The 107,286-nt window shown below is 45.5% G+C and overlaps 1 protein-coding gene and 1 non-coding gene across 5 annotated transcripts; both read left to right on the top strand.

Moving 5' to 3' along the window:
• The first annotated feature begins 5,915 nt into the window (after nt 1-5,915).
• On the top strand, nt 5,916-65,054 carry LOC148220304 (zinc finger RNA-binding protein-like). 4 transcript variants are annotated; one of them, XM_088155487.1, is made up of 20 exons: nt 5,922-6,114; nt 6,361-6,445; nt 16,738-17,020; nt 21,942-22,089; nt 22,869-23,087; nt 23,953-24,194; nt 34,211-34,402; nt 38,006-38,294; nt 39,218-39,411; nt 40,828-40,947; nt 41,907-42,052; nt 42,442-42,604; nt 45,320-45,525; nt 45,767-45,917; nt 47,352-47,493; nt 53,674-53,771; nt 54,574-54,669; nt 59,543-59,654; nt 59,765-59,862; nt 61,296-65,054. In XM_088155487.1, the coding sequence occupies exons 1-20, from the start codon at nt 6,078-6,080 to the stop codon at nt 61,473-61,475; spliced, it is 3,201 nt and encodes a 1,066-aa protein (XP_088011613.1). In that variant the 5' UTR covers nt 5,922-6,077; the 3' UTR covers nt 61,476-65,054. The 4 variants fall into 4 exon arrangements, 3 of the variants coding, with proteins under 3 accessions (XP_088011614.1, XP_088011613.1, XP_088011612.1); XM_088155486.1 differs by having other exon boundaries at nt 38,006-38,306; XM_088155488.1 differs by lacking the exons at nt 59,543-59,654; nt 59,765-59,862; nt 61,296-65,054 and adding an exon at nt 55,886-59,532 and having other exon boundaries at nt 5,917-6,114; nt 38,006-38,306.
• Nucleotides 13,248-13,384, top strand: LOC148220305 (small nucleolar RNA SNORA66). Its single transcript, XR_015799178.1, has one exon. It is a non-coding gene; the product is annotated as a small nucleolar RNA SNORA66 (small nucleolar RNA).
• Nucleotides 65,055-107,286: the final 42,232 nt, after the last annotated feature.

Genomic DNA, 107,286 nt, shown 5'->3' with positions numbered 1-107,286 from the left:
GTTTGGAGAAACTGTCCTTGAGTTCTTAACTGGAACAGGACTGTTTTGTCTTCATCACCCTAGCACATCAGAAAAGCACATCCAAGCAGAATAGGAAAACTTAAAACTTAAGGCATCATTTCATTTCCCCTCAAAGTCCAGAAGTTCAGGCTTGTGCAGACCCTTGTCTGTTTCAGGAGCCAAGCTGTCTGGGCCCGGTAACAAACCTGCTGCCCGAAGTCAGTAGAAACATTAAGGCCCATTTCAAAGACATTAACATACATCAAATTGTTTGTAAAGACATTGGCACACATCTTCCCTCTCATTGCCTACTTCTGTAGCATGTTTACACCAGAACCCTGCATCATATCTGCCCTGCTGATGCCATTTCCTGTGTCAGGATTTGAGGGGTGGTAGTTTTATTTCATCTAAACAAGTATGCAACACCTTTTTGTTATGAACAAGCTCCTGTTTGTTCTGTTAATGTTCTGTTAACTGTGGAAAACACCCTATTTTTATGTTAATTGTTGCTATTGTCGTGTTCTAATTCCCACTCCCTGGAATTGCCTTGCCATTGTGCCCTTTCCCTCCCCGTCGGTAATGCTTTCGCTGCTCCCAAAATGATGCCTGGCAAACGAGAAGACCGCAAGTGCTTATGGGACACAACTCAGTAATAAAAAAAAGCCTAAAAACAAGGAGCCAATATAACATCGAAAACTAAAAATGGTACTCCCACGCAGGGAAAACACCGTAGAAGATGAAATCACCAACCAGGACTCTCCTGCCTTGTCTCCATGACTTGAACAGCACCCGATCGACATGACACCCCTGGACTACGAGCTAGTCAGTGTTTTCTGGGGGACTCCTGTGAGGACAGAAGGCCCAGCTCTGCTGCACAGCAAAGCTGAATTCCTCCTCCTCTGGATTGTCCATCGGGAGCAGCGGCGGTGCACGTGACCCGTCGAGCTCCCACCCAGAACTGATTTCTCAATAAAGACATTAAAACAGGAGCTGCTCTCCTTGCCCTTATTCATTCCACTTTTGAGATAAGCCAAAATTACACCTGTTTTGAGGGGAGGTGGGGAAAGGGCCTCCTGCCATCATCTTTGTGAAAGAAGACTTTAAGCAGCCTTTACAAACTGCAATAGGCCAAGCATGTTGTTGGAACTTGAGTAGTTTCATGTTGTCTTCTCATGTTACATATTTGAACCTGTACTTTTTTTTTTGCTTATTATGAGATTTAGTAATATTAAGATATTCTAATTATGATATTGCATGTTATTTGGTGCTCTCTTCTTCTCGCCATATTTTAAAGATCTTTCATAAAGTAAAGGTCAAAGTTTTATTTTTCTGATTGCTAGGTTGCCAATTTGTCTCTGATAATTTTCAGATGCTTCAAACATTGGACAAATAGAGTAGCTGTACTATTTAATCCAAAATTAAAATTTTGCTTTCCAGTGTATGTTTTCATTTGGGAAATTCTTGGCTATCCTTCTGGAATCTTAGTAGGAACAGAGATGGAGAATTTTTTGTCCTATTAAAAAAATCTTTTGAACATTTCACTAAAGCTTTTCTGCCTTTCTCTCTCTGCCACAATTTGCACTTTATCACTCCATTTATTTTCCTTCCAATTATGGGTACAGAAATAGGTAAAGCTCAAAATAGCCTAAAGGATCTAATCTGAATTTATGATGATTTCGTTTTGAAGAAAATCTGATATGCATCTTAGAGATGCAGTCTTCTTTTACGGTTTTTTAAGTATAGACTATGAATCTGATCCTGTGAACTAGTAGTAATGTAGTTACATGCTAAATAGATGTTATGTAATGGTTCACAGTCACCAGGAAACATCAGGTTCTTATTAGGTGTCCTGGGGTACAATGCAAAAATGTGTATTCTATCACCATCTGTTAAAATGTGGGAGGGGTGGTGATCCTTATCTCTGTGGGAGATATCCTCTGCTGATGTGCCGTCTGATAAGATCAGGGGGGGATGATCATCGTTATCTATTCACAACCCATCCTTCCTCCAGAAGATATATTCCGTTAATGGGCCATTAAGTCCTATTGTGTGACTGATAAGATTACATCATCCCATTGGGAGATGCCCCAGCCAGGGGCAGGAGCCAAGCCTTTCCTACCTAGATAAAAAACTGGGGTTTGGGACCCGAGGGCAGACCTTTCTACTGGGTCCCAGAGGAAAGTCGGACCTTTTCCACATCATCGCTGGATCTTCGGAGGAAAACTGCACCTTCTACAGGAGCACTGCTTCAACGGAACCACATCCGTCATCCAGGAGGACTGCAGCCACCATTTATACAGACTGCTACCAACACCCTGACTGACAGGGTGTCAGGTTGTATTTCTGACTGTGTTGGTGGTTGTTTCTTTTATATTATTGCATGTATTTTATCTTTTCTCTTTTCTCCTATTAAATTGTATTACTGACTTGGAGTCTCACACTGGTTTTACTTTCAAACCAACACATTAGGAAACTGAGGGAAAGAATTGCATAATACCACTTTGGATTTTTTCCCAAGAAAATGAGAAACCTTAAATTTTTTTGTTACACTTGGTAAGTGTGACTTCTCATAAAGTATGTTGTAATCTTTTTAAAGTGATATGTGCACTGAATATTTGGTATGCAAAATTCAACTGGAAAAGTAATCTGAAACTTCTGCTGAAATCGCAGCTGAATCAGGCTGCCCAACAGGAGGTGTATGCAGAGATGTATGCAGGGCTGAAATCATAAGATGTAGGGTGGGATATTTGAATTAGAATGACTAGAAATTACTTGAATGAAAAAAGTTATGAAACTTAAGACAGAAATCTTTACTGTGAAAAAGAAATCTGCAAAAGAATGGGCAATTGCAGGCTTTAACACTTGCAAAAGTATAACTTCAGTGGTACAGTGTTAAAAAGTGTGTATATATTTTAGTGAAATGTGTAATGAATATGTATATTTATCAATATATTGGAAGGCTTATAACTGAGAAGTTGAAAGACTCTAGAACACAGAAAACGTCTATTTCCTTTTCATCCAAATGCTATGGTCCGGTGGTCCAGTTGTGAACAATTTTTCATAAAAACAAGTTGAGGACAGTAGAGATCTCATTTATGTGTCCGAAATTGACTGTGGTTCTTGTGGCAGAGTAAGTTCTTCTATAGAAGACTTGTGTAGACCCCTCTCCTGAAGTACTCTTGAATATTGTGAAAGGAATGAGGGACTCGTCTTTACAAACAAACTGGGTCTGCTGGTAGATAAAACTAGCACTGAGAGATAAAAGAAACAATGGGAAGGATTCCACTGATTGATAAATGGAATGAGATAATTGTCTTTACAAAAAAACTGTAGGTCTGCTGATAAATAAAATTGCATACTGAGAGATGAAAGAAACAATGGGAAGAACCATAAATTCCATAAGGAATTCCACTGATTGACACAAGGAAAAGACAAAAGGAGGGGTATACATTAGAAGGGAGTCTTAGGTATTAGGCATTTCAGAGAGTCTGTACCTCTCAAGTACCTCAGCCAATGGGAAAAGAGAAAGGAAAATGCGGCTGGGAAATTAGGATAAAAAGGAGGCTGTGTCCTCCAAAAATTTGACAGACCCCAGGGGAAATGCCCCATGGCCTCTCCCTTTATTCGAATAAAGTAACAGAACTCCTCTGTCTCCTTTTTGGACATAAACCTCTGGTGTTGGTGGATTAATTTTCCTGACAATAGCTTCAGGATTTGGGCTTTTGTTTTTCTAAGCATTTTCTTCACACAATTGCTGCTTTCTTCACAGAAAAGCACTTTGACTGAGAGTGAACCACAGAAGTTGGAAACTTATTCATTTTCCCATACAGAATCCTTTTTCTATTGTACTTGATTAGGATAAGAAAGAACAAGAGGTACAGTACTATTTAGTTCCTATGCAAAGCTAATATTAATGACCAGTGAATTGGCAAGGATGTTTGGCATTTTAAGTTGATATACTTTACACATGGCTGTGTGGTGGGTTTGACCTTGGCTGGATGCTAGGTGCTCACCAAAGCTTCTCTATCACTTCCCTCCTCAGCTGGACAGGGGAGAGAAAATATAACGAAAGACTCATGAGTCTCATTATATTTTTGGACAAGGAGAGATCACTCAGTAATCACCATCACGGGCTCAACAGACTCAATTTCAGGAAATTAATTTATTACCAATGACTATTACCAATTAACAACAGAGTAGGATAATGAGAAATAAGAACAAATTTTAAAACACTTTACCCTCCACCCGTCCCTTCTTCCCAGGCTAAACTTCACTCCTGATACCTTTCCCCCGCCCCCTCCCCCAGGAGGGTGGTGGGATGGGGAGTGGGGGTTGCAGTCAGTGACTATCACACATTGTCTCTGATGCTTCTTCCTCCTCATGTTCTTTCCCTGCTTCAGTGTGGGGTCTCACCCACAGGAGACAGTTCTTCACAAACTTCTCCACAGTGTGTCCTTCCCACAGGCTGCAATTCTTCATGAACTCCTCCAGCATGGACTCTCTATGAGGTCACAGGTCCTTTGGGTGCATCCACCTGTTACCAAACGAGTTATATTTCTTTAAAAAGGAGCCTAGGCAGCAGTGGGGGGAAACTGTTGAGAGATTTAATCCACGAAATAGGTAACAGATTACGGGCAAGCTCTGGGTGATGTCCATGTGATAGAAGAAGAAGTTAAAAGTTTAGGGCCACATGTTGCCCTCTACCTTTCCCTATTGGCTGAGGTACTAGGAAGGTGCAGCCTTCCAGAATCCCCTATCACATACCCCCCTTGAACCTGTCATTTTCACCCAAAGTTCAGAAACTCAGACTTGTGAGGACCCATTTGTCTGTTTCAGGAGTCAAACTGTCTGGGTTCTGTAACAAACCTGCTGCTTGAAGTTGGTAGAGACATTAAGACCCATTTCAAAGACGTTAACACCCATACCCTTGTTATAAATGAGAGACAAAAGTCTCGATATTCAGCAAAATTTAGATTGCTTTATTTGATATAGAAAGAGCAAGCAGCGCGCTGGGGAACGCGAGGGGTCACCACCCACTCCACGCTCCACCGAACCTCGGTTTGCAGCCTCTTCTTATACTGTGGTTCCTCGTTGTAATCAACAATTTTTTTGATTTTTGTTGTCATAAGCAGTGGTGGTTGAATAAACATCCTTACACAAAGCCTTTGGGTGATAAGCAGTCACAGATAGCCACCTAGTCCTTGTAGATAACCACCAGAGAAGTTCTGGAGGTCTGGTTTTTGGGATAGGCAGTATTGATCAGACAAAGGCAGGAAGGGCTTTTTGGGAAGTCTGATTTTGCAAGCTGGTAGCCGATACAACTTATTTGGAAAACATAACATAACATATTATAATGTAACATAATACAACATAATATAACAAGGTGATTTTAAACAGAATTATTTTATCATATAATTTCCATTATCTAGTGTCCATGCTTCACTTCAGAGCTTAGTATTCTGGTTTATACAAACCCCAATGCTTTTGTGATTAACACGAATCTTTTATCAATTATCACACCCTCACCCATCGAATTGTTTGTAAAGATATTAGCACACATCTTCCCTATCACTACTGTGGTGTGTTGTGGGGTTGCAGGCAAGAATGAGAAACTGACCCTGTCTTTCCAATATGAGTCCACGGGTACAGGTGCGGTGTGACTGTAGGTGTGACACGGGATGATGGAAGGAGGGAGAAAGGGGACAGGCAGGAGGAGTGGTACGTGCAGCGTTATTCTAAGAACAGCTCTTCCTCGCGCCCGGGCCTCAGCGAGGGGAACTACAACTCCCAAGAGCCTTTGCAACATACAGCGCAGGAGGATTCACGCCTCAAGTATGGTGGCGGCCTACGCGATATCGAGGGTGCTCTTCTGTGGGCGGGGGCGTAGCCATTGGCTGAACTACAACTTCTAGCAGCCCTTCACACATCTTGCGCCTGCGCATGGCCTTGGTCCGGCCGCACTGCCGTTGTCGCCGTAGGTGTGTGTGGAGGGGGGAAAGGGAGTGAGCGAACACGGCGGTGAGGAGAGGGGTGAGAGTTGAGAGTTCAACCGCCGTTGTCCCTGCTAGCTTGCACTCATGATTCCTATATGCCCAGTAGTTTCTTTCACCTATGGTAAGTAATGGCGCTCGATGTTTCTGTGTGTCCGTGAGCGTGGGGGGAGGGAGGCGGCGGCGAGGGGGAGGAGATGCGGCCCGCGCGCGGGGCGGAGGAACGGTGGTCCTGAGGCGCCGTGTCTGACCTGGCGCTCGCGCGCACTTCTGTCTCTTGTCTGTCTGTCCCTTTCTCTCCCCGCCTCCTCCTGCCGGGCCTCCTGTCATGGCCCCGACCGCTGCCGTCTCTTGGTTATCTTCGCCACAGTGCCCAGCCGCCTGGGAGAAGATGCCAAAATGGCCACCGGCAACTACTTTGGATTCACCCATAGCGGGGCTGCTGCCCAGTATAGGTAACCACCGCGACCCCTCCCCGCCCTGTCCCTCCCTCCCTCCCTCTGTCCTTGCCCGGAGTCACTTCCCTCTTCGCCTCCGGTTTCGTGTCCCTGACCGGGATCTCCCCGCCCCCTCGGGGTGAGTGCTCGGGACTGCTCCCATCCTCCGCTCCGTGTGGGGTTTGCTTCTGCAACTCGCTCCTCCACAATAGTTGTGCTTGGGACCCATCTACTTATCTGACTCTCCCGCAGGTGTGTTTTCTTGTGCTGGTAAGGACCTCCCTCTATCCCCAGTAGTGTGAGGGTGGGGGGGGTGGAACCGGACACCACGGAGGAGGCAGCATCAGATCCCAAGGCCCTTAAATTAAAATGGCCACTTAAGAGTCAACAACGCCAACAAGTTACTGTCTGCTGCCCCCTGGACACTTCTCCTTCAGTGAAGATAGGGCTTAGTCCCCAAGTCTTTGCTTCCCCCTATGTCAGTGTGGGAGGATGGAATCCTTTTTAACACGAGTTAAAATTACACCAACCCAACCTATGGGAGACTGGATAGATAAGGGAATAGTAGAAGCACCAGAAAATACAGGGGACTGTCCCATTCCACTGAAGCAATGTTATAATTAATGTATCAGAAAGTAGAGAAAGTACTTTTGGAGCCATGCACCTTTTAAAAAGATTTCCTACTTGGGTATCTAAGATCAGGAGCAGGTCTTATAGTGGAGCTCAGGGACCTGTAACCATATATTTTGTATAGGTATGTTGCTTTAAATTTTTGTATCTTTGTATTCTTTGTGCATCCAAATGGTGTGTCAGACTGTTAAAAAGTAATTGGTAGCAACTATTATCTCACTTTTTCTGAAATCAAGTTACTTAATTTGGCAAAACCCAGATACAGTCATGAACATCACATTTTTGGCTTGTGTTGGAGTAGCACCTTGAAGTTCATATTTGAATCTTTGTTATTAATTTCATAAATTCATAATAAAGACCTTCCTTGACTTCTAAGAAGAATAAAGCAAATATATGAAATATGAGGGATTATTGGCAAATGAATGCAGATGTGTGCTACTGTTATCTAGCTAATCAAAATTGCATACCTGACAGAGTTTTAGGAATATACAGTTTTATGTGGGTCTTGGAATGACTCCCAAGTGATTCTTTTCTGGAAATGGATATAAAATAAATTAATTTTTATTTACTCCAATGTATAATAGTTAAAGGAGAGGATTAAATTTAGCTAATATTTTTGTTCTTTTTTTTTATTAGGTGCTCACAGTATATTTGTTTTACTTGACAGTTGTGAAATTTGAAATTGGGTTGTCATGGGGTATGAAGGAGTTTTTAAATAATATAGAGGGATTTTTTTGTAAGTAAATAATATTTGAGCGAATAAACTGAGATCCATATATATCTGCAATTTTGAAGTGGAGATTCATTTTTTAAATTTGTTATTCCTTTTATTGTGGAGCTGAGGTGGTCTGTAGACTTAAGAACCTGAACAACTAATTTGAAATTTCCTTAAAACCATATAATTGGAATACAGTTCAAGTTCAAAACTATTTTCATAGTTAATCCTAAATGTATTCTTGAGAAAATTGAAAGACTGATTGAAAGAAGCTTTTTCCTTTGCTATCAAAAGTATAAGGTACTATTCCATTTACGTTTCAGTAAAAGACTCTATCCTATAAATGGTTTGTATATTTACCATGTCTGAAAGTGAAGAGACAAAGCAATCAGTGTTAAAGCAGTCCTTTCATAAGAATTAATTTAATATTTTGAACAGAAAACACAGGAGTCAATGTCTAAAAAGGAGTTTATCTTAATGTAATGACATCATGCTTTACTGAGAAGCATTAGATTATGCAAATACCAATACAGAAAATTTCTCTGAATATTGCAATACCTTTGTGCTAGTAGTGGTACTGGGCCTAGGGTTATAAACCTGCATGCAATGCAGAACTGTTACTTATTTAAGTAACTATTAATCCATCTATTTAAAAGCCTGAAATAATGTGAAATTTGGTGATACTAGTCCTCTAGTTTGTGTGTGTGCACTCCGTAAGCCACCTTAACTACTGTGTGTCTATTCAGTTTGACATGAACACCCTAATATTGGCTTGTTTTTCATGTGTAAAAATAGTAGCATTCTTGATTCACTGCTGGAGAAGAGGCATAATTATGCTTTTATTCTGAAGTTGGCTGACTGAAATGTGGGCATGCTGATAGAGAGATAGGGACATTGAGAAATGTTTGGACAGAGAAGTGTGCAAATGTGATGGTCTCAATTAATCTTGTGTTAAGATTTTGGTTCCTGTTAAGAAGATAAAGAACCTTTGAGCATCTGAGTTTCATCTTACTTATGTTCATGCCATGTACCTACTCTAATGAGACAGGTCACAGATGCGAGATTCTTGGGCAGTTAGGAGTGAATTGTTAACTTTGAATTGCTAAGCGTGGTGAGTCTTTGCAGGTAAAGGCAATTAATTGTAGCAGATTAGGTCCAGAGTCAATCACAGTGCCTCTGAGTTTAGATTAAGATGCAGTCTTCTAGGTAGCCATATGGAAGTGAACTCTTGCAATTATAGCTAGTTTTGTATTCAAGTGCAGTGTATGATGTGACTGGATATTTGAGACTGGTACAGAAGTGTTATGACCTGCCCTAGAAGGCAAGGGTAACCTAGGTTCTTGTTAATCCCTTGGGGTTTATTAGGGTGAAATGACACTGATTGATACTTGTAAATATATACATGTAGGGTTTATTTTAGAACAATTTGGTTGCAATGGAAACCAGGTATGTAGCCATTTGGGTTATTATTATCTATAGTAATATAACAATATGAAAGCATGAAAGTATCATTTAAGAAAATGTATAAGGGAAAAGAAAGAAAGGATAAGAGTAAGGGAACATATCGCTACCCATGGATCTGCAATGAGACTTGATGCAATTTCGATGTCCGTTGGTCATAGTAGTGATCATTGTCTTGATCCATTGGGGGTGGGGAAAAAACCCTCGAAACACAAAGTCCAATGGGTTAAAATATGCTCAGGCTGGGTGGGAATACCCAGGCACCTTCCCTGCATGGGAGCTTTCAGTCCTCTGGTGGAAGGCCTCAGAAATGAGTCTGGGGGCACTTTGGGGGTCTTTGATGGTTTATGACACTTTCTAAGACATGACATCTGCCTCTCACGTCAGCACAGTTAAGCCAGTTACGCCCCATCAGACCTGGAGTCTTGTGTCCAGTTCTGGGCTCCCCAGTGCGAAAGAGACATGGACATATTGGAGAGAGTCTAATGAAAGGCCACAAAGATGATGAAGGGGCTGGAGCCTCTCACTTATGAAGAAAGGCTGAGAGAAAGAGCTGGGACTGTTTAACCTAGAGATAAGAAGGCTCAAGGGGGATCTTGTTAATGTATATAAATACCTAAAGGAAGAGTGCAAAGAAGACAGAGCCAGACTCTTGTCAGTGGTGCCCAGTGACAGGACCAGAGGCAGTGGGCACAAACCAAAACACAGGAGGTTCCCTCCGGACATCATAAAATGTTTTTTAAACTGTGAGGGTGACAGCACTGATACAGGTTGCCCAGTAAACTTCTGGAGTCTCCTTCATTGAAGATGTTCAAATAACAGTCTGGACATGGTCTTGGGCAACTGGCTCTTGGTAGCCCTGCTTTAACAGGATTGGACCCTCCAGATGTCTCTTCCAACCTCAGCCATTCTTTGATTCTGTGATTCTGACAAGGAAAATATTAGTCGTTGCTAGTTTTCATGCAGACATAACATCTAAAGCTCAGTTCTTTTTGTCATGTGTTATCATTGTGAACATGGCTGTTATCCAGACTTGAATAACACCAATGTTTTGATAATGAGCTGTCAGTGGTGTGCAACCAAATAAAGAGAATTACTTGGATGAATTTTGCAAGATTATGAGCCAGTGTGGCCCTTCACTCCCAGGAAAATCAGACTGACATGGAATTGAAGATTAGTGTGGAGAAAAATACATGGTCACAGCTTGCTGCAATCAGCCTCATCTAGGAGGTTTAATATAGTGGTATTTCATAATATATGGTACTTTTTCTGATACTAATGCATCACAAATATCAGTATTTTCCATCACTAATGTCAGTAGAATTTAGTGTAGTAACTCAAAGATTTGAGTCAAAGTTGTTTTATAAAAGCCCAAACTTTTCTCATCCACTGTAGTACAATAATTCTATGTAAAGAATTAATTCTCTTGATCCTTGAGTTTTTTTAGGTAAGACGTGAAAGATGAGAGCAAGCTAGGTATACATTGGGGTCTAAAACTTCTGAATAGAAGTGAACTTATTTGGAAGAAGGAAGCAAAGAGCATGTCTTGCTGAAAATGTTGGGATAAATTAAACTCTCTAACACAATTTTTTTAGTATTAAGGAGTAGGCGTTACTTTATTCCAGGCCAGGGTGCATAAGGGGATAGCTACACCTAGGTGCACACAACTTTCAAAACCTTTTACTTATTTATACATTATTAGCAAACAAATTAATGTTCATTGGTTTTAAATTACATAATTCTCTTAATTAATTAGTATTCTATCTTCTATTGGTTATTGATTTCCCACTTCTCATGCTCATTAGTCCACATTTTTCAGTCTTTTTATTATCTTTTTCCCAGACAGAGTCTGCAGCACATGTTGGATCATCTTTGTTAGTCTCCTCTTTATCTTCTGGTTACTTCAACATGTCCTTGGAGGGCTATAAATTCTGTATTCCAGGTGTCCAGCTTTTAACTCCATCAGGCTTTGTTCATTGAAGCTTATCAGGGTTAGTTTAGGAAAATTTAGTTTCAGTGATCTAATAGTCAAACTCTAACAATAACAGTCTGTAAAAAAACCATAACAACTTAGCTACATGCGGGCTAAGGTGGCAAATTACACTGCTTATGATTATTTAAAGCAATTAATGCAAAAGTTAAATAAAATCATTAGTTAGGAAAGTTATATAATTTCCAACACATGGGGAAATAGGGATATGCAAATAGTAGTTTAGGGCAGATAGGGAGAGATGAAAAACATTAGGTAAGGTGCTAGAAATGACCCGTCATTGACTAAAACATACATCTACAGAACATGGAGAAGAACAATTGAGAGCAACATGTAGCCTGTACATTGGCTGTGACTGCGATAGTGAAAACACAGTGAAATAGAAATCCAAGATGGAAGATGAATATTGAAGAATGTGTGTTGTTCCTAGAAAATAGAAATTAAAGTGAGCTTGGTGAGGAAGCACTGTTACTATTATGATCAGCTAAAGAAATAGGTGTGGTATGAATAAAATACATTCATTTTGAATGAAAATCTCTGGCAGAAGAGGTATTATTAAAGCAACGCAGCAGCGTAAGATTTGCAGCTGACGAGTTCTTTGCCTCTAACTTCTTAAGTCAAAGAATGATGTTTATTTTGATAGTAAGTTAAAATACTGTAAGAATGACGTTACCTTGAATGTTCACAAACTGGGTTTACTTTAAGTAAATGTTGGTTTAGAACTCATTTGCTTTTGAAACAATCTTTCATAAACTAAGGAAAAAATTTCTGACAGTGAGGGTGCTCAGACATTGGAACAGGTTGTCTAGAGCAGTCTTGGATTCTCCATTCTTGGAGATGATTGGAACCTGCCTGGACACAAAGCCCTGGGAAAACTAATGTAACTTTGTTATTAGCTGTGCTTTGGGCACAGGGTTAGAACATGAGCTCATAATCTTTGTTTCAACCGAAATAATTCTGTCGTTTTTAAGTTCTGTCTAGTTAATAAAGCCAGTTGGACTCTACATATCTTTTCATATCAAGAGCACTAGAATTCTTTGAACTCAAAGATGCTATTAAGGATATTAGAACTTATCTGGGGGAAGAGAAGAATTGATCTACAAAGAAAACTCACTAAGGTACCAGGTCAATCAGTTAGCTTCTCTGTCTGCTTGTAATTTGGTTCAATTTTTCCCCATTATGTTAGGGGATTAAGCTAAACTGAATTACTTTCTTTGTTGCAGTAAAGAGCACACACGTGGTTTGTTACTATAGCTCAGCTGACATACTGTATTTCATTGTTGCTCTAATAACTTGATCAAGTGCTTAAGTTTTTTGAGTCTTATTTATTAGGACTAAGTTTAAATACTTGATGTGGTGCAATATAGAAAATTATTACTTAAGTTAGAGATTAGTAAAAGAATTGTAGAGGAGGAGCTGGTAGAGCTGATTAGTAGAATTAGAAGAGTGATTATCAAAGAGGAATAGTTGCAGTGGAATACTCTAGGGATTGGTCTTGAGTCTTATTATTTATGGTGTGTTGTGATATTTGATGAAAGGGAAATATTGTAAATACACAGGTAACTTTACAAGAAGCTGCTCTGAGGAAGCTAGATTCTTTGGAAAGAAAGTCTGGAGCAGAGTGAGTGGCACAGCTGAAACTTCATCTCAAATGATCCATAGAGTTCTTGTCATCTGTAGTAATGAAAGAATAGATAATACTAGGATACTAGGTGGAAGAGGGAGCTAGCAAAATAGTCTGGAGGGAGGTAAGTTCATCCTGGCAAATGTGATGAGGCACTAATCACCACACAAGGATTAAAATCTCTTGTAAGTTAAATTACAGTGACACAAAAATATTTTGATTATAAATGAATTACCTGAAAGTATCTAGTCATCTTTATGTTAAAAGGTTCTCAGTAAGACCATGGGGAGAAAAGAAACATAAATTTAGAAAATATATTGATATGAATCTCTGTAACCTAGCATAACATAACTTTTAAAAATGAAGTAGCAGTCAATTCTAGAATATTTTTCTTGTGGTCTTGAAAACTTGGTCACTAGCTCTGCATGGTGTTGCAGAAGCAAGGGGAAGAGATTTGCTAAAATAAACATGGTCATAGAATTATATTAGCCTTAGAAATAAAATTATTTGAGCTGCTAATTCTATACCATGATAAGGAAGTTTGGTACAAAATTAGCACAGAAGAAATTAAACTATCTGTTAGCAGAATCTTGTTAATAGACCTGCTCATAATGATCACAATCTCTTCACAATATTAAACACTGAAAACTGTCAGGCAGCTTTAATCATATATATACATTCTGAAAACAAAAGCATTTTTGTTGATAGACTGATACTGTTACCTCATAATGTGTTGTTAACACTGTATTGTATTTTGTAATTGTAACTTAAGCAGGGTTTCACGAAACTTGAGAGAGCTTAATGCTTCCTGGGCAGGTCCCTGTTCTTTCCCTCTCTCCCATTATTTGATTATTTTCCTCTGCTTCCATATGTATAACTTATGTGGGTTCTAGCACTCAGCACACTGTTTTGTGAGCTGTTTCTAACATTTCTACCACATCAGAAAATGAGCTCAGGAAAAAATAATTTAAAAAAAAAATCTTGTAGTTTTCTGCTAGATTAATGAGTTAAATCAGTGCAATAAATCGCTTGACAAGTAGCAGAACTAGCACTAGGGATGAAATAGGATGGCATAGTCAGGTTTGGTCTATGGGAGGAAGGAGGAATAAGAGCGGGGAGGAAGACTTCCTTGTTGGCAGTATTAGACTGTTGATGTGTTCGAGTGCAGTCTGAGATGAAGTCTCCTGCCTGTTTTCCCAATGTAATGTATTTTTAGTAGGTGCATGCGAGGCTTTGGACCTAATTTTTTTGGACAAAATTTTCTTGGTGGTAAACACAGAGGCTAATTCAGTTTTGCCCTTGGGTATTTGAGGAGGCTGACAGTAGTTAAAATCTTTGCAAAGCGAAGCAAAAGCGGGGCACCAAACATGAGGCACCAAATGTGAGGTTTTGGACCTTCGGGTGCTCTTAGGCACCCAACTGTCGGGTTATTTTCTTCAAAGAGCTAAGCAGCTAATAGTTACTATAAAGTTGTTTATTGCAGAAGCACATTAGTTTCAAAGGCAAAAACAAAGCAAAGCAAAGCAATGGCAAAATGCAATGGCATAAAGCCATGGCATAGATCACCAGCTCTCCCTCATGCATGTTCTTTTATAGAAACTTTCTAACTAGCTAAGACACAAACTCAGACCACTGCTGCTTAACCTATTAGAATTCTAATTTCTTAGCATGCCAGGCTACATATAAACTACGTACATGGCCTATCTTGTTTTAACTGAAAAATGTAAGCAATATCCTTAACTCTATTATGTCTGAACCTAGGTTCTTGGAGCCTCCTCGGAAACACTAGCATGTTTTTCAACCTTCAGTAGAACATGTACTACTTCTCTGGCATCTAAGACCTTTTACTTACTAAAAGCACTTAAAACTTATTCCATTTACTTACTTACTTGCTTGCTTGTTCACTTATGCTAAAACCTAAACTTTGACTTCTGCCTTATGTGTGAGTGGCTTAACATACTTCAGTCCATCCAAAGGCTTTAATTCAATCCCTGCACTCTAATCTCTCTCTGAAAGATTCAGAGAGACCCTTGGCTTACTGACTCCAACAGGTACATATGATATGAATTACCTCAGAACGTATGAATATTTTACACTTCTGTACTCTTAGTTATGTAGATAATACAGCCTAATTTTATAGATTGTCATTCACTTTTACCATCATAAAATAGTCTTCCTGAATCTTCTGACAGAGTCTGATTTCTCACTTTAAACTGACAAAATAGATAAATTGTCTGTATACATCAAGCAGTGGTGGGAGCTACACCAGTGAGTCAGGTCTCTTCCTTCCACTGTTATGCTAAGAAGTTGAAAATTAAATGAAACATAATTGTGAGTACAACTCACAACTGAATTAAATTTGGATGAAATGCAAGTGGTTTTTAAAGCAAACAGGGGCCTAAGATGGGAAGAAGGTGGAGTCCAGGTGTGTAAGTACAATAATAAAACCATTTTCTCTGTGTGTTTCTGCTGTAAGGATTTTAAAAAATATATATTGAAGTTAATGGGTTTTGCTGTAATTAAAATTAAAAAAAACAGTTTTTCTTAAAAGTTATTAAACAAAAGGGAGTTATGGAACCATCTATTGCAAAAATAATAGTAACTATAGTTAAAAGGTGCTTTGTTCCTGATAGCTATGTCAGAGAGAATATTGCAGTCTTTAGGAAAGAAATACTATAACTCATTCCTTTTGGTTTTGAGCATAATGATGCTGAAATTCCACTTTGACACTGAGTATGTTTGCTTCCAACAAGATTTCATTTTTATATTTTTTTCCAAAAATTAGAGGATACTACCTCCTTGATAGGCATGGAATTGTTTTTGAATAATCTTTTAATAGTGCTATGGAGATGTGAAACTTTAGAGACTCTAAAATAGTGAAAATCACTACAGGAGGGGTAGTAAAAATGTCATAATAATCACTCAACCCCCTATTTCATATAATTGTTCCAGATAGTGATATTTTGCCCAGTTCACTTTATTTGTTTAAAAATAGCTATTATAGGATTTTAATAATAATGTAAAGTTATAAATCATTATAGGACAACAATATTAGTTTTAGTTCAAATAATTAAAACTTAGAAGCCATAATTTTTATTTCCACTATTAATATTTATTTATTCTTATTAAATAGCTATATAGTAATGTTTTACCTGCACCTTAAAGAGAAGCAAATTAGTCTCATCATGTGCCTGGAAGATTGCCAGACCTCTGGTAGCAGTTGTCTTGCTTGATTTGACTGCCCGTTCTTTTGATGCTTCATGTTGTGAGGCAGTGGACTTCTGTTTGAATGAGTGGGGCCAGCTTTTATAATTTTCATTTTTTGTGAGAAAACTCCCACATCAGAAATATTTAGTGTCTCTTCCTTGCATTTAAGAGTTCTGAGCTATTTTTCACATAAGTATTTGAAAATCTCATTACTTTACATGATTTACTGAAAAACATAATGCAAGTGCATATCAGTAATGAGCTCTCACAGAAAAGCAGTATTTTTGTTAATTTGACAGGTGTATCAGTTTTATTGAAGACCCACTAAAACACTTAAAAACTTATTGGTCATGAAAATATAACTCTGTAAGACTTCTGTATTATTTTGAATGAAAGGCTTGGGTTCTTTTCAAGCAGTGGAACGCAGCTACCACTACTCCTTGCGAAGAAGAAAGTAATTGCCTGCATGATATATTTGCATTCACAGAAACTTCAAAATGATACAGCCTTTTTAATGGGGTGGATAAGAGGTAATAAAAATAATTACAGTGTATGATAGCTGTTCCAGGTCTGTTTGTAGAACAGACAAGTATGAATCAAATTTGGGAGTTTGAAATGTTTAGGTGTTAGATGAGTATGTTGGATTAATCTAATTATTTACTTACTGTCTTTTTCCAATGTAGCCAGCAGCCAGCTTCGGGCGTAGCTTATTCCCATCCAACTACAGTTGCCAGCTACACTGTTCACCAGGCACCAGTTGCTGCACACACTGTCACTGCAGCCTATGCTCCAGCAGCAGCTACAGTTGCAGTAGCCAGACCTGCTCCAGTAGCTGTTGCAGCTGCTGCAACAGCTGCTGCTTATGGAGGCTATCCTACAGCGCACACAGCTACAGATTATGGTTATACACAGAGGCAACAAGAAGCTCCACCACCACCACCTCCTGTCACTACACAGAATTACCAGGTGTGGTTTTTTTTTTTTTTAATGTGTAATTTTAAAATGATATGTTAAAAGGAGGAGGCCTGTTTGGATAAGAGAATGTGGTGATATTTATATTTTTTCTTCCATGGCTCACAGCTAAAACTGTGATAGAATGTGAAGTGACTGCTGTCCCATATGGTATGTATAGAAGTTTATCAGCAGTAATACTGCTAAGATTTAGACATTCACACAATAAACAATGTATTGACATTTATCTCCAAATGATTTTGTGAACTACTACTTGTCTTGGCTAGCCTAACTGTCCAAGTGGCATGCAGTTAAATGGGTCATGGAACTGATTCAGATGAAAAAACTGTTCCAATAAAAATTTTCAGTGGGAGATAGAAGTAGTTCCCTTGTCAGGTTCCTGGTTGCCACAGGAGCTCTAGCACCAAATGTAAGAGATTAGAAGATTACTCTAGGAGAGGAACTGTCTTTTGAGTAGATTTTGGGTACCCTTTGTGAGACTACTGCCTACCCTTGTGTGGCACAGGCTTTTACAAAAGGAAACTGTTGTCTGTTTTCATCTTGCTCTGACCTTTACTGACATTTCTTTGCATTGAATCTAGCAGTTGTCAGCATTTTGGGTGGGTCAGTTCAGGATAAGGACTCCACAGAAGGTTAACCAGCTAAAAAAGGAACAGCATCTTTCCATGGGATTGACAGGCTCCTGCAAAATTTCTTTGGTTCTGCACAGTTGTGGTGCCAATGCAAGAGATGGATGTGGGATCATGTAGGGTGAGGAGAGATGTGATGGTACCTCAGAGAACTTCCCATTCTTACACTGGCTTAAATGTCTTATGAAACAACATCCTGTCAGTGACTGGTATTCCTCTTCAGAAATAAAGAAACTTAGCAGTAAAAATCAGTGCTGCATCAGTTTTGCAGTTGGAAGATTTCAGTATGTAGTGGTTATCTTGGGACTTACTTAAGATAAGTGTTTACTCCAAAGAGTGAGAAGTTGCAGTCTTTTTTGTCTGTCTAGATTGACACAATGCAAGGATATATAGACATCAGTAACCCTCGCCCATTGGTTTCAATCAGACAGTTTAGATGCAGGAAGATTAGTGGTTTTACATGGCCAGGTAGTTTCCTATTAGAAATGTGAGCTTTATTTGTATTTTTATCAGCTTTTTTGCTACATTATCTAGAGTCTAATTTTAATTTTTATCTGTTTAAAGCTACTATACTGTTGCTGTATGTTATGAATTCCTTTGTAGGGCTTTGTACTTTGTTACATATGGTAATGAACTGAAATGTAGGAGTCCTTCCAGTAGCATGTTTACGCATAATTACAAGGTTGTTAAACTAGTCGGGTATTAGATGCATTCAGATAGAGTCCCCTAAATTAAAGAAAAATGCCGCAAGAAAGACATTGAGGCACTGGAGCACATCCAAAGAAGGGCAGTGAAGATGGTGAAAGGTCTGGAACATAAGTCTTCTGAGGAGTGGCTGAGGGAGCTAGGGTTGTGTAGCCCAGAGAAGAAGAGGCTGAGGGGAGATCTTACTGCTCTGAAAAGTGGTTGTAGTGAGGCGAGGCTCAGTCTCATTTTACAAGTAATAAGTGACAACACAAAAGGAAATGGACTCAAGTTGCACCAGGGGAGATTTGGTTTGGATATTAGGAAAACTTTCTTTATGGGAAGGGTTCTAAAGCATTGGAACAGGCTGCCCAGGGAAGTGGTGGAGTCATCATTCCTGGAAATGTTCAAAAAATGTGTGGATATGGCTTAGTAGTGAACATGATGGTAGTGCTAGGTTGACTGTTGGACCTGGTGATCTTAGAGGTCTTTTCTAACCGTAATGATTCTATGATTTCATTCACCAGCACCCCCAAGTCCCTGGCAGGGCTGCTCTCAATTTCTTCATTCCCCACCCTGTATTGATACAAGAGATTGCCCAGACCCAGGTGCAGCACCTTGCACTTAGTCTTGTTGAACCTCATGAGTTTCCCATGGGCCACATCTTGGGCTTGACCAGGTCACTCTGGATGGCATCCCATCCTTCAGGAGTGTCAACTGTACTGCTCAGCTTGGTGTCATCTGCAAACTTGCTGAGGGTGCACTCAATCCTTTCATCTACGTCATTGATGAAGACATCGAATAGCACTTGATCCCAATATGAACCCCTGAGGGAAACCACTTGTCACCGATGTCCATTGGGACACTGAGCCGTTGACAGCTACCCTCTGGATGCAACCATCCAAGCAATTCCTTATCCACTGAACAACAGAGAGAAGGATGTTGTGGGGGACCATGTCAAAGGCTTTACAGAAGTCTAAATAAAGGACATCTGTAGCCCTTCCCTTGTCCACCGATGGAGTCACTCCATCGTAGATGGCCACTAGGTTGGTCAGATTTGCCCTTGGTGAAGCTGTGCTGATTGTCCTGAATCACCTCCCTGTCCTCCATGTGCCTTAGCAGAGCTTCTAGGAGGATCTGTTCCAGAATCTTCACAGGCACAGATGTGATGCTGACAGGGCGGTAGTTCCCAGGGTCTTCCTTTCTACCCTTTTTAAAGATGGGTGCAATGTTTCCCTTTTTCTAGTCACCCTGGACTTCACATGACTGCCATGACTTTTCAAATATGATGGAGAATGACTTGGCAACTACATCAGCTGATTCCCTCAGGACTCTGATTCATCTCATCAGGTCCTATAGACTTATGTATGTTCAGGTTCCTCAGGTGGTCATGAACCTGATCTTCTCTTACAGTGGGAGGGACTTTGCTCTTCCAGTCTGTCTTGCAGTCTATTCACTTATCCACTTGGGAAGTATTCATATTCCTCAGGACTGCAAACTCCACCAGTGCATGATCACTGCAGCCCAGGCTGCCTCCAATCTTGATGACCCTCATTAGCTCACTTACATTGGTGACCATCAGGTCCAGTATTGCATCCCCTCTGGTAGTGCTGTCTATTATCTGGCTCAAGAAGTTATCCTCCATGCATTTCAGGAGTCTCCTGGATTGCCTACAGCTCCCTGTGCTACTTTCCCAGCAGATGTTGGAGTGGTTGAAACCCCCCAGCAGGACAAGAACCTGTAAGTGCGATATCTCCTGTAGCTGGAGCAAGAAGGCTTCATCAATAGGCTTCTTCTGATTGAGTGGCCTGTAGTAAACACCAACCACAGGGTTCCCTTTCTCAGCTCACTCCCTATTTCTCAGTCATAAGCTTTCAACCTTCTCATGGCTGTTCTTCAGAGACAGCTCTTCATAATCTATCCATTTCTTGACAAAGGGGGCAACCCCTCCACCTCTCTTTTTTTTCTCTGTCCCTTCTGAACAGCCTGTAGCCATCGATAACCACACCAGTCATGGGATTTGTCCCACCAAGTTTCAGTAATGGCAACAAGGTTGTAGCTTTGTAGCAGCATGGAGACTTCCAATTCCTCCTGTTTGTTGCCCATGCTGTGTGCATTGGTGTAAAGGCATCTCAGGTGGGCTGTCAGTGTCACCTTTTTTAGAGGGACACTCCTCCTTTGAGGTGTTTCCCTGGTGACTTCTATTACCTCAGGAGCCCCTGGCTCATCTCTGTAAATCTTCACGTATGCTTCAATGTGGCTAGCACATCTCAGTCATGGCTGAAGGCCCTTGCTACCACTCCATCCCTTTTGATGTGTTGTCCCACAGCTTGTCAAGGACAAGCCTGACATTATCCCTCTCCCCCGTCATGTCTGGTTTAAAGCTCTATATCAATGAATAATGCTAGCTCCTGAACAAAGACCCTCTTCCTCTTTTGTGAAGGGAGAATCCCATTTGATTCTAGCATGCCTGGTGTCATGTAGGCCATCCCATTATACAAACATGTGAAATTGTGGCAGTGACACCAGCCATGGAGCCATGTATTAGACTGGGCTCATCTGTTTCTTCAATGTCTCTGCCCACAGCTGGGAGGATAGAGGAGAAAATAACCTGTGCTCCAGATTCCCTTACAAGCTATCCCAGGGCCCTGAAGTCTCTTTTGATTATCCTTGGACTATGTATTGTGATTTCATCACCACTCACATAGAAGACCAATAATGGATAGTAGTCTGATGGCTGTACCACGCTAGACAATTTTCCCAGTTATGTCTTTAACCTGGGTCCCAGAGAGGCAGCACACTTAAGAGGAGCGTCCATCCAGCATATTGTACCCTCTGTTCACCTTGGAAGGCAACTGCCTACAGCTGCAATCTGTCTTTTCCTCGTGGAGGTGGTTGTTACACAGAGGTTAAGCCTTTCTGACTTTGGCAACACCTCTGGTGTAGATGGACCTCCATCCTCATCATCCTTTTACTGGCCTTCTACATCTTCATACCTATTGTACAGAGGCACCTGGGAAGGTGAGGTGGGCAAGGAGGGGATTCATCTCCTGCCCCAGCGAGGACTTGACTCCATTCACCCCTTTTCTTTGAGCTACTGCCTTCTACTTGCCTGAAGAGAAAAATATAGGACCTCTGATATTGTTTTTTTCTGGTGGCTCTTCCTGTCTTAGGGAGGGCTAAGCCATGGTTCCATGTTTTTAAACTTGTGAATATATTGTGGTTTGTGGAGATTTGTGGTGTCTTTTTCTTTCATATTTTACAGGAATGCAGTCTGATATAGTCATTATGAAAAACTAGTGTGCATTGAGTTGCTTTTTGGTAACAAAAATAATTTGGAAGGGGAAAGGTAGTTTAATAGCATGAGATTAATTCCTACATTATGTCTGAAAAAGACCATTCAGAATTGTCTTCAGGCCTGAAGTATCTGTAAACATAAACCTAATTTCTTTAATGCATATATTGGTATATAATGTATCTGTAAATATTTTTTAAATCTACTTGTAGAATAGAAAAAAATCTTTGACTCTGCTAATGATTTTTATTATTCCAGATATATACTCAAGGAAAAATTTGATGGGATTTCTTTTTTTAATTTTTAGGATTCCTATTCTTATGTTAGATCTACTGCCCCAGCTGTAGCTTATGACAGCAAACAATACTATCAACAAGCAACAGCAGCAACTGCTGCGGCTGTGGCTGCTGCTGCCCAGCCTCAACCTTCAGTGGCTGAGTCATACTATCAGACAGGTAGGTGGCATGATTCAAAGTCCTGTCATTATATACAGTCTGTATACTATTTTAATAGCTTAAAAATATATCTTTGAATATTTAATATTATCAGATTTATTTATTGTTTTGACATGTAATCCCTGTCAATGTGTAGAAAAAACTTGATGCACCCAGAACTTGAACATTATTGTGACATTGCCATAAGTAACTATCTTTGAGGTTTGGATTGTTATTAATACACTCAAAATGTACTTCTAGGCAAACATTTTTGCTGAAGTGGGTTGAAAAAGTCAGTGGTAGGTTCGGTTGCTAACTTGGTTATAAAGACTTTTAAAAAAAATTCTTTAGTTAATATATATAGTTCTTTAATTATTGGTATCATAAATGCTGCAAAGCATAAATCCTATTTGCTTTTTTTTATTATAATTAGAAATAATAGCAAAGTTTAGATGTACTTTGGTTTAATATGTACTCTAGTAAAACCATTGAAGGAGAAGGTTGTTTAAAAACATGGCAGCACAGTTAAAAATACGTAAATAAATCTGAGGCTTGCTAGTGTGAGCTTTGATATGATTAAACCATTGTGGGATATATGGTAGCTGAAGCATAACCATTACTGTACAAAAAACAACTAAAACCCAATCAAAAAAAGACAAAAACCAACCAAACTAAAACAAAACTCACTTGTTAATGTGTTTATCCCCTAGCATATCATTAAGTATCGCTTAAGATGGTTTGCATTTCATTCAACTAAAGCATATCAATGTTTGTATACTTCTATTTTCTATCCTAATTAGCTCCAAAAGCAGGATATAGCCAAGGGGCAACTCAGTATACCCAAGCCCAGCAAACACGACAAGTGACAGCTATAAAACCTGCAACCCCAAGTCCAGCAACAACTTCATTTTCTATATATCCAGTATCCTCTACTGTGCAGCCGGTAGCAGCTGCAGCTACTGTTGTCCCATCCTATACTCAAAGTGCAACATACAGTACAACAGCGGTTACTTACTCTGGTAAGAATTTTGCATATTATATTACTGAGATCTTTGCATTTGTTACAGGAGAGGATTTAAATACTCAGCATTTTAGGAGTTTATGTTCGATTACATCATATTCTACTGAGAAATATCAACCAGTTAAATCATAATAATGGCAAAATATTTTTATGTATCTTTAAAAGAGGTTTGATGCTTCTATGTGCCTATTCTGTTACATGTGAGAATATACAAAGTGTTGGCATTGCTACATGCAGAAGTGTTTTGTGACTTACTGTAAAGTTTGGAGAGAAAAAATGAGGGATTGAAAAAATAAAAACCACAAATATAACCCAGGGAAATTTGGAGCATGCTGCCATCAAGCAGCAATTAGAGACAAGGAAGAGCAGTCAAATATAAATCTTTTAAGTTTGGATTTTCTCAAGCCAAGATGGGAGGACAATGGGTGCTACAAAGAAAGACTTTGCTTCAAACACTAAAAATCAAAAAAGTAGTTAAAGGTGAGATGTTAATTTTATGGCCAGATGGTAATCAACTGGTATATTATAGCTACCTTGAACTATTTGTTTTGGTTTATTTTCAGTTTAAAAAGGAATTCTAAGACTTCATTGAAACAGAGCTTGATTAGAGGATTAAAATAGTTGAACGAGTAGATGTATAAAGTTTATGGGAAAACTGGCTCTAAAGGTATGAAAGCCCAGTTTCCTTGATATGCTATGTATTTGTGTACTGTGAAACATCAAGAAAAATTCAGACTGCCTGACAAGATCTCAATACATCATTTATATCCTACTCTATTATGCAATATGCTTGGTATTAGTGTATTATGTAATTGATACATGATATACAGTGATGTAACTTTTATTTTATTTTGATCTTTGAGGTACCTCTTATTCTGGCTATGAAGCTGCAGTATATTCAGCTGCATCATCCTATTACCAGCAGCAGCAGCAGCAGAAACAGGCAGCGGCAGCAGCTGCTGCTGCTGCAACAGCTGCTTGGACAGGGACCACCTTTACTAAAAAGGCACCATTCCAAAATAAGCAATTGAAACCAAAGCAACCTCCCAAACCACCCCAGATCCACTACTGTGATGTTTGCAAGATCAGCTGTGCTGGACCACAGGTACCTGTGTTATGTAATATCCTGCTATATGCTTTAGTCATAATTTTTTCAGCTAAAAAAATGTCCCCTTTAAGAATATTTGTTAATTTTTAAAGACCTGATTCTATACTTATACTAAAGGAATAATTAAATGAAAATGTATGCTATGATGGAATGAGTCCATAGGAGAAGACAAAAAGATGCATTCCCTTAGCTTGTACAGAGAAGCTTCAGCTGTGCTTTGGACTCCAGAAGTATTCTAAACTTTGAATTTTATTTTCTTTTTAACATAGCAAACTTCTTAGAAAATACTTTTTTCAAAACTTTGTGAATGGTTGTCAGGGTTTGACACTGGCTAGAAGCCAGGCACCCATGAAAATCATTCACTCATTCTCCTTTGCTACAGTTGAGCAGAGGAGGGGGAAAGAAAAACTAAAAGGTCTATGAGGTGAGGTAAGAATTAGGAGAAAACACTCTAAGGGCAAAACAGGCTCAAAAGATATAAAGAAAAGTTTATTAACAGAATTAAAGAGGATAATGAGAACTAAAATAAACCTTTAGAACACCTTCCCCTCACCCCAGCCCTTCTTTCTTTCCCACCGACAGTGGAGGGAGACAAGACATAGGGTCTTTAGTCAGTTTGTCACTTCTAAAAATCTTTCTTCAGTTCGCTTAGGGAGAGGAGTCTCTTCTGCTATGCCATAGGGTCTTTCCTGTTATAAATTCATGAGAAATTATGATCTCTCCAATGATTATTTATTAATAGAAAAAGCATCAAACAAACAGCGCTGGGTGCGTGGGGGAGTCATTGCCCCACCACGATGCACACCACATAGAATTAGTTCAGCTTTTTTATACAGTCTGAGTTTTTGTTTTCCTGATAACCCCCGCCTTCTTTAGTTTCCTTGATTTCACGTCAGTGGTCGTCTGTCTTGGTTTGAAAGACAGGTATGGTCTAAGGAAAGGCAGGAGACCCTTTTCTGCAATGCAGAGTGCAACCCCCCTCCCTTTTAACTATTTTAGGTCCAAATCAGACGCCTTCAAGCAGGAGATATGGGGATAAGAATAACAGTTCTTTACTGGTATCTAACAAGGCAGAAAACAACAACAGCTATAAAAATTGGCAACAGAACAGAACAGTCTAGCTCCGCTCCAGTCCCTTTTGGCCGCAGGCTGTCTCCCTGTGCTAAGTTACCGGTGCTGTGGGGGCAGGGCAGGTCCCGCGCAGTTGAAGAGGGCTGGGTGATGGCGGCCGCGGCCCAGGGGTGAGAGAGATGGGGAAAGTGACTCCCCCTCATGGTGTTGGTCGTGGTGCTCAGCAGAGTGTCCGGAGATAGTAGGGTGAGATGGGAGAGCAGCAGAGCGATGTCCAAAGGCAGGGAGCGTGGATCTCAGTGCTGGGATGGCAGGGGGAGATGCCAGAGCGGAGCCCAGGCGGTCTTCCCACTCCAACGAGCCAAGCGAGAGAGAGAGCCCCACTCCAGACCCCCGTCCCACCTTTCCTTTTCCGGTTTCCCCCCCCCCGCCCTCTCCCTCCACCCACCCGCCTACGAGAGAACATTACCTGTCGTTTCAAGGTGTAGCCACAATTACTTAGCATAACAATGGGAGGAATTCCACAGAAAGAAAAGGGGAACAATCCAACCCCCAACATTATCCACCCCTGAATTTCTCCCAAACTAATATGCTATATCAAATTAAACTGTTAAGTTATATATACATACATGCAGTTAGAGACATAGGCACAGTACTATAGGTATTTCACCCTAAAACAAGGTCTCCTTGGGGTATGCATCGGGTCTCTCCATTCTTTTGCATCACCCACCAGGTGCAACCTGGTCCTTGAGCAAATACAACTCCACAGATGGGATTGTCTTTGCTGGAGGCAGGATTCACCCAAACAGTTTTTCCTAGCATACCTCTCATGTGTACCACTGGAACCTTATCTCCATCTGATATTCCCAAGGGCTCCGATTGGGCAGGGCCTGCTCGGTTAGTGGAACCTCAGGTGTTCACTAACCAGGTGGCCTTTGGTAGATTAATCTCCCAATTCTTGAAAGTTCCCCCACCCAGTGCCTTCAAGGTGGTTTTAAGCAGGCCATTGCGCCGTTCAACTTTCCCTGCAGCTGGTGCGTGGTAGGGGATATGGTACACCCACTCAATGCCGTGTTCTCTAGCCCAGGTGTTTATAAAGCTGTTCTTGAAATGAGTCCCATTGTCTGACTCAATTCTCTCAGGGGTACCATGCCTCCAAAGAACTTGTTTTTCAAGGTGCAGGAAGGTGTTCTGAGCAGTGGCATGAGGCACAGGGTAGGTCTCTAACCACCCAGTGGTGGCTTCCACCATGGTCAGTACATAGCGCTTGCCCTGGCGAGTTTGAGGCAGTGTGATGTAGTCAATCTGCCAGGCCTCTCCATACTTATATTTGGACCATCGCCCCCCATACCAGAGGGGCTTCACCCGCTTGGCCTGCTTGATGGCAGCGCACGTCTCACAGTCATGGATAACTTGAGAAATACTGTCCATGGTTAGATCCACCCCTCGGTCTCGTGCCCACTTATATGTGGCATCTCTGCCCTGATGACCTGAGGCATCATGGGCCCATCGAGCCAGGAACAACTCTCCCTTCTGCTGCCAGTCTCAATCTATCTTCGACACCTCTATCTGTGCCGCCTGATCTACCTGCTCATTGTGTCGGTGCTCCTCATTAGCCCGACTCTTGGGGACATGGGCATCTACGTGACGGACTTTCACAGACAGCTTCTCTGTCCGGGTGGCAATGTCTTTCCATTCATTGGCAGCCCAGATTGGTTTTCCCCTATGTTGCCAGTTAGCCTTTTTCCACCTTTCCAGCCATCCCCACAGAGCATTGGCTACCATCCATGAATCAGTGTAAAGGTAGAGTTTTGGCCACTTCTCTCTTTCAGCAATGTCCAGGGCCAGCTGAACAGCTTTGAGTTCAGCAAGTTGACTCGACCCACCTTCTCCTTCGGTAGCTTGTGCAACCTGTCGTGTGGGGCTCCATACGGCAGCTTTCCACTTCCGGTTCATCCCCACGATGCGGCAGGAACCATCAGTGAAAAGAGCATAGCATGTTTCATCTGCTGGCAGTTGGTTATACGGTGGGGCTTCTTCGGCCCGGGTCACTTGTTCCTGTTCCTCTTTGTCGGCAAGACCAAAGTCTTCCCCTTCCGGCCAGTTGGTAATTATCTCCAAAATCCCAGGGCGATTCGGGTTTCCAATACAGGCGCGTTGTGTGATGAGGGCAATCCATTTACTCCATGTGGCATCAGTGGCATGGTGGGTTGAGGGAACCTTTCCTTTAAACATCCACCCCAGCACTGGCAGTCGGGGTGCCAGGAGGAGTTGTGTTTCCATGCCAACCACCTCTGAGGCAGCTTGGACCCCTTAATAGGCGGCCAAGATCTCCCTCTCCGTTGGAGTGTAGTTGGCCTCGGACCCTCTGTAGCTTTGACTCCAGAACCCCAGTGGTCGGCCTCGCGTCTCACCAGGCACCTTCTGCCACAGGCTCCAGGACAGACGATGGTTCCCGGCTGCAGAGTAGAGCACGTTCTTCACATCTGGTCCCGTCCTGACTGGGCCAAGGGCTACCGCATGAGCAATCTCCTGCTTGATCTGGGCAAAGGCTTGCTGCTGCTCAGGGCCCCAGTGGAAATCGTTCTTGCGGGTGACCAGGTAAAGAGGGCTCACAATCTGGCTGTACTCAGGAATGTGCATTCTCCAAAAGCCTATGGCACCTAGGAAGGCTTGTGTTTCCTTCTTGCTGGTTGGTGGAGACATTGCAGTGATCTTATTGATGACCTCACTGGGGATCTGGCGCCGTCCATCTTGCCACTTTACTTCCAGGAACTGGATCTCTTGGGCAGGCCCTTTGACTTTGCTCTTTTTAATGGTGAAGCCAGCTCCCAGCAGAATCTCAATGATCTTTTCTCCTTTCTGAAATACCTCCATTTCCATGTCCCCCCACACAATGATGTCATCAATGTACTGCAGATGTTCTGGAGCTCCACCCTTCTCCAGTGTAACCTGGATCAATCCATGACAGATGGTGGGGCTGTGTTTCCACCCCTGGGGCAGTCGGTTCCACGTGTATTGCACACCCCTCCAGGTGAAAGCGAACTGAGGCCTGCACTCGGCTGCCAGAGGAATGGAGAAAAATGCATTGGCGATGTCAATGGTGGCGTACCACTTTGCTGCCTTGGACTCCAGCTCCTACTGCAGTTCCAGCATGTCTGGCACAGCAGCACTCAGCGGTGAAGTCACCTCATTCAATGCACGATAGTCCACAGTCAATCTCCATTCTCCTTCAGATTTACGCACAGGCCAGATGGGGCTGTTGAAGGGTGAGTGGGTTTTGCTGACAACTCCTTGTCTCTCCAGCTCACGGATCATCTTGTGGATGGGGATCATAGCATCTCGATTCGTCTGGTACTGCCGGTGGTGCACTGTTGAGGTAGCAATTGGCACCTGTTGCTCTTTCACCCTGAGGAGTCCCACTGCAGATGGGTTTTCTGATAGCCCAGGCAGGGTGTTCAACTGCTTAATGCCCTCTGCCGCCACAGCAGCCATTCCAAAATCCCACCTGAGTCCCTTTGGGTCTTTGTAATAGCCGTTCCTGAGGAAGTCTATGCCTAGGATACATGGTGCCTCTGCGCCAGTCACAATTGGATGTTTCTGCCACTCTTTCCCAGTCAGGCTCACCTCAGCCTCCAGCAAAGTCAATTCCTGAGATCCCCCCGTAACCCCAGCAATCGAAAGATGTTCCTTCCCGACATGTCCCGATGGTATTAATGTACATTGTGAACCAGTGTCAACCAATGCTCTGTGTTCCTGTGGCTCTGATGTGCCAGGCCATCGGATCCACACCGTCCAAAAGATCCGGTTTTCCCGTGCCTCTCCCTGGCTAGAGGCTGGGCCCCTCTAGCCTTGGTTATTATTTCTCTCCTGGGCATACGTACTGGAGGTTCCTTCAAGGGGATGTGACAGATCATCCTCCCTTCTGTAATACCCTGCACCTCCATGGGAGGCTGAGGCTACCCTCACTTTAGTGGAGTTCCCTCTGTTGGTGTTCCCCTCCCTGAGTTGGCGCACCCGTGCTGCCAGGACAGAAGTGGGTTTCCCATCCCACCTTCTCATGTCTTCCCCGTGGTCACATAGAAAAAAACACAGGTCAGCACGTGGGGTATACCCTCTCTCCCTAGCTGGGGGGCATTGGGCTCTACTTTTGGGGTCCATGACTCGCACTGGTGCTGCACTGATCTTCCTCACCTCTTCCCTTATCTCCTTCATCTCCTCCTTAAACTCCTCTCTGAGGTCCTTAGCCACAGCAGAGACATGAGCCTGCACCTGGCCAGCCATCATACTCTGAAAATTCCTGATCCTGTTGGCAACAGAACCCACTGTCACTTGGTTGGTATCAGCATCAATCATTGCAATAAAGGGGGTATATTGAGATGGGCCCAGGTTTGCAAGATTCCACAACATCTGTCCTGTGCACCTGACCTTGTCAGGGACATTGTCATGCTGTCCATCCCTCCCAAAGAGCACCTCCAGTACTGCCACTTCTCTCAGCTTTTGGATCCCTTCCTCAAGGGTATTCCAACGTGTTCTCTGGTGGTACTCCTGCATTCTTTCCCTGTGGACAAATCTCTCTCTCACACTCATTAAAAGTCGCTCCCAGAGGAAAAGGAGACCTGTCTCCCTTACAAATACCTGGTCCACACCTGAGTCCTGGGTCAAGGCTCCCAAATTCCTTGCCTCAGTACCATCCAGTTGCACACCTGTACCCATAAGGTCCCAGACCGGCAGTAACCAGGTTGTAAAAGGCTCACGGCCCCGTCGTACAATGTCTTTTCGCAGGTTACGGAGACTGTCGTATGGCAGGGACTCGGTGATGATCTCAACTTCTGGCTCCCCTGCTGGTTGTGAGGGGCCCCCTTCCTGACCCTTATTATCTAGGTGCCTTGTTTTCATCTTAGACTTCCTAGTTTCCACAGGGGCAACTGCTGCTGGCTGTGAGTGCCCTTGCAGTTCAGCTGGAACCTGGACAGATGTAACATCTGAGGGTCCCACTGCTGCACCATCAGAGTCTTCCTCTTTAAGGCAGGGCGAGGGTTTCTCACCAGCTGGGGAGAGGTACTCCTTCAGCATCTGGCCCATCTCACGTATCTCCTTTGCTAGCACCCCCACCCATTCTGGGTGGTTCTTTTCCGAGGTGGGCTGTGGGGCAGGGTCAAACTCTGGGGTAATATCCCTAGTCTCTGGGACAGGATCAGGCTCTGGGGTAACCTTTCTAGTCTCTGGGACAGGATCAGGCCCTGGGGTAACATCACTATTTCCTGGGGTAGGTATGAGGGTTGTTATCCAAGTCAATCTTCCCTTATCTCTGAATGTTAGATAGAACAGGTTTAACAGGGATGTAAGCAACACTAGCCACATTATAATGTCATTAGCATTTAAAGCGGATTTGAACCCCTTGAAGACTGGTGGGGTGAACTTCAAAAACCCTGTGATGGGTTGAGAAAAAATTTCACCTGCTGCCACTTCCTCACAGTAAGTACCATTACTGAAGTAGCCCCAGAAACACACACTTAGAGTGTGATAGCTCTGAATCCATGTGGCCATCTTCCAGAGAAAATTAAAAATCCATGAATTCCTCAACTGATCAACCCACACAATAAACCGCATAATAGCCACAGTAACCTTGGTTATGAAACTCATGTTTAAAAAAGGGCTTGCAAATGGGAGAGATATAGCAGTGACCACATGGAGACCAATCCAGGGTAAGCTGGACAGCATGGTGTCACCTACCACAAGCTTGGGTAATTCAAGAACTGTTATCCCCTTTTCTACCCCTCTCTCAATGCCCTCAGGCAATGCCCCACGTTGGGCGCCAAAATCTGTCTTGTTTTGAAAGACAGGTATGGTCTAAGGAAAGGCAAGAGCCCCCTTTCTGCGATGCAGAGTGCAACCCCCCTCCCTTTTAACTATTTTAGGTCCAATTCAGACGCCTTCAGGCAGGAGATATGGGGATAAGAATAACAGTTCTTTACTGGTATCTAACAAGGCAGAAAACAACAACAGCTATAAAAATTGGCAACAGAACAATATAGCTCCACTCCAGTCCCTTTTGGCCGCAGGCCGTCTCCCTGCGCTCAGTTACCGGTGCTGTTGGGGCAGGGCAGGTCCCACGCAGTTGAAGAGGGCTGGGTGATGGCGGCCGCGGCCCAGGGGTGAGAGGGGATGAGAAAGTGACTCCCCCTCATGGTGTTGGTCGTGGTGCTCAGCAGATAGTAGGGTGAGATGGGAGAGCAGCAGAGCGATGTCCAAAGGCAGGGAGCGTGGATCTCAGTGCTGGGATGGCAGGGGGAGATGCCAGAGCAGAGCCCAGACGGTCTTCCCGCTCCAACGAGCCGAGCGAGAGCCCCACTCCAGACCCCCGTCCCACCTTTCCTTTTCCGGTTCCCCCCGCCCCCCCTCCCTCCACCCACCCACCTACGAGAGAACATTATCTGTCGAGAACATTATCTGTCGTTTCAAGGTGTAGTCACAATTACTTAGCATAACAATGGGAGGAATTCCACAGAAAGAAAAGGGGAACAATCCAACCCCCAACATCATCTTCTACGCAGGCGTTGGTTGTTGCTAGGGGTCGTTTGCCCTCCTTTGGTGGTCTTTTGGATGAAGGCTTCGCATTTTCCTCAGTGTCTTTCCTGACCTTTTCTTTCTGCATATGTAGATATTAGCTATTTATATAACTATGGTTATTTGCTTAATACAATTTCCACAACTTCCTTATTTTTTTGCTACATGCAAGCAAAATATGACCGCAAGTTCCTTATTTTTGTCCAAACAGACGTAACCGCAAAAGCTCTTTAAGCCCAACATAGCTACCATTTCTCTTAAGTAAGCAGTTACAATTTCTCTTAAACAAGCATAAATATAATCTTTTTATTCCATGTTTTATTTGACTTAAAATTGATTCTTATAATCATCCCAGTACAGCATTTGCATGGTTTTACTTCTGATATCGCCTTATAACCCGAATCACACATACATTTTTCACATTCCCACAGGAGATAGTTTTGTGAATTTCTCCAACATGGTTCTAATTTTCACAAGTAGTAGTCCTGCCCAACCTGCTGCAATGTGAGTCCTTCCCACAGGCAGTCTTCCCACAACTGTTTGTGTGGGTCATTTGGTTCATGGGGTACAGTCTTTTAAGGATGAGCTGTTCTAGTTTGGAAGCAAGGGTCCTCTTCCTCTATTCCTGGAAGCAATGATCTTCTCTCTCTGTTCCAGTTTCTCACTAAATTACAGCTTTTCAGCATCTACACGCTCCAGCGTATCTTTTATCATGGGCTGCAGGCAGACTTCTACATCCCCCCATGCACTTCATGAATTACAGGGAAAAAAAGTTTGTTGTATTATAGTCCTCACCATGGCTTGCAGAAGAATCTCAGCTCCAACACCTGGAGCACCTCCTCCTCCCACTCCCTCCTTTTTCACCGACCTTAGTGTCGCCATGTTGTTTTCTTCATGTGTCTTCACATTTTCCTTTTCTCTGACTTGGGAGAAAATTGGTGTCCGTAGGTTCATTTATTATCATGTTCTATCAATTGAAAAGTTTTTATAGAGTTCCACAGCACTGAAAGGTTGATCCCATCCGGGCTCCGCATCGGGGAATTGCTTGCCATGCCTCTCGCTGTTGGTCACATGGTCCCCGCTGGCACCACATGAGCCATGCCAGCCTCTGGCTCCAGTCAGCACCTCTCATGTGGGGTGCCAAAAAGGAAAAACTGCTGCTGCCGCTTCTCCCCTTCTGTTCGCAGTATGGCTGGCTAAAAGTGGCTAAGCAAATAAAGTTCACTGTGAGCCATGCCGAGATGGCAGCGGCCACATGGCGCTGCCCCACCTGCGCAGATGCCAGCCATGTGGTCGCTCCCTGCACTGGGATGGTGGCGGCCGTGCGGCTGCCCCTGGCCACATGAGCACTCCCGGTGCTGGCCCCGGCTGCATGGTCTTGGCCACGTGGCTGCTCGTGGTGCCGGGATAGTCTCCCGGCAGCATGGCGTCAGCTACCATGCTGGGAAGGGCCCCAGCAGTCCCCTCACCACCCCTCTAAGGAGAGGAAGAAAGAGAGCTTGCATGTGTTTTTTTGTTCTTAAATATGTCATCACGGAGGCGTTACTAACTTCTCTAATTGGGCCAGCCAATATGTCCATCGTCTGAGTCTTCAGGGATTGCCTCTGCTGGACATAGAAGTTTTGAGGAGCTTCTCTCTCAGAGGCAACCTCTGTGGCTACCTCCGCCCCCACTAAAATCCATGTTGTGTTAAACTAACACAATGGTAATCTTGAAAAGGTATTCATTTTATTCCAGCATCCCAGTTTCGTTTCAAAGGGGATACAAGTGCATAAAAAGTAGATATCAATTCATGAAGTGTTTGTGTGTTTGGCAAAACAGTTCTTACTCTTTAGGTAAAGTTGTCATTATTTTCCACTCTGTCTGCTCCATAGATTGCCAGTGTTAGTATAGGAACAAATAGCAACTTCTGTATTTTATTTTCAGTGCAGCTTTATGCGCTACCTTTTTTTGAATTTACTGTTTTAGTTATCTGGATACATTTAATAACTGGTCTTGCAATTCGAGGAAAATTCAAAATCAAGAATAATTCAATGCAATGTAGGAAAATGCAACTGAGACAGTTTTCTGATCTTATCAGGCTTTCAATGGTAATATATGTTGACCAGTACTTGACTGAGGAAGTGAGAAGGTAGAGGAATGAAGGCCACATTGTATTACCTAAAAGTGGAATCCTGGTGGTGAAGAAAATATCTTGGTTTCGGAAGTGACCTGCTTACGCCTTAAAACATGTCATAGGGAAGTAATGTTCAGTGTAGGAAGTATTTTTCATACAAAGCATGTGTTTTATGCTATGCTCTATATTACATCTATACACATGAATGATGAACGAACAGTACAAAACCAACTGTGTGTATTTTTTATTTAAACAGACTTATAAAGAACACTTAGAAGGCCAGAAACACAAAAAGAAAGAAGCAGCATTAAAAGCTTCCCAGAACACCAATAACAACAGTACTTCTGCTCGTGGAACTCAGAATCAGTTGCGCTGTGAGCTTTGTGATGTGTCTTGTACAGGAGCAGATGCTTACGCTGCCCATATCCGTGGAGCCAAACATCAGAAAGTAAGAACTTTCTTTTGTCTATATTATACAAGCCGGTCATATATTTCTTCCCATAGTTTTTCTCATCTTAAGAGAAAATATGCAGAAACAATAGAATTAGAATTTTGTTTAAAGACATTTAGCTCTGCTTTTTCTTTCAAAATTATCTTTAAGCTCACTATTAGAAGGGTCTTGTTGGGAGAAAGGGGGAAAACATATTGCCACAGTATCAAGGAGATGAGGATATATTGGGAAAGGTATGTAAATTGTAGGAAGAAGGTATAGAGTAAGATGGGGAAGTGTCAATGAGGACATGCGGTAGTATGCTTGTGCCCCCTAACACTTTTCAAGACTTCTCTTGACATTCTTACTTGGCACTGTGAAGCTTTCTGCTTTGAAACACTGTAAACTGAGTCAGTGCCAAGGGATGGGATTAATATGTATCACTTTTTGATATTTCTTGCAAAAAAAAAGGCATATGGAAACAAGGAACAATGTCCTGTACTAGATTTTATGAGTATGTTTAAAGAGTTTTGGTAAGTATGCTTTCCCTATTGTCTGTGTGCAGTTAGGTGAGCATTTTAGAATAAAGACTGCGAGCTGCACTGTGAACCTGTGACCTGTGTTCTAAATTTGGTCATATGACAATAAATGGAATGGCACACTGTAGAATGTGTGTTTAGATATTACAGATTTTCCTCAAAGCTATAGAATTATTAACGTAAGTAACAAAGTATTAATATTCAGCTTTTATAGCCCTTTGTATCTCAGAACACTGTACCAAGTAGCATCAGTAATATCATTCCTATTCAAGTAAATAAATCTCATAGCAAATTTAAAATAATTTTCTAAGTATTATTTTTGTTAGTAGAAGAACAACATTTATGATTTACATAGATTTGCCTAGTGTTTGTTCTTTCATTAATGACGTTCAGTCATTAAATTTTTGGGTTGTGCCCAGTAACTCCATAGGTATATGGAGTATGATAATATATTATCTTTGTATAGTTGGATGTCCTTTTCTCTTCCTCATAGATAGTTGTTAACTAATGCTAAGTTAGGTTGTCATCAGTGTAAAAAATGAAATCTCAAAGGACTCTTTCTTTGGTACACTGAAGAATTTTGTGCATTCTAGTGGGAAAAAAGTAATCTGGAAGAGTTGCTTGAACTTAAATTTGTAATATTATGTGACATTAATATGTCTGTATTCTGATGAGGAACATGCTTAAAATAAGAATAAAAAGCTAAGAACTGTAGGTATACACTTGTGTACATATCATAGAATTATTTAGGGTGTAAAAGCCCTCTAAGATCATCAACTCCAACCGTTAAACTAACACTGCCAAGTCTGCCATTAAACCATGTCCCTAAGCACCACATCTAGATATCTTTCATGACTTTTAAATCCCTCCAGGGATGGTGACTCAGCCACTTCCCTGGGCTTCCACTTCTCTTCCAATGCTTGACAACCCCTTCAGTAAAGAAATTTTGCCTAATATCCAATCTAAACCTCCCACAGCACAACTTGAGGCCATTTCCTCTTGTCCTATCTCTTCCTACATGGGAGAAGAGACCAACACCCACCTGGCTGCAACCTCCTTTCAGGTAGTTGTAGAGAGCGATAAGGTCTCCCCTGAGCCTCCTTCAGGCTAAACAACCCCAGCTCCCTCAGCTGCTCCTCATAGGACGTGTGCTTTAGACCTTTTACAAGCTTTGTTGCCCTTATTTGGATGCACTCTACCACCTCAACATCTTGTCTTGTTTTGAGGAGCCCAAAACTGAACACAGGATTCAAGGTGTGGCCTTACCAGTTGTCTCGGTTTGAAAGACAGGTATCTTCTAAGGAAAGTCGAGAACGCCTTTCCTGAGATTCAGAGTGCAACCCCCTCCCTTTTAATTATTTTAGTTTCAAATCAGAGGCCTTCAGGCAGGAGATATGGGGATAGGAATAACAGTTCTTTACTGATATCTAACAAGGCAAAATAGCAGAAACAACAACAGCTATAAAAATTGACAACAAAACAGAACAGTATAGCTCAGTTCCAGTCCCTTTTGGCCAAGGCCCTTTCTCCCTGTGCTCAGTTACCAGTGCTGGGGGCAGGGCAGGTCCCGCGCAGTTGAAGAGGGCTGGAGTGATGGCGGCAGCGGCCCAGGGGTGAGAGGGGATGGAGGAGAGACTCCCCCCTCATGGTGTCAGTCGTGGTGCTCAGCAAAGTGTCCAGAGATAGGATGAGGTGGGAAAGCAGCAGAGCGATGTCCAATGGCAGGGAGTGTGGATCTCTGCGCTGGGATGGCAGGGGAGATGCCAGATCAGAGCACGGGCAGTCCTCCCACTCCACGATCCAAGCCCAAGCGAGAGAACCCTCTCCCCCCTTTCCGGTCTCTCCCCCCCCTCCACCCACCCCCCTTCGAGAGAACATTTATCCTTTCTAAGGTGTAGCCACAACTCCTTAGCATAACAATGGGAGAAATTCCACAGAAAGAAAAGGGAACAATTCAACCCCCAACACCGGTGCCAAGTACAATGGGACAGTCACTTCCCTACCCCTGCTGGTTGCATTATTTCTCTTACAGGCCAGGATGTCATTGGCCTGCTTGACCATCTGGGCACATGCTGGCTCATGTTCAGCTGGCTGTTGGCCAACACTCCTTGGTCCTTTTCCACCAAGCATCTTTCCACCTGCTCTTCCCCAAGCCTGTTGTTGTGATCCAAGTGCAGGACCTGGTACTTCACCTTGTTGAACCTGATTGTGTACATGTATTTGCATTAAAGACATATCTAGCAGATTTGTATTTTATTTACTGTTACTTTCAAACCCAGTCTCTAGTTTTCATTTTGCATATTTTGTTCTTATGGACTACATGCATTACTTTTTCAGGTGATGGTCAACTATCACCAAAAAGAAGTATTATTCTATCTCAAGTGTGTTGTAAAAAGGCCTCTGCTTATTACTTCTAAGAATAAGCACATACCTCTTAACTTTCAAGGAGATAAAGAGCTCTGAAATATGCCTTTTGCATCCTCCTTAACTCGTTCTGCAGATGTGCTTTAACAAAAAGAAAAGAAAGCCTTTGTCTAAGGAATAGCTTCAGTTTTGCTAGGTAATCTGGAAAGTCAATATAAATATTCTTAAAATGTAGTGATGAAAAGAGTGTTGAATCTGAATTAAATAACTTATTTACAAATATTATTTGGAACTAAAATAGTTCAACATACTACAATTTTTGGAGGGGGAATAAAAAGCAACCAGGCAACAAAACAGTCACTTTGGAAACATTTTACTCAAATTGTTTCTTGAGTTTTACGGGCTTGTGAGTTTATTGACTTTCTGTTCTCATCTACACAGCTTTTGGAGTAAATGTCTGAATTTCTAGGGGAAATAAGCAACCTGAGATAACCATTAACTATTTCCTCATTACAGATGATAAGAACTATTGCATGTCCCTTTTTTTCCTCCTGAGATCACTTTTAGTAAAGAGGCGATAACTTTAAAATAAAATAAAAATATCAATATCACTGGTGATATTGGTGTTTCTTTTAAAGCTTCAATAACCTATAACAAGTTCAAATTTTTATAGTTACCCCAGGGAGATAATATTATTAATTTCTTGTTATTTTTATAGGTAGTAAAGTTGCACACAAAACTTGGCAAACCTATTCCTTCAACTGAACCAAATGTGGTTACCCAAGCTGCGACTTCAACATCCACATCTGCTTCTAAACCAACTGCCTCTGCTTCAAATATAGCAACTAGCAGCAGTACTATGAACTCCTCTGTTGCATCCTCTGCAGTGAAAATTCTTACTCCCACGGCAAATGCACAACTTAACACTGCATCCAACAACAAAACATCTTCAACCGCTGCTAATATATCTGTAAAGAAAATATCTCCACCAAAAATAAACTTTGTTGGCAAGTACAGAAGTCAGTCTTTATTTTGAAACCTAACCTATTCTATATTTTTAAAATATTTACATGTAACAAGTACAAATATATTTAGTTAACTTCTGCATTAGGAATTCTGTTGTGTTTAAGGGAATTATTACTGATGGGGAAAATAAGAATATGTATAAAAATTTTGCTTCACAGTTTATACTGTTTTCTGCTCTTTTGTCTTCACCTGACCTCTCCTGGAGGCTTCTCCCACCTTCAGCAAAAGCCTCCCAACTTTGGTTTCTTATGTAGTAGCTGCTGGCGTATTGCAGATTATAGTCCAGTTGCTTCTAATTTCAGTTCACAGCCTGGCCTGTTAAGACAGCCTGCAGTAGGTTGGCAGTTGGTAACTGGGAAACTGAAACATTGTTTTAACACTGGAAATTTAACAGTGGAAATGTTTGAAATAATCATGACAGACATTTAGAGACAGAAAGCAGTTATTCAACAGTAAGCTAACTTGCTCTCAAAGGAAAGACCTATGCAGTTGTAACACTAAAGGTATGCTGCCTTTGTTAGTACCTCAAAACTTTTTAATGTTTGTACTTTCTTGGATTCATTTGCAAAAAGAAAACAAATCTGATGAAAAAAAAATATTTGCTGAGTTGTTCACAATTAGTCTTCTCTCTTGAAAAAACATGAAAATGAATGATGACAATTACAACTATATAAAACAAAAGATTTCTTGCTAAAATAAAAAACTAGGTCTTTAAATAAGTTTTTGTTTAGCTTTTTTTTAATAAAAAACTTTAATAGTATTTAAAAATGTTTGGTTTAACTAATTTTCAGACTAATAATGCTTTGACCAGAACACTGATACTTGGAAATAAAGTCTTCTGTTTGCACATCATGTATAATTCTCATTTTATGAAAGTTAGAGATTTAACGTTTTTGATTTGTAGGTGGTAATAAACTTCAGACAACAGGAAGTAAACTGGAAGACATGAAATCATCTGAAAGTGTTAAAGCAACAACTGCTGCTACAATACAAACACAGGAAGTAAAACCAGACACAGCAGCTGAACCGGTGGCACCTACGACTCTTGCTGCCTTGCAAAGTGATGTCCAGCCAGTGGGCCATGACTATGTGGAGGAGGTATTGATATGAAAACATGGATTATTTTAAAACTATTATATGGAGAGAAGTTCTAGTCCCTTCATCATCTTTGTGGCCTTTCATTGGACTTTCTCTTGTATGTCCATGTCTCTCTTGCACTGGGGAGCCCAGAACTGGACACAAGACTCCAGGTGTGACCTCACCAGTGCTGAGTTAGAGAGGAAGGATCAGCTGTCTCAACCTGCTAGCAATACTTTGTTGAATGCAGCCTGGGATGCCATTTGCTGCCTTTGCAGCAAGGGCACATTGTTGACTCAAGTTCAACTTGGTGTTCACCAGGACCCTCAGGGCCTTTTCTGTCAAGCTGCTTTCCAGTTGGGTGGCTCTCAGCACATATTGGTACATAAGGCTGTTCCTCCCCAGATGCAGGACTTTGTACTTCTCCCTGTTGAACTTCACAAGGTTCCTGTCAGCTCGTTTCTCCAGCCTGTTGAGATCTCTCTGGATGGCAGCTCAACCCTCTGGCATATCAGCCACTGCGTTCAGTTTTGTGTTGTCAGCAAACTTGAGGGTGCACTCTGCCCAATCACCAGATCGATAATGAATATGTTAGACAGAATTGGGCCCAAAATTGAGCCCTGGGATACACTGCTAGCTACTGGCCTTCAACTAAATTTCATTCTACTGATCACCACACTCTGGGCCTTGCCATTCAGACAGCTTTTGATCCACCTCACTATATGCTTATCCAGCCCTTATATCAACAGTTAGTCTATGAGGTTATTATGGTGAGACTGTGTCAACGGCCTTACTGAAGTTCAGGTAGACAACATCAACTGCTCTCCCCTCATCTACCAGGCCAGTCACTTCATTGCAGAAATTTATCAAGTTGATCAAGCATGACTTTCCCTTGGTGAAGCCATGCTGACTACTGATTATGATTTTCTTGTCCTTAATGTGCCTGAAACTGGTGTCCAGAATTAGGTGCTCCATCACCTTCCCAGGGATTGAGGTGAGGCTGACTGGCCTGTAATTCCCTGGGTCCTTCTTGATGATAAGAGTGACAAGGCACTAAACCTGCAAAGGCTTGTGCAAATGTTTACATTTTTGTATTGTGCATGTTTCTTTTGACCTCAGTGGGGCATTCTTCATGTTGGTGGCATGAGATATGTGGATGAAATCTGATGTAAATTTTTTATTGTTTGTAATTATTCAACTCATTATGTTCAGGCTCAAGTTTAAAGCTGTGGAAGAACTTTGTTCATTACCAAACACAATGGTGTGTTTGTCAGAATTTAAAGTTCTATTTTGCCTTTTTTCAGTTCCTGTGTGACGTTTTAAGCATGTTTTGAGATGGGTAGACATTATCCAGTGTCACTGAATTAGATTAATTTTTAAATCAGATTTTGTTAAAAAAAAAAAAAGTAAATGTGTTTTATAACTTTTATTTTCCAGGTAAGAAATGATGAAGGAAAGGTGATACGCTTTCACTGTAAACTTTGTGAATGCAGTTTTAATGATCCTAATGCCAAAGAGATGCACTTAAAAGGGAGACGGCACAGACTTCAGTATAAGGTCGGTAAAAACGCTAATACTTTAATCTGAAAATCTACCACATGTTAGCTGACTGATTACATGTTCCTATATTTAAAGACTAGTCAGAAGTAGGTGCTTTGAGTAAACAGCATATTAAAAAAACTAGAGAAATACATTTCTTAGGACTATAGTCTTTAAAAGGTTGTAATGCAGACTGAAACTGCATTTTGGGTGTTTCTTTAAACATTCGGAATATTGCTTTCAGGCATTTTTTTTAACATTAAAATATTGTACAATGTATGCAAGCAATAGTAGGTGCTTTGTTGTTTACCATAAATTTAAAATGCTCGATGTTTTAGGCAGGATAAACCACATAAACCCCTTATGGAGACATTTGAGAAACAAGTATTTGCCAACATTTTAGTCATGAATGGAGAGACACCTATAGTGACACATGGTGTGCATTTTTATTATTATAAGATTATATAAGAAGAATTTACTGTGGTCACAGGAGATACAATGGGCCTGCATAATCATGAAAGGGTTGAAAGAAGAGGGTAAAATTGCCAGAAAAATGTATTTAGTGACTTATGATTATGCTCCAGTATGAGGGACCCTTCAGGAACAGGGCATCAGGAAGCACACTGTAGTTAAGAAGAAATGTTTTTTTTCAGGCTATATTGTAATCATCCTGCTACAGAATGAACAGCAAATTACTTAGTCTTTCATGTAACATTTTAATCTTAGATAGTTTTGTTCTCACATAGCTGAAAAAGGAATTCATGCTATATGTAGTACATTGCTGTTTCTTTCCTTTAAAATACCAGACACAGATTTTTCTTCTTCAGCTGTTCATTCAGTGCAGTTCTAAAACTGCATTTTACTCCCTTTGATTTTATTGTAGACCAGTAGTGTGTGCTAAACATGTCAGAAGAACTCCATAACCTTGAGATGATAAGAGGTAAATTAATATTTCATTTGTTATTTTTCTGAACTAGAAAAAAGTAAACCCAGATTTACAAGTAGAAGTAAAGCCCAGTATTCGAGCAAGAAAAATTCAGGAAGAGAAGATGAGGAAACAGATGCAGAAAGAAGAATACTGGAGAAGGCGAGAAGAGGAAGAACGCTGGAGGATGGAAATGAGGTAATGCATTCTGTTTTATCAACAAATGAGACAAAGTTGCAGTCAGATTATCTAAAACTAACTCTTCTTCTGTAATTACTTGTTTTAAATAATTGTTTTGGGAACTCTATACTGTCTTGTTTTAAATTTAATTGACATTATCCCTCAGGTTTTTTTGCGTTTTGTTTTGGGTTTTTTGTTCAATCTCTGAGGAATGTAGACTCACTAGAATTATTTGCTATGAATTCAGACCTGCTTTCAGAATAACCATTCATTTTAGGTACCCTCTGGAGTTTGTTGGTATTTGTTCTTGATTACTAGAAATAAGTTAGTGAGAACATCCAATAATTTATTTAGAATGGTTGGAAATATTAACTGCTATATAAAGAGGACATTTTGATGCACTTCAGGCGATATGAAGAGGACATGTACTGGAGGAGAATGGAGGAAGAGCAGCATCACTGGGATGACCGTCGCAGAATACCAGATGGAGGATATCCTCATGGTCCTCCGGGACCTCTAGGCCTGCTGGGAGTTAGACCAGGAATGCCTCCCCAGCCTCAAGGACCAGCCGTGAGTTTCTTAGCTTTAGGGAAAAAAAAAAAAGAAATACTTACCAAGAGGTACAGTTAAGAACTATAAATTATTCAGTGCTACTTCAGTTGTCTCCAGTGTTTCCTAATAAAGGATATGGAAAAGTGAAGAAAAAATTATATACTAATGAAACTCTGTAGATGGACCTGTCTTTCAAAATAAGCCCACTTATATGACAAAAGGATGCCTTGAAGACAAATATTGTTTCTTCTGAAATACAAGTCACTCTGGATTTGTGTACTACTACTTATTTAATTGCATTATACTTTTATTTATCTAATTGTGGACAAATGTATGGATAAAAAGTGGTTGGATCATCAGTCCCAGAGAATAATGATTTAGTGGTGGGCCATACTCTACCTGGAGGTCAGTAAACAAGTGCAGTGCTGCATGTGTTTGTTCTGGGATTTGTCTCATTAGCACCTTATCAATGATCTGAAAGGTGATGGAGTCAGTGCACGCTCATCAGGTTTGCAGCTGACATAAAACTGAATTGATTCTGAGTAGGGAGAACAGTTGATACCTTTGAGAGGAGGGCTGCCATCCAGCATGACTTAGGCAGACTGGGGGAATGGACCCACAGGAACTTTATAGAATTCTGCAAATACAAATGCCTAATGCTTCACTTGGGAGGGCATAACCACTTGCACTGCAGGGCTGGGTAGCAGCCCTGCTGAAAGGCATCTGGGGTCTTAGCAGATAGTAAGCTGAATGTGAACCAACCATGTGCCCTGGCAGCAAGCAAGGCTAATAGCATTTTTGGTGACATTAACAGGAGCATAATCAGTAGATAAAAGGAAGTGATCCACTTTCATGAAACCCAAACTGCAATACTGCATTCAGCTTTGGACTTTCCAGTACAAGACAGATACTGATAAACTATAGCAGTTTCAGTGTGTGGCTACTGGGATCAGGGTTCTGGAGTGTGCCCTGTGAGAAGAGACTTGAGGGATCTGGGCCTGTTCAGCCTGGAGAAGAGAGAGCTTCAGTGGGATGTAATAACCTTCTAATACCTGTGCATTATAAAGACAATAGAGCCGGGCTCTTTACAGTGAGAGGGTGAGATATACCAGCTTAAGCTGAGACAAAAAAGGTGCTAACTGAATACAGGATTTTTTTTTCTTTTTTTCTCCACACAGATGTTGTGAAGCTCCATCTTTGGCGGTTTTCAAGAACCGACTGGGTGAAGCTCTGAGCAACATGATATAGTCTTATAGCTGACCATGGTTTCCACAGGAGGCTGGAATAGAGGACCTCCTGAGGTCCCTTTCTATTTGAATTCTTCTGTGATTCTATGAAAGCAATCATGGATACTTTATTTTGCGTCAGTATGCAAGTATTTCCCAGTTAACAGAAAGACAATAGATATTTATGTTGGGGAGGTACTTTTGAACCTGGGATTTCCCAATTTGTTTATTTTTTATACATCTCATGGTTTTTTTAGATATGATTGTGATCAGTGTAAGTTATTAAGGATACTTCAGTTCACGTTTCCTTACATCTCAATAATTTGAGGTTTGAATATTCTGTTGTTTAGCCACGTTTGGTTTTTGGTCACACATCACCTGTGAACTTGAAAGTATATCATAGAATTATAGAATAGTTTGGGTTGGAACGGACCCTAAAGATCATCTAGTTCCAATCCCCTACCATGGGCAGGGACACCTTCCACTTGACCAGGTTGCTCAGAGCCACATCCAACCTGGCCTTGAACACTTCCCGGGATGGGGCATTCACAACTTCTCTGGGCAACCTGTTCCAGGGCCTCACCACCCTCACAGTAAAGAATTTATTCCTAATATCTAATATAAACCTATCCTCTTTCAGTTTAAAGCCCTTGTCCTTTCACTACATGCCTTTGTAAAAAGTTCCTCTCCAGCTCTCTTGTAGGCCCCTATGGAGGGAGCAGAGCCCCTCACAAGGCCTCCCTGGAGAGCTATTCCCTAGATAAGAATTGCTTAGTCATGATGACTAGGCTAAGAGACCCTTCTCCCGCCTTGGGACCCCACTTTATCTCCTTGTAAAACTATTGGTCATATTTCCTCAGCCCCAAATGATTGGTCCCTCTGTCAAGCCATATCTTCCCTATAAAAACCCCTGCTTCTACCCAGTTCAGTGGAATGTAGCTGTCACTGGACTCTTCGCAGAAGCCAACAATAAAGAACTTTATGGAACTGCCACACAGCGCTTCCCATCTCTTCGCCCTACATTGGCCGAGGTACCTTGCAAGCTGAGCTGAAATCACTAAAAGAGCTGATCGCCTGAAGCCCAGGCCTTGCTTGCATTGGTATCTTGTGGCTGAGACTGCCTAGGACTTTGGGACAGGTTGTTCCTTGTGGGACTTTGCTATCTGGAACATCTGTGGCAGCCGGGGTCCAACTGACCCCCGGCACCAGCCGCTACAGGCCCCCTTTCGATACTGGAAGGTGCTCTAAGATCTCCCTAGAGCCTTCTCTTCTCCAGGCTGAACAGCCCCAATTCTCTCAGCCTGTCTTCCTAGGAGAGGTGCTCCAGCTCTGTGATCATCTTTGTGGTCTCTTCTGGACTTGCTCCAGTAGGTCCACATTCTTCTTATGTTGGGATTGCCAGAGCTGGATGCAGTACTCCAGGTGGGGTCTCATGAGAGCAGTGCAGTCACCTGCCTTGACCTGTTGTGTACCCAAATTTCAGAAATGTGCTTTTTCATCTCTTTAGCCTCTACGCCGCCCTGACTCCTCTGATGACCGCTATGTGATGACCAAACATGCAGCTATATATCCAACAGAGGAGGAACTTCAAGCAGTCCAAAAAATTGTTTCTATTACGGAGCGTGCTTTGAAACTTGTTTCTGACAATATGACTGATCATGAAAAAAGCAAGAGCAAAGAGGGAGATGACAAAAAAGACAGCAGTAAAGACAGGTATTCTTTTCCTTATTATTTTTTAAGAATTTTATTACTTGTTTCTGAAGCCATTTTATGTTTTTCCTTGTACTGTTATCAGTGCTTTCAGGAATTCTGTTACCTTCAGATTTTGATATGGCATATGTCACTATGGCCTCAAGAGTATATGGAATACTATTTTATTTAATTTTTCTATCTTCATGTTTAGTTTTATGATTTTTATAGTATTTTAAATGCAGCTTTTAACTATAATTCACAGAGCTTTGAAAGGAGTTTTACGTGTGGGCATTTTGGCTAAAGGTTTGTTACTCCATGGAGACCGAAATGTCAATCTTGTTTTGTTATGTGCTGAGAAGCCTTCAAAGATGTTACTTGGTTTTATTGCTGAAAGTCTTCCCAAACAACTTGCAGTAAGTAATATTTAGTTTTTTTTATTTGAATTTTGGTAAAAATACTGTAAAAGTCTGTCCTCAAGTCAAATGTCTGTAGGGCTGACTGTGCTGCATTTCATAGTTCAGGTACAGTTTCTTTTCATTTTCTGAGTGTTTGTGTCTGAATTCAGGGACTATGCTGCGTGTTTTGCTTTCTGTATATTACATCCATACAAGTGTCTAGGCGCTTATGCTAGCAGTGTAGTATCAATCATCATTTAATAGATTTCCTTCAACTGGAAAATAGAAATGAGCAGAAGAAAGACTATTATCCAGTTGCCAGCAGCGATAGAGGTAATTTGTGTGGTGTTACAGGAAGCTTGCACTGCCTGAAGGTCAAAGTTCTCCATTAATGTTAGTTTCTTTGTACTTGTCTTGTTTCCAGTTTGTATGTGTCAGTGCTTTGTAGTCCCAGAAGTAGTTAAATAAGTCTTGTGTGTATTTTTTTAATTTGGCACTAAAAAAAAGTGTATATAGTCTTAAACCATTCAGCAAAATTCATATAAACCATTTGCTGTATTTCTACAAGAAATGAAAGCACAGAATAACATTTTTAGCTTCAGTGCTCCCTACTGAACAAAGCTTGTCCACTATTGTTATAGGATGCTTTTCAGAGCATTAGTACTTCAATATGGTAAAATGCTCAACAGAATCAGTGGCATGGTAGAAGCATTAGCAGGATCAGATTAATTAGAAAATAATCTTGGATTTTCTCTTGTTTGAAATAACAGAAGAAAACTTAAAAACGGCACATCTTGGTCTGGCTTTGTGGAGAATTCACTTGTTCCTCTAGTTTGTGGAAGAAGGTGATGGAGGTGCCTACAGCTTTATTTTGGGGGTATTTAGAGTTATTAAATCTAGTCACAAGAAGCAATTCTGAGTAACCACCTTGTTACTGTTTTTCCCCCTGGTATTAATCTTGTCCTTTACTCTCATCAGAGGATGTTGTGATAGCCAAGTATAGAATGTGACTTGCAGTACTCATCTTGTAACTGCAAGCTTGAAAAAACACCACTGCATCTTTGTGTTTTTTAAAGGCTCCTATGTTCCAATGAGAAAAATATTCAACTGGCATTTGAAGTGGCACTGAGGCTTTTATTTATCTCAAATGCTGTCAAGATTCTTGTTATGTAATTTACTTATTATATGAATTTCACTTGGTTGTTTTTTTCTCATTTACACGCTTAGCAACTGCTGTGTGTTTTCATTAATGGTTTGGAAACAGTATGCAAGTCCATATATATATGTATTAATTGTGTATACTGTTGTTTCTTTGTATACAGAGGTATTTGCTTCATATAATTATATTGCATTTCTGCCTTTCTCTTAAAAAAGGCTATGTTGAAATCCATTTTCTTCCCCTTACTTTTCTTGGCTACATGCTAATAGAAACTTCTGTTTCTTGATATTTAGGTAATAAGTCCCGAGAAATATGATATCAAGTGTGCAGTCCCGGAAGCAGCAATAATTTTAAATTCATGTGTGGAACCCAAAATGCAAGTTACTATCACACTGACATCTCCAGTCATTCGGGAGGAGAACATGAGGGATGGAGGTTGGGAAGTTGTTAAAGATGTTACTTCTATCTCTTCTGCTTAAGATGGCATTGAGGTCCTAGAGGGCAACGTGCTGGCATGTACTTGATAAAAACCTTGTTTTTCAACAAGCAGTCTCGGTAGAGAACAATTTGCTATAAAAAATGCTTATACAATGCATTTAATTTTTAAAAATTCTAACTTAAAGTCCAACCTCAGCTTTCTGGAAAAGGTACAAACTTGATTTTTTTTCCCTCCCCTTATAAAATTATAGGGAAAACTAAGTATTTTATGACAAGTGGCTATAAACTGGCTTCCTAATGCAGTGCTGCCCTAAAAGAAAGATCACATTTTCAAGTTTTAGCTGGATCAGTATTGCCATCATTTACATATTCCAAATAGCAGCACCACTTAAAATGTACTTTTATAATATTTTTGATGGTAACAGTGCTTATAATTTTAAAAGAAAATGTAATTTTTTTCCAGCGGTCTGAGGTTGCCTTTCGTCCTGGAGGTATTTTTGAATATATTTAGGCTCCTGATATTGCAACCAGGCTTTTATCCAACTGGCAAACTCAGACTAGGAAAATAAGAAATGGCTTTGTCATTTCAGCTGTAGCAGAAAGTGGAGTTTGTAAATAAAATTGCATTTCTGAAATTCACAGTTTCTCTGGTGCCAGCAATGTTGCTTTATGGTCTGTTTTGTAATGCTTTCCAAGCTTTAAAAGCTTTTAAGTCAACAAGCATGATTAATGTTTACAGTACATTGGTTCCTTTTGTTTATGGGTCAGATAAAATTAACTTTTGTTTCCTTTTAATCCTGTATTTTCATAATTGAAAGAGATCATGGCAAACAGAGTTCTGGTGTTTGACAGTGAACCTACATATAGCAAATCTGAGGCTGTCTTAACAGTCCTCCTATTCAGGTTGAAAAAAATTGTATGTATGTATACTTGTGCTTGTGTATATATGTATTTATATAAGCCACAGAAACTTTTTCTATTTCATCTCATCATTACATGTCCTCTAAATTGCGTGAGATTTTTATATTGCATTAGTAAATGTTCTGTAGCTATGACTAATGCATTGTAAGCAAGCTGTGTTAACAAAGTCATCCTACATAATCAGAAAGAAAAATGTCAAGATACATTCTCTAGTTTGGATGGCTTCTGAAGAGTCTTAAAGAGTGCTATGTACATGATTTTTGAGCTTTACATATTATTCCTAGTTATAAAGTCTAGTTATAAAGTCTTTGTACATATACTGTCATACCCAACCAGTTTACTTGTTTTTTGAAAATCTTAAGTGTAACATGATTTTTAATTTGTCTGTGCTGAATTAGGCTTTATGTATTATTTAAACTCATAAAGAATGCTTTAAAATATTTGATTATTAAATTACATTAGGCATTAAATGAAATTAACCTTAAACACCATGTTTGTTTATTAACATACTGTGAAAAAGTGTAATACCGATCCTGCCACAATACTGAATTTCCATTCTCTGACCTAAAATTCTATGATGCAGACTAAAAAGAAAACACATTTCAAATTATCATGATCAATGCCTTAATTTATGCCACCTAAAGGAAACAAATCTGTACTTTTATCTGACCCACACTTGAGTTAAAATGAGTTTATTCACTGCTGGAGTACTGCCTCTACGTAAGCAAAATCAAGTTAGATTTCTTTTCAAGACACTGAGCAGAATAAAAAGTTCACTTTTGAAGCTAGAGCAAATAGAAGACTGAATTGAAAATTATTGCAGCAAAGAAAGCCTTATTATGAAGGCTTCTGCTTATTTGCTTCAGAATAATAGTGTGTTTTTTTCTTACTGCAGCTCCTCATGCTCTGTCTTATAATGTTTTAAAGTTTTCTTTTTTTTTATTTTTAGCCTGCAGTTTGAGTAAAGATGAGACTGAGACTCGCATGAGGAATAGAAATGTTTGATGTGTAATAATCCCATTACACGATAAAAGGCTAAAAAAAACCAAACCAAAACCAGTGTGAAATAAAATTGTTAACCACATAGCTACTGTTCCTTACTGTTCCTTGTCCATTTGACAGTTTACCAAATCTTATATATTCAAAGGGCTCTAACCCAGCTGTGGAGTCTTTCCTTCAGCAAACAAAGTGTACATATTTATAAAAGCATATATATATATATGTATATATATATATATATGTGCACACGTGTCTTTTTTTTTCTATCCTTAGCTAACAGCCCCAGTCCTAAGCTTTCTAGCAAAGTGTCTTGATTCCTGTCAGGGGTTGCTACCAAGACATCGGAAGGATTTTTGACCAAGGTTTTCTAAAGCTCAGTGTCACACCTGCCATACTTTACAAAGGAGGGGTTTGGACACATAGACCTAGGACCTACTGTTACTTTGGGTTTTTTTCTTTTTGTCTTTGTCTCTATCCTAGAATTAAGCAGTGTTCACACTAGTTTTCAAATAGTTGACTGGGTAAAATGTATTTTGTATAATAAAACTTAGTAAAATTGATATGCCTGTTAACATTTAATGACCAAGTAGTGTGGACAGAGCATGTCTAACTAAAGATTAACCCCTTATATTTAGGGTAGTAATAAATTAAGTGATATAGGGTAAGAATTGCTGTTTGTGTTTTGTAAATCAACTTTTTTTTTCTTAGCTCAACAGGGTGGTAGGTTAGGCATCTGAATTTAGTTGAAGACTATTTAAGGGGTTAATCCTGAAATGTAAAACATGCAAAAATTCCCAGATTAAGTATTACAAGAATTTCCTTGATACATTTTTTTCCAGTCAATGTATTCTCAGTGCAATTAGGTGTCTTACAACTTCTTAGTCTTTTTAAGTTTCAAGGATATTCATATGATACCTAGTAGTAGCACATTTTAGATTGACATTTCCAGCACTATGATTCTCTTCTGTGCACTTAAAGTGTAATTCTTTTCAGTAAAATTATTTTCCAAATTGAAGTTTTTTGGAGCTAGAAGTAATTGGAGTTTCAAATTATGTAGCGAGTTATTGTGATAAAAGTTTGTACAATATAATCTATTTGCATAGTAGCTTTAAAAGACTGTAAAAAACGGACTGATTGGGCTACTGGACGGAAGAGACACATTTTTAATTTCCCAGCCTTATTTTGTCTCTTATTTTCCTGCTGTGCATTTTCTCTAAATGTACTCCTTGTCTTTTTATATGCAAGTTTTACTTGTTTCATCCATTATCTTACCTGGTACCCTTCTTGTATAGGTGTCAGTTTGATTTTTGTTTTGTTTTAAATGAAATGCCACTTTAAATGTCTTCATTTGCTGTGTAAATACCTTGTTGGTTCAGTTATTCTTCTTTCCACTTTAACATATAGTCCATAAGTTTAAACATCTGTTTGAGAAGATACCTATGTTCTTAGCTTTGTTCTTATTTTGAAATCTTTCCTCTTTTAGCCCCATGCAGAGCAATGGGACTATCCTATAAAAAATGCCCAAATCTGAATGGAGTACTTCAGATTTAAGTTTTGCAAAGTTATAGAACCATGTTCATTCATGGATTTTTATTTCTCTCTAAAGTATCCTACTATTTATTTTGCATTTGTGTATAAATAGGTGGTTTCTGGGCTGTCTCTTTGCAATATCCCTACTTGCTGGCATGTTTCATGAGACTACATATATAAACTTCTATTCTCGGTGTTACCTAAATTTATATCTTGCTGTAGTAAATTATATTCCATTCAGCCAGCTCCTGTGAAATGAGTGCCATTGAGTGAAGGCTTTTTCTTTCATCTTGTCTGGAGTATCACCAGTTATGCTACCAGTATACTTTGTCACTAGTCACAGTAGCCATTTTCATAATTAGTAAAACAAAATACTTTAAAAAGTGATCATTACATTATTACCCTACAATTTTAAAAGTAACTTGAAGGTACCATTTCATATTGTTCAGTGGTTCCAGTTTCATTGATTTAAACCATTTCCAAAAGAGCCTTGTGGTCTTTTCCATTTTGGTAACAAAGCGATCTGCTTTGTAATTAATCCTTTTCTGAACATTTAAATATAAAAGTTCTACCATATTTTAGAATAATAAAATCATAAAATCATTTAGGTTGGAAAAGCCCTTCAAGATCATCAACTCCAACTGTTAAACTAACGCTGCCAAGTCCACTGCATCTACAGTGCCACATCTACACTTCTTTTAAATCCCTTCAGGGATGGTGAGTCAGCCACTTCCCTGGGTAGCCTCTTCCAATGCTTGGCAACCCTTTCTATGAAGAAATATTTCCTAATATCCAATCTAAACCTTCCCTGACACAACTTGAGGCCATTTCCTCCTGTCCTATTGTTTGTTACTTGGGAAAAGAGACCAACAACCACCTTGCTACAACCTCCTTTCAGGTAGTTGTAGAGAGTGATAAGGTCCCTCCTGAGCCTCCTTTTCTCCAGGATAAACACCTCCAGCTCCCTCAGCCACTCCTCATAAGACTTGTGCTCTAGACCTTTCACTATCTCTGTTGTCCTTCTCTGGACACACACCAGCACCTCAGTGTCTGTCTTGAGGGGCCCAAAAGTGAACACAGGATTTGAGGTGTGGCCTCACCAGCACCCAGTAGAGAGGGATAGTCACTTCCCTAGTCCTGTTGGCCACACTATTTATTGCTGATACAATCCAGGATGTCATTGGCCTTCTTGCCACCTGGGCACATGCTGGCTCATGTTCAGCCACTGTCAACCATTGCCCCCAGGTCCTTTTCCGCCAAGCAACTTTCCAGCCAATTCTCCCCCCAGCCTGTAGTGCTGCGTGGAGTTGTTGTGACCCAAGTGCAGGACCTGGCACTTGGCCTTGTTGAACCTCATGCTGTTGGCCTTGGCCCATCAATCCAGCCTGTCCAGATTGCTCTGCAGAGCCTTCCTACCCTCGAGCAGATCAACATTCCCACCCAACTTGGTGTCATCTGCAAACTTACTGAGGGTGCACTCAATCCCCTCATCCATATCATTGATAAAGATATTAAACAGGACTGGCCCCAGTACTGAGCTTTGGGGAACCCCACTAGTGACTGACCACCAGCTGGATGTAACTCCATTCCCCACCACTCTCTGGGCCTGGCTGTCCAGACAGGTTTTTACTCAAGAAAGAGTGCACCTGTCTGAGCCATAGGCAACCAGTTTCTCCAGGAGAATGCTGTGGGAAATGGTGTCCAAGGCTTTACTAGGTCTAGGTAGACAAGATCCTCAGCCTTTCCTTCATCCACTAAGTGGGTCACCCTGTCATAGAGGGAGATAAGGTAATTTAAGCAGGACCTGCCTTTCTTAAACCCATGCTGGCTTGGCCTGATCCCCTGGTTATCCTGTATGTGCCACATGATGACACAAGATGATTTGCTCCATGACATTCTCTGGTACCAAGGTCAGGCTGACAGGCCTGTAGTTCCCCAGATTTTCCTTCTGGCCCTTCTTTCAGATAGTCTGCTTTGGTTTTTTTTCTTTTTTGGCTTTTCTTTTTCTTGCTGACTCATAAGTAAAGCAGTCCCTATTCAGATCCTTCCTTGCATTCTGAATGATATTGGAGTACATATATCATGGACTGAGGAATTTATATGAGTAAGAGAGGATATTTAAAAGTAATGGAACTCTTAAAAATGAAGAGCATTTCATATTCCTTTAGTCAGTTTTTTAAAATGCAAAATAATTTCCATTTCAAGTTTGAGGTATGATAAAAATAACATTACAAAATATCTAGTGCTTTTAAGTGGTTTTATTTTTAATATACTTAGCTTTTCTTAAAAAGAGTAGTCCCAAATAGCATGTGACCATTAAAATTTTCATGAAACTAAGTGTGAATATTTATACTTTGTTAAAGTGGATTTTTAGTGTTCCTTCTGTCTTGTGATCTCTGTGCTGATGCACTGTGTCCAACCATTCTTCCTTTGCTATTTAATTTTAGGGGATATATGTTTTTCCAGTGTTAGCTTAAAGAAAGAAAGAAGCACTATGTATTGCATAATCTGCAATGGATTTGAAAATACCCTGATATTTAAAGTTTAATATGATTCTGCAATCTTCATACTGGGTTAATGTCCTAATACTAATTGAATTACTTTTATTGAACAATTACATTTGTTGTTCAAAGGTTCAAACTTTAAATGGCATGTGTGACATTGAAGCTACTTTAAATGGTCAAACACCCATTCCTCACTCCATTTTGCCAATTCAATCCATTTTAGATGTAACCTCGGGTATGGTGAAAGACCCACCGGACGTCTTGGACAGGCAAAAATGCCTTGACGCTCTGGCTGCTCTACGCCACGCTAAGTGGTTCCAGGTTCGGAACATAATTTTATTTTCTTCTTGTAGCCTTATGAGAAATTAGTTCAGTTGCAATATAAATGTTTAACTGTGTGAAAACATTCAGTGTTGTTCATGCTAATAATGCTTAATATTTTTCTGATCTCTGAATTTAAGTGTAGAAGGTTGAGGAGGGAGGAACTGCTTTATGCAGTTATTGCTCATTTGATCTTTTTTTTTCTTTTTCTGGTCATCAAGAAGGCGATGTTGAAAGCTTGACTCACTCAGGGTGATCATATGTTGTATATTTGTTATGTATTCCATAAGGCTGCAGAGTAACTTTGCTTTAAATAATGGAATATGTATTTAAAGCTTTGTATTTAGATTTAAGACTTTTTTTCCTATTTCTTTAAGTGTAGGGAATGAAAGGCAAGAAGCAACTGTTTGGTTTAGTGACTTTGCATTCTGGCAAAGGCACAATAAAGAAACCAAACAGATTCCCTTCACCTTTCAGTCTCTATACCTATTTCTTAGACTTTTATTTTTATTTCTAATATAGAAAAATACTGTGTCCATTGTTGCAGGTGAACATAGGTCAAAGTGTATAGGGGATCAAGAAATGTTATTCTTGTATAACCTCTGCATTTTGACTTCTATCACCTTAAATTACTAACCCTGTATAAAATACTGCTGTAAATGGCAGCTCTTAGAATAAAGTTGTAGAATTATTTGTTTCAGTCTCGTATCTGAGCTTCCATTGAACAACAGTATTTTAGTCTTTCAACAAGTCCTATTTGCTGTATATGCTGGGATTAATTTGATTTTGTATTGCTCTCAAGGCTAGAGCTAATGGTCTGCAGTCCTGTGTGGTTATCATACGTATTCTTCGTGACCTCTGTCAGCGGGTTCCAACTTGGTCTGATTTTCCAAGCTGGGTGAGTAATGTTCTTTTGAATGAGTCTTTTAAATGCACATTGGGGTTATTTTTTAATCCACTGCAAATAAAGCATGGGAATGTGTTACTACAGTTTTAGAATTTAGGTTTTTTGATGAGTAATGTAGGATTTTGCTTGGGTGGGTGGTTGGTTGGTTGGTTTTTTGGTTTTCCCCAACAAATGATCCAGATTACCTCTAAAAATTTAATTTTCTGTGGTTTTGCCATGTGGAGCTGAAAATTTTTTTTCAAAAGGAATTTTCTTGTTGCTTGGAATTCTTTGAGGGTAGCATTCTTATTCTATATTTTAGCATTTTTTCCTTTACTCTGTATCAAAGAAACGATGTTTCTTACACCCTACTCTGAATTGCTTGGACTTTACTGAAACTGGTAGAAAATAATGTCAGCTGTGCCCAGATAGCTCTGTGATGACAGAAAGGCTACTTGAAAGAATAAATCACAGCAATTCCTGCAATTATTAATATGTTGTTTCTGCAAGAAGAAATACCATAGTACTAGCCTGTGGATGTGTCACCATTGGCATTTTAATCAGTGTCACTTAGACACAGCTCTCTAGGTTGTAACTGGTTACCTATCTCAATTCTTGCAGCTGAGTGGTTTTGGAGCATTCTTTTACATTGATTATCTTAAATTATGCTCTCCAGGAGTGCAACTTGTGTTCCAAATATTGATAAATGTTCAATCTGTGGACTGCACAAAGTTAGTCTGAACCAAAATCTCTGAAGCATATATATGTGGAGGTAAATTCAACTTTGACTGTTTTGTTTCATAGACCAAATCCTGTTGCACTGTGGTGCTTCCTAATGTAGACTTTTCAGTTTTGGCAGGAAGAGTGCTAACATTGTCAAGACAGTTATAATAGTTGGCATTATTTCAATGAGAAATGTTTTACAATTGTAATAAGCTTGCTGACCCGAAAAAATGTGGAGCAATTATTTCTGTTTTTTAAAATATTTGAAGTAAAAAAAAAAAATCCAATTTCTGTGCTATGCTTCATGAAAGATATACTGTACAAATGCAGTTTAACAGAAGCTCAGAAGTATGTAAGTACCCTCAATATTGCTTACTAAGTAGACAAAGAATAAACCCAGGCATACTTTTAGAAAAGCATCCTTTAAAATATTGCAACACACAGCAGGCACATAGATGAAGAACAAGGAATGTTGTTTCTTATTTCTCATAATATCTGTTCTAAGGTGCAGCCAGAAAGGAAGCGATGTGTCACAGAATCATGGAATGGGTAAAGTTGGAAGGGACCACAGTGGGTCATCTGGTTCAGCCTCCCTGCTCAAGCAGGGTCATCTCAGAGCATATGGCACAGGACTGCATCCAGATGGATCTGGAATATCTCCAGTGAGGGAGACTACACAACCTCTCTGGGTAACATGTTCCAGTGCATGGTCACTCATAGAATAAAGAACTTCTTCCTTATATTCAGGTGGAACTTCCTGTGCATCAGTTTCTGCACATTGCTTCTTGTTCTATTAGTTGACATCACCGAGAGGAGCCTGGCTCTATCCTCTGACACACACCCTTTAGGTACTTAGAGACATTGATGAAGTCCCCTCTCAGTTGCCTCTTCTCAAGGCTGAACAGGCCCAGTTCCCTCAGCTTTTCCTCCTAAGAGAGATACTCCAGACCCTTGATCATCTTTGTAGCCCTCTGCTGGACCTGTTCCAGGAGCTCCATGTCTCTCTTATACTGAGGAACCCAGAACTGGACACAGCACTCCAGCACACCAGGGCTGAGTAGAGGGGCAGGATCACCTCCCTCGACCTTCTGGCAACACTTCCCAATGCGCCCCAGGATCCCATTTGCCTTCTTGGCCACAAGGGCACTGCTGGCTCATGGACAGCTTGTTGTCCACCAGGACCCTCAGGTCATTCTCTGCAGAGCTGCTTTCCAGCAGGTCACCCCCAGCCTGTACTGGTGCCTGGGGTTCTTCCTCCACAGGTGCAGGACCCTGCACTTGCCTTTGTTGAATTTCAGGTGGTTCCTCTCTGTTCATCTCTCCAACCTGTCAAGGTCATTCTGAAGGGCAGCACAGCACTGGAGTATCGGCCACTCCTCCCAGCTTTGTGTCATCAGCAAACTTGCTGAGGAGGCATCTGCCCCTTTGTCCAAATCATCGATGAACAAGTTAAACAATACTGAACACAGTATAGAACCTTGAGGAACACCACTAGGGACAGGCCTCCAACTAGACCCTGTGCCACTGATCACAACCCTCTGGGATCTGCCATTCAGCCAGTTCTCAATCCACCTCACTGTCCACTCATCCTGTCCACACTTCCTGAGTTTGCCTATGAGGATTTAATGAGAGATTTCAGGTCTAGGTGTGTCTCAGTTCTCTCTAAAAGTGTTTTCTGTCTTGCTTTTTTCTCCAAAAAATGGGAAATAAACTCTCCAACCAATTTACTAGATTAGAAAGCCAACATTACTTTATTATCAGTGCTGGATACATGGGGGATTCTTCTCAAAGCATGCATAAGCAGCAACCTAACAGACCAGGTTATATTCCTGAAACTAATACATATTCATCACATTTCCTGAATACATGCATATATAGCTAATTATTTCCATAGACTTGTTTGGATATGGTTCTAAATCTTCTGATGAATCTTTTCTCTTTCAGACTATCTCAAATATGTCGTCAGGTCATAATGTACTTCTCATCGTTCTTTGCTCTGACACACAATCCTTGTTCTCAAAACTAAGATATCAGCTAATACATATTAATCACTGATAGAAGTAAACACAGAAGCATTAGCTGGCACAAGACTTATTAGTCACAGACATAGGGAATTAACACAAGGCCACATTAATCTCTGGTATTAGCATAAGCGCTGTATGGTACAAAACTAAATATTAACTGTGGACACACACATTCACAGAGCTAGGGAATTACAGTTTGGAAATTCTTTTCAGGCCTGGATTTCTCCTAACTCTCAGGTCCATTCCCAGGCTGACAAGCTGACTACAGCTTCAGTTAGGGAGGAAGTCTCCCAGGGTGATAACATGGTGAAAAACAGAATGGAATTCATAATAAAGATTAACACCTGGTGTCTTTCCCGTGGGATACATCCTGAGGTGCTGTCCCAAGGATGTTTTTCCCAATTGTCCAATGAGCTACTGTCCTGTCCTGGCTGCACATAACACACTTTAAATATGGGCTGTCTGTACAATAAAGTTGGCCTTTTTTCCCCAAAGAGCTCCGTGTGTGTTGTTGTCCTTTCTCTCTCTTTGCAGCGCAGTAACCACAATTAACCACAAATATAGGGATAATATACTATTGTGCTAAAGTTAAAAGAATTTTCCAACATCTGCCCCCACTGCTGCATTGACTTCTAATTAAAGAAATTTTACTTGTTCAGTAAAACTTTGTACCCAATGCATTGCCAGTACCATGAATTAGATGGACTATTAACAGAAGATAACCCCCTCCAGTGATAAGGATCACTGCCCCACCTGGTTTCAACAGATGGTGATAGAATACATACTTTTGGTCACATTCTGCTTTGCAAGTCAAGACAAAAACTAAATTAGAAGAATTGTGTCAAGTTCCTACAAGTTAAAAGGAACCAATATTCAAGGTTGATTTATTTTTATTTATTTTCCAAACTTTAAATCTGGCCGTTTGTGCACATAAACACTGGGGCATCATAATTCACATTTTCCTATGATTAAGTTGAAGACTTTCATGTATTGTATGAGGATCCAAAAGAACTAGACTTGAATAAATGCAATAATGTGATCTGCTTTTTTTCTTTCCTGCTGTATTTTGCTTCATACTTGAAAACAACTAAATTGTTGCTAAAACTCAAAAGCTTGACCCTGAGTGATATGGTTTAAGTACTAAAATACCATGCTCAAGAATTGAAATTTGTCCGTTAAATTGAGCTAAAATAGAAAGGAATACAAACCCTTAGAGAGTGATTGTAATCAGCACTGCCTGTAGTTACCTGCATGCATTAGAATGGACATTTATTCTTTGAAAATAGAAATTGAAGGCAACATTAGAGCAACTGTAAACTTGGGAGCGGAACCAAAAAAAAACCCTCCCAAAAATCCCACCAAAAAACAAGGGATACATATTGTTTGAAAATAAAACTTGCCAAGGAGGTGATATTGAAACATCCATTTAATGCTTACTTTTGCAATTTTTTTTTTTCTGGAAAAAATAGGGTCTAATAAAGGCAAACAATGGAAATATTCACAGGAAAAAAATGTGTAAATTTTAGAAAACCTGTTTATCATCAAGTTTTTTTTACACTTGTTTAACATCTTAATGTTAGCCTATACCCAGGAAACAAAAATTGCAGTGAACTTCAATTTTGCAAAACTGAAGAAGTAGTAACCACTTAAATGTTAAAAGGTCATTAAATTTTGGATACTTTAAGTTTCTGTATTCTTGTAGAAAAAAAAAATAATTTATCTGTAGCATCCTGTCAATTTCATTACATGAATCAAATTCATCATTTCATACTGTGTGCTGTTTATTCACTTGGCTGACAGAGTCCAGTGACCCACCATGTTTCATGCTCTCAATAAATGACTGGACAAGTTCTCCAAGTAGACTACTATTGTATAAATTTCTAAGAAAAACTTTGGACAACTTCTTATGAGAAGCAGCATATCAGTACTCAATAGTCAATGTTAATCTTACAGTAACTTTCTTTTTATTAATTGTTAACAAACATCTGATTTTTTTTCATTTTAACTGAAAGTGTTCTGTGATGTGTAATATCCTTCAGAATTTCAGTATCAAAAGTTCTGTACTGAACAACAGTAGTAGCTTTTTTTTGTTTAAATCAGTCTTCTAAATTGTCTGGATTTTCTTATTGTTCTTCTAGGCTATGGAGTTGCTTGTAGAAAAAGCAATTAGCAGTGCTACTGGACCACAGAGTCCTGGGGATGCACTAAGAAGAGTTTTTGAATGTATATCTTCAGGAATCATCCTTAAAGGCAAGTTGCAGTTGATCACTGTCTGTATACTTATGTTTAAGTAATGTAAAATCTGTAATCTTGATTGAAATAAGGTAGAGATGTGCTACTAATTAGCCTAACTGGTTTAGGTGGTCCTGGCCTTCTGGACCCTTGTGAGAAAGATCCTTTTGATACACTTGCTGTAATGACAGATCAGCAACGAGAGGATATTACTTCAAGTGCACAGGTAAGGAAAAGTATGTGTTAAGTAACAATTTGATGGATAGTTTTTTGGGTGGGTGGTTGGTTGATTTGGGGTTTTTTTTGTGTTTTTATTAATGGAGCTATATGATTAGAATGTAGTCCTGTCTTTCAAATGATCAGTCTTAAGCTAGGCAAAAAAATGTCACAACAGAGAATGAATAATAGTGTTCATTTTTGTACTAAAATTGACATTTTCCTGAAAAGTTTGAAGTACTCCCATCTACATATATATAATCTCCATAAAGATGCTTACTCTACAGTAGTATGTTATTATATTTAAAATTGCATTGGCATTTAATATTTTATAAATTGTCCCAATTTAGGGCAAATTTTGGGAGGAAACCTCCAGAAGGGTCTCCTCTAGAAAGCAAATTTCAGCAGCCCCTCCTCCAACTGGTTTGGGAGGAAAAAATCTCCTCGGAGAGAAGTGGAAAAGCTATTTAACAAGCAAAGTACTCATAAGCATGAAAAAATGAATAATATTAAACAATGGAACTTTTCGCTGTTCTGAAGAGATGGCAAATTCAGAAAGAGTCCTTCTGTGAGTGTGGCTCAGTCTCAGTCTTTCCGGGGCTCGGGCCCAGCGTGCCAGGCCCAGCGTGTAGCTTGGGGGACCTCTGGGCAATTCTCCTCATGTCCTGGACCGAAGAGAAGTTGAATAGTCTCAAAAGAAGGTGGCACAGTCCAGGGAAAACCTTTCTTGCTTTAGCTAATGACAAAAACCAGCAAAAAAAAGCAAAGAAAAACTTGTCTCTCTCTCTGCAAAAGCCAAGAACTCCGAGAGCACTGAGCTCATATGCTGTCTCTTGCTGTCTGAGCTAGGCAGCACAGTCCATGAGAGAGAGGAATTCTGGGGGAGTAAAGTGAAGCTTTTGCAGACTGCATGCTGCTTCTCCCCCCCCCCCCCCTTCGCCCTCCCTGTCTCTCTGGGCCTAGCTTAAAACTACAGGACCCATTTCTGAGCAAAAAGACAGACGATGGGGATACCAGCATCATGAAGTCACCCAAGAAAATCTGTGTAAGCTTAAATTTTAATATTTGTTGTATCTACTTACAGTATTGGCTATTCATGCTTGCAGCTTAAGAGTTTACTGCCTCTACCTCTTCATTCGATCCTTTTGCTGAAGATTACTAATGCATATTGGGACACATGACAAGCCTTGGCTGCTTCAATGCAAGTCCAGCAGCTAAAACACATCTATATTATTTTTAAGTTAATATGTTGTATTTTGTATTGAAGCATCAGCAAATGGGACATACACATTTTATTGTGTTGACTTTGTTGGGGGAAGGAAGAGAGGATAATAAGAGCTAAGGATAATATCATATACCACTAATGTTCTTAATTGTTTGATAAAGTATTTTAAATTGACATTTGTTTCTAACAGAAATATCTTCTTTCTATCCTTTTTCTAGTTTGCGCTGAGACTCCTTGCATTCCGTCAAATACACAAAGTTTTAGGAATGGATCCATTACCACAGATGAATCAACGTTTCAACATCCATAATAATCGTAAAAGAAGAAGGGACAGTGATGGAGTTGATGGATTTGAAGCAGAGGGAAAAAAAGACAAAAAAGATTATGATAACTTTTAAAAACGTTTGTCATTAGTGCTAAGATTGAAGGTGATAAAAAGTCCATTTGTTGCCTTGCTTTTAAATGGACATAATAATGTATATTTAAAATATCCAAAAACAACTCAGTAATTAGATTTGGAAGAGAAAAATATAGCTCTTCTGTGAGATTCTGAATATTTTAATGATATACTGTATCAGACAGATTATGGATGGAAAGACTGCAAATAGAAACTGTCATTGGAAAAAATAGTGGTTTTTCCTCATTACATTTTCTTTAAATGTGTTGCTAACTTTAGTCTCCGTCTCTCTCTCGTGCATTGTTTTGTCTTGACTGTATTTAATGCAGCGTTTGTGCTTCTGTTCCTATATCTATTTTGATAATTTTTTTTATTTAGAAGGTTTTTTTTGTTTGCCTTTGACACTAGTTGTACGAGCTACATTGTGTTAGCATAAACTGTTGCCCTCTCAATTAATATTTTACAGAACTTCATTTTGTAAAGTGAAACTGCAGGATTATGTTTTTGCTTTTGTTTTCCTAAATGTGAAGGGGTTGCAACACGTAATTATCCTGCCATTTGAGTACTCAGAATTAAATGTTTTTGCCAATCTTGTGGCATTTGTCTCTTTAGTGTGATATAAAGTGTGATATAGTGTGATATTAAGACAGTTTTTTGGTAATCCAATCAACTTTGCTGTTAGTTGTGTATTAGCAGAATAAAAGCTAATATATACAGTATGGTCTTGCAACAGTTTTAAAGCAGCTGCATAATTGATCAAAGTTTTGCATGACGTTTTGGGTTTTTTTAGTATAAGGGCTTTTAAAACTATCATTTTAGGTTAAATGCGTAGGTCTTTCTATGATTGACTTTGTGACATAGCAAGGTCAAAATACAGCTTTCTGAATTTCCTTTTTCAACATACAAGCAGAAGCAGGTATTTCTCATTTAGACAAAGTTAGTAATTCTTTTCAGTCCACTTTGTTGATATTAATGCCTCTCTGCCCTTAAAATAAGCATTTGTCATATCAGTGCCTGTAAAGGTATTCCTTATAGCTATTTCTATATAAACTCTCAGTGATTTTTTTTCCATTATTCAAATTTTAAAAAGTGAAGTATAACTGAAAAAGTAAACATTATTAAAGGAAAAAAGTAACACTGAATATTGTTTGATGTATGCTTATGTCTCTTTCAAAAAGCTAAGTATAGCAGTGGTGTAGTAATGTTACACCATACTGTTGATGTATGCTATGGTACACAGGTGTGATTTGTCACAGCACTACTGTGGAATACGCAACTAAAAGCTAAAATGTATTAAATTACTAAAATTCATTATACACTTGAAATGGAAGTTTCCCTCATTCTGTTCTGTGTGTATTATGCTTTGTTGCAAACCCATAAAACTTGCAGATAAACTAACATTCTGGTAACTATCGATGGTTGTAGGAGTGTATCACACATTACAAAGACCATTTGTTATTTCTGGTACAATTAAAAAAATTTTTGTTCCATTTTGAGGTCGAATTTATCTTTTACCTTTTTAATAAATACCTCTTGGAGTAGGGGTGTTTTTGTTTGCAATGCTTACTACTAACAGCACGGACCTGTTAAATAGAAATATACAGTATTTTAGAAAAATAGAATCTTAAGGAAATATATTACTAGTATTCTTCAAGCATTAGAGTGCAGTTTTAAAAGAAGTAGTTATTAGTGGTTAGCAAATAAAAGGAAGGTTTTCTCATTGTAGGAAAGATTTCTTACCAATTTCAGCATCAGAAATACATTAATTAATGCATGCTTTAAAATTACTTTATAAAAGGATTATGCTAGTTTCTTTTGTCTAGCCTTGATATGTGGCTCCAAGCATGTGCTTGGTCTTAGTTGGTAGGTATTGGTTGTTTGCGTTTTTTTGGTTGGTTGATTGGTTGGTGTTTTTAAAGGGATATCTTGCTGCCATGGTGTCTAATAAGTCATTACTGTTTATTTTGAAAGCTACAGGTGATATTCATGTGGCTAGTTCGACTCCATACCAAAGTTTATTTCTCCATAAAACAAACATGCTTATTCGAGCATGTGATTGACTCTAAAATTTAGGATTAAAAAGGTCAGACGTATTCTGGATTTCCTGTGTTTTTGTTCTACTGGCTTTTAACTCTTAACCAGTTTCTGGGTCTTTTGAACTATTGTATACTTAAACTGATTCCACATTAAATATGAAGCTGTGACTATGATTTTTGCGCTGTGTGGTGAAGAGTGAATTTGCAGTTTATTTCTGTTTTACCTGCCCATTTTAATGGGCTATTTTAACTATGTAACTTCTGACTCTTTTTAAGCTAATAATGGAAAAATAAGGTTTTAAAAAGTACAGCGTGAGCTTTGTTTTTAAATATTACATTGTGTGCTTAGAAGATAAAACTAAGACCAAGTAATCAATTTGCAAACAAATAACCATTTTAATATCCTATGTTTTGATAATGCTAGTGGTCCGCTAATAAAGTGTTTGCCTTTCTTATTCAGCAATGCTGTGTGTTAAATCTCAAAGTGCCAGATGCTATAGTCATAATACACAAAAAAGAAATGTACACAGCAAGACTTTTCCTCTCAGTGCTCACTTTAGAGGAACAATTTAGTAAAAAGAGAGCTGTTCTGTTTTGAAGTATTTTCAAGCTTTGACTTGTCTGCCTAGTTTTTAAGTATGTCCTGTCTTTGAGTATTGTGGTTTCACATGGGTTCCTGTAGAGGCATTGGTAGAAATGCAAGTCCGTTGGATACATTCCATCAACATCTTGCCCTATTATAGAATTCTATATGAATTGTTAACCTTATTGAGCTATCGAATGTGATGGATTCATTTGCTGCTTCTATTTTTAGACCTATTTCACTACTCAGAAGTGATTTAAAATTTACTTAAAATTGTACCTAGCAACTTTCTGAGAGTTGAAATCAACTTAAATATTTCTACAACAATTTTCATGTATATTTAACATTCTTGTTGCTTGGTGAATATCTGATGATGATGGGTCTGTGAAGAATTCAAGCAATGCCGAATTAATTTCTTTATTAAACAAGACTTGTTTGCACTACCCAAACAGATTTTATCAGCATACCATTAGTAATAGAGAGGGGGGAAAAAAGAAATTGAGAGGCATCATTTACAATCTGTTGTTTTTTTCCTACTTGCATCATAGGTTTACAAAGTACAGTGATAGATTCAACTAGAACATGTTTTCCTTCTGGGTGTTTTTTTTTTTCCTCTGAAAGCTGTAAGCCAAAGAGCTTTCCTAGGCAAAAAAAAGCTAGAAAATTATATTTCTTCTGAGACATACTTTTATAAATCTTCTCAATAGTTCTCATTTCCTGTACTGTGATATTTCTCAGCCTTTTAAAAATGAAACAGACACCTAGTCTTTTGAGGAAAAAAATTTAAAGAGTGTCATCAACAGTGTTATCACAATGGTTTTGATTTACGTCCAAATAAAAATCAGGTTTAATTATGTTAATATCTGTTGATTTGTGTTCTCAAATTTTGTTCCATTTTCTCATTTAGATTTATGAAAATGTGCAAATCATAGACTCATTAAAGTTGAAAATTCCTCTTTGATCATTGAGTCCACATGTGTTTATATTCCTAGTACTTAGAAACTTTGAAGTTATTGAACTGCTTTCTGTTGGTTGTAGGAAATTGAAAGATAGAAACTTCCACAGATACTGAGGGGTTTGATTTGCAGCCTTGGAAGAAGCTTGGATTGATGTAAAAAATAAAAGTACACAGAAATTAAGCAGAGAAATTATAAATTTATGTTTCTATAGTTGTAAGTAAGAACATGCCTTAAGTAAGTAAGAAACTATGTTGGATAAGATGGTGAAGGGTTTTATAGTGTAGTAATGTAATTGTATAGAATAAGCTAAGAGTTTAGATATTATAATAGAAGTATATGTGTGTACGTGTAGTAGTAGCCCATTGGATAAAAGTATATGCAGCATGGCAGAATTAAGCAAAGGTAATAGGTTAGAAAAACAAATAAACTTTGTGGCAACTTTCCATTGGATTAGAATGTTATATATTGCCTTGTAACAAAGAAACTTGTGACTACTTTGAGCTATGGCTGACTTCTTGCTCCTCTAAAATCTCACCGCCTTTGAGGCTGATGTTTATCTGAGCAATAAATAATTTTTAGCCCGACAGTGGTCCCATCCCTTCATTAAGGCGTAGATAATAGGTTTAGAGTTTACATTTTAAGAACTGCTGCCCTAACAATATGTGGCATGTGTAAAGTTCCTAACAGGGTAACATTCATTGGTTTTCATGGATACCTGGTTGGCAGTTATTGATGGGGATTTTTAACCTGTACGGTGCACACTTTCCCACTTAATCTAGCCTTAGCATATCTGCATTAGCAAAGTTCCTAATTAAGGGTTGTAGTCCTTAATACATATGTTTTCCTAAACTATTTTGCAAGGCCAGGGCCATCAATATTTATTCTGAGGCCAATGATTTGTTCATTGCAGGATAGTTTAAGTCCTATCAGCTTTTAGAGGTTCAGCCTAGCTTAAATATTTATACATATATTCTACATTAATCCTATTTGAGGTTAATATCCTAAATTCCAAAAATCCCATAGAATAGTATAAAGAAACATCTATCAACTTTTAGTTTCCTATATTTAAAATTCCAAGATTTCAGAATTGAATAGTTGACCACTAGAAAATAAAACACTTTCTACAGTAAAAAGTTGCTTTATCATTAAAAGGGAGACATAAAGCCTTTTGTTTCTACATGAAAATTGCAAACCTTGCTCCTTGTGTATTTTTTTTTTCTTTTCTGCATGCAGCATTGTGTTTCTCTTAATTCTATGTATATGATTAGGAAGAGTTCTGTTCAGAATATGTAAGACACCCTTATTACAGACTTAACTTCTGGCATACATTTAGGTTTGTCATTAATTTGCTGATTATATGTCGCAGTAGAGTTGGACAAGACACCTTTTCTTCATGCAGCAATAGCCAATCTTTATAGAACAGAGAGCCTTCATCAAAGTCAAGATAAACGTGACAAGCCACTCTTCCATACAGAACTCCCATCAAGGCCAGGATGGCTGCAGCAGGCTGCTGCTTCTACACCTAACAGCTATCGGTGCCACATTCCCCGAGGACAAGACTGGGGTTGGTATTTCTGTTTAACAAAGGCAATATGTACAGACTTATCACTACCTGAACAACATCCATTCTGTTGGACTACTAGAAAAATAATTTAAATGCAATGTAACTTATTAGGGAAATGCTGGAAATAAGACACATCTTTTCCTGTCACACTAGAGGTATTTGAAATAACTCCACTTACACTAGGTATTTACTCTGGATTTATGGGAAGCAACTGAGAGAAAGAATTGGGTCCAGTAACTGGAAACACAATCCAATTCTTATTCAAGTTTCCAGAATTCATCTTTTAAAAACAAGCTTACATGACACCTAGTATTTTCTATCATATTTCTGTTTGTACAGGATTGTGATAATTGATAAAAGATTCGTGTTAATCACAAAAGCATTGGGGTTTGTATAAACCAGAATACTAAGCTCTGAAGTGAAGCATGGACACTAAATAAAGGAAATTCTATGATAAAATCATTCTGTTTAAAATCACCTTGTTATGTTATATTATGTTATATTATGTTATGTTTTCCAAATAAGTTGTATTGGCTACCAGCTTGCAAAATCAGACTTCCCAATAACCCTTCCTGCCTTTGTCTGATCAATGCTGCCTATTTCAAGGAACAAATCTTCCAGAACTTCTCTGGTGGTTATCTACAAGGACCAGATGGCTATCTGTGATGGATTATGGCCCGAAGGCTTTGTGAATTTGTGTAAGGATGTTTATTCAACCACCACTGCTTACCTGGCAAAATTATGACAACAAAAAAAACCCCAAAAATTATTGATTACAATGAGAAACCATAGTATAAGAAGAGGATACAAACCAAGGTTCGGTGGAGCGTGGAGTGGGCGGTGACCCCTCGCGTTCCCCAGCGCGCTGCTTGCTCTTCCTACATCAAATAAAGCAATCTAAATTTTTCTGAATATCGAGACTTTTGTCTCTCATTTATAACAATTTGGTGCCAAAACCCAGGACGTCCTTGGAGCCCTGAGAGGCACTGCGATTTCGGGGAGGCACCCCACTACTGTGGCCTGGGTTCGTCAGTGATTCTCAGGACCCATTGACGTCCCGCACCATATAGACTGAGCAAGGAAAATCTCCCTGGAAGACCGCAGCAAAATCACATGTAATTCTCGTGCATGAAGACCCAGACAGGAGCATCGGACTGTGAGTATCTGTCTGGTTTGGTGGGGATGACTGTGTGCTTGCCTGAATGAGATGTGGTTTCTGCCGCGAAGCGAGAGTGGAGTCCTTCTATCCGCGTTTCCGGCATCCCGCGAGGGACCTGGCCGGTGACCGGACGAAGCAAGAGAACACAAAAGGAGAGACTGCTTTTCTTGTCCTAGGCCAGGTAGAGGCTAGGTCCTTCTCATCCTAGTCCAGGTAGAGGCTAGGTCCTTCCCATCCTAGTCCAGGCAGAGGCAGGACCCGGGGGGAGGAAAAGAAAAGCAGATGGCAACACACCAGTCACGGAGGGAGAAGGGAAAAGCTGCTTTTCCCATCCCAGCCCAGGTAGAGGCGGGTTCCAGTCCATCCTGACCCAAGGAGAGGCAGGGGTTCGGGCGGAACACATCGGGGAGTACAAACACCTCAAGACAGTCCCTTGAGGTAAAAATGGGACAAAGAGAGAGTGTGATTCTGAGTCCCAGAGACCCACGAAGAGGTTCAAGTTCATTTGGTCCACAAGGAGACCGGGAAACTAAAGACAAGACAAGTAGGTTGCCAGAAATACCACCAGGCAGCCCTTTGGGAGTAATATTAAGATGTTGGGACACAGGGGTGGTATACAGAGGAAAAAGTAAAGAAAAATTGATTCAATATTGCATGGTAGAATAGACCAAAGAAATGATCCGTAAAGATAACCTATACTGGCCCATGTTCGGATCATTTGAGGGTTGGATTTGTCAGGCATTAAACACATATGTGGCTTATAAAAAAACATTTAACAAAAAGGAATGTGATTATGCTGCCCTGTGGGCAAAACAGTCCAAGCCATCCTTGATATATACTTTAAAAGAAAAAGAAGATAAGGATAAAAAAAAAAGGTTACCTGGGAACCCCTCGATAATCTCCCACCTCCGTATAATACAGAAAATACAGGAGACCCCCCCCCACGCACCCACTTCTCCTCCTGGTACTCCCATAGCTCTAAGAACTCGCTCCAGTCAAAGGAATACCAGGAGAGATAGTATCACCAGAGAGGAGGGAAACCACGAAAACCCCCACCAAAACACAGAAATGAAGCAGGAAATAATTCACCAAGGCGAACCTGCTTTTACCGTAACAAAAAAGGTCATATAAAAAAAATTGCAAAGAACGGATACAGGATGAAAAAATGTTCCAAGAAGACGAATAGGGGTGTCAGGGTCTGTATATATTGGGGACCATACCATCTAAAGAGCCCTTAATATAATTAAGGATTGGTCCCCAGGGAGAGGAGGTGGAATTTTTAGTAGATACAGAAATCGAAAAATCCACAATTAAACACCTACCAAAAGGGTGTAAACCTAGTAGAGAAACAGCACTCGTGGTTGGAGCAAAAGGTGAAACATTTCAGGTCCCTATTATTAAAAATGTGCAAATTGAGACCCAAACCAAAATTGAATTAAAAGATCTGTTGTTACTGCCAGAGGCAGAAAATAATTTATTGGGGAGAGATTTAATAATAGCAATGGATTTGAAAATTGAAGTATCCCAAGGGCAGCTTAAAATTTTTGCTTTAACCCAAAAAAACGAAAAGGAAATATGTCCTGAGGTGTAGTATACCCCTGAAGAAATAGGGAAGTTAAAAATGAAACCTATCAAAGTGAAAATCACTGATCCCGATTTGCCTATCTGAGTTCATCAATATCCAATATCACTGGAAGGGAGAGTGGGCCTTAAGCCTCTCATAGAAAACCTTTAGCAACAAGGGGCTTTGGAACCATGTATGTCCCCACATAATACTCCTATTCTGCCTGTCAAAAAGACAGACGGGAATTACAGATCAGTACGGGATTTGAGGGCTATAAATCAGTGAACTGTTACCAAATTTCCTGTAGTAGCAAACCCTTACACTCTATTAAATGAGTTGTCCCCTGACTACACTTGGTATAGTGTAATAGATCTAAAAGATGTCTTCTGGGCATGCCTGAGGCTTTTTCTCGGCCCTCAAATGGGGTTCTTCACCCTTCCTCCAGTCTAGCTCAGCTGTTAGGGTGAAGCCTCCTGGGCCCTTGCCTCATGGACGTAAATAAGATAACAAAAGAGGCTCTTTTCCCTGATGAAGTTACAGGGTTTATTTCTCGTGGGTAGCGAGGAAAAGAGGGAGAAAGAGGTCAGGGGGCACAGATTTTTTCTAGGGTCTGAAAAGGGGGGCAGGGAGAAATTGGATCCCAGCCAGCCCTGTATGGCCAGGAGGGGAGAGGGACCAAGCTACAGGGCATAGCAGGGGTCACAGAATGTACCATTTACAATGCATCTCGGAAATGCAACATCTCCCCATTTTTTGTTTAACAAAGTTGAAAGAAGGATATTAGTTTCATTTAAATTATGATTTTGCCCACCACTTGCAGTTGGTGGGAGGGTTAGATTGTTCTAAGTTTTTCATTTCTATGTGGTTGACTACTGAGGTAGAGGGAATGAGACCATTAATAGCCTTGAAAACTAAGTGACGTAGGATCCCGAACGCCATTATTGCAAGGAAAAGAATAACAAAAATTAACATAATTGTTTTGACTATAGATGTCCACCACCCTGTGAGTCCCCAGCCTTTGAACAGTCCATTGAACCAATCTTCAGATTAGGGTAGCATGGATGTTAGGAGCTTTCCAGGTCAGGTCCATAAAGCAAAGTCCTTCAAATTCCTGGCACTCATGTCCATGCAGCAGTAGGAGAAAATCTATAGCAGCACAATTTTGGAGTGTGTGCGCCAGGGTCATCCAGATGTTCTGATGTGGTTGAAGGATGATTCATGCAGCTGCTAAACTGTTCAGTGTTAACAGGAAGACAACTTGAATGGGGTTCATCACAGGACCTAGACAAGAGAAGCTTTTCTCTAAAAGGAAAGACAAACATTATAAAACCTGTTAAAAGTCTCTATCTGCTGGAATGTCATACTCTATGAGGATTTCTTTTCCTTTTTTCCGGCGGCGTCTTCTTTTTGAAGCCACAGCCACCTGCTGCTTGTTCCCCTCAGTTGGAGCAGGATGTTTGGGGACATACGGTTTCACCCACTTTTGGGGAATCCACCGAGGGCCTGAGGGAGTGGATACGCACGCATAGCCACGTTCCCAGGTAACGAGCTCATAGGGACCTTTGGTTTCCCAGGTTTCTGGGTCCCTAATCAAAACTGGAGGATCTTGGGATAACTTGAACTGTTTCCCACTGTTAAAGTGATGTACCACAGGTGGACTCATGTTCTCAAATGAACAATTCAGGAAATTGATAGTAAAAATGGCTTTGCAGAGCTTCTGCTGTGGAGACATCCATGCAGTTGAACTGCTCTGTTTAGCCAAATCCTGCTTGAGCATCTGATTGGCTCGCTCAACTACACCTTGGCCTGTGGGGGAGTGGGAGGTGCCAGTTTTATGTTCCACTCCCCACTGCTGGATGAATTCCAGGAACTCCTTGGACTTATACGCTGGGCCCTTATCAGTTTTGATTTCCCTAGGGATCCCCAACACTGAAAAGGCTTGCACTAGGTGTTGTTTGGCATGCACAGCCCTTTCTCCTGCGTGGGCAGAGGCATAGACTGCGCCTGAATATGTGTCAATGCTAACATGCACATCTTTGAGGCGACCGAAACTAGGAATGTGTGTGATGTCTGTCAGCCATACCTCACAACTGCCAAGACCTCGGGGGTTAACCCCCATGCCCATTGAGGGCATGGTGTTCAGCTGACAGTTGGGACAGGTGGCCACAATGGCTCGAGCCTGATTCCGTGTTAGCTGGAACTGATGCATTAGACCTGGTGCATTTTGGTGATACTGCTGGTGGCTCAGCTTTGCCTGTTGGAAGATGTCAGGAAGGCGTGCTTGTTCTGCTGGGGTTGCTTGTTCTGCTGGGGTTGCAAGGGAGTCTGCCTGACAGTTCCCTTCTGCAATTTCACCTGGCAAATCTGTGTGTGACCTCACATGCATCACATAGAACAGGTGTTCTCTGTGAGAAATCAAATAAATTAGTTTTGAGAGCAACCTGAAAAGCTGCTCATTCTCGATGTCTCTGAGCACTGCCTGCTCCGCCCTGGACACTACCCCAGCTACATAGGCTAAGTCTGTTACCAAGTTGATTGGCTCTGAGAACTTCTCAAAGGCTCTCACGACTGCTGCCAGTTCAGCTACCTGGGGTGATCCTTCCACAAACTCAACATCAGCTTCCCAATGCTGAGTCTGAGGATTTCTCCAAGTCATCACAGACTTGTGGGATGCCCCGGATACATCCATGAACACTGTGAGAGCTTTGAGTGGTCTCCAACTCCTCTTCTCACGAGGAATGAGGTGGAATTCCTCATTAAACAGCTTGTGAGACGGGGCATGGACTGATATTTGTCCTCTATAGCTGTCCAGGGATAATTGGAGACTGGCATTGCTCTGGAGCAAGTGCTCAAACATCTCTTTAGTCAATCTTTCAGGAGAGTTCCTTCCCTCCTCAGACAGTTTAACAGGGAGGTGAATACATGTGAAGTCACAACCAGCTAGTTCATACAGTCTCATCCTTGCTTTCTGAATCAGCTGAGCTATCATTTCTTGTAGCTTAGTGATAGTTTTGGATCTTTGGTGGGAGAGGAAGACCCACTCTATGATTAAGAGTGACTCTCTCTGCTCCTTGATCCATTGGAATATCAACCCGTGTAAGTGTGGCAGTTTTCCTAGGACAATGAATTTGAAAGGCAGCTCGGGCTGGTAACAGTGAGCTTGCCTCTCTCCTAAAGTCTTTTGTACCTTTCCGATTGCCGTCTTTGCCTCTGGGCTCAGTTCCCTGGGAGAAAGCAGCTCTCTCTCCCCCTTCAATAAATTGAAGAGAGGTTCTAGGTCCTCATTAGTGAGGCCTAGCCAGGGCCTGACCCAATTCAATGACCCACACAGGGAATGAAGATCTGCTAAGGTTTTTGGATTACAATTAATTTCCAATTTCTGTGGAACAATGGTCCGTGCAGTAATTTCCAAGCCCAGGTACTTCCAAGGTGGCATCCTTTGGACTTTGTCCTCCTGCAATTCAAATCCAGCAGAGGTTAAAACTTTAACTACTAGGTCAAGTGTGTATTGGAGTAGAGAGTTATTGGGGCCACACACAAGCACATCATCCATGTAATGCAGGATGATGGCCTCCCCTCTCTGGGCACGCACCTGGGAGAGCAATGAGGCCACCTGCCACTGGCAAATGGAGGGACTACATTTTAATCCCTGGGGCAAAACCTTCCAGTTGTAGCGCCTCATTGGGGCTTCTCGGTCAATGGTAGGAACCGAGAAGGCGAACCGTGGGGCATCCTCTGGGTTTAGGGGAATGTGGAAGAAACAGTCCTTGATGTCTAGAACAGCCAATTGCCAATCTCTGGGAAGCATTGTTGGAGAAGGCATTCCAGGTTGGAGAGACCCCATGTCCTCAATTACTTTGTTTATTCCCCGGAGGTCATGGAGCAGGCTCCACTTGTCCTTCCCTGGCTTCTTTATCACAAAAACCGGAAAATTCCACGCACTTGTGGTCTCCTCTATGTGGCCTTTAGCCACTTGCTCCTCCACAAGCTCCTCAAGTGCCTTGAGCTTCTCCTTACTCATCGGCCACTGTGCTACCCACTTTGGGGTGTCATCTAGCCATTTCAATTTTTGGGTAGGGCGCTCTACTGTGGCCGCCTCTAAAAATCCCGAGGAGTCTTAGGAATAATCAATTTTACCCCCCACTGGGACATGGTGTCTCTCCCCCATAGAGGGCATTTATAGTCTGTAACAAATGGACGGATGCTAGCCAATTTTCCATCCGGCCCTCAATTTGCACGATGCTTTTTGATATTTTTGCCAATTTTACTCCTCCTACACCTTGGATTCTGCCTGCCACAGGCTGAAGTTCCCAATGTGACGGCCACATCCCTTCACATCAGCACCTGTGTCCAGTACCCCCTCCACATGGACGTGATCTGATCCACGGGTTAGGTTGCATGCCAGAGAAGGTTTGTCCTCACCCACCACTTCTGCCCAGTAGACTTCAGATGATTTTCCATCTACCGGGACCTACGCTGGAATGGGAATGGCCTGGGGGAGGATTTGTCCCTCAACCAGGTAATATGGTGGTAGAGGACATCGTGCCAGGAGAATGAGGCAGGTTATGCTTCCCTTGATGGTCATGGGAGCTACCTCAATCTCTAGGGGTGTGTGTGCTGTGTCCCCGACAACAAAGTACTCACTGTCCAGTTTCATGAGGTTTAACGTCACGTCCTGTGTACTGTTAGGTAAGTCCAGTGTAATGACCGTCCAATCAGGTGACCTGAAATGAAAACCTTTGGTAGTCACTAGCCTAAAACTGCCTAGTGGCTTCCAAACCTTGTTAATTGAACATTTAATATTTTCATTGCCATGCATCCCCACACCCTTTATTCCATCCTCCCCCTTTTTATTTATTAAGAGAGAGTCTTTTGTGAGTGTGGAGCCCGCCGTATTTATAGCCAGGCGCGCTATGGTGTTAATGGCAGGTACGTGCTGTAAAGCTAGTTTTTTTGTTTGTTAGTCTTCTTCTGTTTCTGGTTGTGTGGACAGTCTCTGGCGAAGTGTCCTGGCTGCTTGCACTGGAAGCAGATAATGTGCTTCAGCTGCTCTGGTGACATTGGTTGCTTCTTGGCTTCTGGTGTTACAGCTGCCGTGGTCTTTGGGTGTGCCAGTCCTGGATTTCTTTCGTGTCCACTGAGCAGTTCTGCTTTCCTGGCGCAGGCTTCTATCATCTGTGCTAAGCTAGGTGCTGGCTCTAGGGGAAGGCCAAGAATAACCCTACGGCAGGTTTCATTAGCATTCTTCTGAGCCATCTCTTTAATTAATTCAGCTTGTACCACTGGATCAGACACCTGTCTTTCCACTTGCACGCGAAGGCGGTCCACAAACTGTAAGAAATTCTCAGAAGCAAACTGTTTAATGTTAACATAACTGCCTTTAGTATCTACTGCTGGTAATTGATTAAAAGCCTTTTCTGCAACATTGCATATTTTATCCAGGACAGACTTGGATAGTACTCTGGTTTGGCTTTCGGGGCAATGCCAAACCTTTTCCCCACATAGGTGTTCATATGTTATGTCATTATTATCAGCATCTTTTGCATCATCTGAGCTTTTTAAAAGCTCTAGTAAAAGCACTTTCAAAGATCTTTTCCACAGGCTTTCCCATAGATCATATTCTGAAGGAGTTAACAGACATCGGAAAAGCTCTTTGATATCATATGGAACCAGTTCGTTTGAACTAAAGGTGGCTCTCATCATGCCTTTAAAGATTTCACTATTTCTGCCAAATTCTCTCTGTACTTTACAAATTTCCTTTTTATCTTGATAGGACAAAGGTTGATAACTTCTTCTACCATTTCTTTTACCAAGATAAGCTATAGGAGCAACTGATGGTATATACTCTTTTCCCTGGTGTTGACTTTCAGGGCTGGGCACCCCCCCCCGGTAGGCTGCCCACCCCCCCCACCACGGGGACACCATCCGTTCCGCAGGGGCTGTGAGCTGATCCCCCCCCACCCCCACCGGCCCTGAAACTAGCAGGGGCTCCATTGCCCTCCCCCACCCCGCAGCAGCTTGGAGGGAAGGAATGTGAAACCGGAGCGGGGGAGGGGTGGTGGGATCCAGGGTTGCAACACCTGTGGGCGGGGTCGCCGGGTGCCGAGCAGGGTAGGGTCTTGGAGGGGGAAGGGGGCAGTGGAGCCGAGGGCAGGGATGGGTTATGGGAGGGGACAGGCTTAGGGTCAGGGACTGGAGGGTGAAGGGGGTTGCGGGATGAAGGAGGAGACACGTGGCTGCCACCATATGGGACCCCCCCCCCACGCGGTCTACCGCATGGCCAGAGCTATCTTGGACCCCGACCCCTCCACACGGAGCCACGTGGCCGTTGCCTAGAGGGCATGGGTACAAGGAAGGAGGGCTGACAATTTTCGAAAAATTATCAGAACCGGGATACTGGGGAGGACACAGGGATTTAGAACAGTTACAGTCATGCTGCGTGCCCTGAGTTTACTGGGGAGACCCGTAGGTCCCTTCCCGGTCCGGGTTATAGGGTTTTGGGGAAAGGGAAGGTGAGTCTGAACTGTTTTGCTGCTGCTGCCTGCTTTGTGTTTGAATTAAAAGTTTCCGAATTTGTAAGAATATTGGGAGGAATACAGAAGCTGTTTTATCTCCATTTTCCACTTTTAAAGTTAATAAATCCCCTATTTCTCTTTTGTTTTGTTTTGTTTTGTTATTTTTAAAGTTACTAAAAACCTTCACCTGATTTTTTGTGTTGGGTTTGGGGTTTTTTTTCAGTTTTGGGTGGGTTTTTTGGTGGGCTTTTTTGGGGGCTTTTTTGTCTCTTTGGGGATTATTGGTTGGTGGGTTTTGCGTGTTTGTTTGGTCTGCTTTTTTTGTTTGTTTGTTTGTTTGTTTTTTTTATTACGGTTTTGTAGAGTTTTTTAAGCAAATTGATTGGAAAACTGAATAGTCCTCCACTATAGTCTCCTGGATTCACCTGAGACTCTTCCTAGGCATCTCCCTGATCCTTTTTGCAATGAGTCTCACATCATTCTCCTGAAGAAACTGTCTGCTTATGGTTTGCATGGGTGGGCTGTTTGCTGGGTGACAAACTGGGTGATGGCCAGGCCCACAGAGTGGTGGGAAATAGAGTTCATCCAGCTGGTCCCCAAGGCTCAGTCTTGGGCCCAGTCCTGTTTAATATCTTGCTCAGTGTTCTGGACGAGGGGATAGAGTACACGCCCAGGAAGTTCACAGATGATGCAAAGTTGGCTGGTAGCGTTTTTTTCTTCTGGAGGACAGCAGGCTCTGCTTCTTCTTCCTCCTGTTCTGAGGTCGCTGCTCCCTCTTCATCCCTCATTAAGTGTGCTGATTTTGTCACTTGGAAGAGAAAACAAACAATTTTAGCAACAATACCAGTGGCAGGGTACAAGAAAGGAAGAGTTCACACGAATCCCACCCCCCCCAACAACAGAAAATACCTGATGGCTCCTCTGCCCAGCTTACTGACTACACCGGAACCCATTGTCCCCCAAAGATACTCCCTTCTCCCTGCCCCCAGCCATGATGTGAGATGGAATAGAATAACTAAGATTAAGACTCTCCCTATGGAACTCCATCATACTTCGATTCTGGGAAAAAAAATTTCTTGAAGTTCTATCATTTCAGATCATTTGAATTTGAATTTGCATACTAAAAAGTCTAGCCAGAAACTCATGACAATATTAATAGCCCATTCTAGAATGTCCGAGATGATAGACACTTCTTTCAAGAGAATGTGATACCTCACGTGACTTCTCCAGAATTTAAATGAACAGCGGGAGTAGTCTACAAGATTCTTGCTGCCATCTGGATTTCCTGGTATTTGGCTGGTCTATGTAAGCCAACCAGCTATTCAGCAGAGGGAATATTAGTGTGATACTTGATGGTATGTGAGATGGAACACAGTAATTTATGGCTTTTTGCATAGTGATGAAGCTGTAAAGAAAGCTCCGTAATGCTCAGACAAGGAGGCTGCTGGACTTCAAGCAGCAAAGGCCCAAAACGAACCAGTGAAAAGGTGTCATTGAAAAAAAAAAAAGCCAGGTGGGGAGCAAAGTGATACTTAAGGGCAGTTTACTGAATGAGGAAATCTAGTGAAAAAAAAAGTCCAAGAGTGAAGGAATAACAGAGAAAATGAAACTAAGGAAGGAAATCAATCTCAGCTAATCATTTCAGAAGCTAACAAGTTGTCATTGCAATGATGCATAAAGTGAGAAATAATAAATATTTCTGCTCCAAAATCTGAAATATGAACTTTATTGCATTCTGTCTTTCACGGAATCATACAACAGTCTGTGATTAAAGATCATCTAGTCCAACTTCCTTGCCAGGTAGATCTTACAGTAGATCAAATTGCTCAAGACTAGCCAAACTGATAAGGAGCACTCTCAATGATGGGGCATCCACAACTTCTCTGGAACACCCGTTTGAGTGTCTCACCAGCTTCATTGTAGAAAGGTTTTTCCTTTTAGCCAATCTAAACCTAGTCTCAGTTTGAAAGCATGGCCCCTTGTCCTGTCTTTGCAAACTTTCCTAAAAAGTCTTTCTCCATTTGTCTTATACCCTCTTTACATATTCAAAGGCCACAATACTGTCTCTCCAGAAACCTCTCTTCTCCAGGCTAAAAGATCCTACTTTTCACAAGAACCAGGTCATAAACTGAGATGGAAGACATCTCAGGAGATCAGATCATCCAACAGCTCAGCGTAAGAATAGCTCTGAAGTCAGATCAACTAACTTAGGGCTGTGTCTGTTTGAATTTTGAAAATTAGCAGGACTTGAAATGCTTCAAGGAAGAGAACTCTGGGTGGCTCCAGAAACAGCCTGAGAAACTCGAGCAAACTCGAAACCTCAGAAACTACCACTGCTTTCTCTCCCTCAGCCCAAGCAGTCCCAAAGAAGAAGTGTTCCCAGCAGGCTGGGATGGCACACATATACACTACATATACGTGACAGGCATCGCCAGCAGCCACATCCTGCTCCTTTCTGTGGCTGGCAAGAGTGAGACTGGATGTTTACATGTGGGCAACCTGGGTCCCTCCAGCAGCTCACACACTCAGCCTGCCCAGTGACCCCACTGAATTCCAGTATTCGCAGTGTGCCAAGGCCACAGCACTACTCCGCTTGCTGGCACAGACCATCACACGCCTCCTAAATCAGTCAGGACTCCCCTGGTCCCACAGCCAGCACCCCACTTGCCCTCCGCCAGGCCACTGCCATTGTTCACCAACTTCTCCACTTTGATCTTTGCTGGTGCTCTCAACACTGGCACACCCAGATGTTCTGCAGCTGTTGTCTCCTGGTGGAAAGGACTTGTAAAGCCATGTTTCCTAACAGGACTTCCACAACCTTTCAAAGCAACCTTTACTGGGGTATGAACAATCTCATTCAAATGTCAACATTTCTTTTCCCGTATGTGAAATCAGAATTTCCTTCTTCCGGGCATGCCCAAAACAAGGCACAAACTACATTGTGCCTTCTGTTTCACATGCTGACTCGTTTGTAAACAATGCTAGGAGAATACCTGTTTTGATCCAAGCTAATCTCTGGCCCTTATAGTGCTTTCGGTAGTTAGTTTTGCTTTGTTATTTACTTGATGTCCCATTGAATTGTTGAATCATAAACAGACTACCTGTCTGTATAGCAGCATAGCAGTGATGAATAAATGCAAGAGAAGGAGCAAGGTGATTGTTTGCTAGACTCTTCCTAGAAACTGAGAAATCTGTTACTTAATGCTGACCACAGCAGATGGAGGAAGCATCCTACATGATGTCAAAGCAATGAAGCTGTAATCACTTTTATGATTACAGTCAAGGCACTGCTTTTGCCACCATAAGTGGAGTGCAGGGAATCTTAAAAGACGACACTCTAACTGTTGTCCATGCTCACTGAGAAAATAATGCTTTTACAGCAGAGCAGGTCTCACCGCAGCTAAATCATGGCTTCAACTGTACACCGCCTTCAAAAAAGCCCACAAAAACACAAATGAAAGGATTTGGAACCCAAGGGAATCTCGGATTGTGACATCAGCTCACTCTGGATTCTTTCCAAATTCTCAATTCCATTTTCTTCCGAGCCAATTATCCCACCTAACTTGAGATGTAATTTATGGATTTCCAACACATCTAGTTACCTTAGAATTAGATTGCCACTAGCCAAAAAGACAGAAACAAGCAGTTAAGTGAAGACTGAAACCATGGCTGTTTAGAACAGCAAAACTTGGACGAAACTATTCTTAAGAAAACCAAAACTTTTAGGACTTACCCATGTATTTTTGGAGGTGGACAAAGTTTTACATCGAAAAGTCCCTAGGGAACTCTCTTCAGTGCCTGGAGAGCCGCTGTCGCTCGCCTTTCAAGGACCTATTCGTCACAGCAGAGGCAGCAGAGCACAAGATGGCCGACGAGAAGGGGCAGTGTAGAAGTCTCTGTCTGTCTGTGTCTCTCCTCAGTGTAGAACGTCTCTGTCCTGGCACATTTTAGTGTGCGATACTTCCCTCCGGGTCTTCGGTCCTTGCGAAGCTCTATGTACTGTGAGCGCTGCTACTTGCAGCTGAGAAGGACCGTGGAGCTAGCGGCGAATTCGGAGAGCGCTAAGCACGAAGTCAAGAAGCGAGACGTGTCCCTGCAATGCGGTGCTAAGAGCAGCTTCCTCGCGGCGGGGGCGAGCTCCGGCCACAAGACATTCTCGTCCTGGCAACGGATCTCTGTGAAGGGCGTAGGCGAAAAGCTTTCGTTTTCCATTCGAACTGCGAGAGAGGCAGACTGTTGCACGGAGCTCTGAGAACAAAGGTGCACGCCCTAGGCGGGCTTGGGCAGAAGCAGCGTTCTCGAGCTCTTGGCTGCCGGCACACTGCCGGCTGTGGGGCGCCCTTGCAGCGGCTTCTGGCCGCCGGCAAGTGAAATCGGCTCCACGCTTGGGCGAGGGCGGTGAACGAAGCGGCACAAGTCCCGTGCTTGTGTGCACCACGTTACAGGCTACTAGGAGAGGAAGGTGGTTGACTCTCGCTTGCCTTCCCAAGTGCCCTTAGCAGTCGGAAGGAGCAAGCTGAAGCACTGCTGCTTGTGCTGCTACTTGGTTCCCTTGCAGCCCGCTGGGAAAGCATAGGCGGTCGCTTCTAGGCGCCGAGTTGCACACAGCACCACGGTAAGTGCCTCGGAGGAGGGAAATCCAGAGTGCAGCGAGGAGCTGGACGCGGCTTACGTGCAGTAAGGAGAAGGTGAACCTAGGCACTGCCTATTCAATCTGGCCGCCTCTGCTCTGGTAGCCGCGAGTATGTAGAACGGAGGGCAGCGAGACGCCGTGTGTTATGCGCCCTTTCAGGGCTGCTGCCGGGGGGCTACTTTAAGAACGCCTTCTTCTTCCTCGCGTCCTTCTCGCTTCGCTCTAGCTGCATGGAGTACAGCCCAGCGAAGGAGTGAGGACGGGCACTGCCCCAGCTTTTGCCCTGGCGTGCAACGGCTGTGTGCTGCTTTTCCAAGCAGCAAGAGCACTGAGAAGTGAAAGCGATTGTGAAGGCGCTCTTTGGCTGCTCGTGTGCTCTTCGCTGCACTGCGCCGCTCGCAAGCGGCTTCGTTCTTCGCCTTCTGCCGTCCGGAGAGAGCTGAACTGCAGCGGTCAGTTTCAGCTCTGCCCAACAGCGTGTCCTCAGTTCTGCGGACAAGCACGCCCTGTTGCCTTGGCTCCGAGTGCAAAGTCCCTAGCGAGCACTCACTCCGTGCAATGCACCCAGAAAGACGCTCTCGCTCGTCTTTCAAGGAGCGATTCCTAACAGCAGAAGCAGCAGAAGCACAAACTGGATGACGAGAAGGGACAATGTAGAACACGTCTCTGTCCTGGCACATTATCGTGTGCGATATGTCCCTCCGGGTCTTCGGTCCTTGCGAAGCTCTATGTACTGCGAGCGCAGCTACTTGCAGCTGAGAAGGACCGCGGAGCTAGCAGCGAATTCGGAGAGCGCTAAGCACGAAGTCAAGAAGCGAGACGTGTCCCTGCAACGCGGTGCTAAGAGCAGCTTCCTCGCGGCGGGGGCGAGCCCCGGCCACAAGACATTCTCGTCCTGGCAACGGATCTCTGTGAAGGGCGTAGGCGAAAAGCTTTCGTTTTCCATTCGAACTGCGAGAGAGGCAGACTGTTGCACGGAGCTCTGAGAACAAAGGTGCACGCCCTCGGCGGGCTTGGGCAGAAGCAGCGTTCTCGAGCTCTTGGCTGCCGGCACACTGCCGGCTGTGGGGCGCCCTTGCAGCGGCTTCTGGCCCCCGGCAAGTGAAAGCGGCGCCAGGCGCGGGCGAGGGCGAGGGCGGTGAACGAAGCGGCACAAGTCCCGTGCTTGGGTGCACCACGTTACAGGCTACTAGGAGAGGAAGGTGGTTGACTCTCGCTTGCCTTCCCACGTGCCCTTAGCAGTCGGAAGGAGCAAGCTGAAGCACTGCTGCTTGTGCTGCTCCTTGGTTCCCTTGCAGCCCGCTGTGAAAGCATTGGCGGTCACTTCTAGGCGCCGAGTTGCACACAGCACCACGGTAAGTGCCTCGGAGAAGGGAAATGCAGAGTGCAGCGAGGAGCTGGACGTGGCTTAGTGGCAGTAAGGAGAAGGTGAACCTAGGCACTGCCTCTTCAATCTGGCCGCCTCTGCTCTGGCAGCAACTTTTGCAAGTCGGCAAAGGGAGCCGCGAGTATGTAGAACGGAGGGCAGCGAGACGCCGTGTGTTATGCGCCCTTTCAGGGCTGCTGCCAGGGGGCTGCTTTAAGAACGCCTTCTTCTTTCTCGCGTCCTTCTCGCTTCGCTCTAGCTGCATGGACTACAACACAGCGAAGGAGTGAGGACGGGCACTGCCCCAGCTTTTGCCCTGGCGTGCAACGGCTGTGTGCTGCTTTTCCAAGCAGCAAGAGCACTGGGGAGTGAAAGCGATTGTGAAGGAGCTCTTTGGCTGCTCGTGTGCTCTTCGCTGCACTGCGCCGCTCGCAAGGGGCTTCGTTCTTCGCCTTCTGCCGTCCGGAGTGAGCTGAACTCCAGCGGTCAGTTTCAGCTCTGCCCAACAGCGTGTCCTCAGTTCTGCGGACAAGCACGCCCTGTTGCCTTTGCTCCGAGTGCAAAGTCCCTAGCGAGCACTCACTCCGTGCAATGCACCCAGAAAGACGCTCTCGCTCGTCTTTCAAGGAGCGATTCCTAACAGCAGAAGCAGCAGAAGCACAAACTGGATGACGAGAAGGGACAATGTAGAACACGTCTTTGTCCTGGCACATTGCGGTGTGCGATATGTCCCTCCGGGTCTTCGGTCCTTGCGAAGCTCTATGTACTGCGAGCGCTGCTACTTGCAGGTGAGAAGGACCGCGGAGCTAGCAGCGAATTCGGAGAGCGCCAAGCACGAAGTCAAGAAGCGAGACGTGTCCCTGCAACGCGGTGCTAAGAGCAGCTTCCTCGCGGCGGGGGCGAGCTCCGGCCACAAGACATTCTCGTCCTGGCAACGGATCTCTGTGAAGGGCGTAGGCGAAAAGCTTTCGTTTTCCATTCGAACTGCGAGAGAGGCAGACTGTTGCACGGAGCTCTGAGAACAAAGGTGCACGCCCTCGGCGGGCTTGGGCAGAAGCAGCGTTCTCGAGCTCTTGGCTGCCGACACACTGCCGGCTGTGGGGCGCCCTTGCAGCGGCTTCTGGCCCCCGGCAAGTGAAAGCGGCGCCAGGCGCGGGCGAGGGCGAGGGCGGTGAACGAAGCGGCACAAGTCCCGTGCTTGTGTGCACCACGTTACAGGCTACTAGGAGAGGAAGGTGGTTGACTCTCGCTTGCCTTCCCAAGTGCCCTTAGCAGTCGGAAGGAGCAAGCTGAAGCACTGCTGCTTGTGCTGCTCCTTGGTTCCCTTGCAGCCCGCTCTGAAAGCATTGGCGGTCACTTCTATGCTCCGAGTTGCACACAGCACCACGGTAAGTGCCTCGGAGAAGGGAAATGCAGAGTGCAGCGAGGAGCTGGACGTGGCTTAGGTGCAGTAAGTAGAAGGTGAACCTAGGCACTGCCTCTTCAATCTGGCCGCCTCTGCTCTGGTAGCAACTTTTGCAAGTCAGCAAAGGGAGCCGCGAGTATGTAGAACGGAGGGCAGCGAGACGCCGTGTGTTATGCGCCCTTTCAGGGCTGCTGCCGGGGGGCTACTTTAAGAACGCCTTCTTCTTCCTCGCGTCCTTCTCGCTTCGCTCTAGCTGCATGGAGTACAGCCCAGCGAAGGAGTGAGGACGGGCACTGCCCCAGCTTTTGCCCTGGCGTGCAACGGCTGTGTGCTGCTTTTCCAAGCAGCAAGAGCACTGAGAAGTGAAAGCGATTGTGAAGGCGCTCTTTGGCTGCTCGTGTGCTCTTCGCTGCACTGCGCCGCTCGCAAGCGGCTTCGTTCTTCGCCTTCTGCCGTCCGGAGAGAGCTGAACTGCAGCGGTCAGTTTCAGCTCTGCCCAACAGCGTGTCCTCAGTTCTGCGGACAAGCACGCCCTGTTGCCTTGGCTCCGAGTGCAAAGTCCCTAGCGAGCACTCACTCAGTGCAATGCACCCAGAAAGACGCTCTCGCTCGTCTTTCAAGGAGCGATTCCTAACAGCAGAAGCAGCAGAGGCACAAACTGCATGACGAGAAGGGACAACGTAGAACACGTCTCTGTCCTGGCACATTTTCGTGTGCGATATGTCCCTCCGGGTCTTCGGTCCTTGCGAAGCTCTATGTACTGCGAGCGCAGCTACTTGCAGCTGAGAAGGACCGCGGAGCTAGCAGCGAATTCGGAGAGCGCTAAGCACGAAGTCAAGAAGCGAGACGTGTCCCTGCAACGCGGTGCTAAGAGCAGCTTCCTCGCGGCGGGGGCGAGCCCCGGCCACAAGACATTCTCGTCCTGGCAACGGATCTCTGTGAAGGGCGTAGGCGAAAAGCTTTCGTTTTCCATTCGAACTGCGAGAGAGGCAGACTGTTACACGGAGCTCTGAGAACAAAGGTGCACGCCCTCGGCGGGCTTGGGCAGAAGCAGCGTTCTCGAGCTCTTGGCTGCCGGCACACTGCCGGCTGTGGGGCGCCCTTGCAGCGGCTTCTGGCCCCCGGCAAGTGAAAGCGGCGCCAGGCGCGGGCGAGGGCGAGGGCGGTGAACGAAGCGGCACAAGTCCCGTGCTTGGGTGCACCACGTTACAGGCTACTAGGAAAGGAAGGTGGTTGACTCTCGCTTGCCTTCCCAAGTGCCCTTAGCAGTCGGAAGGAGCAAGCTGAAGCACTGCTGCTTGTGCTGCTCCTTGGTTCCCTTGCAGCCCGCTCTGAAAGCATTGGCGGTCGCTTCTAGGCTCCGAGTTGCACACAGCACCACGGTAAGTGCCTCGGAGAAGGGAAATGCAGAGTGCAGCGAGGAGCTGGACGTGGCTTAGGTGCAGTAAGTAGAAGGTGAACCTAGGCACTGCCTCTTCAATCTGGCCGCCTCTGCTCTGGTAGCAACTTTTGCAAGTCAGCAAAGGGAGCCGCGAGTATGTAGAACGGAGGGCAGCGAGACGCCGTGTGTTATGCGCCCTTTCAGGGCTGCTGCCGGGGGGCTACTTTAAGAACGCCTTCTTCTTCCTCGCGTCCTTCTCGCTTCGCTCTAGCTGCATGGAGTACAGCCCAGCGAAGGAGTGAGGACGGGCACTGCCCCAGCTTTTGCCCTGGCGTGCAACGGCTGTGTGCTGCTTTTCCAAGCAGCAAGAGCACTGAGAAGTGAAAGCGATTGTGAAGGCGCTCTTTGGCTGCTCGTGTGCTCTTCGCTGCACTGCGCCGCTCGCAAGCGGCTTCGTTCTTCGCCTTCTGCCGTCCGGAGAGAGCTGAACTGCAGCGGTCAGTTTCAGCTCTGCCCAACAGCGTGTCCTCAGTTCTGCGGACAAGCACGCCCTGTTGCCTTGGCTCCGAGTGCAAAGTCCCTAGCGAGCACTCACTCAGTGCAATGCACCCAGAAAGACGCTCTCGCTCGTCTTTCAAGGAGCGATTCCTAACAGCAGAAGCAGCAGAAGCACAAACTGGATGACGAGAAGGGACAATGTAGAACACGTCTCTGTCCTGGCACATTATCGTGTGCGATATGTCCCTCCGGGTCTTCGGTCCTTGCGAAGCTCTATGTACTGCGAGCGCAGCTACTTGCAGCTGAGAAGGACCGCGGAGCTAGCAGCGAATTCGGAGAGCGCTAAGCACGAAGTCAAGAAGCGAGACGTGTCCCTGCAACGCGGTGCTAAGAGCAGCTTCCTCGCGGCGGGGGCGAGCCCCGGCCACAAGACATTCTCGTCCTGGCAACGGATCTCTGTGAAGGGCGTAGGCGAAAAGCTTTCGTTTTCCATTCGAACTGCGAGAGAGGCAGACTGTTGCACGGAGCTCTGAGAACAAAGGTGCACGCCCTCGGCGGGCTTGGGCAGAAGCAGCGTTCTCGAGCTCTTGGCTGCCGGCACACTGCCGGCTGTGGGGCGCCCTTGCAGCGGCTTCTGGCCCCCGGCAAGTGAAAGCGGCGCCAGGCGCGGGCGAGGGCGAGGGCGGTGAACGAAGCGGCACAAGTCCCGTGCTTGGGTGCACCACGTTACAGGCTACTAGGAGAGGAAGGTGGTTGACTCTCGCTTGCCTTCCCACGTGCCCTTAGCAGTCGGAAGGAGCAAGCTGAAGCACTGCTGCTTGTGCTGCTCCTTGGTTCCCTTGCAGCCCGCTGTGAAAGCATTGGCGGTCACTTCTAGGCGCCGAGTTGCACACAGCACCACGGTAAGTGCCTCGGAGAAGGGAAATGCAGAGTGCAGCGAGGAGCTGGACGTGGCTTAGTGGCAGTAAGGAGAAGGTGAACCTAGGCACTGCCTCTTCAATCTGGCCGCCTCTGCTCTGGCAGCAACTTTTGCAAGTCGGCAAAGGGAGCCGCGAGTATGTAGAACGGAGGGCAGCGAGACGCCGTGTGTTATGCGCCCTTTCAGGGCTGCTGCCAGGGGGCTACTTTAAGAACGCCTTCTTCTTCCTCGCGTCCTTCTCGCTTGGCTCTCGCTGCATGGAGTACAGCACAGCGAAGGAGTGAGGACGGGCACTGCCCCAGCTTTTGCCCTGGCGTGGAACGTCTGTGTGCTGCTTTTCCAAGCAGCAAGAGCACAGAGAAGTGAAAGCGATTGTGAAGGAGCTCTTGGTCTGCTCGTGTGCTCTTCGCTGCTCTGCGCCGCTCGCAAGCGGCTTCGTTCTTCGCCTTCTGCCGTCCGGAGTGAGCTGAACTGCAGCGGTCAGTTTCAGCTCTGCCCAACAGCGTGTCCTCAGTTCTGCGGACAAGCACGCCCTGTTGCCTTGGCTCCGAGTGCAAAGTCCCTAGCGAGCACTCACTCAGTGCAATGCACCCAGAAAGACGCTCTCGCTCGTCTTTCAAGGAGCGATTCCTAACAGAAGAAGCAGCAGAGGCACAAACTGGATGACGAGAAGGGACAATGTAGAACACGTCTCTGTCCTGGCACATTATCGTGTGCGATATGTCCCTCCGGGTCTTCGGTCCTTGCGAAGCTCTATGTACTGCGAGCGCAGCTACTTGCAGCTGAGAAAGACCGCGGAGCTAGCAGCGAATTCGGAGAGCGCTAAGCGCGAAGTCAAGAAGCGAGACGTGTCCCTGCAACGCGGTGCTAAGAGCAGCTTCCTCGCGGCGGGGGCGAGCCCCGGCCACAAGACATTCTCGTCCTGGCAACGGATCTCTGTGAAGGGCGTAGGCGAAAAGCTTTCGTTTTCCATTCGAACTGCGAGAGAGGCAGACTGTTGCACGGAGCTCTGAGAACAAAGGTGCACGCCCTCGGCGGGCTTGGGCAGAAGCAGCGTTCTCGAGCTCTTGGCTGCCGGCACACTGCCGGCTGTGGGGCGCCCTTGCAGCGGCTTCTGGCCGCCGGCAAGTGAAAGCGGCGCCAGGCGCGGGCGAGGGCGGTGAACGAAGCGGCACAAGTCCCGTGCTTGTGTGCACCACGTTACAGGCTACTAGGAGAGGAAGGTGGTTGACTCTCGCTTGCCTTCCCAAGTGCCCTTAGCAGTCGGAAGGAGCAAGCTGAAGCACTGCTGCTTGTGCTGCTCCTTGGTTCCCTTGCAGCCCGCTTGGAAAGCATTGGCGGTCACTTCTAGGCGCCGAGTTGCACACAGCACCACGGTAAGTGCCGCGGAGAAGGGAAATGCAGAGTGCAGCGAGGAGCTGGACGTGGCTTAGGTGCAGTAAGTAGAAGGTGAACCTAGGCACTGCCTCTTCAATCTGGCCGCCTCTGCTCTGGTAGCAACTTTTGCAAGTCGGCAGAGGGAGCCGCGAGTGTGTAGAATGGAGGGCAGCGAGACGCCGTGTGTTATGCGCCCTTTCAGGGCTGCTGCTGGGGGGCTGCTTTAAGAACGCCTTCTTCTTTCTCGCGTCCTTCTCGCTTCGCTCTAGCTGCATGGACTACAACACAGCGAAGGAGTGAGGACGGGCACTGCCCCAGCTTTTGCCCTGGCGTGCAACGGCTGTGTGCTGTTTTTCCAAGCAGCAAGAGCACTGGGGAGTGAAAGCGATTGTGAAGGAGCTCTTTGGCTGCTCGTGTGCTCTTCGCTGCACTGCGCCGCTCGCAAGGGGCTTCGTTCTTCGCCTTCTGCCGTCCGGAGTGAGCTGAACTCCAGCGGTCAGTTTCAGCTCTGCCCAACAGCGTGTCCTCAGATCTGCGGACAAGCACGCCCTGTTGCCTTTGCTCCGAGTGCAAAGTCCCTAGCGAGCACTCACTCCGTGCAATGCACCCAGAAAGACGCTCTCGCTCGTCTTTCAAGGAGCGATTCCTAACAGCAGAAGCAGCAGAAGCACAAACTGGATGACGAGAAGGGACAATGTAGAACACGTCTCTGTCCTGGCACATTTTCGTGTGCGATATGTCCCTCCGGGTCTTCGGTCCTTGCGAAGCTCTATGTACTGCGAGCGCTGCTACTTGCAGGTGAGAAGGACCGTGGAGCTAGCAGCGAATTCGGAGAGCGCCAATCACGAAGTCAAGAAGCGAGACGTGTCCCTGCAATGCGGTGCTAAGAGCAGCTTCCTCGCGGCGGGGGCGAGCTCCGGCCACAAGACATTCTCGTCCTGGCAACGGATCTCTGTGAAGGGCGTAGGCGAAAAGCTTTCGTTTTCCATTCGAACTGCGAGAGAGGCAGACTGTTGCACGGAGCTCTGAGAACAAAGGTGCACGCCCTCGGCGGGCTTGGGCAGAAGCAGCGTTCTCGAGCTCTTGGCTGCCGGCACACTGCCGGCTGTGGGGCGCCCTTGCAGCGGCTTCTGGCCCCCGGCAAGTGAAAGCGGATCCACGCTTGGGCGAGGGCGGTGAACGAAGCGGCACAAGTCCCGTGCTTGGGTGCACCACGTTACAGGCTACTAGGAGAGGAAGGTGGTTGACTCTCGCTTGCCTTCCCAAGTGCCCTTAGCAGTCGGAAGGAGCAAGCTGAAGCGCTGCTGCTTGTGCTGCTACTTGGTTCCCTTGCAGCCCGCTCTGAAAGCATTGGCGGTCACTTCTATGCTCCGAGTTGCACACAGCACCACGGTAAGTGCCTCGGAGAAGGGAAATGCAGAGTGCAGCGAGGAGCTGGACGTGGCTTAGGTGCAGTAAGTAGAAGGTGGACCTAGGCACTGCCTCTTCAATCTGGCCGCCTCTGCTCTGGTAGCAACTTTTGCAAGTCGGCAGAGGGAGCCGCGAGTATGTAGAACGGAGGGCAGCGAGACGCCGTGTGTTATGCGCCCTTTCCGGGCTGCTGCCGGGGGGCTACTTTAAGAACGCCTTCTTCTTCCTCGCGTCCTTCTCGCTTCGCTCTCGCTGCATGGAGTACAGCACAGCGAAGGAGTGAGGACGGGCACTGCCCCAGCTTTTGCCCTGGCGTGGAACGGCTGCGTGCTGCTTTTCCAAGCAGCAAGAGCACTGAGAAGTGAAAACGATTGTGAAGGAGCTCTTTGGCTGCTCGTGTGCTCTTCGCTGCACTGCGCCGCTCGCAAGCGGCTTCGTTCTTCGCCTTCTGCCGTCCGGAGAGAGCTGAACTGCAGCGGTCAGTTTCAGCTCTGCCCAACAGCGTGTCCTCAGTTCTGCGAACAAGCACGCCCTGTTGCCTTGGCTCCGAGTGCAAAGTCCCTAGCGAGCACTCACTCAGTGCAATGCACCCAGAAAGACGCTCTCGCTCGTCTTTCAAGGAGCGATTCCTAACAGAAGAAGCAGCAGAGGCACAAACTGGATGACGAGAAGGGACAATGTAGAACACGTCTCTGTCCTGGCACATTGTCGTGTGCGATATGTCCCTCCGGGTCTTCGGTCCTTGCGAAGCTCTATGTACTGCGAGCGCAGCTACTTGCAGCTGAGAAAGACCGCGGAGCTAGCAGCGAATTCGGAGAGCGCTAAGCACGAAGTCAAGAAGCGAGACGTGTCCCTGCAACGCGGTGCTAAGAGCAGCTTCCTCGCGGCGGGGGCGAGCCCCGGCCACAAGACATTCTCGTCCTGGCAACGGATCTCTGTGAAGGGCGTAGGCGAAAAGCTTTCGTTTTCCATTCGAACTGCGAGAGAGGCAGACTGTTGCACGGAGCTCTGAGAACAAAGGTGCACGCCCTCGGCGGGCTTGGGCAGAAGCAGCGTTCTCGAGCTCTTGGCTGCCGGCACACTGCCGGCTGTGGGGCGCCCTTGCAGCGGCTTCTGGCCCCCGGCAAGTGAAAGCGGCGCCAGGCGAGGGCGAGGGCGAGGGCGGTGAACGAAGCGGCACAAGTCCCGTGCTTGTGTGCACCACGTTACAGGCTACTAGGAGAGGAAGGTGGTTGACTCTCGCTTGCCTTCCCAAGTGCCCTTAGCAGTCGGAAGGAGCAAGCTGAAGCACTGCTGCTTGTGCTGCTCCTTGGTTCCCTTGCAGCCCGCTCTGAAAGCATTGGCGGTCGCTTCTAGGCGCCGAGTTGCACACAGCACCACGGTAAGTGCCGCGGAGAAGGGAAATGCAGAGTGCAGCGAGGAGCTGGACGTGGCTTAGGTGCAGTAAGTAGAAAGTGAACCTAGTCACTGCCTCTTCAATCTGGCCGCCTCTGCTCTGGTAGCAACTTCTGCAAGTCGGCAGAGGGAGCCGCGAGTATGTAGAATGGAGGGCAGCGAGACGCCGTGTGTTATGCGCCCTTTCAGGGCTGCTGCCAGGGGGCTGCTTTAAGAACGCCTTCTTCTTTCTCGCGTCCTTCTCGCTTCGCTCTAGCTGCATGGACTACAACACAGCGAAGGAGTGAGGACGGGCACTGCCCCAGCTTTTGCCCTGGCGTGCAACGGCTGTGTGCTGCTTTTCCAAGCAGCAAGAGCACTGAGAAGTGAAAGCGATTGTGAAGGAGCTCTTTGGCTGCTCGTGTGCTCTTCGCTGCACTGCGCCGCTCGCAAGCGGCTTCGTTCTTCGGCGTCTGCCGTCCGGAGAGAGCTGAACTCCAGCGGTCAGTTTCAGCTCTGCCCAACAGCGTGTCCTCAGTTCTGCGGACAAGCACGCCCTGTTGCCTTGGCTCCGAGTGCAAAGTCCCTAGCGAGCACTCACTCAGTGCAATGCACCCAGAAAGACGCTCTCGCTCGTCTTTCAAGGAGCGATTCCTAACAGAAGAAGCAGCAGAGGCACAAACTGGATGACGAGAAGGGACAATGTAGAACACGTCTCTGTCCTGGCACATTATCGTGTGCGATATGTCCCTCCGGGTCTTCGGTCCTTGCGAAGCTCTATGTACTGCGAGCGCAGCTACTTGCAGCTGAGAAGGACCGTGGAGCTAGCAGCGAATTCGGAGAGCGCTAAGCACGAAGTCAAGAAGCGAGACGTGTCCCTGCAACGCGGTGCTAAGAGCAGCTTCCTCGCGGCGGCGGCGAGCCCCGGCCACAAGACATTCTCGTCCTGGCAACGGATCTCTGTGAAGGGCGTAGGCGAAAAGCTTTCGTTTTCCATTCGAACTGCGAGAGAGGCAGACTGTTACACGGAGCTCTGAGAACAAAGGTGCACGCCCTCGGCGGGCTTGGGCAGAAGCAGCGTTCTCGAGCTCTTGGCTGCCGACACACTGCCGGCTGTGGGGCGCCCTTGCAGCGGCTTCTGGCCCCCGGCAAGTGAAAGCGGCGCCAGGCGCGGGCGAGGGCGAGGGCGGTGAACGAAGCGGCACAAGTCCCGTGCTTGTGTGCACCACGTTACAGGCTACTAGGAGACGAAGGTGGTTGACTCTCGCTTGCCTTCCCAAGTGCCCTTAGCAGTCGGAAGGAGCAAGCTGAAGCACTGCTGCTTGTGCTGCTCCTTGGTTCCCTTGCAGCCCGCTCTGAAAGCATTGGCGGTCACTTCTATGCTCCGAGTTGCACACAGCACCACGGTAAGTGCCTCGGAGAAGGGAAATGCAGAGTGCAGCGAGGAGCTGGACGTGGCTTAGGTGCAGTAAGTAGAAGGTGAACCTAGGCACTGCCTCTTCAATCTGGCCGCCTCTGCTCTGGTAGCAACTTTTGCAAGTCAGCAAAGGGAGCCGCGAGTATGTAGAACGGAGGGCAGCGAGACGCCGTGTGTTATGCGCCCTTTCAGGGCTGCTGCCGGGGGGCTACTTTAAGAACGCCTTCTTCTTCCTCGCGTCCTTCTCGCTTCGCTCTAGCTGCATGGAGTACAGCACAGCGAAGGAGTGAGGACGGGCACTGCCCCAGCTTTTGCCCTGGCGTGCAACGGCTGTGTGCTGCTTTTCCAAGCAGCAAGAGCACTGAGAAGTGAAAGCGATTGTGAAGGAGCTCTTTGGCTGCTCGTGTGCTCTTCGCTGCACTGCGCCGCTCGCAAGCGGCTTCGTTCTTCGGCGTCTGCCGTCCGGAGAGAGCTGAACTCCAGCGGTCAGTTTCAGCTCTGCCCAACAGCGTGTCCTCAGTTCTGCGGACAAGCACGCCCTGTTGCCTTGGCTCCGAGTGCAAAGTCCCTAGCGAGCACTCACTCAGTGCAATGCACCCAGAAAGACGCTCTCGCTCGTCTTTCAAGGAGCGATTCCTAACAGAAGAAGCAGCAGAGGCACAAACTGGATGTCGAGAAGGGACAATGTAGAACACGTCTCTGTCCTGGCACATTATCGTGTGCGATATGTCCCTCCGGGTCTTCGGTCCTTGCGAAGCTCTATGTACTGCGAGCGCAGCTACTTGAAGCTGAGAAGGACCGTGGAGCTAGCAGCGAATTCGGAGAGCGCTAAGCACGAAGTCAAGAAGCGAGACGTGTCCCTGCAACGCGGTGCTAAGAGCAGCTTCCTCGCGGCGGGGGCGAGCCCCGGCCACTAGACATTCTCGTCCTGGCAACGGATCTCTGTGAAGGGCGTAGGCGAAAAGCTTTCGTTTTCCATTCGAACTGCGAGAGAGGCAGACTGTTACACGGAGCTCTGAGAACAAAGGTGCACGCCCTCGGCGGGCTTGGGCAGAAGCAGCGTTCTCGAGCTCTTGGCTGCCGACACACTGCCGGCTGTGGGGCGCCCTTGCAGCGGCTTCTGGCCGCCGGCAAGTGAAAGCGGCGCCAGGCGCGGGCGAGGGCGAGGGCGGTGAACGAATCGGCACAAGTCCCGTGCTTGTGTGCACCACGTTACAGGCTACTAGGAGACGAAGGTGGTTGACTCTCGCTTGCCTTCCCAAGTGCCCTTAGCAGTCGGAAGGAGCAAGCTGAAGCACTGCTGCTTGTGCTGCTACTTGGTTCCCTTGCAGCCCGCTCTGAAAGCATTGGCGGTCGCTTCTAGGCGCCGAGTTGCACACAGCACCACGGTAAGTGCCGCGGAGAAGGGAAATGCAGAGTGCAGCGAGGAGCTGGACGTGGCTTAGGTGCAGTAAGTAGAAAGTGAACCTAGTCACTGCCTCTTCAATCTGGCCGCCTCTGCTCTGGTAGCAACTTCTGCAAGTCGGCAGAGGGAGCCGCGAGTGTGTAGAATGGAGGGCAGCGAGACGCCGTGTGTTATGCGCCCTTTCAGGGCTGCTGCCAGGGGGCTGCTTTAAGAACGCCTTCTTCTTTCTCGCGTCCTTCTCGCTTCGCTCTAGCTGCATGGACTACAACACAGCGAAGGAGTGAGGACGGGCACTGCCCCAGCTTTTGCCCTGGCGTGCAACGGCTGTGTGCTGCTTTTCCAAGCAGCAAGAGCACTGGGGAGTGAAAGCGATTGTGAAGGAGCTCTTTGGCTGCTCGTGTGCTCTTCGCTGCACTGCGCCGCTCGCAAGCGGCTTCGTTCTTCGGCGTCTGCCGTCCGGAGAGAGCTGAACTCCAGCGGTCAGTTTCAGCTCTGCCCAACAGCGTGTCCTCAGTTCTGCGGACAAGCACGCCCTGTTGCCTTGGCTCCGAGTGCAAAGTCCCTAGCGAGCACTCACTCAGTGCAATGCACCCAGAAAGACGCTCTCGCTCGTCTTTCAAGGAGCGATTCCTAACAGAAGAAGCAGCAGAGGCACAAACTGGATGACGAGAAGGGACAATGTAGAACACGTCTCTGTCCTGGCACATTATCGTGTGCGATATGTCCCTCCGGGTCTTCGGTCCTTGCGAAGCTCTATGTACTGCGAGCGCAGCTACTTGCAGCTGAGAAGGACCGTGGAGCTAGCAGCGAATTCGGAGAGCGCTAAGCACGAAGTCAAGAAGCGAGACGTGTCCCTGCAACGCGGTGCTAAGAGCAGCTTCCTCGCGGCGGCGGCGAGCCCCGGCCACAAGACATTCTCGTCCTGGCAACGGATCTCTGTGAAGGGCGTAGGCGAAAAGCTTTCGTTTTCCATTCGAACTGCGAGAGAGGCAGACTGTTACACGGAGCTCTGAGAACAAAGGTGCACGCCCTCGGCGGGCTTGGGCAGAAGCAGCGTTCTCGAGCTCTTGGCTGCCGACACACTGCCGGCTGTGGGGCGCCCTTGCAGCGGCTTCTGGCCCCCGGCAAGTGAAAGCGGCGCCAGGCGCGGGCGAGGGCGAGGGCGGTGAACGAAGCGGCACAAGTCCCGTGCTTGTGTGCACCACGTTACAGGCTACTAGGAGACGAAGGTGGTTGACTCTCGCTTGCCTTCCCAAGTGCCCTTAGCAGTCGGAAGGAGCAAGCTGAAGCACTGCTGCTTGTGCTGCTCCTTGGTTCCCTTGCAGCCCGCTCTGAAAGCATTGGCGGTCACTTCTATGCTCCGAGTTGCACACAGCACCACGGTAAGTGCCTCGGAGAAGGGAAATGCAGAGTGCAGCGAGGAGCTGGACGTGGCTTAGGTGCAGTAAGTAGAAGGTGAACCTAGGCACTGCCTCTTCAATCTGGCCGCCTCTGCTCTGGTAGCAACTTTTGCAAGTCAGCAAAGGGAGCCGCGAGTATGTAGAACGGAGGGCAGCGAGACGCCGTGTGTTATGCGCCCTTTCAGGGCTGCTGCCGGGGGGCTACTTTAAGAACGCCTTCTTCTTCCTCGCGTCCTTCTCGCTTCGCTCTAGCTGCATGGAGTACAGCACAGCGAAGGAGTGAGGACGGGCACTGCCCCAGCTTTTGCCCTGGCGTGCAACGGCTGTGTGCTGCTTTTCCAAGCAGCAAGAGCACTGAGAAGTGAAAGCGATTGTGAAGGAGCTCTTTGGCTGCTCGTGTGCTCTTCGCTGCACTGCGCCGCTCGCAAGCGGCTTCGTTCTTCGGCGTCTGCCGTCCGGAGAGAGCTGAACTCCAGCGGTCAGTTTCAGCTCTGCCCAACAGCGTGTCCTCAGTTCTGCGGACAAGCACGCCCTGTTGCCTTGGCTCCGAGTGCAAAGTCCCTAGCGAGCACTCACTCAGTGCAATGCACCCAGAAAGACGCTCTCGCTCGTCTTTCAAGGAGCGATTCCTAACAGAAGAAGCAGCAGAGGCACAAACTGGATGTCGAGAAGGGACAATGTAGAACACGTCTCTGTCCTGGCACATTATCGTGTGCGATATGTCCCTCCGGGTCTTCGGTCCTTGCGAAGCTCTATGTACTGCGAGCGCAGCTACTTGAAGCTGAGAAGGACCGTGGAGCTAGCAGCGAATTCGGAGAGCGCTAAGCACGAAGTCAAGAAGCGAGACGTGTCCCTGCAACGCGGTGCTAAGAGCAGCTTCCTCGCGGCGGGGGCGAGCCCCGGCCACTAGACATTCTCGTCCTGGCAACGGATCTCTGTGAAGGGCGTAGGCGAAAAGCTTTCGTTTTCCATTCGAACTGCGAGAGAGGCAGACTGTTACACGGAGCTCTGAGAACAAAGGTGCACGCCCTCGGCGGGCTTGGGCAGAAGCAGCGTTCTCGAGCTCTTGGCTGCCGACACACTGCCGGCTGTGGGGCGCCCTTGCAGCGGCTTCTGGCCGCCGGCAAGTGAAAGCGGCGCCAGGCGCGGGCGAGGGCGAGGGCGGTGAACGAATCGGCACAAGTCCCGTGCTTGTGTGCACCACGTTACAGGCTACTAGGAGACGAAGGTGGTTGACTCTCGCTTGCCTTCCCAAGTGCCCTTAGCAGTCGGAAGGAGCAAGCTGAAGCACTGCTGCTTGTGCTGCTACTTGGTTCCCTTGCAGCCCGCTCTGAAAGCATTGGCGGTCGCTTCTAGGCGCCGAGTTGCACACAGCACCACGGTAAGTGCCGCGGAGAAGGGAAATGCAGAGTGCAGCGAGGAGCTGGACGTGGCTTAGGTGCAGTAAGTAGAAAGTGAACCTAGTCACTGCCTCTTCAATCTGGCCGCCTCTGCTCTGGTAGCAACTTCTGCAAGTCGGCAGAGGGAGCCGCGAGTGTGTAGAATGGAGGGCAGCGAGACGCCGTGTGTTATGCGCCCTTTCAGGGCTGCTGCCAGGGGGCTGCTTTAAGAACGCCTTCTTCTTTCTCGCGTCCTTCTCGCTTCGCTCTAGCTGCATGGACTACAACACAGCGAAGGAGTGAGGACGGGCACTGCCCCAGCTTTTGCCCTGGCGTGCAACGGCTGTGTGCTGCTTTTCCAAGCAGCAAGAGCACTGGGGAGTGAAAGCGATTGTGAAGGAGCTCTTTGGCTGCTCGTGTGCTCTTCGCTGCACTGCGCCGCTCGCAAGGGGCTTCGTTCTTCGCCTTCTGCCGTCCGGAGTGAGCTGAACTCCAGCGGTCAGTTTCAGCTCTGCCCAACAGCGTGTCCTCAGTTCTGCGGACAAGCACGCCCTGTTGCCTTTGCTCCGAGTGCAAAGTCCCTAGCGAGCACTCACTCCGTGCAATGCACCCAGAAAGACGCTCTCGCTCGTCTTTCAAGGAGCGATTCCTAACAGCAGAAGCAGCAGAAGCACAAACTGGATGACGAGAAGGGACAATGTAGAACACGTCTTTGTCCTGGCACATTGCGGTGTGCGATATGTCCCTCCGGGTCTTCGGTCCTTGCGAAGCTCTATGTACTGCGAGCGCTGCTACTTGCAGGTGAGAAGGACCGTGGAGCTAGCAGCGAATTCGGAGAGCGCCAAGCACGAAGTCAAGAAGCGAGACGTGTCCCTGCAATGCGGTGCTAAGAGCAGCTTCCTCGCGGCGGGGGCGAGCTCCGGCCACAAGACATTCTCGTCCTGGCAACGGATCTCTGTGAAGGGCGTAGGCGAAAAGCTTTCGTTTTCCATTCGAACTGCGAGAGAGGCAGACTGTTGCACGGAGCTCTGAGAACAAAGGTGCACGCCCTCGGCGGGCTTGGGCAGAAGCAGCGTTCTCGAGCTCTTGGCTGCCGACACACTGCCGGCTGTGGGGCGCCCTTGCAGCGGCTTCTGGCCCCCGGCAAGTGAAAGCGGCGCCAGGCGCGGGCGAGGGCGGTGAACGAAGCGGCACAAGTCCCGTGCTTGTGTGCACCACGTTACAGGCTACTAGGAGAGGAAGGTGGTTGACTCTCGCTTGCCTTCCCAAGTGCCCTTAGCAGTCGGAAGGAGCAAGCTGAAGCACTGCTGCTTGTGCTGCTCCTTGGTTCCCTTGCAGCCCGCTCTGAAAGCATTGGCGGTCGCTTCTAGGCTCCGAGTTGCACACAGCACCACGGTAAGTGCCGCGGAGAAGGGAAATGCAGAGTGCAGCGAGGAGCTGGACGTGGCTTAGGTGCAGTAAGTAGAAAGTGAACCTAGTCACTGCCTCTTCAATCTGGCCGCCTCTGCTCTGGTAGCAATTTTTGCAAGTCGGCAGTGGGAGCCGCGAGTATGTAGAACGGAGGGCAGCGAGACGCCGTGTGTTATGCGCCCTTTCCGGGCTGCTGCCTGGGGGCTACTTTAAGAACGCCTTCTTCTTCCTCGCGTCCTTCTCGCTTCGCGCTAGCTGCATGGAGTACAGCCCAGCGAAGGAGTGAGGACGGGCACTGCCCCAGCTTTTGCCCTGGCGTGCAACGGCTGTGTGCTGCTTTTCCAAGCAGCAAGAGCACAGAGAAGTGAAAGCGATTGTGAAGGAGCTCTTTGGCTGCTCGTGTGCTCTTCGCTGCACTGCGCCGCTCGCAAGCGGCTTCGTTCTTCGGCGTCTGCCGTCCGGAGAGAGCTGAACTCCAGCGGTCAGTTTCAGCTCTGCCCAACAGCGTGTCCTCAGTTCTGCGGACAAGCACGCCCTGTTGCCTTGGCTCCGAGTGCAAAGTCCCTAGCGAGCACTCACTCAGTGCAATGCACCCAGAAAGACGCTCTCGCTCGTCTTTCAAGGAGCGATTCCTAACAGAAGAAGCAGCAGAGGCACAAACTGGATGACGAGAAGGGACAATGTAGAACACGTCTCTGTCCTGGCACATTATCGTGTGCGATATGTCCCTCCGGGTCTTCGGTCCTTGCGAAGCTTTATGTACTGCGAGCGCAGCTACTTGCAGCTGAGAAGGACCGCGGAGCTAGCAGCGAATTCGGAGAGCGCTAAGCACGAAGTCAAGAAGCGAGACGTGTCCCTGCAACGCGGTGCTAAGAGCAGCTTCCTCGCGGCGGGGGCGAGCCCCGGCCACAAGACATTCTCGTCCTGGCAACGGATCTCTGTGAAGGGCGTAGGCGAAAAGCTTTCGTTTTCCATTCGAACTGCGAGAGAGGCAGACTGTTACACGGAGCTCTGAGAACAAAGGTGCACGCCCTCGGCGGGCTTGGGCAGAAGCAGCGTTCTCGAGCTCTTGGCTGCCGACACACTGCCGGCTGTGGGGCGCCCTTGCAGCGGCTTCTGGCCCCCGGCAAGTGAAAGCGGCGCCAGGCGCGGGCGAGGGCGAGGGCGGTGAACGAAGCGGCACAAGTCCCGTGCTTGTGTGCACCACGTTACAGGCTACTAGGAGACGAAGGTGGTTGACTCTCGCTTGCCTTCCCAAGTGCCCTTAGCAGTCGGAAGGAGCAAGCTGAAGCACTGCTGCTTGTGCTGCTCCTTGGTTCCCTTGCAGCCCGCTCTGAAAGCATTGGCGGTCGCTTCTAGGCGCCGAGTTGCACACAGCACCACGGTAAGTGCCGCGGAGAAGGGAAATGCAGAGTGCAGCGAGGAGCTGGACGTGGCTTAGGTGCAGTAAGTAGAAAGTGAACCTAGTCACTGCCTCTTCAATCTGGCCGCCTCTGCTCTGGTAGCAACTTCTGCAAGTCGGCAGAGGGAGCCGCGAGTGTGTAGAATGGAGGGCAGCGAGACGCCGTGTGTTATGCGCCCTTTCAGGGCTGCTGCCAGGGGGCTGCTTTAAGAACGCCTTCTTCTTTCTCGCGTCCTTCTCGCTTCGCTCTAGCTGCATGGACTACAACACAGCGAAGGAGTGAGGACGGGCACTGCCCCAGCTTTTGCCCTGGCGTGCAACGGCTGTGTGCTGCTTTTCCAAGCAGCAAGAGCACTGGGGAGTGAAAGCGATTGTGAAGGAGCTCTTTGGCTGCTCGTGTGCTCTTCGCTGCACTGCGCCGCTCGCAAGGGGCTTCGTTCTTCGCCTTCTGCCGTCCGGAGTGAGCTGAACTCCAGCGGTCAGTTTCAGCTCTGCCCAACAGCGTGTCCTCAGTTCTGCGGACAAGCACGCCCTGTTGCCTTGGCTCCGAGTGCAAAGTCCCTAGCGAGCACTCACTCAGTGCAATGCACCCAGAAAGACGCTCTCGCTCGTCTTTCAAGGAGCGATTCCTAACAGCAGAAGCAGCAGAAGCACAAACTGGATGACGAGAAGGGACAATGTAGAACACGTCTCTGTCCTGGCACATTTTCGTGTGCGATATGTCCCTCCGGGTCTTCGGTCCTTGCGAAGCTCTATGTACTGCGAGCGCAGCTACTTGCAGCTGAGAAGGACCGCGGAGCTAGCAGCGAATTCGGAGAGCGCTAAGCACGAAGTCAAGAAGCGAGACGTGTCCCTGCAACGCGGTGCTAAGAGCAGCTTCCTCGCGTCGGCGGCGAGCCCCGGCCACAAGACATTCTCGTCCTGGCAACGGATCTCTGTGAAGGGCGTAGGCGAAAAGCTTTCGTTTTCCATTCGAACTGCGAGAGAGGCAGACTGTTGCACGGAGCTCTGAGAACAAAGGTGCACGCCCTCGGCGGGCTTGGGCAGAAGCAGCGTTCTCGAGCTCTTGGCTGCCGGCACACTGCCGGCTGTGGGGCGCCCTTGCAGCGGCTTCTGGCCCCCGGCAAGTGAAAGCGGCGCCAGGCGAGGGCGAGGGCGAGGGCGGTGAACGAAGCGGCACAAGTCCCGTGCTTGTGTGCACCACGTTACAGGCTACTAGGAGACGAAGGTGGTTGACTCTCGCTTGCCTTCCCAAGTGCCCTTAGCAGTCGGAAGGAGCAAGCTGAAGCACTGCTGCTTGTGCTGCTCCTTGGTTCCCTTGCAGCCCGCTCTGAAAGCATTGGCGGTCACTTCTATGCTCCGAGTTGCACACAGCACCACGGTAAGTGCCTCGGAGAAGGGAAATGCAGAGTGCAGCGAGGAGCTGGACGTGGCTTAGGTGCAGTAAGTAGAAGGTGAACCTAGGCACTGCCTCTTCAATCAGGCCGCCTCTGCTCTGGTAGCAACTTTTGCAAGTCAGCAAAGGGAGCCGCGAGTATGTAGAACGGAGGGCAGCGAGACGCCGTGTGTTATGCGCCCTTTCAGGGCTGCTGCCGGGGGGCTACTTTAAGAACGCCTTCTTCTTCCTCGCGTCCTTCTCGCTTCGCTCTAGCTGCATGGAGTACAGCACAGCGAAGGAGTGAGGACGGGCACTGCCCCAGCTTTTGCCCTGGCGTGCAACGGCTGTGTGCTGCTTTTCCAAGCAGCAAGAGCACTGAGAAGTGAAAGCGATTGTGAAGGAGCTCTTTGGCTGCTCGTGTGCTCTTCGCTGCACTGCGCCGCTCGCAAGCGGCTTCGTTCTTCGGCGTCTGCCGTCCGGAGAGAGCTGAACTCCAGCGGTCAGTTTCAGCTCTGCCCAACAGCGTGTCCTCAGTTCTGCGGACAAGCACGCCCTGTTGCCTTGGCTCCGAGTGCAAAGTCCCTAGCGAGCACTCACTCAGTGCAATGCACCCAGAAAGACGCTCTCGCTCGTCTTTCAAGGAGCGATTCCTAACAGAAGAAGCAGCAGAGGCACAAACTGGATGACGAGAAGGGACAATGTAGAACACGTCTCTGTCCTGGCACATTATCGTGTGCGATATGTCCCTCCGGGTCTTCGGTCCTTGCGAAGCTCTATGTACTGCGAGCGCAGCTACTTGCAGCTGAGAAGGACCGCGGAGCTAGCAGCGAATTCGGAGAGCGCTAAGCACGAAGTCAAGAAGCGAGACGTGTCCCTGCAACGCGGTGCTAAGAGCAGCTTCCTCGCGGCGGGGGCGAGCCCCGGCCACAAGACATTCTCGTCCTGGCAACGGATCTCTGTGAAGGGCGTAGGCGAAAAGCTTTCGTTTTCCATTCGAACTGCGAGAGAGGCAGACTGTTACACGGAGCTCTGAGAACAAAGGTGCACGCCCTCGGCGGGCTTGGGCAGAAGCAGCGTTCTCGAGCTCTTGGCTGCCGACACACTGCCGGCTGTGGGGCGCCCTTGCAGCGGCTTCTGGCCCCCGGCAAGTGAAAGCGGCGCCAGGCGCGGGCGAGGGCGAGGGCGGTGAACGAAGCGGCACAAGTCCCGTGCTTGTGTGCACCACGTTACAGGCTACTAGGAGACGAAGGTGGTTGACTCTCGCTTGCCTTCCCAAGTGCCCTTAGCAGTCGGAAGGAGCAAGCTGAAGCACTGCTGCTTGTGCTGCTCCTTGGTTCCCTTGCAGCCCGCTCTGAAAGCATTGGCGGTCACTTCTATGCTCCGAGTTGCACACAGCACCACGGTAAGTGCCTCGGAGAAGGGAAATGCAGAGTGCAGCGAGGAGCTGGACGTGGCTTAGGTGCAGTAAGTAGAAGGTGAACCTAGGCACTGCCTCTTCAATCTGGCCGCCTCTGCTCTGGTAGCAACTTTTGCAAGTCAGCAAAGGGAGCCGCGAGTATGTAGAAGGGAGGGCAACGAGACGCCGTGTGTTATGCGCCCTTTCCGGGCTGCTGCCGGGGGGCTGCTTTAAGAACGCCTTCTTCTTCCTCGCGTCCTTCTCGCTTCGCTCTAGCTGCATGGAGTACAGCACAGCGAAGGAGTGAGGACGGGCACTGCCCCAGCTTTTGCCCTGGCGTGCAACGGCTGTGTGCTGCTTTTCCAAGCAGCAAGAGCACTGAGAAGTGAAAGCGATTGTGAAGGAGCTCTTTGGCTGCTCGTGTGCTCTTCGCTGCACTGCGCCGCTCGCAAGCGGCTTCGTTCTTCGGCGTCTGCCGTCCGGAGAGAGCTGAACTCCAGCGGTCAGTTTCAGCTCTGCCCAACAGCGTGTCCTCAGTTCTGCGGACAAGCACGCCCTGTTGCCTTGGCTCCGAGTGCAAAGTCCCTAGCGAGCACTCACTCCGTGCAATGCACCCAGAAAGACGCTCTCGCTCGTCTTTCAAGGAGCGATTCCTAACAGCAGAAGCAGCAGAAGCACAAACTGGATGACGAGAAGGGACAATGTAGAACACGTCTCTGTCCTGGCACATTTTCGTGTGCGATATGTCCCTCCGGGTCTTCGGTCCTTGCGAAGCTCTATGTACTGCGAGCGCTGCTACTTGCAGCTGAGAAGGACCGTGGAGCTAGCAGCGAATTCGGAGAGCGCCAAGCACGAAGTCAAGAAGCGAGACGTGTCCCTGCTATGCGGTGCTAAGAGCAGCTTCCTCGCGGCGGGGGCGAGCTCCGGCCACAAGACATTCTCGTCCTGGCAACGGATCTCTGTGAAGGGCGTAGGCGAAAAGCTTTCGTTTTCCATTCGAACTGCGAGAGAGGCAGACTGTTGCACGGAGCTCTGAGAACAAAGGTGCACGCCCTCGGCGGGCTTGGGCAGAAGCAGCGTTCTCGAGCTCCTGGCTGCCGGCACACTGCCGGCTGTGGGGCGCCCTTGCAGCGGCTTCTGGCCCCCGGCAAGTGAAAGCGGCGCCAGGCGCGGGCGAGGGCGAGGGCGGTGAACGAAGCGGCACAAGTCCCGTGCTTGTGTGCACCACGTTACAGGCTACTAGGAGAGGAAGGTGGTTGACTCTCGCTTGCCTTCCCAAGTGCCCTTAGCAGTCGGAAGGAGCAAGCTGAATCACTGCTGCTTGTGCTGCTACTTGGTTCCCTTGCAGCCCGCTGGGAAAGCATTGGCGGTCACTTCTAGGCTCCGAGTTGCACACAGCACCACGGTAAGTGCCGCGGAGAAAGGAAATGCAGAGTGCAGCGAGGAGCTGGACGTGGCTTAGGTGCAGTAAGTAGAAGGTGAACCTAGGCACTGCCTCTTCAATCTGGCCGCCTCTGCTCTGGTAGCAACTTTTGCAAGTCGGCAGAGGGAGCCGCGAGTATGTAGAACGGAGGGCAGCGAGACGCCGTGTGTTATGCGCCCTTTCCGGGCTTCTGCCGGGGGGCTGCTTTAAGAACGCCTTCTTCTTCCTCGCGTCCTTCTCGCTTCGCTCTCGCTGCATGGAGTATAGCACAGCGAAGGAGTGAGGACGGGCACTGCCCCAGCTTTTGCCCTGGCGTGCAACGGCTGTGTGCTGCTTTTCCAAGCAGCAAGTGCACTGGGGAGTGAAAGCGATTGTGAAGGAGCTCTTTGGCTGCTCGTGTGCTCTTCGCTGCACTGCGCCGCTCGCAAGCGGCTTCGTTCTTCGCCTTCTGCCGTCCGGAGAGAGCTGAACTCCAGCGGTCAGTTTCAGCTCTGCCCAACAGCGTGTCCTCAGTTCTGCGGACAAGCACGCCCTGTTGCCTTGGCTCCGAGTGCAAAGTCCCTAGCGAGCACTCACTCAGTGCAATGCACCCAGAAAGACGCTCTCGCTCGTCTTTCAAGGAGCGATTCCTAACAGCAGAAGCAGCAGAAGCACAAACTGGATGACGAGAAGGGACAATGTAGAACACGTCTCTGTCCTGGCACATTTTCGTGTGCGATATGTCCCTCCGGGTCTTCGGTCCTTGCGAAGCTCTATGTACTGCGAGCGCTGCTACTTGCAGCTGAGAAGGACCGTGGAGCTAGCAGCGAATTCGGAGAGCGCCAAGCACGAAGTCAAGAAGCGAGACGTGTCCCTGCAATGCGGTGCTAAGAGCAGCTTCCTCGCGGCGGGGGCGAGCTCCGGCCACAAGACATTCTCGTCCTGGCAACGGATCTCTGGAAGGGCGTAGGCGAAAAGCTTTCGTTTTCCATTCGAACTGCGAGAGAGGCAGACTGTTGCACGGAGCTCTGAGAACAAAGGTGCACGCCCTCGGCGGGCTTGGGCAGAAGCAGCGTTCTCGAGCTCCTGGCTGCCGGCACACTGCCGGCTGTGGGGCGCCCTTGCAGCGGCTTCTGGCCCCCGGCAAGTGAAAGCGGCGCCAGGCGCGGGCGAGGGCGGTGAACGAAGCGGCACAAGTCCCGTGCTTGTGTGCACCACGTTACAGGCTACTAGGAGAGGAAGGTGGTTGACTCTCGCTTGCCTTCCCAAGTGCCCTTAGCAGTCGGAAGGAGCAAGCTGAAGCACTGCTGCTTGTGCTGCTCCTTGGTTCCCTTGCAGCCCGCTTGGAAAGCATTGGCGGTCACTTCTAGGCGCCGAGTTGCACACAGCACCACGGTAAGTGCCGCGGAGAAAGGAAATGCAGAGTGCAGTGAGGAGCTGGACGTGGCTTAGGTGCAGTAAGTAGAAGGTGAACGTAGGCACTGCCTCTTCAATCTGGCCGCCTCTGCTCTGGTAGCAACTTTTGCAAGTCGGCAGAGGGAGCCGCGAGTATGTAGAAGGGAGGGCAACGAGACGCCGTGTGTTATGCGCCCTTTCCGGGCTGCTGCCGGGGGGCTGCTTTAAGAACGCCTTCTTCTTTCTCGCGTCCTTCTCGCTTCGCTCTAGCTGCATGGAGTACAGCACAGCGAAGGAGTGAGGACGGGCACTGCCCCAGCTTTTGCCCTGGCGTGCAACGGCTGTGTGCTGCTTTTCCAAGCAGCAAGAGCACTGGGCTGTGAAAGCGATTGTGAAGGAGCTCTTTGGCTGCTCGTGTGCTCTTCGCTGCACTGCGCCGCTCGCAAGGGGCTTCGTTCTTCGCCTTCTGCCGTCCGGAGTGAGCTGAACTCCAGCGGTCAGTTTCAGCTCTGCCCAACAGCGTGTCCTCAGTTCTGCGGACAAGCACGCCCTGTTGCCTTTGCTCCGAGTGCAAAGTCCCTAGCGAGCACTCACTCAGTGCAATGCACCCAGAAAGACGCTCTCGCTCGTCTTTCAAGGAGCGATTCCTAACAGCAGAAGCAGCAGAAGCACAAACTGGATGACGAGAAGGGACAATGTAGAACACGTCTCTGTCCTGGCACATTGCGGTGTGCGATATGTCCCTCCGGGTCTTCGGTCCTTGCGAAGCTCTATGTACTGCGAGCGCTGCTACTTGCAGCTGAGAAGGACCGTGGAGCTAGCAGCGAATTCGGAGAGCGCCAAGCACGAAGTCAAGAAGCGAGACGTGTCCCTGCAATGCGGTGCTAAGAGCAGCTTCCTCGCGGCGGGGGCGAGCTCCGGCCACAAGACATTCTCGTCCTGGCAACGGATCTCTGGAAGGGCGTAGGCGAAAAGCTTTCGTTTTCCATTCGAACTGCGAGAGAGGCAGACTGTTGCACGGAGCTCTGAGAACAAAGGTGCACGCCCTCGGCGGGCTTGGGCAGAAGCAGCGTTCTCGAGCTCTTGGCTGCCGGCACACTGCCGGCTGTGGGGCGCCCTTGCAGCGGCTTCTGGCCCCCGGCAAGTGAAAGCGGCGCCAGGCGCGGGCGAGGGCGAGGGCGGTGAACGAAGCGGCACAAGTCCCGTGCTTGTGTGCACCACGTTACAGGCTACTAGGAGAGGAAGGTGGTTGACTCTCGCTTGCCTTCCCAAGTGCCCTTAGCAGTCGGAAGGAGCAAGCTGAAGCACTGCTGCTTGTGCTGCTCCTTGGTTCCCTTGCAGCCCGCTTGGAAAGCATTGGCGGTCACTTCTAGGCGCCGAGTTGCACACAGCACCACGGTAAGTGCCGCGGAGAAGGGAAATGCAGAGTGCAGCGAGGAGCTGGACGTGGCTTAGGTGCAGTAAGTAGAAAGTGAACCTAGGCACTGCCTCTTCAATCTGGCCGCCTCTGCTCTGGTAGCAACTTTTGCAAGTCGGCAGAGGGAGCCGCGAGTGTGTAGAATGGAGGGCAGCGAGACGCCGTGTGTTATGCGCCCTTTTCGGGCTGCTGCCAGGGGGCTACTTTAAGAACGCCTTCTTCTTCCTCGCGTCCTTCTCGCTTCGCTCTCGCTGCATGGAGTACAGCACAGCGAAGGAGTGAGGACGGGCACTGCCCCAGCTTTTGCCCTGGCGTGCAACGGCTGTGTGCTGCTTTTCCAAGCAGCAAGAGCACTGAGAAGTGAAAACGATTGTGAAGGAGCTCTTGGGCTGCTCCTGTGCTCTTCGCTGCACTGCGCCGCTCGCAAGCGGCTTCGTTCTTCGCCTTCTGCCGTCCGGAGAGAGCTGAACTCCAGCGGTCAGTTTCAGCTCTGCCCAACAGCGTGTCCTCAGTTCTGCGGACAAGCACGCCCTGTTGCCTTTGCTCCGAGTGCAAAGTCCCTAGCGAGCACTCACTCAGTGCAATGCACCCAGAAAGACGCTCTCGCTCGTCTTTCAAGGAGCGATTCCTAACAGCAGAAGCAGCAGAAGCACAAACTGGATGACGAGAAGGGACAATGTAGAACACGTCTCTGTCCTGGCACATTTTCGTGTGCGATATGTCCCTCCGGGTCTTCGGTCCTTGCGAAGCTCTATGTACTGCGAGCGCTGCTACTTGCAGCTGAGAAGGACCGTGGAGCTAGCAGCGAATTCGGAGAGCGCCAAGCACGAAGTCAAGAAGCGAGACGTGTCCCTGCAATGCGGTGCTAAGAGCAGCTTCCTCGCGGCGGGGGCGAGCTCCGGCCACAAGACATTCTCGTCCTGGCAACGGATCTCTGTGAAGGGCGTAGGCGAAAAGCTTTCGTTTTCCATTCGAACTGCGAGAGAGGCAGACTGTTGCACGGAGCTCTGAGAACAAAGGTGCACGCCCTCGGCGGGCTTGGGCAGAAGCAGCGTTCTCGAGCTCTTGGCTGCCGGCACACTGCCGGCTGTGGGGCGCCCTTGCAGCGGCTTCTGGCCCCCGGCAAGTGAAAGCGGCGCCAGGCGCGGGCGAGGGCGAGGGCGGTGAACGAAGCGGCACAAGTCCCGTGCTTGTGTGCACCACGTTACAGGCTACTAGGAGAGGAAGGTGGTTGACTCTCGCTTGCCTTCCCACGTGCCCTTAGCAGTCGGAAGGAGCAAGCTGAAGCACTGCTGCTTGTGCTGCTCCTTGGTTCCCTTGCAGCCCGCTGTGAAAGCATTGGCGGTCACTTCTAGGCGCCGAGTTGCACACAGCACCACGGTAAGTGCCTCGGAGAAGGGAAATGCAGAGTGCAGCGAGGAGCTGGACGTGGCTTAGGTGCAGTAAGTAGAAAGTGAACCTAGTCACTGCCTCTTCAATCTGGCCGCCTCTGCTCTGGTAGCAACTTTTGCAAGTCGGCAGAGGGAGCCGCGAGTGTGTAGAACGGAGGGCAGCGAGACGCCGTGTGTTATGCGCCCTTTCAGGGCTGCTGCCGGGGGGCTGCTTTAAGAACGCCTTCTTCTTTCTCGCGTCCTTCTCGCTTCGCTCTAGCTGCATGGACTACAACAC

This window comes from Sturnus vulgaris, chromosome W (genome assembly GCF_052056855.1).
Source record: "Sturnus vulgaris isolate bStuVul1 chromosome W, bStuVul1.hap1, whole genome shotgun sequence".
NCBI lineage: Eukaryota > Metazoa > Chordata > Aves > Passeriformes > Sturnidae > Sturnus > Sturnus vulgaris.
Note: the sequence above shows the minus strand (reverse complement) of the source record. Positions and strands in the feature narration are given on the sequence as shown.

Coding starts and splice junctions, on each gene's coding strand:
- LOC148220304 (XM_088155486.1), top strand. CDS start 6,078: ATGATTCCTATATGCCCAGTAGTTTCTTTCACCTATG. Junction 24,195..34,210: donor TCAGCTGTGCTGGACCACAG/GTACCTGTGTTA, acceptor TTATTTAAACAG/ACTTATAAAGAACACTTAGA. Junction 53,772..54,573: donor GCCACGCTAAGTGGTTCCAG/GTTCGGAACATA, acceptor ATTGCTCTCAAG/GCTAGAGCTAATGGTCTGCA.